The sequence below is a fragment of the Salvia splendens genome, chromosome 11 (genome assembly GCF_004379255.2).
Source record: "Salvia splendens isolate huo1 chromosome 11, SspV2, whole genome shotgun sequence".
Taxonomy (NCBI): Eukaryota; Viridiplantae; Streptophyta; class Magnoliopsida; order Lamiales; family Lamiaceae; genus Salvia; species Salvia splendens.
In genome coordinates this window covers 26,139,536-26,278,710 of record NC_056042.1, presented here as the reverse complement: position 1 = coordinate 26,278,710, position 139,175 = coordinate 26,139,536, and the positions used below count along the sequence as shown (strand labels likewise).

At 40.3% G+C, this 139,175-nt stretch overlaps 16 protein-coding genes and 2 pseudogenes across 22 annotated transcripts; 8 read left to right on the top strand and 10 right to left on the bottom strand.

Moving 5' to 3' along the window:
• LOC121753835 overlaps nt 1-19,920 on the bottom strand; it is a 37,649-nt pseudogene extending 17,729 nt beyond the window's left edge.
• LOC121753836 (protein CUP-SHAPED COTYLEDON 3-like) lies at nt 5,391-6,976 on the top strand. The gene is made up of 3 exons (XM_042149093.1): nt 5,391-5,843; nt 5,947-6,221; nt 6,467-6,976. The coding sequence occupies exons 1-3, from the start codon at nt 5,645-5,647 to the stop codon at nt 6,899-6,901; spliced, it is 909 nt and encodes a 302-aa protein (XP_042005027.1). The 5' UTR covers nt 5,391-5,644; the 3' UTR covers nt 6,902-6,976.
• Nucleotides 19,921-37,167: 17,247 nt separating the features above from the next.
• LOC121755138 (U-box domain-containing protein 15-like) lies at nt 37,168-39,609 on the top strand. The gene is made up of 4 exons (XM_042150419.1): nt 37,168-37,687; nt 37,777-37,893; nt 37,970-38,386; nt 38,575-39,609. Exons 1-4 carry the CDS (start codon nt 37,403-37,405, stop codon nt 39,607-39,609), a joined length of 1,854 nt encoding a protein of 617 aa, XP_042006353.1. The 5' UTR covers nt 37,168-37,402.
• Nucleotides 39,610-40,096: 487 nt separating this feature from the next.
• Nucleotides 40,097-42,730, top strand: LOC121756523. Of its 2 annotated transcripts, XM_042152086.1 has the most exons (5): nt 40,115-40,188; nt 40,358-40,416; nt 40,949-41,706; nt 41,795-41,878; nt 42,412-42,730. In XM_042152086.1, the coding sequence occupies exons 3-5, from the start codon at nt 41,007-41,009 to the stop codon at nt 42,507-42,509; spliced, it is 882 nt and encodes a 293-aa protein (XP_042008020.1). In that variant the 5' UTR covers nt 40,115-40,188; nt 40,358-40,416; nt 40,949-41,006; the 3' UTR covers nt 42,510-42,730. The 2 variants fall into 2 exon arrangements, with proteins under 2 accessions (XP_042008021.1, XP_042008020.1); XM_042152087.1 differs by lacking the exon at nt 40,358-40,416 and having other exon boundaries at nt 40,097-40,188.
• Nucleotides 42,731-43,066: 336 nt separating this feature from the next.
• Nucleotides 43,067-45,315, bottom strand: LOC121755805 (probable serine/threonine-protein kinase PBL22). The gene is made up of 5 exons (XM_042151204.1): nt 44,676-45,315; nt 44,380-44,579; nt 44,121-44,310; nt 43,655-44,046; nt 43,067-43,491 (listed from the first exon to the last, which is right to left on the bottom strand). Exons 1-5 carry the CDS (start codon nt 44,761-44,763, stop codon nt 43,273-43,275), a joined length of 1,089 nt encoding a protein of 362 aa, XP_042007138.1. The 5' UTR covers nt 44,764-45,315; the 3' UTR covers nt 43,067-43,272.
• Nucleotides 45,316-45,389: 74 nt separating this feature from the next.
• Nucleotides 45,390-49,837, bottom strand: LOC121755804. Its single transcript, XM_042151203.1, has 9 exons — nt 49,331-49,837; nt 48,515-48,554; nt 48,321-48,399; nt 48,196-48,241; nt 48,018-48,116; nt 47,275-47,343; nt 46,856-47,204; nt 46,620-46,774; nt 45,390-46,526 (listed from the first exon to the last, which is right to left on the bottom strand). Exons 1-9 carry the CDS (start codon nt 49,775-49,777, stop codon nt 45,741-45,743), a joined length of 2,070 nt encoding a protein of 689 aa, XP_042007137.1. The 5' UTR covers nt 49,778-49,837; the 3' UTR covers nt 45,390-45,740.
• A 7,067-nt stretch (nt 49,838-56,904) lies between these two features.
• On the bottom strand, nt 56,905-60,017 carry LOC121756181 (HMG1/2-like protein). Its single transcript, XM_042151656.1, has 9 exons — nt 59,886-60,017; nt 59,740-59,786; nt 58,928-59,017; nt 58,744-58,801; nt 58,643-58,658; nt 57,828-57,856; nt 57,626-57,706; nt 57,189-57,263; nt 56,905-57,090 (listed from the first exon to the last, which is right to left on the bottom strand). Exons 2-9 carry the CDS (start codon nt 59,775-59,777, stop codon nt 57,073-57,075), a joined length of 405 nt encoding a protein of 134 aa, XP_042007590.1. The 5' UTR covers nt 59,778-59,786; nt 59,886-60,017; the 3' UTR covers nt 56,905-57,072.
• A 2,884-nt stretch (nt 60,018-62,901) lies between these two features.
• Nucleotides 62,902-65,727, bottom strand: LOC121756180 (coiled-coil domain-containing protein 115-like). 4 transcript variants are annotated; one of them, XM_042151652.1, is made up of 7 exons: nt 65,387-65,727; nt 64,846-64,971; nt 64,417-64,528; nt 64,126-64,269; nt 63,840-63,895; nt 63,505-63,595; nt 62,902-63,352 (listed from the first exon to the last, which is right to left on the bottom strand). In XM_042151652.1, the coding sequence occupies exons 1-7, from the start codon at nt 65,450-65,452 to the stop codon at nt 63,261-63,263; spliced, it is 687 nt and encodes a 228-aa protein (XP_042007586.1). In that variant the 5' UTR covers nt 65,453-65,727; the 3' UTR covers nt 62,902-63,260. The 4 variants fall into 4 exon arrangements, with proteins under 4 accessions (XP_042007586.1, XP_042007587.1, XP_042007588.1 ...); XM_042151653.1 differs by having other exon boundaries at nt 63,505-63,592; XM_042151654.1 differs by lacking the exon at nt 65,387-65,727 and having other exon boundaries at nt 64,846-65,369.
• A 2,647-nt stretch (nt 65,728-68,374) lies between these two features.
• On the top strand, nt 68,375-71,984 carry LOC121756178 (U-box domain-containing protein 43-like). Its single transcript, XM_042151649.1, has 4 exons — nt 68,375-68,636; nt 69,028-69,561; nt 69,654-69,963; nt 70,064-71,984. Exons 2-4 carry the CDS (start codon nt 69,043-69,045, stop codon nt 71,644-71,646), a joined length of 2,412 nt encoding a protein of 803 aa, XP_042007583.1. The 5' UTR covers nt 68,375-68,636; nt 69,028-69,042; the 3' UTR covers nt 71,647-71,984.
• A 387-nt stretch (nt 71,985-72,371) lies between these two features.
• LOC121756179 (probable protein phosphatase 2C 27) lies at nt 72,372-75,705 on the bottom strand. Its single transcript, XM_042151651.1, has 4 exons — nt 74,835-75,705; nt 73,689-73,883; nt 73,195-73,400; nt 72,372-73,012 (listed from the first exon to the last, which is right to left on the bottom strand). Exons 1-4 carry the CDS (start codon nt 75,045-75,047, stop codon nt 72,457-72,459), a joined length of 1,170 nt encoding a protein of 389 aa, XP_042007585.1. The 5' UTR covers nt 75,048-75,705; the 3' UTR covers nt 72,372-72,456.
• A 941-nt stretch (nt 75,706-76,646) lies between these two features.
• On the bottom strand, nt 76,647-79,552 carry LOC121754693 (MLO protein homolog 1-like). The gene is made up of 14 exons (XM_042150009.1): nt 79,430-79,552; nt 79,292-79,349; nt 78,959-79,206; nt 78,761-78,877; nt 78,592-78,652; nt 78,364-78,449; nt 78,194-78,268; nt 78,002-78,090; nt 77,793-77,842; nt 77,667-77,707; nt 77,382-77,555; nt 77,261-77,296; nt 77,050-77,178; nt 76,647-76,964 (listed from the first exon to the last, which is right to left on the bottom strand). Exons 1-14 carry the CDS (start codon nt 79,550-79,552, stop codon nt 76,647-76,649), a joined length of 1,605 nt encoding a protein of 534 aa, XP_042005943.1.
• A 9,266-nt stretch (nt 79,553-88,818) lies between these two features.
• Nucleotides 88,819-90,210, top strand: LOC121754691. The gene is made up of 5 exons (XM_042150008.1): nt 88,819-89,119; nt 89,223-89,347; nt 89,587-89,683; nt 89,773-89,930; nt 90,055-90,210. The coding sequence occupies exons 1-5, from the start codon at nt 88,819-88,821 to the stop codon at nt 90,208-90,210; spliced, it is 837 nt and encodes a 278-aa protein (XP_042005942.1).
• A 5,920-nt stretch (nt 90,211-96,130) lies between these two features.
• LOC121753585 lies at nt 96,131-98,342 on the top strand. Its single transcript, XM_042148797.1, has 5 exons — nt 96,131-96,314; nt 96,770-96,887; nt 97,279-97,375; nt 97,579-97,665; nt 97,966-98,342. Exons 1-5 carry the CDS (start codon nt 96,254-96,256, stop codon nt 98,101-98,103), a joined length of 501 nt encoding a protein of 166 aa, XP_042004731.1. The 5' UTR covers nt 96,131-96,253; the 3' UTR covers nt 98,104-98,342.
• On the top strand, nt 98,194-101,073 carry LOC121754690 (annotated as a pseudogene).
• Nucleotides 101,074-101,773: 700 nt separating this feature from the next.
• On the top strand, nt 101,774-104,155 carry LOC121754192 (protein MULTIPLE CHLOROPLAST DIVISION SITE 1-like). Of its 2 annotated transcripts, none has more exons than XM_042149549.1 (5): nt 101,774-101,962; nt 102,129-102,326; nt 102,937-103,103; nt 103,317-103,704; nt 103,799-104,155. In XM_042149549.1, the coding sequence occupies exons 1-5, from the start codon at nt 101,915-101,917 to the stop codon at nt 103,988-103,990; spliced, it is 993 nt and encodes a 330-aa protein (XP_042005483.1). In that variant the 5' UTR covers nt 101,774-101,914; the 3' UTR covers nt 103,991-104,155. The 2 variants fall into 2 exon arrangements, with proteins under 2 accessions (XP_042005483.1, XP_042005482.1); XM_042149548.1 differs by having other exon boundaries at nt 101,775-101,962; nt 102,066-102,326.
• A 106-nt stretch (nt 104,156-104,261) lies between these two features.
• Nucleotides 104,262-107,171, bottom strand: LOC121754191 (monosaccharide-sensing protein 2-like). The gene is made up of 7 exons (XM_042149547.1): nt 107,075-107,171; nt 106,938-106,989; nt 106,715-106,803; nt 106,071-106,631; nt 105,087-105,988; nt 104,787-104,974; nt 104,262-104,707 (listed from the first exon to the last, which is right to left on the bottom strand). The coding sequence occupies exons 3-7, from the start codon at nt 106,791-106,793 to the stop codon at nt 104,281-104,283; spliced, it is 2,157 nt and encodes a 718-aa protein (XP_042005481.1). The 5' UTR covers nt 106,794-106,803; nt 106,938-106,989; nt 107,075-107,171; the 3' UTR covers nt 104,262-104,280.
• A 16,910-nt stretch (nt 107,172-124,081) lies between these two features.
• LOC121753657 (protein CUP-SHAPED COTYLEDON 3-like) lies at nt 124,082-125,763 on the bottom strand. The gene is made up of 3 exons (XM_042148891.1): nt 125,306-125,763; nt 124,928-125,202; nt 124,082-124,697 (listed from the first exon to the last, which is right to left on the bottom strand). Exons 1-3 carry the CDS (start codon nt 125,502-125,504, stop codon nt 124,263-124,265), a joined length of 909 nt encoding a protein of 302 aa, XP_042004825.1. The 5' UTR covers nt 125,505-125,763; the 3' UTR covers nt 124,082-124,262.
• An 8,407-nt stretch (nt 125,764-134,170) lies between these two features.
• On the bottom strand, nt 134,171-136,639 carry LOC121753658 (increased DNA methylation 3-like). 2 transcript variants are annotated; one of them, XM_042148894.1, is made up of 3 exons: nt 136,432-136,639; nt 135,211-135,545; nt 134,171-134,562 (listed from the first exon to the last, which is right to left on the bottom strand). In XM_042148894.1, exons 2-3 carry the CDS (start codon nt 135,512-135,514, stop codon nt 134,327-134,329), a joined length of 540 nt encoding a protein of 179 aa, XP_042004828.1. In that variant the 5' UTR covers nt 135,515-135,545; nt 136,432-136,639; the 3' UTR covers nt 134,171-134,326. The 2 variants fall into 2 exon arrangements, with proteins under 2 accessions (XP_042004828.1, XP_042004827.1); XM_042148893.1 differs by having other exon boundaries at nt 135,211-135,530; nt 136,432-136,638.
• Between the last annotated feature and the right edge of the window lie 2,536 nt (nt 136,640-139,175).

The window sequence follows — 139,175 nt, the reverse complement described above, 5'->3', positions numbered from 1 at the left end:
GGCCAATGGGCGTCATGCATGGCCTGGGAGCGCGCCACGTCGCCTCGGCGCATGGCGAGCCGTCCCGCGTTTCGTCGCGGCGGGACGGGTTGCGTGACGGGCTGGTGACGGGATGAGACGCTGCAACGCGTCCCGCCCCGGTTCCGTCACTGCGGAACGAAACACGGGCAACTCGCGTGACGCGTTGCGTGTGGCCTATGACACATGATTCTTACAACTAAGAGCATCCCTAACGGTGCTCGTTAGGGAGGACGCCGTCCGTGCCGACAGCGCGGCACGCTGCTGTCCGCCGTTGCACTCTTGCCGACGGCAAGGCTGCTCGATGTATCGAGCACGCCCGTGCCGCTGAGCAGGGCGACGTGGCTCCCTCTCATTCGCCAACGGCTTAGCCGTTGCAATTTCTATTTTTTAAAAAACATAAAAAAAATAATATAAAATAAAAAAATTATTTTCGGATTTCCAAAAATAAAGCCGTTTCATTACCGTTTTTTTGAATTTTTATTATTTTTTAATCCCAAAATCATCTATAAATACACACATTCGTTATCCATTTTTCACATCAAATTATCTCTCATTCATATTTTTTCATACAACTCATCTTCATCTTCCTCTGTCACTCATACCCTTTCTAAATTCAAAAATGGATTTCAGCGATATCATGGCGGAAGCGGAGCGCGAAGAACAAGAATACTATAAACAATATCATGCCGCTTATGAAGCCTATGTCGCCGCCGCTACCCCCGCCCCTACTCCTCGAACAACTAGATCAAATCGTCGCTACATCCCTCTTGACCGGGAGGGAGCCCACGAAAGGCTCGTTGCCGACTATTTTTCCGACGAGCCGCGGTTTCTGGAAGATTGCTTCCGGCACCGTTTTCGCATGTCAAAACGGTTGTTTATGCGTATTGTCAACACATTGTCCGCCAGTGTTGAATACATTCAATCATGTAGAGACGCAACCGGTCAGCAAAGTCTCTCGGCGTTGCAGAAGTGTACTTGTGTCATCCGACAACTTGCTACTGGGCAAACGGCTGACCTCTTCGAGAAGTATTTGCATGTGGGTGAGTCAACTGGAATCGAATGCCTCAAAAATTTTTGTGACGGCGTTCGTTCTACTTTCGGTGATGAATTCCTTCGGGCACCTACCACCGAAGATTGTCAACAGTTGCTTCATCTTCACGAAACTGTCCACGGATTCCCGGTATGCTTGGCAGCATTGACTGCATGCATTGGAAGTGGAAGAATTGTCTGAATGCTTGGAGGGGGCATCACTTAAGCGGCCACAAAGGCGGCGGCCCAACGCTTATCCTTGAAGCGGTCGCCGACTACTGCCTGTGGATTTGGCATGCATATTTCGGTGTGGCAGGATCCAACAACGACTTGAACGTGCTCTATTCTTCACCACTCTTCAATGATGTTTTGAATGGTGTAGCACCGGCGATCGACTTCACCGTCAATGGAAATCCATACCACATGGGTGACTATCTCGCCGATGGTATCTACCCAAGGTGGTCGACTTTCGTGAAGACGCTCAACAATCCGCAAGACCCGAGACGAGTTCTTTATGCGCAACATCAAGAGGCTGCTCGGAAAGACGTCGAAAGAGTTTTTGGGGTCCTTCAAGGCCGATTCAACATTGTGATGACCCCGTCTCGGCTGTGGTACGTTAAGAATATTGCCGACATCATGTACACGTGTATTATCTTGCACAACATGATTATAGCTGACGAAGGACCGATGGCGGCTAACTTTAACGACGAGGATGAAGCCGGAAGCTCAACCGCAAGGTCTCCCCCACGCCGAGGTATGCATACGACGGTGCGCGAGATGATCCAAACAAGACACACAATACGCGATACCAAGACCCACGCTGAGCTACAAGATGACTTAATCAAACACATTTGAGCGAAATTCGCCAATGAGTAGTGACTTTTTTAATTTTTATGAATTTAATTATGTAATTTTTAATTTTTAGGATTTAAATTATGTAATTTTTATTTTTTAGACTTTAATTATGATTTTTTTTTATTTTTAGTAATTAGTAATAGTATTTTGGATATTTTTAATGCATTTTAATATTGTGGAAATGTTTTTATTTAAATTGAATAATAGAATTATGAGACCCTTGAGCATGCCCTTGTGGAAGAGTATGGATGGGGATGTTGTGCTCTTAGAGAAAAGCAGAGAGTAAAAAATTAATAAATGTGGGGCCAGACCCACAACCATGCTCTTTAGCAAAAGCATGATTGGGGATGCTCTAATAATTTTGTACTGTCAATTGCTAATCATCAAATAAACGAGCTGCTCGCTTTGTAAATCAGACTGCTACTACTTATATCCTCACAGGAATAATACATTTTTAATAATCTAGGGAAATATATTTACAGCACTACTAGAAAAATTGCTTCTCACTACACTTTTTTTACCACACTTTATAAAAAGTGCCAGCATAGATGTAGTATCTACACACTAGCTTTTCACTGCACTTTATAATATATTGTTACTGCACTTCAATATAAAAAGTGTCATCATAGATGTACTATCTACACACTACCTCTTACTACAGGTACCAGGTGCTGCACTTGCATCAGTGCCATTATAGATGAAGTGTCAGCACAGTAATTTTCTAGTGACAATTTTAAGTGTCATTACAAGCCAATTTTCTAGTAGTGCAGTTTCTTCATTGCACCAGCCTTCCTATCTCAAATAAACAATATACTCCCTCCATGATCAAGACCATCGATTAAAAGTTTTGTCATAAATTTAAGAAATATAAAAATATTTAAAAAAAAAGATAATATACCGTAATATTATATACTCTCTCTGTCCCATTAAAAATGGAACGTTTTCTTTTTTGAGTTGTCCCATTAAAAATAAAATGTTTTCTAAAATAAAAAACAACATCATCTCCATTTTTTATTCCTCTTACTTTATTCTCTTCTCGTTAGCTTACTAAACAACACTATATAAAATCATGTATCAAAAGACAAATGTTTCATTTCTAGTGGAATGGAAGGAGTGAGTTTTATTTCTATATATTCATATTATACTAAAAAAATACTCCCTCCGTCCCAATAAATATGAAACGTTTATTTTTTAGCACGAAATTTTATGTAGTGTTGTTTTGTGAGTTAAGGAAGAGAGAGAAAAAAAAGTAGAGATAAAGTTATTTCTATTTTAGGAAACGCTTCATTTTTAATGGAGCAATCCAAAAAGGAAAACATTTCATTTTTAATGGAACATATAAAGTATTAGTGTAATTAATTAATAAGTAGTAGAATGTGATGCATACATACCATTTTATAATAAAGTGAATTAGAATTCCTAATAGGAGATGGATGGAAATGACAAATATTGACTATTAATCACGGGCTGATGGAGTTCATGCTTCTAAATACTCTCTTTTCCATAACAATGAACCTTATTTCCATTTTCATACTTCTAATAAAAATAGTCCATATCTATTTATGAAAAGTTTTTTTAAAATAAAATGAGATTTATTCTTCACTAGAAATACAATCAATACTCAAATTGGTATCTCTTTCCTACTTTATTAAAATCCTTAATGTTCTTAAAGTAACTATTTTTAGGGTATTCACAGCCATGCGAAATTTATCTTCTATTTTCATTTTTTTTAAAATACTCCAATTCCATCTATAAATGTCATTTTTTTCCATCATTTCACACCCGAACTTATACTCCAATTTGGACACGTAACATTTGATGTTTTGATTACTAAACACTCCATCTTTTAAGTACGTATTTAATTTTTTGTTTATTTAACTTTTTAATTAAAATAATGTATTAAATCTTGTGCTCAGAAAAAGATCTTATTTAGGCCGGGAGGAAGGAGTATTAACGTAAAATATGAAAATGAAAAAGAGGAAGCAAGTAGTATAGGTGGGGGTTACTAATACGTACGTGTGCACATATATAGGTAGGCTGCAACACCATGCTGCTCTGCTACTGCCACTAGATTCTCACTGTTGCTATCTTTTACTTGCAACCGTAAATTAAATGTATATTGTACTATAAAATTGTAGCAGTATGACAAATATTCAGCTCCCGGTCGATAGTTTCCTATATTTTTCATTTTTCAATTCAATACAACGAACATGATAATATAAAATGAAACACGAAAATGAAATGTATATTGTACAACGCTTAGTAATGAGTAAGAGAAAGAATGCTTACTTTGATAGTAATAATTTATTGTTTTTGTATTAAAAATGAAATTCTCGTGTTATAAATGAAATTTTCCGTGTTATAAATTTCCGGTGTTTTTTATTTTACGTGTAAAATAGGTTGGAGTTGTGAATAGTGTCATTTATTAGTTGCGGCATGCAGGGTTACAGCAGTTGGGGCCTGGGCCGCAACTGTAGAGGAATGATGACGTGGAAGGGACTTGGGGCCGGAAATGAGGACGGGGTTATTGATGCCCTAAGAGCATCCACTATAGGCGGATGCTTTCAATCGCCCGCCCCTTTTTTTTGTCCACAACCCCACTTTTTTGTCCATAGCCCTAATTTTTTCCTTCACTGCCTCACTATAGGCGGACACTTCCAATAGCCCCAAAATTTTATAACCAATTTTTATTTTAATTTTAATTCAATTATAATAATTAATTAAATTTATCGGACTATACGTAATTATAAAAACACAGGTATAAGTAAAGAAATTAAAATTAAACACCACATTTTCGTTGTATTAAAGTGGGGGTAAAAGTATACAACGAAATATTATTCTATTAAACATCATAATAGTGTTCATACTGCACCGGCACTTCCCCTACGTGCCCAAACTTCTTCAACCACTTCCGCCACTTCCGCATTGCGTTCCGCCGCTCGCGCCGCTTCCTCCTCCTCGGCCTCGTACTCCACCTCTTCGATCAGATAATTCCACTCGTCCTTCCATAAATCGTCTATTTAAGACTACAAATTCTAGTGATAGAAAATATGTGTGTGAAGAGGTGGAATGTTTGGTGTGCAAATAATGAGAAGTGGACTAGGAGTATTTTATAGATGTAATTTTCGAAAAAATTTAAAAAAAAAAATAAAAAAATCAAAGTGGGGCGGACGTCCATAGTCCGGCGCCCCACTATAGACCGCCCCACCCATCGCCCCATTTCGCCCCGCGGACCCCACCATCGCCCAGCGATCGCCCCGTAGGAGGCGAAGCCTCTACCGCCCCACCCTCGCCCCATTTTTCTTGTCCGTCACGGGGCGGACGTTCTCTCCACTATAGACCGCCCCACCCTCGCCCCATTTTTTCGTCCGCCCCCTTTCCTCCTATAGTGGATGCTCTAAGAGCCTAGTTCTTTGTACACGCACGCATAAATCTGTGCTATTGCATTTACTCCTTTCCTCCAACCCCAACCTCTCACTCTCTCTCTCCTCTTGAATATTATTTTGCCTGTTTTGGAACCCTTCTCAGGTGGCTTTTACAGGCCCTCTGCAGATCAGCCTTTATGACGCTCTATTCCATTTCCCTCCCTTCGGATTCAGTGCTTCAATTCTCAATCACTCTTACTCCTACATAAATAAATAATCCTTATCCTTCTCCACCACAACTATCAACTTCTTGTGCATGTTTTTAGCATATTCAATTTTGAAATCCCCAAACACAAACTAGTAATCAAACATATATGATGTTGGGAGTGGAAGAGATTCTGTGTGAGCTTGAGAGAGATGATGAGCAAGGCCTCCCTCCTGGCTTCAGATTCCACCCCACCGATGAAGAGCTCATCACCTTCTACTTGGCTTCCAAGGTCTTCAATGGCAGCTTCTGCGGCGTCCACATCGCTGAAGTCGACCTCAACCGATGCGAGCCGTGGGAGCTTCCTGGTCTGTCCTCTACTACACATTCATCTTAATTCTCCTCCAAATCAATTAAACCCTAATTACAATTTGATTCTAAACCCTATTTACATATTTATGTGTTGTGCAGATGCGGCGAAGATGGGAGAGAGGGAGTGGTATTTCTTCAGCTTGAGAGACCGGAAATACCCGACCGGGCTGCGAACGAACCGGGCGACCGGCGCTGGCTATTGGAAGGCGACCGGGAAAGATAGGGAGGTGGTGAGCGCTGCGAATGGAGGCCTTCTTGGGATGAAGAAAACCCTAGTTTTTTACAAAGGCAGAGCCCCCCGAGGGGAGAAGACCAAGTGGGTCATGCACGAGTACCGCCTCGACGGCGACTTCTCGTGCCGCCACACCGGCAAGGTAAAAATGTGTATAAAGATTTCGAAAGTTTTGATGAAATCCAAAAGTTTTAATATCCCGAAAAAACATAACCAGAATGACCCTGAGTTGAATAGCTTGACAATATGAATAATTTGGCCGGATTGACATCCTTAGTTGTCATTTCCGTCCCCTCCATTTTTCGAATTTGGATCCGCAATATTTCCTAGCTAGGGTTGACTTGTTTTATTCTTAGGAGATATTGATTTGGATTTGATTTTGGATAGGATGAGTGGGTGATATGCAGGATTTTCCACAAGGCAGCTGAGAAGAAGAGTTTGGTGCAAGGCCAGAGCTACTTAATGAGAGGGTACAACCCAGCTACTTCATTGCCTCCATTGCTAGAGCCACCAGCAACACTTGATCATCATCAATTTCTCTATCACACTGTTCAAGTTCAGTCGGAGCTCAAAGCCCTAATCAGCCAAGACTTGAGCTTGAAGGAGCTAAGCATGGCCATTGCCAAACAGTGCAAGAAAGAGTCTGATCTTCGGAGCCATTTGCAGTTGCAGTATGTGTGTGATGGGAGTGGAAACAGCAAATATGAATATCCATTTGTTTTTGGGGGAAATCTGGCAATCCCATCAGCAACTGTGGATGATCACATCGTTACAGCTGTTGATCATGTGATGTCAAGTGAGCCGGCTTTTAGATGGTGGTAGAGACTCAATTCCATCAGAGTCACTGGAGAGATTATTCTTGCCTCATTAATATCTTATAAATCTAATTGTGGAATACTATAAAATATGTTATCTACAGATTCTGGATCTCTCTATCTGTTTGTGTTTGATGAATATTGTAAGCATGTGGTAGCAGTAGCATTAATGATGGGGACTAAGGAATGACTAGTACTGTATCTTGCTGTTTTTGTACCATATACTCCCTCCGTCCCCGCACTACTCGCACTTATTTTCTTTTTGGGCGTCCCAAGTTACTTGCACTCTTTCCATTTTTAGTAAAAAATTTCACCTACGGCCGTCATTTTTTATTTTCCTATACACTCATTCCTTAATTTCCGAATCGAAAAGGAAATGAGCGAGTAGCTCGGGACGGAGGGAGTATTTTATTTATGCAAATTTACAACGACTACTGCTGGTATATAACCAAAATCTTTGATTTCTGGCACTAAAAAGATAGAGTGTAGATTTTATTGCAGAAGTGGTTTACAAAAAACTAAATAAAAATTAAAAGCGATGGGGATGGATATGACTGGGGGTTGGGGCGGGTGATGTGATGGCAAGATATGATTTATGGAGGGGTTAGGTTTTCCTTGGCTGTGCGCGATTGCATGAGCAGTAGCGCAAACGAAGATTGGTTTTAATGGCAGCTCTAAGAGCACCCGCAACATGTGCCGTTGCGGTGCCTGTGCCGTTGCGGAGGAACGGTTTCGCGGCGGCTGTCGTCGCCATTCCGTGCCTATGCCTTACCGGGTGTCGTTGCCGCGGCACGCGGCACGACACGTTCCGCCACGCTCCGAGGCGACGTGGCGGGCTCTCAGCGCACGCGTGACGCTCACTCGCTGCCCTGCGAGTGGGTTTCGTCACGGTGACGCAATAATTCATTTTTTTTAAAATTCGAATTTAAAAAAATATATATATATTGCAACAGTATTGTGACCGTTTTTTTTATCCGTTTTATATATTTTTTTAAATTTATTTACTCTACAAATACTCGTATTTCATATTCATTTCACTCACAAACACACATCTATTCCCCTCAAATACTCTCTATTTCCACCCCAATTTTCATCTTAAATCAACTCTGTTTTTCTTCTCTTAATTTAATCAAACTAATGGATCCTTTTGAACAAATGCGTCAAATATTGGAACAATCACTTGAAGAAGATCGACGACGGGAGGCGTAAGAAGCCGCGCTGCCCCAACTACGCTCCCTACGTACATCCATTGTAACCGGGAGGAAGCCGCCGCAAGGTTAGTACGCGACTACTTCTGCGATAACTCGGTTTTGGGAGATACGTACTTCCGTCGCCGTTTCCGCATGGGGAAACCGTTATTTCTCCACATCGCGAATACTTTGGCAGCCCGGGAAGAGTTCTTCCAGGAAGGGTTCGACGCGGTCGGCCGTCCCAGCCACACGACGCTGCAGAAATGTACTGCAGCAATCCGCCAGCTTGCGACTGGACAAACGGCGGACATGTTCGACGAATACCTCCACATCGGAGACAGCACTAGGCGAATGTGCTTGCTCAAATTCTGCAAAGGCGTCCGGGCAGCCTTCACTGACGAATTTCTTCGGCGGCCAAGCACGGCCGATTGTCAGTTCCAGCTCGACCTTCACGAAACAGTGCACGGATTCCCCGGGATGCTCGACAGCGTCGATTGCATGCACTGGCAATGGAAGAATTGTCCGGTGGCGTGGAAGGGGTCCAACACGAGCGGCCACAAGGGCACCCACCCAACGGTTATACTCGAGGCCGTTGCCGGCTACCGCCTTTGGATCTGGCACGCGTACTTCGGGGTCCCCGGGTCGAACAACGACGTAAACGTGCTCGACCAGTCCAACCTCTTGACCGAAGTTTTGGATGGTAAAACGTCGGCCATCAACTTCGTCGCCAACAACCGGCTTTATAAAATGGGGTACTATCTCGCCGATGGCATCTACCCGAAGTGGCCTACCTTCGTGAAGACGTGCAATGGGTCTGCGAACCCAAAGCAGGCACTTTTTGCGCAGAAGCAGGAGGCTGCTCGCAAGGATGTGGAGAGGGCGTTTGGGGTTCTCCAAGCGTGCTTCAACATCATCAAAGCCCCGGCTCGTACGTGGTTCATGGAGAACATGGTCGACATCATGTATACGCGCATAATCTTGCACAACATGATTGTCCAAGACCAAGGACCCGAGGCGGAAAATTGGTTCGACCCCGAATCCCCCGGAAGCTCAACCGCAAGTAGTCCGTCTCGAAGTGGGACGCATCCGTCTATACAAGAACGGTTATCTATTCGTGCAAGGACACGCGACTCTAGTGCCCACACCCAACTCCAACATGATCTAATTGAGCACATTTGGGCAAACTTTGGCGAATGAAATTATTAAAATTGTGTACTTTTATTTTTTTGGGATTTGTGTGCTTTTTATTTTTTTAAGTTTAAGTTGTAACTTTGTTTTAATGTTGTGTGTTTTTTAATAAAGTGTGTTTGTTTTTTATTTAAGTGTGTTTTTTAATTGAATTGAGTTGGAAATTAAAAAAAATGAAATTGAATGAATAGTAATTTAAGGAACGGAGGGTTGCAGGTTCGTTCTTTAGTTAAGGAACGGAGTGAAAAAGTACAGTGGGGCCCGCAAATAGTAGTTTAAGGAACGGTATAGGAACAACGTTGTGGATGGCCTAAGACCATCGTCAACGCAAGGGGCTGGGCCGCAAATCGCGAGTCCCGGCCCGTCCTGCGCTTTGGAGAGAGAAGAGTTGCGGCCTGGGCCGGTCCCGGGGCTGCAATTGCGGCTTGAGGATGGTCCCGGGGTCCGGCCCGTGCCCGCGTTAGATGGTTCGGGACGAAACGGGACGCAACGCGGCCCGACCCAGGGTTATTTCGTTTTTGGCGGGCCGCAACGGAATTCGAATTTTTTTTAAAACTCAAATTTTTTTTTTATAAATACCACTTCATCCATTTTCATACACATTCAACTCCATTCCTCTTCCTAAGATTCGAAAAAATGCCTCCTCGTCAAAGATTATTCGAAGCTCAAATGTCCCGATTGTTAGCAGAGGCGGTACCGGCAATCCAAGAAGAAATCAACAACGAAGTGGAACGGTACCAAGCTGCTATTCAAGCTTGGAACGAACAACAAATCCGGGTACCACGTACTCGGTTGTATATTCACCGAGACCGTGAACAAGCTGCCTTGCGGGTTTTCACGGATTATTTCTCTAACAATCCGCGATGGAGTGAGCAGATGTTCCGTCGCCGGTTCCGGATGCGGAAGCCTTTGTTCCTACGCATTGTCAACTCAGTTGTAGCTCGTGACTCGTATTTCTGCCAAACCACCGATGCTGTGGGCCGACAAAGTATATCAACGTTGCAGAAATGCACGTTTGTCATTCGTCAACTCGCTTACGGAACTATATCAGATATGTTCGATGAGTATCTTCATGTAAGCGAGCATACTGGACGGGATTGCCTACCTAAATTCTGTCGGGCAGTCGTCGAAGCATTCAAGGATACATACTTGAGAAAGGCAACGACCGACGACGTTAGGAAGTTGGTCGACTTGCACGAGCGGACTCACGGCTTCCCGTGGATGCTTGGCAGCATCGACTGTATGCATTGGCAGTGGAAGAATTGTCCAACGGCTTGGAGAGGACAATACACTAGCGGGCACACATCCCACGATTGTGTTGGAGGCCGTTGCCGACCAATGATTGTGGATCTGACATGCCTACTTTGGTGTCGCGGGGTCCAACAATGACCTCAATGTGTTGAACGAGTCTCCATTGTTCAACGACTTGTGTGTCGGGCGAGCGTCGAACGTAGAGTTCACAGCCAACCACCATCGGTATAGTATGGAGTACTATCTGACAGATGAGATCTTCCTTCGATGTCCCATGTTCGTGAAGACTATCACATGTCCGACAACGGATCGGAGGGCATTGTTTGCCCAAAGGCAAGAGGCAGCTCGGAAAGATGTCGAGCGTGCATTCGGAGTCCTCCAAGCACGGTGGGTTATTATGAAGGGAGCGGCCCGTGGTTGGTAGCGGTCACTAGTCGCCGACATCATGTATGCATGTATCATAATGCATAACATGATTGTTGAGGACGAGGAAGAAAATGTCATTTGTGGGGCGGCAATCCGATCTCCAGCAGCCGGGGGTGACTACGTTGTACGGCCGCGTGCGGGCTTTCCTCCCGACATCGAACTGTCATGGCTGTTCAGCCTGGAGGCTATCTTTGCCTCCGTGGGACCCGTTTCACCCGCTTCGACTTACCACGGAGAGGGTGAGGCCGAGCCGACTGGAGCGGGAGGCCGAAGTCGATCAGGACCGGGCATCCGGAGAAGGAAGCCGATCAGAGGCGGAGGCGAGGCCGGCAGGAGGCGAGGCTGAGGCTGAGGTAGCCCAGGAGAAAGAAGCTGTACCAGACCGAGGAGCCGGAGACGAAGCTGGCGGAGTATGATTTCGTCTCCCTTCTCTTAGTCTAGTTTCTTCCTTGTAAAATGGCCTTGAAGCCCTCCTAGTGTAAAAATTTTCCTTGTGAATGAAAAATTCTCTACACTTGTCTTCGTATAGCTTTTCGTACTCGCCTTTATTCCTGTTGTATTTTACTATCTGCTCGGTACAGCTGCCGAACTAATATAGCTGCTTTGTACCCAAGGAGATGGAGATACTTCACCTGGAAACGGCTGTACTCTTCGGCTTTGGACGAAGCTGAGAGAAGAGCTATAGCCGATCAGACGAAGAATGACGAGCTTCTGGCTCGTTTAGTGAAGCTGGATGCCGATATCAAGGACTTAGAGTCCGATAAGAAAGATCTGGAGGCCGAGCTGAATACGGCCATTGCTGAGAGGACTGCGTATGAGGATTACATCCGTGTGCGCGGGGGAATGACCATATCAGATGTTCAGAGTCGAGTTGACGAACTGTGGGAGGAATATCATGTACTCCGTATGAACAATGTGCTGGAGAGCCCGGCTTGCCAACAAGTTGTGACATCACTGCGGCGTTGGGCTTCTCGGTACAACATTGTTCTTTCTCGGCGCCCCTCCATAGAAAGATTCCTTCGGCATATCGCGCCAACAGATGCTCGCACTCCAGATCAAACCTCTGGTTCCCTTGTTCAAAATCCTACTCCCAGCCAACAACGAACTCCGGAACAGCCGGAAACGTCAAGACGAGAACGGCTCAGGAGCAACCGGAATCGTCAAGACAGGGACGGACTGAAATTCGCCGAGGAGTTGTGACTATGAGCGAGCAAGATCAGCGATGCTTATTGCAGAGACTCTTCATCGCCGAGGTGTTAGGACTTCTCGGGCTCGGGGAAAGAGGCGTTGGGTCGAGGATAGCATCTCGTCGACCTGCTTATTCTTCATCTGCTCGGAACAACGAACTCGGCTTCCAGAGGATTTTGCAGATAGGTGGCTTAACTTCAGCAACCCTGGACAGTAGAATAGTCCTTGTAATAGCGTAACGCCATTTTGTAGGGGTGTAGCGGAGTTGTATGCCGAACAAGATTTGAAAAATGAAATTTTGTTTTCGCTTCTAATACTGTATTTACAGCTTAGCGAAAAAATTTCATCGTACTTGTCCTCGGTCTTATGAAGTAAACTTCTTTGACCGGACTTGGTCCTTGGTCTTATGAAGTAAAACTTCTTTGACCGGACTCGTCTTTGGTCTGATGAAATAACATCTTTGACCGGACTCGTCTTTGGTCCGATGAACTAAACATCTTTGACCGGACTCGTCTTTGGTCTGATGAAATAAACATCTTTGACCGGACTCGTCTTTGGTCCGATGAATAAACATCTTTGACCGGACTTGGTTTGTGTTCTAATTTGGCGATTTTTGTCGCCGGGATCGAACTTTCCCTTGTCCTAATTCGGCGAGTTTTATCGCGTGGATCGGACTTTCCCAGTTAACCGAAGTGGTCTTATGCAGTAAACCTCTTTGACTAGACGTGGTCGTCCCCGGTCTTATGAGGTAAACTTCTTTGACCGAACTTGGTCGTCCTAATTCGGCGAGGTTTATCGCGTGGATCGGACTTTCCCTTATTGCAGTTCGTTTCAGACGAAGTGCTTGTTAAGCTGAATTGCGGTCTTGTATCCTCCTTGGAAGCTTGGACTCACAATCGTTGGCTTATTGCAGTTCGTTTCAGACGGACTGCTTGTTAAGCTGACTTGTGGTCTTATATCCTCCTTAGAAGCTTGGACTCACAATAGTCTTTAATAATCGATCTAAAAAGGGGATCAGTCTTTAAAGAACGATATACCTTGGTACCATTTAAGAGACGACAAGCACATAGAGACAAAACACATAGAGAAAAAATGAAAAAGACGAAGGAAAAAAACTTTAAACCTTTTTTTTTAAAACGACAAGTAAAAGGTACAAGTAAAAAACAAACAAATAAAACACATACCCCTATGACCGAACTAGACACGAGACGGACTGACCGGACTTTTGTCTCTTACAAGTGGTACTTCTTGAGGTTGGAGACGTGCCATGTTCGGGGTACTTGTTCTCCTGACATGTGAGTCAATTTATAAGACCCTTTGCCGAGGACTTCGGACACCCGATATGGACCCTCCCATGTGGGTTCGAGTTTGCCCAGCTTTTCTGCTCGGCTTACTTCGTTGTTTCTCAAGACGAGATCTCCCACTTGAAATTGAAGCTTTTTCACCCTTTGGTTATAATACCGGGCTACTTGCTCCTTATACTTGGCTGCTTTTATGCACGCCAATTCTCTTCTTTCTTCGGCGAGATCTAGTTCTGCTCTCAGTCCGTCGTCATTCATTTCTGAGGAGAAATTTAGAGTTCGGGGACTGGGTACGCCGATCTCCACCGGAATTACGGCTTCAGTGCCGTACACCAGGCTATACGGAGTTTCACCGTTGGAGGTTTTGGGTGTAGTTCGGTAGGACCATAGGACTTGAGGGAGATTTTCTACCCATTGTCCTTTGGCTTGTTCTAACCGAGCTTTTAACCCTTTCACCAGAATCCGGTTCGTTACTTCCGTTTGTCCGTTTGCTTGGGGATGGGAGACCGAAGTGAACCGCTGTTGAATGTTCAGCTCTTGGCACCAATTCTTGAACGTCTTGTCGGTGAACTGAGTCCCATTATCCGAGATGAGGATGTGGGGTATGCCAAATCGGCACACTATGTTCTTCCAGACGAAGTCCAATGCCTTTGAGCTCGTTATCGTAGCTAATGGTTCAGCCTCCACCCACTTCGTGAAGTAGTCCACGGCAACGATAAGGAATTTCATTTGCCGAGGAGCTTGAGGAAGTGGTCCCACTATGTCTACGCCCCATTGCATGAAAGGCCAAGGGCTTTGCATAGTGTATAGATCGGTCTGCGGCATCCTTGGGACATTTGCATGAATTTGGCACTTCGTACACTTCTTGACGAGCTGCACTGCCTCTTGTACCATGGTTGGCCAATAATATCCCCATCTCAGAACTTTTTTAGCTAAAGCTCTGGCTCCGATTGTGGCTACCGCACGATCCTTCATGAACTTCTCTGAGGATGTAGTCCGTCTCTTCTGGTCCTACGCACCGCAATAACGGCTGGAGGTAAGACTTTCTAAAGAGGACTCCTTCATGAAGTTCGTACCGAAGTGCTCGGCACGTGATTTTCCGAGCTTCTCTCTTATCCTCGGGCAATTGTCCTTGATCCAGATACTGCAAGATCGGCGTCATCCAGTTCGGCGAGCTGGATACTGAATGTACCTCGGCTTCATCAATGCTTCGATGCATTAATTCTTCCGCCTTTGAGCTCGGATCTGAGGCCAATTTACTTAAGGCATCTGCTCGGCTATTTTCCGCTCTGGGAATGCGGATTATCCGAAAATAGGAGAAACTTCGGCTGATGCTTTGCGCTTTGTCCAAATACTTCTTCATTCTCTCGTCACGAGCTTCACTTGTACCCAACATGTGATTTACTATGACTTGTGAATCACAATGGACTTTGAGAGATTTGACGAGCAGACTTTGCGCTAACTGGAGTCCGGCCAGGAGGGCTTCGTACTCGGCTTCATTATTAGTAGTGGGGAATAGGAAACGAAGTGAGTAGGTTACCTCGTGTCCGTCGGGAGCGACAAGTAAAATACCAGCTCCACTTCCCATCTTGTTTGAAGCTCCATCTACGAATCCGCTCCAGCAGTCCGGCGGCTCTACTTCGGATTCCAAGGGCTGTGCTAGTTCGGCATTGGCAGAATTCTTCTGTTCGGCAATAACAGGAATTGCTTGATCGAACTTCGCTTCTGCAAGAAAATCTGCCAAGGCTTGTCCCTTGATGGCTTTCCGAGGTAGATATTCAATTGTGTGCTCTCCCAACTCTATAGCCCACTTGGCGATTCTGCCTGATGCTTCTGGCTTGGTCAAAACTTGCCGAAGAGGTAGATCGGTTAAGACGCATACCTTGTGAGCATAGAAGTATGGCCGCAGTCTCCTTGCTGCATTTACTAACGCCAGAGCAATTTTTTTCCAGAGGTTGATACCTTGTTTCTGGACCTCTTAATGCTCGGCTTGTAAAGTAGATGGGAAACTGCTTTAGGCCTTCTTCTCGTACAAGCACCGCGCTGATGGTTTGATCCGATGCCGCTAAGTATAAGAATAGTACTTCAGCTTCGGCTGGAGCAGAGAGAATAGGAAGCTCGGCTAGATAACTTTTGAGCTCGTCAAAGGCCTTTTTCTGCTCGGCTCCCCACTCGAACTTTGGTGCCTTTTTCAACACCTTGAAGAACGGCAGTTGCTTTTCGGCTGCTTGGGAAAGGAATCGACTCAGTGCGGCTAGACATCCGGTTAGCCTTTGCACGTCATGTATGGACTTCGGCATTGCCATGTTCTGAACGACTTGAACTTTTGAGGGGTTTGCCTTGAGTCCGTCTTTTGAAACCCAACAACCCAGAAACTTTCCCGAATCTACCAAAAAGGTACACTTTTGGGGATTAAGTTTGAGGTTGGCTTTCTTGAGCACGTTGAGAGTGGACTTGAGGTTGTGCTCGTACTCCGAGGTGCTTTTGCTCTTGACGACTATATCGTCAACATACACTTCGACCTCCTTTCCAATCAGGTGCCGAAAAAGCTTGTCTACCATCCTTTGATAAGTGGCTCCGGCATTCTTTAAACCGAATGGCATCTTTTTATAAGCGAAAATGCCGAAATCAGTAATGAAGGCTGTCTTTGAAGCGTCAATCTCATCCATTAAAACCTGATGGTATCCTTTGTATAGATCAAGAAAACAAAAAATTTCAAAGCCTATCAGAGCTTCTACTTTTTTATCTATGTTCGGAAGGGGATAGCAATCTTTGGGACAGTGCTTATTTAGATCGGTGAAATCTATGCACATCCGCCATCCTCCTTCCTTTTTCTTGATCATGACAGGATTGGCCACCCACGAAGGGTACTTCACTTCGAATAACACATCCGCCTTCAATAATTGACGGACTTCGTCATGGATGACTTGACTTCGTTCTGCCGCAAAGAGTCTTTGCTTCTGTTTTATCGGCCGGACCGAAGGATCAATATTTAAACGATGAGTGATTACCTCGGGGGGCACTCCGGTCATGTCCAACGGAGACCATGCAAAGACGTCTTTGTACTCCTTGAGGAGCTGGATGGTTTTTTCCCGAAGTAGAGGCGTTCCCGCGAAGCCGATCTTAACCGTTCTGGATGGATCGTCTTCGTACAGCTGAACTGTCATCGAGTTCGGCTCATGTATGACTTCGGTCATCGCCTCTGACTCCGGCTGCTGTGATTGCTATGCTTGGTGGTGCCGATCTGACTGCTCGGCACTTCTAAGCGCAATTTGCAGACATTCCTTTGCTCTCTTTTGGTCACCTCGGATGACCGCTATCCCTCCTTTAGTAGGGATCTTGATGGTGAGGTGATAAGTGGAGCAAATGGCCCGAACTGTGTTGAGCCAGTCTCTTCCCAGGATGACGTTGTACGGGGACCGAGCTTTCACCACGAAAAACTCAATCATCGTACTGGAGCTAGTAGGCGCTTTCCCCACCGTGATCGGAAGGCTGATAATACCTTCAGGGCGGGTGTCCTCCTGGGCGAAGCTCTTCAGGGGAAGCGGAGCCGGACTGAGCCGAGCTGGGTCCACTTCTAGTTTGTCGAAGCACTCTTTAAAAAGAATGCTGACTGACGCTCCTGTATCCACAAACACCCTGTGGATCAGTTTGTTTGCCACTCCGGCTTGGATGACAATGGCGTCTTGGTGAGGAGAGATGGCCGGGACGGGATCAGCATCCGAGAACGTAATCACTTCGTCCTGCTTCAGCCTTTTATGCGTTGGCTCCTCTCGATTGGAGCCTCTGCGCTCTGACTTCAGGGACGACTTGGTCTTCCCGGCAGGGAGAGCGTCAATAGTCAGGATTACTCCATCATATTGCGGCTCGTCATCGTCTTCGGGATCCGGCTGCCTTTTCGGATCCTGAGGGGCGCAGTTCGCACCTCTCTGCTTCTTATTCTTCTTTGACTGCTTGCTTTGGTATTTTTTCAATGTCCCTGCCCTCACAAGAACATCGATACCTGCAGCCAAGTTTCTGCACTCCTCGGTATCGTGACCGTGGGTCTTGATGGTAGGAGCAGTAGTTATCCTGGGGTCGGCGCGCGGCTGATTTCGTCATCCGCTTTGGCTTTTCGAACAGGTCAGAGTGCAGTTCGAAAATTTCCGCTCTTGGCTTGTTCAGCAGTACGAACTGAGCGGGCGGCTTCTCGGGATTGAGACGGGGTCCCAATCTGTCTTGCACCGGAGTCCTTTGAATCCTTTCAAAAGGAGTTCGGCGAGGATGTCCCTGATCGCCAAAAGGAGTTCGGCGAGGATGTCCCTGATCGCTATGATCGGGCTTCCTCCTGTCTCCTCGGGACGATGAGCTGTCTAACGACCGTTTGCGACGGTCTGCCTCATCGGCCCGGGAGTACTGGTCCGCAATGTCCCACATTTCCTGAGCTGTCTGCGGACCGCACTCGACGAGCTTCCTGTAGAGCGCTCCGGGCAGGATTCCATTTTGGAATGCCGAGATGACAAGCAGATCGTTGAGATCGTCTACTTGCAAGCATTCCTTGTGGAATCTTGTCATAAAGTCGCTGATTTTTTCGTCGCGACCTTGACGAATGGAAAGCAGCTGAGCCGAAGTGATTCGGGCTTCCGCTTTCTGAAAGAACCTCCTGTGGAAGGCATCCATTAGATCTCGGTAAGATCTGATGCTGCCCTGGGGGAGGCTATCGAACCACCTTCTCGCGTTCCCGATGAGCAGCTCGGGAAACAGCTTGCACATGTGGACCTCGTTGAGACCCTGGTTCGCCATGTTATATTGATAGCGCCCCAAGAAATCGTGAGGGTCCACGAGCCCGTCGTAAGTCATCGACGGAGTTCGGTAGTTCTGTGGTAGGGGAGTTCGGGTGATGTCGTCCGAGAACGGAGTCTTCAGTGCTCCGTACACGGCGAATCCGATATCTCGTCGGTATGGAGGAGATTGAGTTCTCCTGTGATTCCGGTACCGAGGAAGAACAGGAATATGTCGGGGTTGAGGATTCTTCTTCCTGGAAGACACGGCACTACTGCGGTAGTGACTTTCATGTCTGGATGAGGAAGGAGAATCCTCCGCTTTCGTCTTCGGCTCTTGGCTCTTCTGCAGGAAGGCTAAGAACTCATCCTGCTTCTCAGCCAAGAACAGCTTGACAGCCTCATTCAAATCAGGCTGCTGGGAAGACTCAGTGGGACGATTTTTGGAGCGGCCTGTTCCTTCGCCATGAGAACTGGTGGTGGATTTATCCCTAGGCTGTTTTCCAGACCTATGGGATGGATTGGCTTCCTCCTGGTTCTCACGGGCAGGAATGCGGGTACTCTGCGATCTGGTATGCATTTTTTTGGGTGGAAAAAATGGATCAAAAATTCGCTTTATCACAAATTTTGTTCTCTGCTTCCCACAGACGGCGCCAGTGATGAATCCGCGAATTTCTGATGTTCGTAAATGCTGGTAGAGAATGAAGATTATGACACAAAGAATTTACGTGGTTCGATTTACTGAAGTAAATCTACGTCCACGGGAAAAAGGGAGGGCAAGATTGTATTGCTTGATCTGTTTTCTACAGCTTACAAATACAAACTTGCTATTTGCTATATGGTGTTTTATCTCTAGAGAGCTTAACCTTCTCATATCAGATCTAAGTTCTATTTATATCTTGGACTAAGATCGTGGCTTGCATCACCACCCTAAGTCGTGGATGTCGTGTAGGTCATGGCCTAAGATCGTGGATGTAGCGTAGGTCATGGCCTACGATCGTGGCCTGAGTTGACACCACGTGGTAGTGGGTGTGTTGGACATCCTGTATGGGTCCACTAACTCCTTGTTCGGTCGAATACTGAGACCGAACTGCTTTGGTTGCCGATCTGAGAGTAGAGCTTGATGCCGACCTGAGAGCAGAGCTTGATTGGTTGGCTTTTACCGAGCTGTAGGCTGAGGCCGAACTCTTTGGTAATGCCGAACTCATACTCCTGCTTTGGTTGCCGATCTGAGAGTAGAGCTTGATGCCGACCTGAGAGCAGAGCTTGATAGGTTGGCTTTTACCGAGCTGTAGGCTGAGGCCGAACTCTTTGGTAATGCCGAACTCATACTCTTCCTTGGGCTTTGGGCTGATGGTAATGCCGAACTCATACTCTTCCTTGGGCTTTGGGCTGATGGGTCGTCATTGCTGTTGGGCTTGTTTAGTACGCACCCCATCAGTTTTATACACTGTCAAGACGCCCCTTTTGTGAGCTTGTACAACATTGCTGTCGATTGTGCTCAACGCCTTCCTGCTGTGCCCAGCCTGAGCAGTCACCTTCATCCCCCCTAAGACAGAGAAATAGACAAGCAATATCTTAGTTAGATATTCAAGATATGCCACAAGATTCTATTTTTCTCTCATCGAAAAAGTGAAAATTGAAACCTTTTACAAATTTCATATTACCATGAATGTTTGAATGTCTGATCATGCCTTTGAAATTGTCACTTGCTCCATCCATATTCTCTCTTCTGTCTTTCAACACAAAAATATGAGTATATTTGAGAGTGATGAAGGATAATCACATTCAACTATCTCTCTCTCTCTCTGATACAGAGAGAAATCTTTGCCTTGTTGAATGCTGCTTCTGTTGAATTTCTGAAGGGTTTTTTAATAAGAGAAGGTATGTGTATGTTTTAGATATATTTGAAAACAACGGCTAGTGAACGAAATTGGTTGCGGTTGCACGATGAAAGTTGTTCCATCTTAGGACTAACGGTGATTTTCTTAATTTCTTACTTAGATTCAAGTCTAACTAACCACCAATTATGGCATCTGATTTTTTTTTCAAAACACCCTCATTAATTAATTTTCTTACTTTATTTCTCATTAAAATGCCTAATTCCCGGATTGTTTTTGTTCCGTAGTCAAACAATAATTAACTTACTTGACTCACCCTTTGTTTGTTCAATCCACAATTCGTTTTTGGTTATTTCTTGTAATTGTAGTTTTTTTTGTATGAATAAACAATTTAGATAAAATTTTAAACTTTTTTCAAATAATAGTATTTTTTTTGTTTTTTTTTTCAATCTCATCATTTTTGTACTATTGAATTAAAATCATAACCTTACCGTGATTCGCAATTGTTCCATAAGATTTGGTTTTTCAGTGAAATCAATGTTACCGTGGAAGCCGAAGTTTCCAATGTGGAAAAATGTTGGTTTTTCAAAACGTTATTATTTAGGTAGACTTGAAATGATGTCGTTTCATTGCTTTAATCAATTTTTGGGCTTATTTTTCTTAATTTGCACTATTTGAGGTTCACAACTTTGATTCACGATTAAGGTTCACAACTCAATACTACATGGAAGCGGGATTGAGGATCACAACTCCCAAGCCACAATTTGGACATTCAAATGATTGAATATTCACAATTTGGACTTTCTCTTGGACGATTGTAAACTGTACCAGTAAAATAATGGTTCAATTCAAGACTTGATCAATTACAATCTAAAAGTTATCCAAAACAATGATTTTCTAAAATAAATACTCCATCCATCTGTCACGGAATATAAAGGAACAGAAGTAGAAAAATTAGTGAAAATATGGATCTCATTTTCATTGATATGATTTTTATAATTAAATATTTAAATATGAGTGAAATGAGTTAGTATAATATTTCTATTTACCAATATAGTAGTAAATGTGAAATAAGACATCCAATAACAAATTTTCTAAAATAGCAAAATGAGACATTATCTTACAATTAAAGGGAGTATAATACATATATCAAAATATTTGAATATAGTCACATTTTATACGATTTAACGGGTATTTGGATATTGATTTTTCCGTTATTAATTAGCACTTAGAAAGATCATATATGATCAAATATTTAAAATCCGAGTAAAGTTAAAAGAATGTATTTAAATACTACATCTTATATATTTTATTAAATGAACAATTTATTAATTAAGTAAAATATGAAGTTATGAACACAAGCACTTGGTATAGTTGGCAAACACGTCGATGGGCAACGAGTAAGTGTCTAAAACAAGCCATTAAAATTTTAAAATCCCATTGTGATATGGAACGATTAAAACTCCAAATCCAGCATAAAAAAACCATATGAGAGACAAATTTCAATTTTTATGTCTATTAAAGACATATAGTAAACGTGTCACTTAAAATCTGTGTAGTTCGATCGTTGATATGACAAAGGTGGGGTTATTACCTGGTACAAAAAAAATGTATCACCAATGTTTCAATCTAATACAAAAAGTTTTAACTTTACATATTGTTGAAATGGTTTATATCTCACTCAAAAGTTATGTATTTCCATTGATTTACAGCCTACTATATAGTAGAGAGATTATACAAATTAAGGTAAGATTTACCCTAGTTCATATTGCCTTATTACACGGTAATTACATTAATTCCATATCAATCTCCTTGATCCTTCCCTTTTGATTGATCTTCTCTTGATTTCTTTCCAACACTCCCCCTCAAGTTAAGTGAGGGGATCATCCAAGCTTAACTTGCCCAATGCTTCATGAAAGCTTCTGGAGTCCACTGCTTTAGTAAGGATATCAGCTAGCTGGTCTTCTGATCTTACAAATGGTAGTTCCACAACCTTGGCCTCAATGTTGTCTTTGATGAAGTGCCGATCGACTTCAACATGTTTCGTCCGATCATGCTGCACTGGATTCTCAGATATGCTGATGGCTGCTTTGTTATCGCAGAAGAGCTTGCAGGGTCCTGACGGCATCAACTCCAACTCAGTCATCAGCCTTTTTAGCCATAGGATCTCAGTCAATCCACTCTTGATCCCTCGAAATTCTGCTTCAGCACTTGACAAAGCTACCACCTTTTGTTTCTTGCTTCGCCAGGGTGACCAAATTTCCACCAACGAATGTGAAGTACCCTGCGGTTGATTTTCGATCATTTGGGTTTCTGGCCCAATCGGCATCTGTAAATCCGTATATGTCCATATGGCCATGCTTCTTAAACATCACTCCATGTCCCGGAGTTCCTTTTAGGTATCGAACGATCCGCATCGCTGCTTCCCAATGAGCTTCTTGAGGTTTGTGCATGAACTGACTCACCACTCCAACTGCATATGCAATGTCAGGCCTCGTATGGGATAGGTAAATTAGCTTACCAACCAAGCGTTGGTACCTCGTGCGATGTATAGGTTCTGCCCCTTCTACTATCTGTAGCCCATGATTCTGTACCATAGGAGTATCTGCTGGCTTACAATCCAACATCCCGGTTTCCGCCAGTAAGTCGAGTACATATTTCCTCTGGTTGATGAAGATTCCCTTCTTTGATCTCAAAAACCTCTATCCCCAAAAAATACTTCAGCAATCCAAGATCCTTCATCTGAAATTCTGAAAACAGGTTCTGTCTTAGCATCTTGATTTCTTCCTCATCGTCGCCAGTGAGGATCATATCATCTACGTAGATAATCAGGCAGGTGATCTTTCCGTCCCTCTTCTTTAGAAACAGGGTGTGATCAGAACTGCTCTGCTTGTACCCGTACTTCTTCATTACTTCTGTAAATCTTCCGAACCATGCTCGTGGTGATTGTTTCAATCCATACAGTGTCTTCTTGAGCTTGCAAACTTGCCCACCTTTGAAATCTTCAGAGAAACCAGGTGGGGCTTCCATGTATATTGGCTTCGAGAGTTCCCCATGTAGAAAAGCATTAGTCACATCGAACTGGTGCAGAGGCCACTCCTTGTTTGCCGCAATAGAAAACAGGACTCGGATAGTGTTCATTTTGGCCACCGGGGAGAAGGTCTCCGCATAATCAACTCCGTACATCTGGGTGTACCCCTTGGCTACTAACCTCGCCTTGTATCTCTCAATTGATCCATCAGGTCTCCTTTTGATGGTAAAGACCCACCTGCATCCTACAGCTCGTACTCCTTCTGGTTTGGTACACACTTCCCATGTCTCGCTCTTCATCAGGGCACTCATTTATACCATCATTGCTTTCCTCCAATGAGTTATCTGCATTGCCTCTTCTGCTGTTTGAGGTATTTCCTCTTCTTCATATAGGGCGGTCGTGAATGCTTTAGCCATTTCAGTGAGATTAGCCTTAGCAAGATTGGCTATTGAGTATCTGTTCTTAGTTCCGATTTTCTCCGGACTGTATCTTCTAGGTGGAATTCCTCGAGTGCTTCGTTGGGGAAGAATATAACGGCCAGTGTCTCCATCAATGGCAGTGACTTCCTCCGTCTCTGTCTCAGGATTATCAACCATAGATGTACTTTCAAGTTGGGATTCGGGGTTTACCTCAGATATCACTGGAGGAGGATTGGACTGTAGCGTGGTTGGCTGAGGAGGGTCTACAGTAGACGTGACTTGCTCGGCGGTGGCGCTAGCTTGCTCTGTTGGTTCCGCCTCGGAGCTGCTTGATTGAGGCACCAGCCAACTTGGGGGTCCACTTATATCTCCTAGGCCACTCCCAGTACTCTCCCCCTGACCCCGAAGTTGGGTTTGATAAAAATATTCGCACTCAAGGAAATTACAATTCATGGTAGTGACTATTTTCCTAGATGATGGATCGTAGCACCTATATCCCTTCTGATTAGTCCCATACCCAAGAAAAACACATTTCACAGCACACGCAGAGAATTTAGTTCGTTCGTGTTTCGGGATATGCACATAGACAGAACATCCAAAAATTTTGAGCGGAAGAGTGAGGGGTTCAGGGACCTTCGTCTGTTTTGAAAGAACTTGGAGGGGTGTTTTCATATCAAGCACTTTTGTAGGAAGTCGGTTTACAAGATAGACCGAGGTAGCCACTGCCTCTGGCCAGAGGAACTTTGGGACGTTTGAATCAAAAAATAAAGCTCTAGTTATTTCAAGAAGAATTATATTTTTTCTCTCAGCTACCCCGTTTTGTTCTGGCGTATAAGGACATGAGGTTTGGTGTACTAACCCGTGTGTTTGAAAAAAGTTTTCCATGTCTTTATTGACAAACTCCCTCCCATTATCCGACCGAAGGACCGATATGGTTTTGTGAAATTGTGTCTGAATCATTTTAAAAAATATGACAAATTTTTCAAACACTTCAGATTTATTTCGCAGAAAATACACCCAAGTCATTCTTGTGCAATCATCAACAAACAGAAGAAAATACTTAAAACCATGATCACCAGTAATAGGCGCAGGGCCCCACACATCAGCATGAACTAGAGAAAAAATATTTTTAACACGCGTATCACTGGATTTAAACGATTGTCTATGATTCTTAGCAAAAACACATGACTCACAAGAAATGTCTTTTAAGTGCGAAAATTTTGGAAAAAGCAATTTAAAATAACCCGCAGATGGATGACCCACTCTTCGGTGCCACAACCAAGCTTCCCTATCAGCAGATCCGTGAGCAAGCATCGCGGCGCTACCTTGGTGAGCTATCTCATCCACGTAATAGAGGCCTTGACGCTCAGTGCCACGCCCAATTATCCTCCTCGTCCTGATATCCTGTAACACGCAGAAATTCGGGTGCATCAGTAAGGTACAATTCAGTTCCTTAGTCACATGGCTAATAGACATCAATTTGTGACTCAGTTTGGGTACATAAAGACAGTTCTTAAACTTCAAGCTTGGGGATATCTCAATTGTTCCACTTCCATGTACGGATGTTAATTTCCCATCAACAGTTTGAATTTGGCTTTTAGTTGCCTCGTTAAAAACGGAAAAATCCTCCCTATCATAGGTCATAGTATCTGTGGCCCCACAATCAAATATCCATTCCCCACTGCTACCCTCTAATTTTTTCGCCATACATGCAATATGAGTATTTTCAATAGGTGCAAAATAATTAGAGCTAACATAGGAATTTTCTGAATTCTGGGGGTCTTTTTTCGGAATACTGACTCCTGGGGGACTAAACTGCAATTTATTAGGCTGGTGGGGTTTATGGCATAATAAAACAGAACCTTGGGGTCTTATTTGGGATTTTCCGAAATTGGGGGTTTTAATAGCAAAAGGGAGAATAGGGTTAGGATTAAAAAACCCTAACCCTTTACCTATCGATCCGCCGCCCCTCCTCACTTCGGCTACCGCTGCTTCGCCGATGGTTCCTCCTCTGTTCTCCGGTCGGCCGTGAGCGTCGGTGGCCTCCTGGTTGCCCGCTCCGGCCGTAGGAAACAGACCCCCTCCGTTGTCGGTCATTCCGATGGCTATCTTTGCCATCGCCTTCTGATTCTCGTCCCACCATTCGGGAAATCCGACGAGAAGGAAGCATGTTTCCTTGGTATGCTTGTGCTTTCCACAATGCGTGCACCACAATTTCGATTTGTCCACCTTGAATGGCCGTCGATTTGGGGGGGCGGCTCCTGTCCCTGTTCGGTTTGACGGAAGTCCTCCTCGCGGTTGGCTCCGGGCTGCGAATCCCAGTTCGATCCCGCTGCCCGATGATGAGTTGGTGTCATTGGTTGCGCTGGCTGACTCGGTGGAGATTGCCGGCATCACCTTGAGCCGGGCGGTCTCCCTTTTGATCCAGCCGTATGCGACCTCGGCTGAGGGCCACGGACGGTCTCTGAGGACTTCTCGTTTCATCTGGTCATACCTCGGATTGAGCCCGGTTAAGAACTTGAACAATCGTCGGGTTTCGACGTATTTTCGGAATTGTCCGATTCCTTTGTCACAACAAGTGACGGGTTGGTCTTGGCATCGATCCACATCGACCCACGTTCCATGTAAGTGCCGCCAATAAGTCTCGAGACTTTGTTCTCCTTGCTTAACGTTTTCTGCTTTCTCCTCCAGATCGAATAGTAGGAATGGATCCGACGTGCTCTCAAAGGTCACGGCGAGGCTCTTCCATAAGGCCTCTGCCGTTTGGTGACGATGACGATATCGGTTTCGATATTGTCCAAAATCCACGAGAAAACGATTAGGTCCGTTTCATCCCACTCCGTGTAACCGGCCGTTCCTCGTTCGGGCGGTGGCGGGTTGCCGTTGATGTGTCGGAGTACCCTCCTACTCCCAATCTGAATCTTCATGAGCCGCTCCCATATCGGGTAATTGGCTCCATTGAGCTTCACTGCTACGGTAACATTCTTACTCACCCTCAGTTTGTGATCGTCTGGGATGATTGGTTTATTTTCGGTTCCCTCTGCCATGACTTGATTTTTTTTTTTGCCTTAGGTCGGGAAAGGTTATTTGGCGGTGATGATATATTTTCTAAGCCTTTGCTCTGATGCTATGTTGAAATGGTTTATATCTCACTCAAAAGTTATGTATTTCCATTGATTTACAGCCTACTATATAGTAGAGAGATTATACAAATTAAGGTAAGATTTACCCTAGTTCATATTGCCTTATTACACGGTAATTACATTAATTCCATATCAATCTCCTTGATCCTTCCCTTTTGATTGATCTTCCCTTGATTTCTTTCCAACACATATTCCATACAAAAAGTTTGCTTAATATTTTAAATTGATACATTCCGCCAAATCTCTCTAACACCGTTAATTCTCTTCTTTTTTTCTTCCTATTCATTCCCAAATTAAGAAATTAGGATTTCACTGTAAATTATCAATGTGAGTAGCAAGAAGAAAAAGATTAACTGTGTATTCCGTGAAATTACTGCGAAGAACTCAAGATCATTCTTCTCTCTCTAGATTCATGGTTCTACCCTTTCTTTTTATTGCGCACCATCTGTTAATGCATAATTATAAATTTTTTACAAAAGCTTTGGAAAAATTTAATTGGGTGTGATAAAAAATTTTGTCGGGAAGAAAGGGAGAGGTATAGATTGGTGGGCTGCTTCGTATGTGTGTGAGCAACAGAGGAGGAAATGTTGCAGTGATAGTGCAAATGGCAAATATGTTATGATAGAGTGCTTTTCATACAAATATCTTGTAGTAATACTTTCCATACTGGTAGAGGAATATATATATCTCTACTTTTAGAATAAAGAAAAAAATATATTGAGCCCTAAATATTTTTATGCTTATATTTTTGTGCCTTTTATGTTTATATATATATAATGGATGAAGATTTGGGGAATTCTTATTCTGATATTAAAATGGACAGAGATTTGGGAATGAATAGGATTTGACGGAATATATCAATTTGAAACACTAAGTAAATTTTTTTATGAAATATGTACCCTTAAAATTTTTTGTATTAAATTGAAACATGGATGATTCATTTTGTACATAATATATAATTAAATTGAAATATGGATGATTCATTTTGTACGTAATATGTAATTATCCCGACAAAGGTAGCTAACTTAAGTTCTTATAGACTATGCTGACTTGAATTTGAATTTCGTTTTAGAGTAATTTTCAAGTTATTTTTTTAAATGTACGTCAAATAGCACAAAAAAAATAGTAATTGAGAATCAAACTTAGGCCAATTGATTCCAAATTTCCAACCATAGAATTTGATTCTTGAATTCACCTAATTTGACTAAGAGAAATTGATTTCTAAAATCATAAACTTTGCCTAAAATTTGCTATTTCACACAAACTTTAAAATTGGTAGTATATAATATCTCAAACTTTGCAATCTGTTTGGTATTTCCCACGGCATGTCTATTACCATATTTGACTAACTTACGAGACTTTTTTTTATCATACTTAATTAAATCAACGTAGTTTTCAACATGACTTTTTATCCTACATGTTATGAACTTAAAAAGTGATTTACGATATCATAAAATGTATCACTGTTGTCTACGTAAAATAAGATTTTGATGAATACTCCCTCTGTCTGCCATTAGGAGTCTCATTCCTTGGCGACACGAGTTTTAAGAAATGTTAAAAAAATGTGAGTGGAATGAGTTAGTGGAAGGTGGGACCCTATTGCTATTTATAGTCAAAGTGAACCGGACTTCTATTCGCGGACGGACTAAAATGGAAAAACGGGACTCGTATTCGCTTTAACAGACGGAGAGAGTATATCTTATATGAGTGAGTATGGGAAATACCAAACAAAATGCAAAGTTTGTGATATTATAGATCAATTTTAAAGTTCAAGAAAAATACCAAATTTTAGGCAAAGTTCATGATTTTAGAAACCAATATACATTTGATTAAAAAAAGGCCCCTAAAAAGTTAGAGTACTACCGTCTATTACAATTAACTGGTCATGGTTGTGTAAATTGTCAAAAAGAAGATACAAACAGCTAGTACCAAGTACTCATAACTTGGTAATTGCTATTACAATAAATGAGTGAACATTCCTAGATACATTAAATTAGTGATAGTTCCTAGAGTGATGGAGATACATTCAAAACAAAAAAAAATACAATCTAAGCTATTCCTCTATCTTTGCCACCATGTTCTATCTTCAATACAATGCCTCTCTCGATTACCATCTTTGAGATGGTATCAGAGCAGGTTGTAACGGTGTGGGACTCAGAAAATTCTCATCACCGTCCCGGATATACCTTTCCCGGCCCTTTTTTTTAAACCTGCAAAATCAGAAAAATAGTCATGTCAGAATCTGACTCAGAAGCTACAAACACCAACCCAACCACTGATGAATTTCTCAGGGGAGTTCGCTACCCAATTGGCCGAATTCCTTAGGCAAATCAATATACCACCAAAAGCTCAAGAACAGCCCCTCCACCCTCAAATCAACCAGAATCTTTGGGGGAGGTACATCTACAAAGCAAATTGAATGGCGACAATTATTCCCCCTGGACAACCCTGATGGAACACGCAATCGGAGGGAAGGGTCTGTCGTCTCACATCGATGGAGTTACAGATCCTCCTCCAACTAGTGATCCCGGTTATCCGAAATGGAAGCAGAGAGATCATTGTTGCTTCAACTAGATTATAAACAACATCGAAGCCAATCTTGTCAATGAAGTATCACAATACGCAACGGCCCGAGACCTATGGGGGGGGGTCTGGCCATTACATACGGAAGTGGAACCGATCCGTTCCAAGTTTCAGACCTGCACAGGCAAGCATACAACATGAAGCAGGGGAATATGAGCCTTGAGAATTTATGGAATAAGTTCTGGAAGCTCTGGATTTCCATCGACGAAATGGATCCAAATCCGATAGATACTCCATCAACTATTCAGAATTACAACAGCAACACTCAGAGGCATAGATTATATCAGTTTCTACGGGCTTTGGATGAAAGATACGATACATTAAAGAGAGAGATCTTAAACAAAGATCCACTGCCCACTGTACAAAGTGCTTACGGACTGGTGAGACGCGAATCGGCTAATGAGTGGGTCTATAAACCCTCAGGCGATCCACAGGAAGCCGGAATAGGTGCCGGATTAGCAGCATTCAACCGAAGTCGACCACCACCCAAATTCTCTGCAACTCCGACCGACAAGAGCAAAATGACGTGCAACCACTGTGGTAGGAAGAAGCACACGACGGATACCTGCTTCCACCTCCACGAATTTCCCGAACGGTGGGAAGACATGAAGAAAAACAGACAGAACCGGAATCGGAGCGGAGGAGGCAAAGCAACGGCGGTGGTGACCGTTGGGGACCGTGCTACCAATGCCGAGAACTCGGCGGGCAACGTCGGTCAGTCCAGCATGGCGGGGAACGGCGGCGGGCAGCTCAACGGTCCCGGTCCCGGTCGCCATGGTTTTGTCGCGGCGGGGAACGGCGGCGAGGAGAAGAAAGCCGTCGCATCGGTCTGGTTGCCAGGGTCTGGTCGGAAGGTAACCCGGCGCCGACGGAACGTCGACAGATAGGGAGGCGGAATTGAGGGCTGGAGAGGAGAAAGGGGTGGAGGCGGCGCATCAAATTAGGGTTAATGGGGGTATTTATTGTTGGGGTTTGGAGCCCCTTGCACAGCGGAAGACTTGTACAAAACAAATAAATCAGACGTAGGATCTATTTGACAGATTATGAGATTAATCAATTCACATGTTAACACAGAATTGCATGCTAGAACGCAAATAATTCATGCTTAAAGAATATAAATCCTAAATCATGAATTCTACGGTTTAGAGTTACCGATTTGATTCTCCAAAGAATCGTCGATTGCTCGCGCCTTCTCCACGATGATCTTCAATACTAGACCAAAAATCTTCTGACTGGTGTCCCGAACTGTATTCCGACATCAGGGTGGGCTGATCTTATCGAAACACTAGGACTCGAATAAAGAAGACATAACTTTCTCACGGAGGAGGAGCTGAGAGAAATTTTCGTCCCCTACACTGTAGAGAGATGGACGAAATTTTTTTTTCTTAAAAAATTGTATTTTCTGTCTCTTTTATTCTCCTATTTATAATAGTTACATATTGGGCCCAGTCAGGGATCTATGGAAGGTTTTGGATATGGGCTCCCCCAATTAGCTTTTTACTAATTAAATTGAACCCACAATACAAGCTTATATTGGAATATTACGAGCAGCCACTACAGAAGTAATATTGAACTCCCCATCCAAATCCGAAATTATAAGTATTCCGGGTTTCCATTTTGTTTATTATTTATTTCCCGTGCTTAAGATATAAATTTCCTTTAATTGATTAAAGTCTGCTATGTACTTAATTAATTAACATCTTATTAAATCAAAGAGTGGACTTAGCAAGAAACATTATTTATTATTCATGGAATAATTAAATTCCAACTGGCCAGTTTTCGAATAATAAAACCTTGTTCAAGCTCCTCCTGAGGACATTATCAAACGAGACTCACCTCGTGCACGATTCAACATAATAGCAATCCTAGCACCGCTAGATAATGATCACCACTACCCAATATACCTGGATCGTTGGGTGACGAAAAACCCGCACCTTTGGTAAGTCAAAGTAGTAGATACTCAATGTCGTATGCGCAATGCTAACGTATGTAGATTAAGAAATTAATTATCAAGACCTCGTCTTTCAGTAGATAGCATAAAGACTCGTCTTGCTGTTAGATCCATTCAGTGCTATGCCACACCAACGTCATCTTATTTCAATAAGGCTTAGAAATAATCGGACTGACATTGCAACCTTTCACGATAGGTAGCCAAAGCCTATCTAGGTTATGAAATTCTTCTTTTCTTTTGCAAAGCATTGCTTAGAACCGACTGTAGTACCTTAAAGTGAGCGCAGCCCACGACCAGTCTACTAAGCAAAAGACTTAGGCTTTGTTTACTTCTTATGCATTTAAATATTTATAAAATATCTTATAAACGCATAAGCAAATACAATGTAATAATATATTGATTCTATTCGTGCAAACTGCTCGAATGGTACTGAATCGGGTCAAAAGTAGATTGTAGAGTTTTTTCCGTACACAAGCAAGATTCTATTCGTGCGAACTCGCTCGAAACATGCTTTTCAGTATACTAAACCTAACATTTATACCCCCAATTTTCCTAAATTCGAAATCCCCCTCCCCAAGAACTCTTCTAAATCCCCCCAGGCCCATCGTTTTTAACCCTACCCGAAATCACCCCAATACTTCCCCAACATCCCAATTTAACCCCAATACCACCACAACATCCCAAATTCACCCCAACATTTCTGAAAATCCTAATAATGCCCCAGAGAATTCCAAAAATTTCCCCGTCAAATCAGACGATATGTTCTTTCAACCTAATATCCTGTGTCACAACTCTTTTAAAGCCTTAGCCTTTACCTCATCCACCATAGTCGAACAAAAGGAGAACCAATGGATTTTTTACTGTGGTGCTACTGACACGATCTCCTCGATCCAAATGACTTATTCACAATGTTTAAGCCGATTAAAACCTATGTCCAAACTGCCGGGGGGGATTTAGCTCGAGTCGAAGGGGAAGGCACTATCAATATTTCTCCAACTCTCCGACTCTCTAACTGCCTCTTTATCTCAACTTTCTCACACAAATTATTATCCGTCAGTCATGTGACAAAGGAGTTAAACTGTAAATTACTGATGCAACCTTGTTTTTGCGTGTTACAGGATACCATGACAGGGACGATAGTTGGGCGAGGTACTGAACGAAGCGGACTGTACTACGTGGATGAGATAGCTCAACAAAGTGCAGTGTTACTAACCCGTGAAGCAATTACAACAAAGGCTTGGCTTTTACATCGTCGATTAGGGCACCCTTCTATAGGATATCTGAAACTAATGTTCCCTACGATGATCTCTAGTTTGCACTCTCTTGATTGTGAAACTTGTCATTTGGCCAAGAGCCATCGTCATTCTTTTAAATTGAATAATACTCGAGTGTCTACCCCATTTTCTCTGATTCACTCTGACGTTTGGGGTCCTGCTCCAATCAACGGGGGTCAGGGTCTCCGTTATTTTCTCCTGTTTATCGATGACTTTTCTCGTATGACTTGGGTCTATTTCTTAAAAAATATGTCTGAGGTTTTTGAAAAATTCACCCAATTCTACAGTATGGTCCAAACCCAGTATAAACAAAATATCCAAGTCTTACGGTCCGACAATTGGGGGGGGGTATATAAATGCCAACATGAAAACCTTCTTTGTTGACAAAGGGCTTATCCACCAGACTTTTTGTGTATATACATCTGAACAGAATGGGGTAGCAGAACGGAAAAATAGGTATATCCTAGAGATCACCAGAGCTCTCCTCATCGAGTCAAAAATCCCCACATCTTTTTGGCCAGAAGCTATAGCCACCTCTGTGTACCTTATGAACCGTCTTCCAACCGGTATCCTCAACTTCAAAACTCCCATCGATACATTTATCAACCATGAAGCCATACAGAAACCAACCTATCTCACCCTTGATCCGAAAGTCTTTGGTTGTACAGTCTTTGTCCACATCCCAAAACATGACCGTACCAAATTCTCTCCTTGTGCCGTTAAATGTGTTTTTCTCGGGTATGGGGTCAATCAGAAAGGTTATCGGTGCTATGGCCCTATAACTAAGCACATGTATACTACCATGAACTGTGATTTTGTTGAGGGTGAATACTACTACAGCCAATCTAGCGGCCAGGGGGAGAGTCAACCACATAGTCCAATTAGCGACCCACTAAATTGGCTATACATCCCAGAGGACACAATCCATCAGCCGAAACCTATACCAGGGGAAACCGAGAAAGGGGGGAGATGAATCAAGGGAAGATGAACCCATTCTTGGCACAGAAATTGATCCAATCGAGGAAACAAGCCATGCCAACGAGATATCAAAATCCACTAGTCAGGCCGCAGAGTTTGGAGACTTCACCCAACTATCAACTCCGTCTTCGAATCCTGAGGTAAACGATTCTGCTGAACTCAACACAGTTCCATTAGAAATCACTAACACTAACAGGATAAGCCAAGAATGGGACAGTGAAAAGCGGTACGAACTACCACACAGAAGTGCAAGGGGAATCCCTCCCAAATGATACTCTCCAGATTGGAAAGGAAGGAAAACAAAATATTCAATAGCAAACATAGCTCAAAGATACCTCACAGAGATGGCCCGAGCATTTGAGGCTGCCCTGTATGAAGAAGAAGAAATTCCTCAATCTTTCCAACAAGCTGTTAAGCACAAACATTGGAGGGAAGCCACGAAGAAGGAAATTGATGCCCTGATCAAGAATGGAACGTGGGAAAAATGTAATCTACCAGAATGGAAGAAACCAGTAGGATGTAGGTGGGTTTCACCATCAAAAGGCGTGCAGATGGATCAATCGAGAGATATAAGGCGCGATTGGTGGCCAAAGGATATACTCAAGTATATGGAATTGATTACGACGAGACTTTCTCCACAGTTGCTAAACTTGACACGATCCGGGCATTATTGTCAGTTGCAGCATGTAAGGATTGGTCGCTACATCAATTTGATGTGACTAATGCATTCCACCATGGAGAATTAGGTGAAGACAAGGAGGTCTATATGGCAGTTCCACCTGGATTTGAGACCGAATTTGGTTCCGGGCAAGTGTGCAGATTGAAGAAAACTCTATACGGCTTGAAGCAGTCCCCAAGAATCTGGTTTGGAAGATTTTGCCAAGCAATGGTCAAGCATGGGTTCAAACAGAGTCTTTCTGATCATACACTTTTCACAAAAATGAGAGGGGATAAGATAACTTGTCTTATCATCTATGTCGATGATATGATCATCACAAGGGATGACACAGAAGAAATCAACAACCTCAAGACCAATCTGTTTAAAGAATTTGACATGAAAGATCTCGGCCCTCTAAAATACTTTTTAGGAATAGAAGTGCTCAGATCGAATCATGGAATATTCTTAAGACAGAGAAAATATGTCCTCGACCTGTTGGCAGAAACTGGCCTCTTAGACTGCAAGCCTGCTGACACACCAATGATACCGAATCATGGGCTAAAAATTGTTGAGGGAGCTGAACCTGCAGATCGAGAGAAATATCAAAGGTTAGTTGGGAAATTACTCTATCTGTCACACACCAGGCCAGACATTGCATATGCAGTAGGAATTGTCAGCCAGTTCATGCACCAACCGCAAGAAGAGCACATGAACGTGACCTTAGGAATAGTAAGGTACCTCAAAGGCACAACAAATTATGGGGTGTTCTTAAGAAAATGAAAGGACCTTGAAGTAGATGGCTATACAGATGCTGATTGGGCGAGTAATCCAGTCGATAGAAATGAAGGGGTTGGTAGCGGAAGCGTGCATTCAAACGGATCACATGAACTTGATCTATTTAGCAGATTATTTAGATAAATTCTATTCGCGTAATTATCACACGTATCATGCTCACAGCTTGAATTATAACCATGCTTTAGAACAAACAATCCCTAAAACATGCACACTACGGAGTTAGCCAATTTACCTCGTTAATTCACTTAAGAATCCAAGATGGCTTGCGTATTCTCCACGTGAAGATCTTCAGAACTCGACCTTGGATCTTCTGACTGGTGTCCCGGACTGTAGACTGATATTTGTGTGGGCAAATCTCACCAGTGTACTAGGACTTAAATAACGAAGACAGAAACCTGCTCACGGAAGGAGAGCAATTTCGATCCTATCTCAAAATATGAGGGGGACGAAATTATGATGTGGAAAAGTTTATTTTCTGTCTCTTTTATTCTCCTATTTACTAATTAGCTTTTTACTAATTAAATTGAACCCACAATTTAATACAAGCTTATATTGGAATATTACAAGCAGCCACTACAGAAGTAATATTGCACTGCCTTTCCAAATCCGAAATTACAAGTATTTCGGGTTTCCTTTTATTTGTTTAATTTATTTCCCGCGCTTAAGATAGAAACATCCATCAATTAATCAATGTCTGTTATGGACTTAATTAATTAACATATTTTAATCTCCAAGAGTGGACTTAGCAAGAAACTCTTATTTATTATTCATAGAGTAATTAAACTCCAACTAGCTAGGTTCCGAATAATAAAACCTTGTTTCGAGCTCCTCTTGGGGATGTTATCAAACGAGACTTTCCTCGCGCGCGATTCAATATAATAGCAATCCTAGCACCGCCAGACAATGATCACCACTACCCAATATACCTGGATCGTTGGGTGACGAAAAACCCGCACCTTTGGTAAGTCAAAGTAGTAGATACTCAATGCCGTATGCTCAATGCTAACGTACATTGATTAAGAAATTAATTATCAAGACCTCGTCTTTCAGTAGATAGCATAAAGACTCGTCTTGCTGTTAGATCCATCCAGTGCTATACCACACCAACGTCATCATATTTCAATAAGGCTTAGAAATAATCGGACGGACATTGCAACCTTTCACGATAGGTAGTCTAGGCCTATCTAGGTTGTGAAATTCTTATTTTTCTTTGTTTAGGACTGACCGCGTACCTTAAATTGAGCGCAGCCCACAACTGGTATACTAAAACAAAGACTTAGACTTTGTTATGTTCACTTATACATTTAAATATGCAATAAACATCCACTAAATATAAAACATAACAACATTACGACAAAAATAATCTGTTGCATTTATTGGAAAATAATAATTAGAGTTTTACAGTATTCAATCACTCGAAATGTGATTTTTAGTATACAAACACTAACAAGAAAATCAACCGGGGATACTTTACCTTCTTAGGAAGCAACCTAGTTACTTGGAGAAGTAAGAAGCAAAAGGTTGTAGCCTTATCAAGTGATGAAGCATAATTCCGAGGTATCAAGAGTGGACTCATGGAGATCATATGGCTAATGAGATTACTTACTGGGATTGGTTTTCCCCCAAATCGAAAGAGTAAGTTATTCTGCGACAATAAAGCAGCAATCAGCATATCAGAAAACCCAGTACAACATGACAGAACTAAACACGTTGAAGTCTATCGCCACTTCATCAAAGAAAAATTGGAAGGTGGAGTCATAGAATTCCCGTAACAACATGACAGAACAATTGGCTGATATCTTAACCAAAGCAGTGAATCCCAGAATTTTTAGAGAGATTTTGGCCAAGTTGAACATCGGAAATACCATTGCTCAACTTGAGGGGGAGTGTCAAAAAGAAGATACAAACGGCTAGTACTAAGTACCCATAACTTGGTAATTGCTATTACAATAAATGAGTGAACTTTCCTAGATACATTAAATTAGTGATAGTTCCTAGAGTGATGGAGATATTTCCTAGAGTTGTAATTCCCCTATAAAAGGGAGCATGTGTAACCTATTCAAAACAACAAAAAATACAATCTAAGCTATTCCTCTATCTTTGCCATCATATTCTATCTTCAATACAATGCCTCTCTCAATTACCATCTTTGAGATAAATACATCAGGCATCAGCGTTGGATATGGAGTACTATAACGTTTATGTTCTTATAAATTGGTGTCATAAAATAAGTAATTAGTTAATTACTTATATGAGAAACAGTAAATTTTCAAATATACATTTCCACCGCGAAAACATTGTGATACCATCATCTCTTTCATCACGCCTTCAATCCCGGAGAATTACACACAAAATTTCACTATATTCTGTAACAAGGATTTCTCCTCGCCTCTCAATCATCCCCTAAATTCATCCTCTCAAATCACCAAAACCAAAAAAACAAAAAAGAACGAAAAAGAATTTGAGATCATTGGTTAAAAGTGATGAGGAATCTCAGGCGATTTGTGTTGGAAAAAGTGATGAATTAGGATATGGAGAGAGGGAGGTCAAAGTCGGACGAGAATTCGGTAGAGGATTCGATCGCCATCATCGAATCCGTTAAGAAAATCGGCGAGTTCCGTCGTACTCAGAGGAAGGAGGGCGCGAATCTGGTGCGGCGCCTGAAGCTGTTCCTGCCGTTTCTCGAAGAGATCCGAGAAGTCGACAACGCCGACATCCCCTTGCCCGCCATCTCCTGCTTCAAGAAGCTCAACAAGGCCTTCCGATCTGCCAGGAAGCTCTTGCGGTTTTGCCACGATGGCAGCAAGATTTACCTGGTCCGTCCGTTGTACTTATTATTGATTGCTTGCACATTTTCTAATTCTCCGATGTGGAATGGTTTGAACTCATTTATCTTAATTCTCAGGCATTGGAAAGTGAGAGTATGATTGGGCGATTTCACACTGTTTATGAGAGTATATGCGCTGCAATGGAAGGAATGCCTTATGAGGAGCTTGGGATATCTCAAGAAGAAAACGAGCATGTAGGACTTCATCACTCATCATTCATTCTTTCCATACAAGAAATCAATCTGATATGGTGAAATCAATTGATTGCAGATGGAGTTGCAGCGCGCGCAACTGAGACGAGCGAAGAAGAGGACAGACACGCAGGACATGGAGCTGACGATGGACTTGATGGTGGCGCTGTCTTCAAACGACAGGAACGCGGAGATAGCCAGCGTTGAGAGGCTGGCGGTCAAGCTCTCCTTGTTCACGGCCGAGGAGCTCCACGAAGAGACTCTAAGCATTCAGAAACTCTCCAATGAGAGATGGGGCATAAGCAGTGAGTGCCAGCAGCAAGTCCTCAATCTTGTGCAAAAGTTGAGGCGCTTTGCAGGCGTCGAGGAAAAGGAGGCGGTGGCTGTGGTCGATGAGCCCAAACGCCTCAACGTAGCCCCCTCCATCCCCAACGAGTTCTTGTGCCCCATCACACTCGAGATCATGACAGATCCTGTTATCGTTGCTACAGGGCAGGTGTGTACACACCATGTTTGTTTCACCCTACCTTTCTGTTATGTGCTCTTTTTGCTAGGCCTGCCTGTCAACTGTACATCAGTTTGATAATATCCGCTTTGGTCAAGTCTGCACAGATTTATTCTTGAATTGGACAGACACTACTTATATATTGCTTCCAACTTTCCTCATTACTCATTTTGGTGCAGACATACGAGAGAAGAAGCATACAGAAGTGGCTAGACTCGAACCACCAGACCTGTCCCAAGACGGGGCAGACACTGGAGCACTTGCTTCTCGCGCCAAACTTCGCCCTCAAGAACTTGATCCTGCAGTGGTGCGAGAAAAACAACTACCAGCCCTCCAAGGAGGCGCCCAAGAGCGCAGAGACGACAAAGATCTTGTCCCTCGTGAAGAGCCTCTCCTCAAGCAAGCTAGAGGAGCAGAGAGACGCGGTGGAGAAGATCCGCTTCCTGTCAAAGGAATGCTCCAACAACAGAAGCTTGATCGCCAACGCAGGAGGGATCCAGCGCCTGGTGCAGCTCCTATCCTATCCGGATTCGAGAATCCAAGAGGACACCGTGACGGCCCTCTTCAACCTCTCCATCGACGAATCAAACAAGCAGCTCATATCCGCAGAGGATCCAATCCCCGCCATAATAGAAATCCTCGAGAACGGAACGATCGATGCCAAAGAAAACTCAGCCGCGGCGCTGTTCAGCCTGTCGATGCTGGACGAGAACAGGGCGAAGATAGGATGCTTAAACGGGATTCCAGCGTTGGTGAAGCTGCTAAGAGTTGGAACGATGAGGGGGAAGAAGGATGCGGTGACGGCGCTGTTCAATCTGTGCCTCAACCCGGCGAACAGAGCGATAGCGGTGGAGGCGAGCATAGTGCAGCCGCTGCTGAGGATACTGGAGGATGAGAAGCTGGAGATGATGAACGAGACGCTGTCGATGCTGCTGGTGCTGGCGTCGAGCGCGGAGGGGAGGAGGGAGCTGGGGAAGCTGCCGTTTATAGAGACGCTGGTGAAGCTGCTGAGAGATGGGAGTCCGAAGAATAAGGAGTGCGCGCTGGCGGTGCTGCTGGAGCTGGGATCCAACAATAGTAATATGATACTGGCGGCGTTGCAGTATGGAATGTATGAGTATGTGATTGATGTTTCCAATAATGGAACCGACAGGGGCCGGAGGAAGGCCAACACCATGCTCCGGCTTGCTAGCAAGGCTCAGGAAATTCCGTAGATACATACCTCTTAACCTCTTTTCTTCTTGTAACTCTCAAATTTTGCCAATATCTTTTTGTTTTTAGTAGACAAGTGCAAATATAATTAGACTCGTTTACAAATAATTAGATTTATTTGAAATGAAATTCGTTTAGAATCGTAACATAATTAGACTCGTTTCAAGTAAAAATAATTTACGTTTGCATATAATTATATGGACGCCATAATATTTCAAAGTACCAAGTACAAAGAAATTCATCAATTATTAACTTAATTTTAGTTTGAGATGTGCGCACGAGCATACAATTATCAACTTAATTATTGTTTATCCTATTTAATTATTACCCACCACAAGTCCATTAATTTTCAATACAATTTATAAATTGTTGTATAGTACTACTAATCAATTTGTAGCAACTAGCCATAAAACCATCGAATTAAAGTATAATTAGTAATTAAAATTAAACGTAGTAAGGAATTATTTAACACGTGATATAAATGCAGGTGAGCGCTCTCTTATTTGAAAACCTCCTCTCCTGTGGCGCCGTCTCCCTCTCCCCCACCCACCCAAATCCGATCTGCAAAACCCACTATTCCGGTCAGTCTCCCTCCGATTCCCTACTATCACCACCTTCTCCTTTTTCTCTTCACCACTTTTATTTTCTAGCTCATCCGCAAAACTCCACAATTCAAATGATTATTTCTCATTTTCTGTATCTACTCTTCGTTATTGTCAGTATTTTAATTTAATTGTGCAATTCATGTAGGGTTTTGTGGGAATATTCATTTTCTTCGGGGCAATTGCGGTTTAACATAGTCAGATAAGGTTCGTCTTTTGAATTGGAGTGTTTTGCGCATGTCCTTGTCTATTCTATTTTGAAATAAATTATAAATGTATACTAGCTGCTTCATTTTATGGTCTTGGTTTGTCAATTGGTTAGTCCAATTCAAGTCATAATTTTTTAAGCTTTTAGTTGTTGATGGGGAACGGAATTACTATTAATTTATCTCAATTTAGCTGCTTTTCTGCATTTCGGATCTTTATAATACATAGTGGAATTTTAAGGTTGTGTAACTGTTAAGTGTGTTTTGGGGGATGGGTGGGTGGGAAATATCGTTAATTGTTGGTGAAAACAGTTGTACCTATTCTGTATTTAGTTCATGTAATCTAGTTCTGGCAGTTGTACATACACTTGTTCTGGTTGTTATTACTAAACGAATAAAGTTTGTGAATTTTTAAAAATCTCTTGATGTGGGGACTTGAGCCATTGAAATATACCAATTTATGTACTCTAAGCAATGTATTACGAGCAATATCTTACGTTTGAAGTATTGATACGAACATGATTTTGCTGAAGATCACTGCTTTGGCTGGGATATTTTGTGGGAACTACCTCCAAGCTGGATTGACTTCCGATGATGATGAACACTCAACGTAACACAAATGTAATGGCTGGTGGAGGGACTCCCACTCCCGCTCCTGCTCACGATAAGCAGTTCCCTGGTTCTGTGAAAAAGACGGCCCTCAGAGATTTGCAGAATGAAAATGTGGGATCAATTCATAAGCAGCCAGAGAATATTCATCCTGTAGGTGGGAAATCATGTGGTGACATGGTTAAGGTTTGTGGAAATAAAAGACTTACGCCTGAGCGCCCCTCAAGTTCCCAAGGTCTCCCGTACTCAGCCTACAATGGTACAAATGAGAATGTCATGAATGCACGCCGGAGATTTGAGCTCGAACTTGGAGTCGGAAGACCTCATAACAATGCCGATAAAAAAATTACAGGCTGTTCAGAACCGAAGAATGCAGTAGGTCAATCACGGCAAGATGTTAATCATAAGACAGTGAAGAATGGCAATCTTCATCAAAGTCCAGTAGCTACACCAAACAAGCTGGCAGCAATCATGGCCTTTTCAAGTAGTGGCCCATCGGTGCCTAATTCTTTGGGGAAGCATAGCAATAGCACTCCAGTGGCTAAGGTTTCTCATGAGCTTCCTCGTACCGTTGATTTTAAGACCACCAATGATCTGCTAAGAATGGAAACCGAGCGCTTCATCCACCTCCAGAAGTCTCTTAAACAATATGATGAAGCTAGCCAAATAGACTACACTCAGAGTGAGTCTTCTTCTGTGTGCTTGGTGGATGTTTAATCTATGCACTATATTATCTGATGACACTGTTTGTTTGGCGTGACTTGCTTCAGCGCTTATGCATCTACCCCCCTCAGAGCTGAGTAAGCACGCTGTGGAGTTGGAGAAAAGAGCAATCCAGTTGACAATTGAGGAAGGTAGACAACATGGATTTTTTTTTTTTGGTTTCATACATGGAACATGAGCTATATGGTGTATTTTTCCAAGAAGGTTTTGATCACTGAAATTTAAATAAGGAGTCCCGTTGTGATTTGTTGGTCTTTATGGGAAATATAATGATGCCAAAGGCGGTAAGATTTGGTTGAGAAAGATCTTCTAAATAGTTTACATTGGTTGACATCTGATATATATGAATTTCTAAGGATTGGTGCTTTGAGGCCCTACAAAAAAAAACTGTTAATGGTTAAAATTGGATCAACAGCCCATCGCTAGCAGAGAACAGCCTATACTGCCCTCTTCAATGTTATGGGAAGGACAAATCTCTCTCTGAATATATATGCGTTGAGACATTTCTTGAGCTGTGATTTTTAGTCCCCCTTTTGGAAATTGGTGTGTATTATTGGCGTTGTCTGTACTGTTAGCATTCTATTTGGTTCTGAAGATAATCTTGAGTAGTTTCTGGTCGTCTATTAGATACTCAGATGCGCTCTCCACACTGTATTTGTTACAGGCAACGAGATGCAGAGAATGAAGGCGATGAATATTTTTATCAAATCTTCACCGGGTAACACTGTAACAGGTCAGCTATTGGAAGCAAACACACGCTAACTGGTGAGGCTTGTGGGAAATATATATGCTTCTGGCCGTATCTATATATTTAGATTAAATCCTTTTCCTTATTAGGTTCTTGTAAAACTAAGTTCAGCGGGTTACCTTTCAGCCATATTATGGCATACTCAATCATTTGTGCTCTTTAGGAAATAAGCATTTATCAGAATGTAACTTCTGTTTCTTACTCTTGCATCATTAAACTTTTTCAACTTTAACTATTCGAGCTTTTATTTTTGTTTTTGTCAGTCCTCTTCTTTGCTGATAAGTGATTTATGTGATTAACTTCCAACAACATTGAACTCTAGCTGCATGCATGATTTCGACAAAGACTTAATCGGTGTCAGTAGTCCATTTTTGAGTCATCTTACATAGTACTCGTAGAGGCGTTTTGTTTTGGACAATTATCTACTATAGTGGGACAAAGGGAGTATAGTATATTTTTGGACTATTATCTACTTATAGGGTTAGAGGTTTATGAGCAAAGATAGTATGCATTGATTTTGATAGCTATGATTGGCATGTAAATTGAGGCAAAATGTATAGTTATTTTTGGAATGAAAAATTCATATTTTCATGTTGAAGAAACAATGATAATATAATTTAAAATAGAAGCTACAAAAGGTAAAAACCTTCTAAGACCGCTTGAATCCAAGAAAAAGCTAATCTTAGTATCATTGATGCTAATTCGCTTTGGGGCTGGTTCATCAACACAGGTAGACACATAGATATCTAGCTAAGACATGGAGATAGGTGATGTTACTTAGAGCTGCCTCGATGGTGGTTTCTTCTTTTTAGAGCTTTGCAAGTACTCGAGTGCGCTCACTATGTCCACGATGCTGGGCCGGTTGTTCGCCTGTTCTTGAAGACACATTGCGGTCACAACAATTGCGTGTTGCACGCTCTTAGCCGAGTATCGTCCTTCCAACAAAGGATCCACCATCTCTATAAACCTTTTCGGGTCCTTGAGATAAGGCCGTGACTGCACAATGCCAAATCATCACAAAAACTTGTCTTTTTTACAAAGCATGATAATCCCTATATATGGGGATGGATGCAAGAAAAACAACTCGAAGAGAGAATAAATTGTTAGGGGTGCTCCAGCCCCCTGATTCTGGACGTGTCTATAAGTAGTGAAAACTTACCCATACGACAAGATTTTGCTCTCCCGGTTTCTTGCTGAAGTCCATGGCCTTGCGACCAGTGATGAGCTCGAGCAGCACAACTCCAAAGCTGTAGATGTCGGATTTTAAGGTTAGCTTACCGCTCATGGCATATTCGGGAGCGCAGTAGCCGTATGTTCCCATGACTCGCGTGGAGACGTGGGTGTTGTCCCCCACTGGTCCAAGTTTGGCGAGGCCAAAATCGGACAGCTTGACGTTGAAGGCCTTGTCCAATAACATGTTTGAAGACTTTAGATCACGGTATATGACGGGTGGATTTGCTTGGCAGTGGAGGTATTCGAGGCCACGAGCTGCACCAAGTGCGATCATCAATCTCGTCTCCCAGCTCAATGGCCCTTGATCCGGCTCTAGATCTGATAGTTTACATTAAAAAATTAGGAGGATTATGCATGATGATTAAATGTGATTAGCTGTATAGATGAATTACCAAAGAGATGATTCTCGAGGCTGCCTCTAGACATGAACTCATAAACCAAGAGCCTTTGTTGATCGTGGGTGCAGTAACCAATGAGCTTTACAAGGTTGGGATGGTGTAGCAAACTCAGCATCAGCACCTCCACCACAAATTCTTGGTGCCCTTGAAGCCCCTCAAGATTCAGCTGCTTCACAGCTACAACCTACATATATCATTACCATTAATTCACATCTCGATGCATGAGTTTCGTTTATTCGTTCCAGCAACGTACCGTGCCACACTCCAGCCGGCCCTTGTACACATTGCCAAAGCCGCCTTCCCCAATCATGTTGGCGTCCTTGAAATTCTGGGTAGCCGCTGTGAGTTCCTTGAATGTGAAGCTGCGCGCCATGTTTCCCTTCTTGGAAAAGCGTTGATCTCTCCCTCTCCCTCTCCCGCCCTCCTCTGCACTTCCCATTCCCTTTGCATCAACTGCACATCAAGAAACCAAAAACACAATTCCAAATCAAACATCAACCATATATCACCATCTTCAAACAAAGCAAGGAATATATAGTATACATTTACCTAATCTTTCCATGGATCTTAGCTTCAACTCTTCGTCATAGTCCAGTATATCTTCGCGTCTGAAGCTTATGCAAGGAAAGCAACTCATCTCGTTGTAGAGAAGATGGATCCAAATAATTTTGCAGAGACTAACACCACCAGCTTAGCCACCCAAAGCGAATTCCATTTCCGTCAAACATGAAATTCTAGGGAGAAGAAGGCATATCTTGAATTCAGAAAGAGAATGAACAACTAGTGTTAGTTCTCTCTCTTCTTTCAGAACTCCGGACAACCTTTTTCCCAAGTAATGAAAAGCACCACATTGCTCATACCTTCCACCACATTTTACAGATCTCCTCATAAGCAAAACACAACCAGACAATTCACATACTAAAATTAGTGTTCCATGCAAAAACATTGAGAGTTTTTCACATCTCAAATCGTAACACAACAAACTTTCTAACATAACCCCATAATTTTAGGGCCCTTTTTTTTCTTTTTCTCGATCCTACATTTAGCTCGAAATTCCCTATAATACCGCCGATTTCAACGGTATTACCTGCCCATTCAAATGCTTTGGAATTCCCTTATTGCATATCATTTTCCATCTATAAGATTGGTAAATCAAGTCTAGATATGAGTAATTGTATCAGAAAGAGAGAACCGGATATGAAATATGGCCCGTTTAGACTCTATTAATAAGATATCACAGTTGCTAGACAAGAAATCCAGATCTGCCATAAAGTATTTGGACCTGATAAATGAGCTCATGTAAATATTGTTACACTTAAATGTTGATTCATATCCAAATGGAGAAACCTATCTATGTAATCCAACCTACTCAGACAACCTAAAACCTTGCTATCCCGTGGTGTCGCTCCTATTATCTTCCCAGGCCGGTCATTGTCCAAGTCATAAATGTTAAAACATTCTTTCAACTCTTCCTAAAGAATTAGATACACGATTGATCTATACAAGCTTTCTGATGAACTCTGTCGTCTACCTGCAGCCCTTCATTGTAAGCCAGAGTTTATTTTCTCACTGACAACACCAAAGAACTGCAGCCTAAAAATGGATGAATAATATTCAGAGTTGTAATGCCAGGTCCGGCTGCTGTGGTGAACTAATTTGCAGGCTTGAACCAGGTGAGCCAGCTGGGACTCTAACATTCAGGTCTGGTGGAACTGCAAGGTTATATCTTTGCTGCTGCACTGGCCACGAAGATTTGACAGAGCTCCGCATATCAGCTTCTCCAACAGAAGTAGGGGATATAACCTGTGCTGTTTGATTTCCAGGGGGTACACCATTACTGCCTTCTGGCAACTTAGCTTGCTCAATAACTGAAGGATGACTTGATGAACGACTTCTTGGGGATACTGTTTCCACCTCTGGAGATGGAGCAGAGACCCCTTCCGAAACTGAAGTTTGTGGCACTGCTGCAGATGACCCAAACATTCCGCTAAAACCATTTCTATGGGAGTTGTGCATGTGGTTTTGCTGGAGTGGGAATTGTGTTCTCCAAGAAGAGGCGTCACCTTGTCCCGCCACCTCATTCTGGCTGTTCAGTTTCCAAACAGCTTCGACCATGGCTTCACAGGGCCCACACCCAACAGAAGAATTTAAGCCTGAAGTTGGGGGTGTAACAAGTTTCCTTGCACTAAAATCACCAGTAAATGATCTCTGACTTGCGATTGAGGTAGGCAATGGCTGGGGAGGAGCTCCGTTCTCACCCACCCAGCCAGGACCATATTGTACCCCTGCAGGTAAGACAACCTCTATCTTCTTCGATGCCATCTTCCAGGCTGTGGGGCCAAGCTTTGCAGCATACCTGGCCAGGCTTCGAGCATAAGCAAGGGCTTCATGAAGACCCACCTACGAGCAGGGAATGGGAGGGGCAAGTTAGGTACTAGAAATGAAGCGTACATACAACTTAACAAATTTCCCAGTTTTGCTGAAGAAATATACCGGGACAAGTCGCTTCATGTTTCCATTTGAATGATATAAAACGGGTGAATTGTCGCCTAACAACATCGGGTCAAATTGTCTATAGGTCTCGCGCTTGTTCTCATCCACTATAAACTGTTTTTTTCCATATTTATTGTCAGCCCTTAAAATTGATGCTGCAAGTTGGAAAAGGGGTTAACTCATTGCATGAAAATTAACTACTGATGAGGACTTTGACAAAGCATCCAGACAAATACCTGGAAATTCGTTATTCCAATCCGTCGAATACTCAGAGTAGTTTTCACCATTTCTTGAGGTGTAAGGTGACATAAATGAGTCAGAGGACCTGTACCTAAATAATGGTGATGCCTTTCTTAGATTGTACGAATTAGATCCTGTTGCCTTATCTTCTCCATTAGCAAGAGTTGCACCCGAAGAAAGGTCAGTACCAACACGATCTACTGGGGATGTCTCAATAGCTTTCTTTTGATTCTTACTACTAGGTGGCCTGCCTCTCCGCACTATCTTGGGCTGGGGTACACCATCAGCACCTTCATGCTTCAGATTTTTAAAGTCTCGCTTTGCAAGCTCTTGTATAGCCCGTGCCTAATGTTACCCATTGTTCAGATAGAAGGATTAACTAGGAAACAAGGCATAAATTGGTAAGAAGGCAAACCTGCCGAAAGTAGATTGTATCCGAAGCATTATATTGCATGGCATTCGAGCATATCAAATCTACATCAGCCTGATATAAAAAAATTGAGTGAAATTCAGTTCCAATCGCATCATTTTTTGCCACAATTACATGATAGAAGAAACCAAAACTGCATTGACAAGAATATAATAAACCAAGCTCCAGTACAGAAAAGATCAACTGGTAAACAGAAAAGTGTGAGTGATAATATAATTAACAATCAATCCATGAAGGTATGAAACCTTGCCTTTACTGAGGCACAATCCCTAGAGTACTTGTAAATAATTCTCTAAACCATATAATACTACAATAAGAATACCCAATGAATAAAAAGAAGCTCAACAAAGTCAAGTCCATGGCATAATGATCATTATGTTCCCAAAAGCTACTGTTTTAGCCAGTTCATGGTCAAGGCGCCGGAAGTCGCATAATATTAAAGTAGCAGTGAATCTACTCCTAGCACAAAGCTTTCAACTTCCATTTTGATCTTTTTCTTAAATAAGTTATATCCAAAAACCACAGAATTCAGGATCTTGGCGAAAATTATGATCGATTAATAAAAAACTGAGCTCATTAAGATAACCATTCTGGAAACCTAAGTGACCTAACCCTACCATACCACACTATCCAACCATTTCAACCACCAAAACGGAAATGAAAGAAAGACAATGAGTAAAGCATTATATTATAAGCTTAAAAGTTCAGTTTCTCATCATCAAACCAACCTCCAACTCATCCATGTTTTTGTAAGCCCTACTCTCAAGTTTCTTCCTAACTGTTCCAAAATCCATTGGATGCTTTATTATGTCAAAATAATCAGGCAGCTGCAAGAAAATAGTCTAGGTCAGCAGCAGAAAAAGAGAACGGTATGATATAATAAACAATCTGGCATGGTGTCATCACCTCATCAGGATCCACGGGCTCAGAAAATACCCCATATGTGTCCTTCCTGCATCAAGATACATCCAAGAAAGGTGAAAAAACAAGAATCAACCGAAACTAAAAGAAGTGCAAAGGTAAGAACATACTTTTGAAGCCTGTCAAGAATGAAGACCAACAACTTTTTTTCAGGTAAAGGAGCTGTGGGACCAGACTCCAATGTTGACACTGTCCACAAAAACTAAATGAGAGTCCACAGTAAAACGGCAACATGATTCTCAACAAAAAAAAAGTTTATTTATCTTTAAATTTGTGTCCTAACTCCTAAAATTATGGGTTAAACCTTGTAGAGGAGTATATGTCGCTTTCAAGACCTCTTTATCCTGCAAAGATCAATGCAACCATCATGATTCAAAACCCCACAATACTCACTCAAAATAAGCAATTACAGTACATAAAAGTTGTTCGGGGCAGGAACCGCACTCGATAAAATCGGTTAATGAAAAACTAGCATCAGAAGCCCCAAATAGAAAATTATAGCGCAGCCTAGCTAATAATAATCAATTCAAGTAAAGCCAAAACTGAATTTGCAGGCAAACACAATGTTATACTATAAAAAATGACAAAAATAGAAGTTGTAGGCTCTAACGATGTGATAAATATAGTATGTGAATATACTGTACTTGGAAAGGAATGGTTTTCATAAATAGGCTAGAAGTAGATTATAATACAAGATTGTTTATAAATGTAACAAAATACAGAATCGTAAAGAGATCATGTAAAAATCACAGATTTACAAGGAAACAGAATCATTAATCTGTTTTATTGTAGCGACTTAAACTTGACTGAGTCAAAACACAACATTCACTTCAGATCGTCAGAAGCTACAGCATAAAAAAAGAAAAAGTAAAACATTAATGTTTTGAGCGGGAAATTCCAGAAGCCCATCAGATCAAAACCCACATTTTAAACCCCCCAGATATTCCGGGGGCCAAAATATTCCCAAGATAGAAACTTTAGCTTCGCATTATTCACAAAAAAATTAAATTTATTAGCAAGCAAATGCAAATCAAATATTTTCAGCAAAGACTCTAGACGAACCACGCCAAATCCCGTGCAATTTCAAAAAAATCTAACGAATTCAGCAGCGAATCCAAACCTGATCCAAACCCCCATCGTCAGATCCGCCATCGTCGTCAATTATCTTGCGTTTCTTCGCGGACCCCTCCCGATCCTCATCCTCAGGGTCAGAACCATAGCCCGACCCGGACTCGGAACCAGAATTGGAATCGTGGGAATGCCGGCCGCTTTGCTGGAGCTGGTGCTGATTCTTCTCGTCGGCGACAGTCTTGTCATCCGATTGAGGCAGGCGAACGACGAGCTTGACCTTCTTCTCCTTGCGCTCGTCTTCGTCGTCGTCGGATTCCGGCCGCGGCGGAGAATCATGATTGTGAGGGTTCCGGCGCGTGGATCGTCGGCTTGCGGAATTGGAAAGAGGGGTTTTTGGTGGGGTGGAGAGAGGAGGGGGGTTCTTCAAAGGACGGCCTTTGTTCTTCTTTCTCTTCATCTCGGTTGTTGCTGCTGCCGCAGTTGGTACCTTACCCATTTTGTCTTTGGGTTTCGGAGTGAGAGGAGAGAGAGAGAGCCTTTTTCTTTTTTCTCTTTTCTCTTTTCCACTGCATACAATTGGAAATTTAACTACTTCCAAACGACGCCGCGTTTGTTCTTTTTTCTTGTTTTTACTTTGGACATACAAAATAATGTTAGAGCATCCGCAATTGCGGCGAGCCCACCGGCTAGCCGATCCCTGGCGCTCGTCGGTCCGCTCGCCGATCCATTGCAGCCGGCGAACGCGCGCCGATTTCCTCGTGCTAGCCTAAGTGCTCGTCGATCGACTGGCCGCCATTGCAGGCTCCCGATCGTCGAGCGATCGTCAAGCGGAAATTTTTTTTTATTTAATTTTCGAAACACTATATATACACGATTTGCACGTCATTTTCATTTGCACCACTTGTTATAACGAGTACTCTCTATCTTAATTTATGTACAAGAGCAACAACACGAAATGGAGCACAACAACGAGCCTACTCCAGGGACGAGCGGGTCTCAAACCCCCTCGGTACCCGAGGGAGGTGGATGGGGTCCGATGGCCGGGTACTACAACATGTACCCTTGGCAGCAGATGATGTCCGGGGGTGGTGTGCCGGGATGGCAGGGGATGTCGGGGGGGCGGCGATGCCGGGCGGGCTGGGGTACCGGGGATGCAACCCGGGATGCAGATGATGCCGGGGTGGGCATCTGGGATGAAGATGGTGCCGGGGTACCCGGGGATGCAGGGGACGCCGACGCCGAGGGACAACGTCTATCGTCCCAGTCTTGATTTTGTTGCTGCTTCTTCGCACACATCGACCCCAGCGGAGACGCAGTTCACTGTTTGAGACCTTCTCCTTAGAGGAGTTGGGAAAAGATCTCGGGGATGCGGGCACTCCCGTTCAAATGGGGGGAGTAGGGCGGGGTCGGGGCGCGCCCAAGAAGAAGAAGGAGAAGAGGGTGGTCGGCGAGTCGTCGCAGCCGGCTGGTGACGACAGCTCGGCACGGAGGAAGTGGACGGACGCCGAGAACGTCGCGCTGTCCAAGGCGTGGGTGAGTGTTTGCGATGATCCCCTCTCCTCGAGCAACCTGAGGATCGTCAACTTATGGGCTAAAATAGCAGCAGCCTACAAGGCATTTTGCCCAGAGGGGCGGCCATGCAGCGGGGAGGAGTGCCGGAAGGCGTGGGACCGAATCAGGGCTGGGGTCTTCCGATTTTCGGGCTTGTACACCAACGCCCTCCGCATGCAGTCCAGTGGCCAAACTGACGAGGACTGCAGGAGGATGGCGGAGAAAGAGTTCCCCGTGCCCGGGCTTTACAAGGAGTTCACCTACTGGAACTGCTACGAGGTGCTGATGGACTCCGAGAAGTTTCGGGCAGGTGTCAACGCTGGCTGGCCGAAAAAGCAGCGCCTGAACTATACCGGTGATTACAGCGGCGGCAGCAGCGGCGGTTCCCACGACCTCCCCGAGGATGCACAGGAGTTCCCATCCCCTCCCGCGTTTGCTCGCCGCACTCGCCCGATTGGTCAAAGGCGGGCGCAACGGGCTCGCCAGGTCTCCCAGGAGGTCCAGTCGGCATCCCCCCTTGTTGGCCAGTCGACAGCCGACCTCGCCTTCTTCGCGCGTCAACAAACGCGCTCTCAGATGTGGAAGGTCTTAGCTGGATGGAGGGCGGCAATAGACCCCGAGGAGAAGAGTTTTCTCCACGCGATGCTCTTGAGTATGCGGGCCGATTTAACCTCCTCCGCGGCACAGGTGGGGGCCTCAGATGAGGGCTCAGATGCCGCAGATTTGGGGGTCCCGGATAGCGGCGACAACGGCGATGACGACGAGGAGTGAGGCGGAGGCGGGGGGCTCGTGTGTGGAGGAGGATTTTTTTATTTATTTAATTTTTTTTAATTAATGTACTTTTTAAAATTTTAATATTATTATTGAGTATTCATGTATCTGTGTCGAAAATTTAATTCTGTATTTTGTGTGATTGTTAATTATTTGGTTTTATAATTTTGTTTATTGTGGCTAGGCTATGGTTGGACTATTGCTTGTCCAGTTGCTTGTCCTGATGATGTGGCAGGAGGAGTTTTTAGGGCTGCTGATGTGGCAGGAGGAATTTATGGCTAGGCTATGACTGGGCTATTGGTTATCCAAAACCACTATGAATGCTCTTAGTTATGCTTACTAAATTGGACAGCTAACTATATTTATGTATGAATTGGTACTCACTTTAAATTCAAATTATCATGGATTCAGTTTCCAATTTCCAAAATTATGTCATGTGAGAAAATTAGGGCAGGGACGGACATAGCATAGGCCAAGCCGCCGCTCCAGCAGGGGCTTGGCCGGTGCCGCCCTCCGAGATTTGCCTACAGTGTTCTTGAGTTTTTTTTACTGAGACAACGGGAGAGGGCGATGAGGAGAAAAGAGGCACAGAGAAGGAAATGTAATAATGACCTTGGGTTGTGTGATTGGGAGTTGTTGATGGAATATTTCATTTCTTGTTTTGTGTAATCGTATTAGTTTAGGAATCAATTACTACTCCTAGTATTATATATTTTGTACAATAATAAGTAGTACATTGTTTTTATCATTTTATTTATTAATTTCTTTCCGCAATGATTAGTAGGAGTATCATATTTCATTTTTGGTATATCCACCACATATATATTTATCTTTTACTAAGTTTTATAAATAGACCTCACATTTTAATTATATTTTATAATAAAATGACTAATATTTTATTAATTTCTTTTACCAATTTGCTTTGTTTTTTTAATATTCGAAATGAGTCAAAGTAAGACAAGTAATTGTTGATGGATGGAATATCATACTCCCTCTGTCAGCCATTAGGAGTCTCGTTAACTTTTCTGCACTCGTTTTATAAAAATGAAAATAAATACTAGTAAAGTAAGAGATAGAATAACCATTTCCCCACTTTAAGAAACATTATTATCTCTTATTTTACCGTTTCTCCACTTTAAGTATTTATTATTAATTTTACAAAATGAGAGCATAAAAGTCAACGGGACTCGTAATGGCGGACATAATGAGTATTTACATTAAATTAATATTTTAACAGCTCAATTTGTGCAGACTATTAGAATATACTACTCCGTCCCTGGTTAAATTTCAGTACCGGCTCATTTTTATTTCTGGTTCCGTCCCTGAATTAGGGTCCACATAAACTTATAATTTATCTCTTACTATATCATTCCCCAATGCAAAACTTGCGTAATATGGAGTTGGAAGGAAAATAAAAATGAAACAAATTAATACTACAAAATTAAGATTTTTCTTTGCCAGTCTACTAATAGTAACAATATACACATGAATTAAAGGAGTTCATATATGAATCTAAAGCTAATGAAATGAATCTTAATTAGAATCTCACAAATTATTCGATTTGAAAATTTGCTCTAATACTTTGTTCATCGCATTTAAGATTGTCACTTTCATATTTTACCCATCACAAATTATGTACCCCAGTTTGTATAGAGAACCTCGTTATATTGGGTGGATAATTTGTGTGACAACCCAACGTATTTATTGGTAAAGAAAAAAAATTTCCAAGTCAGTTCGAGACCCAGATGAATCATATATTCATATCCATTTAACAAAGAGACCAAGGATAATTAAGAGAGTTTGTCTTAGATAGAGACAATTGAATCCAAAATACAATTAATGATAGACAAAGATATTTATTGGAATCTTATGTGAAGGCTGCATGGTTTTATTTAAGTCTAAATTGGAGAATATATATAGGCAATCACTGGTCTATATAGTTCTTGTATAATACTATTTTTGTATTAATTCTTTTATATACTCAAAACAGTACTAGTATTTTTTTTAGTATTAAAGTGGAAGATTATTAGAGTTCGAGCTATTTACTTGTATATATCATTCATCTAACAAAGAAAATTATGTCATATATACAACATACATGCCCTCCAGGTTAATTTCATTGATTGAACATGGATGTTGGGCGATGGATATAACGCACTTAATAGATGAAATTATGATCAAGCTGATGCTTTAAAGAAGTTGTAGTATTTTTTTCCTTAGCTTTTAGGCAGCTTCATCAAAAAACTTGGAAGTATAAATTGTCTTGCGTAATGAATTTGCTATTTTATAAGATATTCTATGTTTTTCTCGAAATACAGGTTGTGATGTGGGTTTCTCCATTTGCTATTTTATATAGATATTATACTATGTATTTTCTACCAAATGGGTTGTAGCGCAGTTGGAAGCGCGGAGTTGTAGCGATCTTGAGAGCATCATTAACGCTACAGGTCGGGCCGCAAAAAGCGAGTCTCGGCCCGAGCTCAGCTTTGGAGGCGACGAAGTTCCAGCCCAGGCCGGTCTCGGGGCCGCAGTTGGGCCTGGGGACGCTCCCGGGGTCCGGCCTGACTGGCGATGAAGCTTCCGGTTAAAGGGGTTTCGGGCCGCTCATGTGCCCCAAGTTCTGAATTTTTATGCATTTGGAAGAGGAAGAAGAGGGAGGAAGGACAGGAAGAAGATGGAGAGGATAGGGGCGACGTGTTTTTGCAGTTTTTATATTTTTATTTTGCACATTTTTTAATGTTCTAATTTTTTATTTTTAGTTTATAATTTATTATTTTTGTATTAAAAATGAATTTTTCGTGTTATAATTGCTCAACGTTTTCAATTTTTACAAATAATATAGGCTGGAGTTGTGAATAAGGCAATTTAATAGTTGTAGCCCAGGATGGGGCCTGCATCCAGGCCATGGTTAATGATGCTCTGAGGTCACGGGTTCAAACCACACCGGTCAAGTAGGATTAATCCGAATACGGCGGATTCGGAACATCTGTGGTCAAACCGTAAAAAAAACTATGTATTTTCTAAAGTTATACGAATAGCATGAGTAAAATGTAGAATCATAAGAGCATCTGCAGCGATAGAAGGACGACGTCCGTCCGTTCGTGCCAGCGGCGCGGCGGAACGCTGCTCGCCGCTGCGCTCTTGCCGCTGACGCGACGGCTCCTGATTGGCCAACGGCAAATCCGTTGGAATTTAATTTTTTTTTAAATCAGATTTTAATTAAAAAATCCGATTAAAAAAATATTATCCCACTTCTCAAAAAATTATATCTGTTTTCTCCAATTCTTACAATTATAATCTTTCTTTTACTCTTACAACAAAAAAATGTTCGGCTTCGGCGTTCACCCATCCGGCTCCCACGGTTGGAACCACGACTGGTTCGGTTCACAACCATTTCCTAGTCCGGAAACGGAATTTTCGGCCCCTCCTCAAACCCAAAGTTCGCAAGCTCCGGATGGCTACCCCCTTACCCGGTCGACGACCAAGATGCCCCCGATGGGTATTACGGGTGGGCACCCGAACCACCCGTACCTAGAGCGGGAGGGAGCGACGACTCTCAAACTCCTACTCTTCCTACTCGTGGTGTCTGCACCCGTACACTCCGGGGGAGATGGAGCAATTATTCAAAGCGTGTTTGTCTATCTCCGAAGATCCGGAGATTGGCACAGACCAATTCGGGGACAATTTTTGGTGGCGCATCTGTCGCCGGTACAATGAAAACCGGCCGGCTGGAACAATCAAGCGCAACGAGAGTATGGTGCGCAATGCCATATACAGAGCAAACGAAGAAATCCAAAAGTTCCAGAGGTATTACCTCCAGGAAGATCAGTCGACGGGGAGCGGCCGAAGCGAGGTCGACATCATCAGTGCCGCGTTGGCGACCTACCAATCCCAACACTACAAACCATTCAAGTACCTCAATGTTTGGCAGGAGATGCGTGGGCATTCGAAGTATAGGGGAGGCGTAGCATCCTCCTCTAGCTCCTCCGGCAAACGGTCGAGGTCGGTATCCCTATCCGACGTCGGCTCCGATGAAGTGTCCACCCAGTTCGCCGGAGCTAACTTGGGTAGCCCCGACACCGGCCCGAGTAGTTCCCAACGCAGGCCGCAAGGAAGGAAGAAGTCGCCGGCCAACCGCCGTCGCTCCACGACTCCATCCGCCCCTGCTCCCGCTCCCTTTGTGCCACCTCAACCCCCCACCAACTCGTTGTGGGGGGTTTTGACCCAACTCAATATGGCCGATAGGTCAAATATGACCCCCGAGCAACTTCGATCGCATGTGGCAATGATACGGGGTCTCCAAAGAACATTGGGGGTAGAGCCGGATGAATAGTCTTCCACGGGGGTATTTTAGACTTTAATTATGTAATTTTTATTTTTTAGGAGTTTAATTATGTAATTTTTATTTTTTAGATGTTTAATTATGTAATTTTTAATTTTTAGGATTTTAATTATGTAATTTTTTATTTTTAGAATTTTAATTGTGTGTATTTTTAATGCATTTTAATTTTGTGGAAATGTTTTTATTTAAATTAAATAACAGAATGGTGAGACCCTTGAACTTGTTCTTGCAAAAGAGCACGGATGTGGATGTTGTACTCTTGCCTAAGAGCATGGAGTAAAAAAGTAATAAAGTGTGTCCGGGCACACATCCATACTTGTTGACAAGAGCACGGATGGAAATGCTAAATTCTTTTCAAATGTCTTGAGAAAAATTGTAGTGGTAAATTTATGAGCTCTTGGCATATGTCATTTTTCTGTAACTGCAATGCAATCGTACATTGTACTTCGCTCGGAAATGAAATTAACGTGTTTGATTTTTCATACTAGCCCATTTTTTATTCTTTTCCTTTTTCCTTTTTCCTTTCTAGAGTAAGTTATCACGTACACATTTTTACTTGCAAATTTATAATACAAGAATGTGCGTGGTAAGATTTCTTCGTTAAAAGTTCGACATAGACGTGTCACAACTTTGGTAGATAAGTAATTTGTACATTGCATATATTACTACATGAAAAACTTTAGTTCAGGTACATAAAGAGATGTATCTTCTATATATGTAAAATATTTTCTTTAGAATTAATTTTATTGAGACAATAAACAAGATTGTCGCATTAATCGGAGAAATTTTAAAAATAATGAAAAATCAACACCCCTTAACATTGATTAAAAATAAAAAGGTGTAATCATATCAAGAAAAAATGCAATAAACAACTTGTAATCACACTTGGATGTAAATTCCACCATCATGCAAATTAAATGAAGCATCTATGATATGAGATATATGGAGCAAAATATAGATGAAGGACAACCAAGATCTACCATAATAAGCATACACATAGTCTCAAAGGTTAGCAAAAAGTAACAAAGTTAATACCATGTTATAAACTACTAATTCATGTCATTAGATCAAAAGGGGGAGTATGGCCACCTAACCATATCGAGAAAAACATCCCACATACACTTCAGTCAGTCATCATCTTCCTCCTAAACCAAATTAAACATAGTAGATAATCAGTACTGTAAGATTTAACAAAGGAAAGGATTGGTTGGTGAACTGACTGTTCAGTGTATAGACAACAAACCTCAACACTGCCTTCCTCATCTTCATCGTTTACTTCTGACTTTGATTTGTCAGAATCATCATCAGCACCTCCAGCCTATTCAAATGCTCAGAAGATAGTTTAGGCAATGTTTACTTATCATGCGTGAGGGTGATAAAACAGAAGATTAACTAATTTTATCTCCATTCCACCTTTTCAATGGGATAATATCAAGAAAAATTTACTCTAATTCTAGGAGTTATTTTGGGCATTGCCACACTTGGGATAGCCAAAAACTGTAATCCTTCAAAATAAGTAAGGAATTTACCCATGTCATTTTAATCTATCTAGACAAATCATCAAAAGTGAATGTCATGTATTGTAGTCTAGACAATAGAATGGACATAACAAAGCTTACATACAATAAAGCAGTCTAGCAACTAGCATAGCAAATAATAAATAGACTGCATCAGTCATACCAATTTTCTGTTGTATGCTTCCATGTTTCGTTCATATGCTTCTTTGCGCTTCCCTGCTTCTGCTACATATGGAGCCTTTTCCTATATCATATATTTACAGCTTCATGAGAATATCACAAAACCAGAACAAGTAGAAACAGCCATAGGATGGGACAATAGAAAACATTGGCCATTAGACAACAAGAATCTAAAGTATACTTACCTCCTCACTCAATGACTTCCACCTATCACCTATATAACACCGATACGCCACCCTGTTGCCGTATCACGTATCGGATACGTATCCGATACCGATACGCGACGGATACACCGTCGATACGTATCCTGGGCGTATCCGCGAGCTGGGCCGTATTGGGCCGGGAAACCTCAGATTCGATACGTATCCTTCGGCGTATCCGCGAGCTGGGCCGTATTGGGCCTTCATCCTCCTCTATCTGCAAAGATCTGAGGTTCTCCTCTTCGAAATCAACGTCCATCTCTGTCGAAGAACTTCGCAACTTTCAATTTACGAACTTCAATCCGATTTGGGAACAAAATTGACAGTTAATCGGATATGAAGAAGAAGAAGCTATTGCCTCAACTAGGGATTGAAGAAAATTGGAAATGGGAGAATGAATTGGGCAAGAAGTAGTCACGATGGAAAAGGAGTATATTTGGGGCTCATTTTTTGGGCCAATTTATTACTCCATTAACTTTGTCTAATTTTGTAACTATAAATAAATATTTTGATCAATATTATTGGTGATATGGATAAGTATAACCAAAAAATCGATGTGGTGTAATCGACCATAAAAGAAATTGACTTTAGCTTTTAATATTTTGTAATTTTATTATTTTTATTTGTATAATAACATTAGAATATCTATTTTGTAATTTATTATGCACTATTATTATTTATTAAAAAAATAGTTAAAACGTATCCGCGTATCGGGTTGTTTGGGAAAGAGCCGTATCCGCGTATCCGTATCCTTCGGATACTGATACGCGTATCCGTATCCGTGCCGCATAGCCTATCACCACCAGCTTTACCAACCTGAACACATTGCATTAACTGTATTAAGTTTCTACATGATCTAATAATGAACAGAAGCAAAAGAGTAGAAGGCAAAATTACTAACAGCAGCAACTGATTTGTTGCTAGGGTGCTTTTCTTTATATTGCTTCCTAAAATCTTCCCTGTAATCATAATATAGAGAGGATCACATAACATAGCAGTGTCTCTTAATATAAACAAATAAATTTCAAAACCAAGCAATGATAGAAAAATATCAAACACAGTGGATAAGGGTAGGATTTAAATACATGAAAACAAAGAAAGCACTTGGAGGCCTTTTTGGTTTGTTAGGATCCTTAGCAGCTTTCTTGTCCTTCTTTGTCATCTTCACACCAAGCCTAACATCATTACCATAACAATATTACTCCTCTGACAAACAACAACAGCACAGTATACAATACAGGCCAAATTTCCAAAGGTAAAAAATAAAAAGACAAACAATCAGCAGTGTTCCAAGTGAAGAAACTCAGACTAGTCCTCGGAAACACACAATGTGGATAATACACACGCACAAGCACTGATAGCTATCACAACAGCACAGGAAGGTAAACAGAATTGGGTTGTTGTTTTAATGTCTATCACAAAATTACAAGCTACTACATTGTAAAAATGTTACAAATCATCAAAGTACTACCAAACTGAAAGGAAAAAACGAGATCAAGAAACTGACAAATTAAAGGCTAGCTCATTCTCACTGTGCTCGAGAGTATGTAGTCTGAACTCAGAAATATTTTAGCTAGATAATGGCACTATAAACACTGATCTCAGATCTACTAGAGTAAAACCACTTTAGTTTGTTTATGTTTAGAGCACGACAATTCAAGCCGTGAAAATTAAAATCTAAACATAATAGCCAACAAATGCAATGCAACTCTTCGAAATCTAAGTCAAAACAATTTGAGCAATCACAGCCATTATCAATTTCCATTAGTAGATCTCATACTAAATAATTACCAAAAGGAAGACTACAATTACTACGCGCCGGAACAATATCCTAAACTTGCGAGTCTGAACCTACGCTACAACACAAGAGGAAATAGAAACGTAAGAAGATGCTCACTTGCTCTTTGAATCAGCTTTTGTTTTTCCTCCTTTCATGACGATGCACTTCAACCAAATCATAGGCAAAGTTAGAAACAAAAATGCAAAAGATCGAAAAAATGAATAAATAATGGCGACAACGAAATCGCGAAGACCTAAACTGACCTGAGAAAGCAGCGAGCTAGGATTAGGGTTTCGATTTGGTTTTTTCAGGAGAGAACGAGAAAGCGGATGGGAGAGAAATAAGGGTTTGATGAGAAAAGAAGGATTGTCAGTGAAACTATTAAAGGTGGCTAAATTGAGAGATCTACAAGTTCAAATCGCGTTGGCGCAAATAATGGCGGGATCTCAAAATTTTCGCCGCCTCAGCGTCTTGGGCTTTAATTTGGGCTGACCGCTTTGTAATCATTATTAGCATAAGCAATTAATTTGGGCTGACCGCTTTGTAATTTATTTGGGCTATAATGTCCAGACATGTTCGTGTGGATTTGAAAAATCTAATATCGTGGTTCGATTTGCAACATTATATCTATGATTAAATATGTATTATGTTTGGTTCGTTAACTTAATCTCACAACTTAATTGAAAGGGGAGGTTTGGTTTACAAGATTGTATAATTGCATTGTGTTATTGCTTAAGTTCTGTTACACAATATGTACTATTGTTTTTTTGGGTTGTCCATCAAAATTAGTACAATCTATTTATGGTGAGTACTCCCTTCGTCCCATAATAGGAGTTCTATTTGGTTAGCATGGATTTTAAGAAATATAAAGAAAAGTGGTTGAATAAGTTAGTGGAATATGTGTTCCACTTATATAATTAATTTTGTAATAAAATGTGAGTGAGATAAATTGGTGGAATGTGCACCTACTTACCATTTATGGTAAAAAAAATAGAATAGTACTCTTATTGTAGGAGATACGAAAATGTCAAAATAGGACTCTTGTTCTGGGACGAAGGGAGTAATTCTTTATAGTAAAGTGAGTATCATTTTCTATTAACAATACTTCAACCATTTTTAAATTTCTAACTCTCATACTTACTAATAAAGCATTAAAACTTGCGTCATCCACTGCTAAGATTAATTTTTTTTGGAACGGATGAAATATTAAATAAATTGAGATTTCAATGTGATCCATTAAATGAGAAAAATAATTCAATATCCATCTTTTGCATACAAAACCACCATGTGGAATTTCCCTTTTGCATAGTTGTTTTTTATCTTTAGATTTTGATTGTTAAAATGTTTCAACATATCTAATCAATACTCTCTCTGTAACTAAAATACAAACAACATTTGAAACCGCATAAATTTTAATATATAATTGGTAAAATAAGAGAGATATAAAGAAAAAGTGATTGAAGTATTGTTTAAGGTAATGAGACCCACCTCATTAGAGAGATAAAATGTTTTCTTTAATAGAATTGATCTATTTTTAAGGAACATCCCAAAATAGCAAATATGATCTATTTTTAAGAAACATGAAAAGTATATGAGAATATTTCAATAAGATGGAACAATTTGAATTTATCACTTAAGCAACTGCTACACAAAGTTATGCCTAAAGTTATGATTCAAAACCTTCGTGTAAGAACGGAGTACTATGAATGTGTCAGTGAAATATGAACATGCTGAATTTCAAGTTCAAAATTGATTTTAGAGTATAAAATTGTGATGTAATTGGAATACAATGTAATTGAATATAAATAAATTGTATATTATAATTAAATTTTAAATCCTTTTGTTTGGTAAGTTAAGTGATTGATATGAGATTGTATTCTAATCCCAATTTTTTTGTTTGATAATATCAAAAGATTAACCTAAATTTGGAATTGACTTCTAATTTAACTATTTTCTTAATTTCTATATATATATATATATATATATATATATATATATATATATATATATATATATATTGCGTGGATCATATTATTCCTTCCATCACACTATAAGTGAGGCGTATTCCTTTTTGGGTCATCCTATTATAAGTGACATTTTTCCTTTTATGGCAAAAAACACAATCATCTATCTCTCTTACTAAATCATCTCTCCTACTTTACCTCTCTATTTTTCACTCATACTTTATTCTCTCTTCATTTAACTTCTAAACATAATTACCTAAACTCTCGTGCCCAAGACAAATGTGTCACATGTAATGGGATGGAAGGTATATTTCAATATATTTTGAGCTGTTTGTATGGAGTGTGTATGTCCAGTGGTGTGTTATGTACTTGCAGTGGGTGTGTATGAGTGTGTTATGTATTGTGTGTATGTGCAGTGGGTGTGTATGAATGTGTTATGTATTGTGTGTATGTGTTGTATGAGTGGGTGTGTGCGCGCGCGTGTTTGCTTGTGATATTGTGTGTGCACACTGTATGCGTGTAGTGTGTGTGTCCAGTGTGGGCAATGTGTTGTTTACTTGTCGTGTGTAGGGATGTCAATTCACCCAAGACCCAAAGATTGACCTTAACAGTCACAAATGATAGTATTGGGTTGAAATATATAATCCAATTTTTTTTAAAGTTGAATGAGCCTAAACAAATGGCACGCAATCAGATCGACAATGTGTGCGTGCATGCTAGTATGTTGTGTGCGCGCACTGTGTTTATCAAGTGCATGCAAAATGTGTGTGCATTGTGTATGTATGCGGTGTGTTGTTATGTGCGTAGCATATGCGCACAGTATTTGTATGTATTGTGTCATGTTTTTGAAAGGTATTCAGTCTTACAAGTATATGGAATTCCATATCTCTACTCTATCCATAGAGTTCAAACGTAAAATTCACAAGATTTAGAAATGGAATGCAATTCCAAATTCAAGTATTTTTACATTATAATTCAAACTTAGATTTCGAATGGAAAGCTCCAACTCCAAATATACCCTTCACTTCCATGATAACAAGCAGAGTCTTAGAACAGTTTTGTAAATGTCCAGCCAATTTTTAATCTAGATTTCAACTTACGCTACCAAACACCATACTTCGAAATCAAGGTTTTATTTCTTACGTACCAAATACCCTCAACAGATAACAAACATATCTGACTTAAATAGGATTTCACATCTTGTCTTAGGAATACCAATAGATCCACAGCAATTGAAACTTACTGCAACCATAAAAGACATTCACAACAAAAGTTAGGTAGATTACTTCTTACTGGCAAAGACCATCATCACTCCTTTTGTATAAATTTGTGCTTTTACCATACTTTATAGTAATCATCTTGTTCAACAGATATCACTCTGAACAAAAGAGTTTAAAAAATAAAGTTATGTTACCTCACAACATAGTAACTTTTGAACCACCTCGAAGCAAATGAGCATGTTCTTTATATGCTATCCATTATTTGCTGCTCGTTGAAGGGATCTCATTCTTGCTAAATTACAGATCTGAGGTAATGTTGGGTGGAGTGAATGGCGTAAAGTAGGATTGTGTGAATATCTAAATCTCCCTGTATGTATGAATGATCAATAATCTTGGACTATACTAGATGGGGGGATTATAGTAGTAAACAAATACTCCTAGAAGCTAGCCACAACTATTTGGCAGCCTTCACATCTTTCTGCACTTGATTGTGAGCATGCAGCAAAGAAGCTCGTGCATTTGATATCTCCACCAGCATCTCCATAGCTGCCAAAATTATAACAGGTGTCAGAGAATCATAAGTGAAAGTTATTGGGGAATGTTTCCAAAAAGGTTTTTCATTAAGTAGTGGTTGGGGTTTAACGTTACCAGTTCTATGATCAAGTGAGCAGTCAGTGAACATGAGGAATTAGTGTTACCTCTCTCAAATGACGTCTGGGTTGCACGAAGCTTGGGAGAGACCAGCGTCCCAAACATTGAAAGTGATCTAGATCTTGCCTGTTGGACCTGCTAAAACAGTTTTAACATTTAAGCTTCCATTAAAAAATATATACTACTAGTAGATATACAAGTGTTGAAACAAAAAAATGACTGCTTTTGGAACTCGTATATTGTAAAGACTAGTTACATATAGCTTTCTATTTATAGAAGGTAGGACGTAGCCACAAATAGGTTATCAAGGGCAGCTTCGCAGAGAGGTTAAACTGTTCAACTTTATACGGTCCATAACACAATAGAAGTAGTCACAACTTACGTGATCATCAGGAGAAACCGGGGATTCACCACTTTCAGCCCGTCTAGCTTGAGGTACTTCATGAGTCAAAACACCACCATATCAATAGTTTGTTAAACGAAACAACTTGCAGGAATAAAGACGCACCACATCTCTTCGCTTACTTATTAAACCAGATAACACATGGAAACGACAATTAAAGAAGACAACAATTAAAAAATCATAAAACAGCAGCACGAAATATGCAAAAAACTGTTCAACAATCAATTAGAGAACAAAAGAAGAAAAGCAAAGTATAGAGAAGTACCCTCATCCAGAGCTAGTGGGGTTTCAGCCTTGGCCGGTGACAGTTCATCATCCTTACATTTGGCTTCCCCATTATTCATTTCAGAATCATCCAAGGCCACCCATTTGCACAATTTGAAGTGCGGTGGCTCTACATTGGAGTCAACTGGAAAGACAAACATAAAATCGTTTACTCACTAAATGAAATGTAGTACTACGTATATAGCAGAGCATGCCTCATGTTAAGCACACAAGTTTTAGGTTAATTTGCAAAAATTGCATCATCAGAAAGTTAGTAATGACATTAAACTACCATTGTCTACTTCTAGTGTAGTTGAAGCACGATGAGATTTGAGGTCAAACAAGGTGCAGCTAACACGAGCAGCACCCATTGAATGTCGAGCACTGGCTAGCTCCAGCCATCCCTGCAAAACAGTAGATACATAAATCACAAATTGCCCCTGTTTTCAAAAGCAAACGACGTTCTGATTCACCATGTATCAAACAGAAGAGGCAAATCCAGAAAACAACAGTTGATTTAGGTTACCAAAAGGTTATAGTATGCTTTACAGAGAAATTTTTTCAAAGTAAACAGAGACATCAGATAGAGTGTTCAGATCCAGGAAACAAGAGAGTAACCCTAGTAACCGCGGAAGCAATTTTGTTTTGCAATAAAAGAAAATGAATTGCTGATTGCTTGAATGTATACAAAGGGGATCAATAAAATGCGAATGAATTATACCTGACGAAGAGTTGATGATAAGGAATCCATAAGATTTAGATAAGTATCCATGGAATCTAAGAAATTCAATACGTGCTGATCAGCTTCCCTGAGCTTATCAGTCGATTCATTCCTGTTTTCGGAAATCTGCATTTTTTGAGGAATCAAAAGTTTATTGAATCTCTGAAAACCTATAGCAGGGATTTGAACTGGTAGCGCACGAGTTGAATAAATAAGAGTGAATAATAGTAAAAAAATTATGTACTCCGAGTTTGCATATTTAGTTAAACATTAATTAGAGTATTATTATTAGTAATATTTTTATTCTCACAGAAAGTTTAAGTATAAAATAGTGAGATAAAAAATGGACTATAGTGGTACAAAAATCTATGTAATAGAATAGGGAAAATCAGAAATATAAATAAAAATAATTTATACTCCACTATACTAGCTATATACATACAGAGAACACTTTGAAAAATACAATAGTATTTTATTTTCTTTTTTGTTTTGAGTCTTCCAAAAATTAAATCTTGAAAGTTAAAAGAAAATTGAATCAAACCAAATGTTGAACTGCCGGTTGTTGTGTTGAAGGAGGTGGTCGGCGACGTGCCGGTGGCGAACCCATCGAGACAGGCGGGATGGACAGGCGGCAGGAGTACCGGCGAGGTAGGGCGGTAGAGGAGGAAGGCTGAAGTGGCGGAGGTTATGCAGGCGGAAGGCGAACTGGCGAGGCAGGCGGCGACGCAAGAAGGAGCGGAGTGTCGGCGAGTCGAGACGGAAGGAGCGCCGGCGAGTCAGGACCGAAGGAGCGAGGAAGGAGGCCGAACGGGCGGTGGTCGTGGCGGTGAGGTGGGTGCTGCCGATTTGAGAGTGAGAGAGAGAGAGAGAGAGAGAGATTTGAAGGCGTCATTCTAACTAGAGTTTGATGAAATGTATTTTTAGTAGTAGTACTCCCTCCATCCCGCACTACTTGCACTTATTTCCTTTCTGGGCGTCCCAAGTTATTTGCACTCTTTCCATTTTTAGTAACAATTTATACCTACAGCCGTAATTGTTGACTTTGTCTATCACTAATTCCTTAATCTCCGTGCCCAAAAGGAAAGGTGCGAGTAGTGCGGGACGGAGGGAGTATATTATTTGGGTTATTATTCTATGCCCGTTGTAATTACTTTAGCTATTCAATATTTTAGTGTATTCAAATTTGATTTTATGTCCAGAATATTTAATAATTAGGCACTATGGAATATTACGTAGTAGCAATACATATTTATTTGTTTTGTATATAAGTGTAAGTTTACTTCCATGTCTACACTTCATTAACTAATTAATTAATTAATTTTGGGTTCTCCTTTTTTCTTTATTTTGTTGTTATTTAAATTTTTTTATTATTGTATTTTTTTAGACATGATTGATTCTATTATTATGTTTAGAAGTTGATCTTAGTTGGGACTTCTAATTTATTGGATTATTTGTATATTTGAAACTTAATTATTTAAAATTAAGTAATTAAATGTTGTATATCAAGATGGAGGTATTTTTTTTATCCTTTTTAAAAATATATATATATATTGATTGTGAAAACTTTTATTTATGTATTCACTTTATAATTTCTTTTGATTCTTTCTTTTTAATTTTTTTATATTTGTTTTATATTTTCCTTTTTATTCTTTTGCAAAATATTAGGGGATGTTGGTGATGCCCGGTAACGTATTCATACCGTGTTGCATTCTTTTGGGTTGAGAAACGCCTTGACAAACCTAATAGCACGACTATTCTAAGATTATTCACTTTGTTGTATGAATGAGAATATCCTTATTCTTAATATAACATCTTCTCTTGAAGTCCTACATCAGTTGATGTTCTCTAAATACTCGAAAAGTAATCACTATTTGAAAATATACAGTCATATAATTCAATGCTTGGATTTTTCCTCTTTGATCTTTAGACACACATTTTCCTTTATTTGTACTGCTATATCTTATTCGAACTAAATCATACTCTTTGATACTTATTCACAAATCTCTCATTTTGTCATTTGTTTTATTTTATTTGACTTCACTCATATTATAGATTACAGTAGTATAAAATCATTTGTCGGATGTGAATGTTTCATTTAGAGTGGGTTGGGAGGAGTACATTTCTCTTTTTGTTACTCCTGTTGTTTATAATGTTTTTAGGTGTTTATAACATTGTGAATATTTATTGTAATTAACACATATTCTTAACTATATACATCATTATATTTTTATTATATTTTTTTACTCTACTTACTTCATAATTTATCTTTATTATTTGAAAATTTTATTTCCCATGCATAATAAATAGCATGGGTGTTAATACTAGTTTCTTTAAATACAAAGGATGTAAACCCACGTTATCGACGTTTACAAACATGTGTCTATCGAAAGAATTAAACAAATATAACGATTTTAATTAACACTAACCAACCCAAATTAATTCTTTTCTTTATTTACAATAATTTCTTTTGCCATAATCTAAAATTTATAAGATTATTAGCCCTTACCTTCGATTTACGATTTTATACATCAAAAGAAATTGCCTAAAATCGCCATCTCGTATCAGTTGTCTACATTATAGTTTAACACAACTACTATCCTCATCACATATCCAAACATTTCGTCGAGCCCTGTAATTTGGGATGTTACTAAGGTTTTAAGAAGTGTAATAGAAAATGGATTGAATAAATTAGTGGACAGTAAGTTCTACTTTTATAAATTAGTTTTATAGTAAACGTGAGTATGAATGAGTTAGTGAAATGTGGAGTCAATTACTAAAAGTAGTAGTGTGACAAGTATTGGTGGATAGACCTAAAAAGAAACTAGTAATAAGTAATGACAGATAGAGGGAGTATTTTTTTTTTCAAATATTCCAAGTAAATCAATTAAGTAGTACTACTAGTATTTAAGTAAAAAAGAGAAAATAGGAGAAAAAAATGTTACCAGATACTATTATTTTAAAAAAAGAGTGGTCTTGTCTGAAGACTTTATACTACTATGATTTACTGTATTAGGAAACATAATATAACAAATGTTTTAAAACGAACTATTTTATTTCCTTTTATGATGGAGTATATTATGTTTAGTACTCCATATAATTGTGTTTGATGGAGTTTATCATGCTGAGTACTCTCTTTGTCCAACTCCCAAAATATCCACATTTTTTAATGACATGAGATTTTAGTAGAAATTGGTAGATAAAGTAAATAAAGAAAAAAAATAATTAAATATTTTAATAAAAAAAGCGAGAAATTTCTGTTTAAATATAAAAAAGTAAGCATGACAATGAGAGACTAAAAAGAAAAGTTGGAGGAAATATATAACTGTGCTTTGATGAGACAAGTTTTAGAGAAATAAACGTAAATACTGAGATCCATCCATCCAAACTAACTTCCAAATTTATTTTGATAAGTAACGTAACAATATTTTTACAGTTTGGCGTTGGCAGGTAAACAATTTTGGTTGCCATAAAAATTGAAAAAGAATGAAATCACCGTTGCTGTTCAACAACGACGACGACTCAGAGAACTGGGCAAAGTCAACTCTTCAACATTCAAACTTTTCTTTTCTTACTCAAGAATAATGAACGTTATATTTCAGTTTCGTACGACATTTAAACCTTGTTGGTTATCTTCTGCGAGACTACGCCAACTGCTGCCACCTCTTTTGCCATTTCTCTTCCCCTTCTTCAATGATCCATGATTCAGATTCACGCCGCACTTGCAAATTCTAATTTAACCAATATTTTTTTATTTGTTTTTTACATTGGAAATTTACAAGACTCCTTTCAAGGTATTCGAACTAGTATATTTTTGTTATTTACCATGATTTCACTGAATATTAGTACTATGATTAGATAGTTTTTTGTGTGTGTTCAATTAGGGATTCTAGTCATTTTGCTCCTTTGTTTTATCTGCCATTTGAAATGATACTTTGTTGTTAATCAGAGATGAATTCTTGTAAAATCATGGGCTTGGAAGGTAATATGGATTGGAGCTAGCTTAAATTAGAAAGGGGATTTGATAGCTTAATGTAGTTAAACAAGAAATCTGAATCAAAGCTGCAAAAGGGTGAACCCTAATTGATTATCATTCGATTTACTAATCCTTACCTGTTGAGGAATTATCTCACTTGAAAGAAATCTTCACCATTCTAATGTGATGATTGTTGCTATTTTGTACAGTTTTGCTCTAATCTGATGGGGGATGGGAATTCCGACCTTGGTGCTCAGTTACGCGTAGAGCCAATCTACGACTCGTTCCTATGTCCTCTGACGAAGCAAGTGATGCATGATCCCGTGACATTGGAAACCGGGCGAACGTACGAGAGGGAGGCCATAGAGAAGTGGCTGAGAGAGTGTAGGGAGAGTGGAAGAAGGCCTGTCTGCCCTTTGACATTAAGAGAGCTGAAAAGCTCTGAGCTTAGCCCTAGTATTGCTCTAAGACACACAATTAAAGAATGGAATGCGAGGAACGAAGCCTCTAAGCTTGACATGGCACGGCGATCCCTGTCCCTGACCAGCTTGGAGGGTGACATTCTGCACGCCCTGAAATTCGTGCAGCGCCTCTGCCTGCAAGCCCCTTTCAATAAGCGTGTGGTCCATGATGCCGACTTGATTCCCAAGATCGTAGACGTGCTCAAGAGCTCCAGTCGACAAGTCCGTTGCACAGCTCTTGAAACTCTTAGGATTGTGGTGGAAGATGATTCTGATAACAAGGTTGGCTTGGCTGGTTGTTGCTATGCTATGCCCCAGCTCTGTTCAAGTTGTGTGTCCTCTGCTAACTCGACTCCAGTTTCTTATTTTTGCAGGAAATCGTGGGGGAAGGGGACACTGTGCGTACGATAGTTAAGTTCCTGTCTCATGAGCAATCTAAAGAGAGAGAAGAAGCTGTTTCTCTTCTCTACGAGCTCTCTAACTCGGAGAGGCTCTGTGAAAAGATCGGCTCTGTTAATGGGGCGGTTCTGATCTTAGTCGGGATGGCCACCAGCAACTCGGAGAGTCCTTTAACTGTCGAGATGACTGATAAAACACTCGAGAATCTGGCTCGATGTGAGAACAATGTTAAACAAATGGCTGAATGTGGGAGATTGCAGCCTCTTCTCACATTACTGCTTGAAGGTTCAGTCATCTTGTTTTTGTATATGCAATGGAAGATTTCTGTTGGATTCTTGAAAATGTTTAGATAGCATTGTGTTTAGCATTTGTCATTTCTCTGCAGGTGCTTCTGACACTAAGCTGTCCATGGCTGCCATTCTAGGCGAGCTCGTTCTAGACAACGAGGTGAAAGTATTCGTGGCGAGGACAGCTGCTTTTTCACTCATTAATCTCATGACTCACACTGACATGCCAGCGAGGGAGGCTGCTCTCAAAGCTATAAACCAGATTTCATCAGATGAAACGAGTGCCAAAGTCTTGATTGAGGCAGGCATCATGCCCCCTCTTGTGAAGGATCTGTTCACTGTCGGAACAAAGCAGTTGCCAATGCGGCTCAAGGAAGTTTCAGCAACAATTCTTGCCAACGTCGTTAACTCAGGCCATGACTTCGACTCAGTGCCAATCGGGCCTAACTACCAGACTCTGGTGTCAAAGGAGATCATTCACAACCTTCTGCATCTTATCAACAACACTGGCCCTGCAATCGAGTCCAAGCTTCTCCAAGTTCTGGTCGGGCTCACAAATTCTGCAGCAACCGTGTCCAGTGTCGTCTCTGCCATCAAGAGCTCCGGTGCTACTATCAGTTTAGTTCAGTTCATCGAAGCTCCTCAAGTGGATCTTAGGGCGGCTTCGATAAGGCTTCTTCAGAACCTCTCCCCACACATGGGCCCGGAGCTGGCTAGCTGCCTGCGCGGGCCAGCAGGCCAGCTCGGGAGCCTGATCCGGGAGATATTGGAAAAAGAGGTGATAACTGAGGAGCAAGCAGCTGCTGTCGGATTTCTATCTGATCTACCTGAAAGGGACTCGGTTCTCACTAGACAGATGCTAGATGAAGGGGTGTTCCAGCGCTTCATCTCGAGAATAGTTAGCATCAGGCAAGGTACGACAAGGAGGAACCGTTTCATGACCCCGTATTTGGAAGGGCTCGTGAAGGTCGTGGCAAGAGTTACATTCGTGTTATCTGAGGAGTCAGGTGCTGCCGCTCGCGCACTCTGTTATCAGACCAACCTAGCATTGCTCTTCATAGACCTCCTGCAATCCAACGGGCTCGATAATCTGCAGATGGTGTCAGCCGTGGCTTTGGAGAATCTATCCAAAGAATCGAAGAACTTGACACAACTGCTAGAGTTCCCTGCACCGGGGCTGTGCGCCACGATCTTCCCTTGCCTGAGCCAGCAACCGGTGATGACGGGGGTGTGCCCTATTCATCGAGGGATATGCTTGCTGAAAGAGACATTCTGCCTGTTGGACGGACAGGCTGTGGACAAACTGGTGGCTCTGTTGGACCACACGAACGACAAGGTGGTGGAGGCGTCACTTGCTGCGCTGGCCACTCTGTTGGAGGACGGTGTTGACATAGATCAGGGGGTTCAGGTGTTACTGGAGGCGGAAGGGGTGAAGCTGATACTGAACTTGCTGGTGGGGAAACGGACGGAGACGCTGAGGAGCCGGGTGGTGTGGACAGTGGAGAGATTGTTGAGATGTGAAGCGATAGCAAATGATGTAGCAAGTGATCTAAATATAAGCACAGCTTTGGTTGATGCATTCCAGCATGGAGAATACAGAACAAGGCAGATTGCTGAGCGCGCCTTGAAACATGTTGACAAGATCCCCAACTTCTCTAGCATCTTTCCCAACGTGGAATAGTCCTTTTTCACTCCATTTCTCCTTAAAACTTAGCCCTTCCCTTGTATTTACTCACATGCACATACTCACACACACACACACACAAATTTTTGAAGATTCCATCAGATTGTTTTTTAGTCCTAGATTTCATCTTATTTGTGCTATTCCATAATTGTATGCAATTAGAATTCATATATTTGCACTTTTTGCACTTTTTGCACTTTCACACAGTATAACATTACCACTCTTCATTTTATTTCAAAAATATAATTACTATATTCTGATTAATATTGGTTCAACTAAACCAAATGACTGATTTTATATGTTCAGCCAATTATAATTGTAAAAATATTATTTTACCTCATTTTTTTCTCTTAAATGAGTACTAGTAGTACTAACTACTACAGTAATAAATACGACAATGAATGACGAGTTGATTAAAAGTTATCACTGTCAATTAAATTTATTAATCATATCTAAGTATTTAACTTTTGCGATTGAACAACAATGTTTTTGTGTTTTCTATGAATAAATAAAAATAAATTTAAAGATCATGCCATGGTGAATTTTTTCAAATAATTGTTTTTAGTCTTTCTTCTTTTATTGGAGTGTCGAACCAAGTTGACATCACAAAATCAAATGCAAATTGATCATTTGTATACTTGCTGAGTTCAACACCAAGAGCAAAACACGACTAGAATAAAATAGATGAGAATGAACGTTAAAGATAATAATGAGGAGAGTGGTGAAATAAGAATAATATGATATACACGACAAACAGTAGTCACATATACAAAAGGAGAATTATCAAGAAATGGCATACATGTCTATCTAGTTACCTTCCAACACGCCTTTGAGAAGATTCAGCCCTTCTGCCGATATGCTCCGCCGAACTCGGCCCGGGACGATCTCAATCCGGGGCGGAGGATCCTGCGAGAAGCAGACGACCACCACCGTCAGATTATCACATGTGTTGCGTTTCAGCGCCTCCCTAACCACTTCTCTCGAGCATCGTTGAGGGTCATTGTGAAGCATCAGCTCTTTCCTAGCCATTGTGACGGCACATTGGCTGCTCATCACGTCCCAGAGGCCGTCGCAGGCAATGATCAAGAACTCATCCTCCTCCGTCAGCCACGTCTCCTGCAACTCAGGCTCGGCGCTCAGAGGGCAGCTGCACCCTTTTGGCCCCTTCATGTGCCAATCTCCCAGCGCCCGTGACACGGAGAGCTGCCCGTTGAGGTAACCGTCATAGATGGCTCCTCCTAGTTTCTCGATTCTTTGCTTCTCAGAAGCATAATTCGGCTTGTGGTCTTTAGACATCTCGATTGCTTTACCTCGCTTCCCCAGGACGGCTCGACAGTCTCCAGCATTTGCGACAATCAATTTTCTGCACGCCACCCCCAAATAAGTCTATGCGTATCGCCAATCAACCAAAAGAAAAAAAAAAAGGCGCACTCTGGTGCATTCAGATGCACAGTACATCCGGTATAATTGGGGATTGGCGAATCCTAATCGGATGCAGATAAGTTTTTCCCCCAAAAAAGAAATTGTTTTCAAAAGCTATCTTACCTTCCACATATGAATGCAGTCAAGGCCGTGGTGCCAGATGATATGTCGAGGGAACTATCATCCGCAAACGCGTAATCAGCTTTAAGAAATGCACTCTTGATTGCTTTCTCCATGCATGCTGGAAAACAGGAGCTCTCGACTATAAAATTGAGAATATTGTTCTTGACAAATGACGAGGCATCTGTGCCTCCATGACCATCAAACACCTGTCACCGTATAACATCAATCAGTAAATGCAGAATTTAGGTTAATGGTGAAAAGATGAGAGCTTCAAAGACGAAGAATGAAGGATTCACTCGTACTGTCAACTACTTTTTGATTGATTTGGATGATTCACATCATATGCTTATCAAGATGCAAAACCTAATTAAAGGGTGGCATTTTCTGTGTAAAGAACTTTTATGGCCATATTAAAAATCTGTAAGAACTTCATATTTGATGTAAACAAAGCTTTCACACAAATTAATTACAGTAATTAATAGAACCACACTCACCCCGTAGAAAGCTGCACTTGAAGAGAAACCAGAGACATCACTTAGATATTGGGGTAAGTCGTCTACACAGATATGTTCATCCTCCATGTATGGCTTAGGACCTTTCTCAGCACAGCTTCCAGACCGAAAAATCGGTGTATAGCTAGATATTAGATCTGTAGGGGACTTGACTTCATTCACTCCATGACAAGAATCCTTGAAAATACAACAAGTAAGAATTAACATCTTTGCTAATTTGTTAGATAGTTAGTGCCAATGAAGCTTAAATAGTAGTAACAGCCTAAAAGGTAGCACATGCCCCAAGCAAACATTTATTGCAAGCAAACTTTTTTGGCACGAACTATCGCAGGCATGTTTACAAGGTTAACATAGCATATACTTATGAATCAATAAAAATGATAAAGACGACTTAACCAATGAGGATCACAGTTGAATAAAATTTGCCCTTCTGTGACAAACACAGACCTCTCTTCTGAGTAGCTCTACAGCTATGGACAGACAACGTACCCCCCCCCCCCCAAACACAATTTTGCGACAAAAACTAATTTTACTATTGCACAATTTTCCCAGTGTCAATTCTCCCTATTAAAAATTCTCAACTCCAGCCAACCAAAACATAAAGAAGCCTATGAAGTCTGTGATCAGCACATAGAAGATGGAGAAGTTCCCAGTTAAATACTAAAATCCAGATGCATCAAGCATCATGGGTAGTTCGACCCTATCCCTACGGACAATGACCCAAATTCAGAATTGTAGACGAACCATTGCAGGCAGAGCACCTTTGGCCTCTAACAAGTGTAGACACAAGGGAACATGACTGCCTAGATCATCATATGTATTGCTACACACCATGTAAGATACACAATTCTCTATCTTGTTCTAGGTTAACATCGAAGTTGCTCAAGTATCATGCCGTTAACTAAGGAACCTTGAGCAGTAACTAGCACAGTTAATGTTACTTAATCACCTATCTAACAGTTCAACATCAACCTAAAGCTACATGCTATACATTACTATCAATCAATTGAAATGAAAGTAGTTAACACCGGGCTTTCAAAAAGCAAACCATACTTGTTCACGAGCAATGCAAAACTCGATAAAACAAAAGGACTAGAACATAGTCACACAGAGCACAAATCCACTCACCAACTCCGAAGGCGGCATGAGAGCATCAGTTCCGAGAGAGTGCCGCACAACTGACAAATGCCGTGGTGGTTTACCATTCACTGTCTGCGGAAGTTCTTCCGTGTTATCTGATACTATTACATCTTTTACCTCAGAAACCTCACTGCTATTATCATTATTAAAATCGCTTTCTACAATAGTAAATGGATGTGTTAACTCAGCACCCGCAGCCATTCTCCTTCACATATCATCAATCTAAATTTCTTCAACAAGAGAAACAACCAACTAACTTCAACCTGTCAGAGAAGCAGCTAAAGAAATTCCCAAGAAAAGAAAAAACAGCCCTGGATCAGAATCACCCAACCCCAATAAAATCACTAGAAGATAGCTCTCCTTTAGATAAACCAACACCCTTTTTCATCAATTCCTTTTTTCCCTTCTTTTCCACCAGAGCTTGGAGCACTGTCTAATCCCCCAAAAAATCCCTCAATCCTTCCACACCTTGAACAACATAAAACGTCAATCAACTCAAAAGTATCACAATTAGCCTAATCTCAGATCTAAATCCGTGGTTAAAGCTGCACCAAAACGCCACCGTCTATGAACGGATCAAAAATCTGTTTCGCATACAAACCTAATTACACCATAAAAATTCAACCTATTGGGCATCAAATGAAAAGATAGAATCTTTGCTCAGATTCAAAGCCTCAAATGCTATTCCAAATCCTTTTATCAATAAAACAACAAAATGCAGAAATATCCCTTGTACGTATTTGAGACCCTAAAAAAGAGCAGCGAAATTCGGGGTTGAAATTGTTTATAGTTTCGCCAAGGAAATGAAAAGCCCACGAATTTGTTTTCGTTAAATTCGATGCGATTAGTTTGTGACAGACGATCGCAGGTAAAAAAAGGGTGTTCTTTACCGACACGTGGGGCGACGCGGTCGTTTAGTGCGCTGATTGTTTGGATGGCCAACTGCAAATGCTTCCCACCGTTGGATTAAGTTCGCGGGTAAAATTTTAACGGCTACGATTCGATGGAGCGTTTCTGGCCTTTTGCGGTGTCGGGAAGGGCGGCCCGTCGACGGCCGTTAAGGACATTTGCCGTTTGTTGACACGCGTCTGTGCATGATTGGTTGAGGTGGCTTTTTGGCAATGTAAATCTGTTTTCCTTCTTTATCGTCACTTTCTAGAAATAGATATTTTATTGAAAATTTTCCATCTTCAGATTTTGTGGTATTTATTTTTGCTTGGTTTTGTGTTTCAATAAGGGCAGGTGTATCTTTTGAGATTAAACTAATTTGGGAAAATCATTTTGTAGTATAAAGTATAAAATCTTATTGAATAGGAGTAATACATTGCGATTAACATTTATAACAAAAACTGAAAAATCATTTACCATAGTTTCATTTCATAATATTTTGATTCAAATAATTATTCCGGTTGCTTATTCCAAAAATATGATACATGATTTTTTCAAATATTCGATTATGACAATAAATATAAAATATACACAGCTTTATATTATCATAGTCAATTTATTTGAGTCTCGTTCAATCACTTTCCAGTTTCTTTCTTTCAAATTATTCGCCTTTAACTAATAATAATGGTCGTCATAATTTTTCTTTTAACTATATTACAAATAACTTGCTAGATATTCAACTGAAAAAATCGAATAAATCCCACCCCATCTGAATACAACATTACTACGTATACTAGTACTATTATAGTAAGTATAATAATTGAAGTTTGAAACTCCCCAAGTTTCATTAAATTGAAAAAATAAAAGGATTATATGTAAATTCATATTGGAAATATAATAGATCACGAAGAGTCAATTATATTGAGATGAATTGCCAAATGAAAAATCGATATTATGAGATTGCGGAGGAGGCTGAGCGGTGTGTTTGGAAGTGTCGATTTCGGAGAGCTCAGTGTCGAAAACATCGTCAGGTGCATTGGACCTGACTTTGTAGTTGTGCAACATATGAATTGGCGATGAGCCATGGATAGGAGTAGAATTCCCACTCATGCTAATAGAAGAAGCATTATCTTTGCGTTGTTTGTTCCGTTGCTTCGCGGCTTGGTGCCATTTCTTCAGAGCTTTTGATGTTTGCTCTTCGAATATCGACGTCTTCATGTTTGATCCCATCTGATCATCAAATGATTCATCATCAAACTATTGACCATATATATATGGTTCATTAATTAAACTAGTATATTATCACTATAAGTACCTGTGTGACCAAGGTATAGAGTGGGAATGTGATGTAGCTGCTCACTATCTGAAGCCCTAACCCTAAGAAAACTCTAATCAAAATTACAAAAAGGGCCTCATGGAAGCATGTCGTAATTCCGAATTCGTACTGCCATACAAATGTTATTTATTATATTAGACAAACTTCACTAAAATCAGAGGTATTAGTCAATTATAGTTCGATTACTTACCCACTTCCATAAGAAGTAGGCCATTTGATATGCATTCTGCAGTTACAAAAGTAGTTAAAAGTACAATTGGATGGTCTATATATATATTTTGTTACGAGATTGAAATACTCCCATGATTTACCTGAAATAAGGTAAAATGTATGAGAAAGAGTATCCATTGTGGACGATTAAACCAAAAGAAGTTGTTACTTGGCTCCACAAGTGGAGCTCCTCTTACTACGGTTGTTCGATCTTGGATTTGCTGAGCCATCTCCACTATCACCAATTCAAGTTTCGTCCCAACTAATAAAATTATCTGAAATCATAATTTCTTAGATATATCTCGCTAATTTTTTTGAAATTACACACAATAAAAACTTACACATGCAAGAGTTAAACCGCACACTAACAAAAAAAAATGACTTACTATAAGTGGAATCAAGGAAATCCAGGCCAATGTGTGCCATCCTGCACAATAAAATTATTCAGAGTAAAAACATAATTGCATAGAACCATGCCAAAGGGAATTTGTATACATGATGAGAAGACTTACTATAGACGTTGAAGAATAAAAACATAATTGCAGAGAACCATAAGGGAATGCTGCATAATACATGTAAGCAGCTATTTTAGGATCCATTTAATACACGAAATTAAACATGTGTGAAATTAAAATTATAGTCTTTAATTTCAAATCTATTATTTGAAATCATAAAAATTCTCGAATTTAGAATTAAAGTACAATACATATACTATACCAACCTTATACCCAAGACCGATTTATAGTCGTCTTCCATTGATCTTTTTATATATTTGTGGAAGTCAAATTTGGAATTTGGTGCAAAATGGGCCTGCCAATATTATTTGATATAGCACTTCAGTTTAATTTGTTTAATTACTAACTCTAATTAGACAATGAGTACTGATAATTTATAAATTAGGATGGAAACTTACGGTAATAAATCCATTGCGAATGGTCATGTAGTCCACTTTTGATATCGATCCAGAAAATTGCCTGAAAAATGCTACCTGTTACATAATATATTTAGTATTAAAATAAAAGCACATAAGTAATTAATTCATGGTACAACTTTCACAACCATAATATTAACAATTAATCTTACTATCCATTTGATAATGGGAGTGTTGTAGATTCCTGAATGACGTCTGACGAATGAGGTTTGATGAGCAAATCTAAATCTATCAGGATCTGAAATTCAATTAAACACTAATCACAATCATATTTTAGTTATATCAACAATTTTATGATCATCATGATAATGATATATATTCAAACAAATATACTCCATATTTTCGTCCAATTAATATAACCCCCAAATTCAGAAATTTACCGTTGTTAAATTGGTAGTCCGTAGACGAGGTCTCTAGTTCCCACTTCTTCCACTTCTTCATCTGTGATAAAAAAAAAAAAAAAAGAAAATCATCACCAATTGTCATTTTGTTTATTATTTTATTCAAAGGAAATTTGATACTAAAAAATAGTAGGATGAAAGAACTTACTTTGGCATGGCCTAATACCATGAGAATTACACTGTAAAGAACATGCATAACTGCCAGCACAAATATGAAGATGTGCAATTGGTGAATCCCAGAATACGATATCAAGGACACTTTCCCCTATTTTAATTCCACAAAATAATTAAATTAATATTTTTTTTCTTTCAAACAAATTTTTTTTTGTATAATTAGGTCCCTTACTTTATTGGCACAATAATCATACTGATCAGTCCCAGAGACCAAAGCTCTACGCCACACCATCTCTTCACCATATGAAAGCAACCTTCTATGCTCATTTTTCCCTTCATCGCCGTCGTTGTCGTGGTCATCTGTATCCTTTTTGTCGCACGGGAGCCATTTATTTCCGAGGTCTTTAGGCACACATATTTTTGCCACGTAGGACGTGCCCACAGTCAGAAGTAACGATATAAACCCGAGCAACATTAATTCTAGGAAACCAAACACACAAAAAATAAATGAAATAAAATACGAAATTGAAACGAACATAGAAACATTAGGTTCAATCATCAAAACCTGCTTTGATCTTTTCGAGGGCTTCAATCATTGCCTTCTTCTCTCGCTTCTTAAACCACTGTCGCAAAAAAAAAAGTAGAAAATGAGTATCTTGAAACAAAATTAAAATCAAATAAGAAAGAAAATTGACACAATTACCTTTTCAAGGGACTCGATCAAGTGTTCTATACCGATGGATATAACGACGAACACTGCACATACGACCGCAACGGCCCATGTGGAGGTTTCTTCGAGAGACCGGTCTCCGGAGCCTGCAGCCATTGATCAATAAAACCATGTAAGGTCAATCACAATTATAATGTATCATATATTTGACTTGGTCAAATAATGGGGTTGTAATTTACGCTCTTGTGTTGCCTATGTTACGAAAAAATTGAACATTACTCACTTTTCATTTCTTAAAATGAAAATCAAGAGTTGAGAAGAAGACTATGTTGGCCGGCCGGCCGAGTGATAATAGGTCCAAATTTTAGAATAGAAATAAAAGCCATAAATTTGTCAAGAAACATAGATATGTCCAATAAATGAATTACTAATATTGGTGTCCACATTGATTGCAACATCACAATTAGATAATACATTTAGTACTGTTTGATTTTTTTATAGAGGGCTATGATCTTAGATTTATCAGAACATATACATTGGATAAGTAAATTTAGTGCTATATTATATAATACATTTATGATGATTCCTAAAATAGCAGTAATTCAAATAAAAATAAGTATATTGCAATTTGCAATACTAGGGAAATCGTATTGTATGTGTTTTACAAAGAAATAGCAGTAATTCAAACAAACATACATAGCGATTTGCAATTATTTTTTATGTAAATTGAGTATAGAGATTTCACGGTCAATAAGCCGCGACACGCGTACATTAAACATTTTATACATCTTCTATCTTTATATTAAGACTTTCCCTTAATTAGATCGATTGTTTTTTATTACTCAATTGAATAAATCTTTTCCCTAAAAAATAGACGTGATAAACATGTATTGGCCATTCAAATGTTGCCGCGCATCAAATATGTAACAAGGTTAATATAAATGATAATAAGTAGTTAAAATGGAGAAATGATAAAGTAAGATAGAGAATAATATAGAGAAAGTTTAACTATTTATTATTATTATTTTTATAAAACGAGTGCAAAAAAAAATCAACGGGACTCTTAATAACTGACGGAGAGAATATTTGTTTTTATAAATCAAGAGTAATAAATTAAAGTGTTATTAGGGAAAGCTTTAGATAAGGACTCCATAAATGGAAAGAGAAAGATATTATGAGAAGGAAATATTTCATTGCACACTTTCTTCAACAATACATCAAGGTTTTATATACAAGATGAAAGAATCATTCAGAAGGTGACAACAATGTTGATAATTCATAAAGGACTACAAGGGATTCCTGGCATCGAACAAGGCATGTTCAGTATTTTTGATATAGGTTCAGTAGATATAATTCTGAATTAGAATTGAGGAGGTTGGGCCAATCAAATGTGAGTTCGCTTATTCTGTTCAGTGTTTACGGAATGAGATGACATTTACCTAAATGGAGTAGCATTAATTTAATCTTAATCATGGGAAAGTGGGAAACGAAAAATGAAAGGGGTAAGAGCATCTCCAGTGGTTAGCGGTGTCACACCTGAACCCCTCTGACGTATACTCTTTTAATAAATAAATCCCTTATCATACAAGAAATCAATACACGTGTATAATTCATTGAACACCCATATTATATAAGTTCAAACCAACACTTATCCGGTACTTATTTCAAAACATTCTACACAGTAGTGGAACCCTCTCACCACTCTATATACTATACATTTATCTACATGCAAAATGATGAGGAGGAGAAGGTTGTCAATATGAGTCAGCCGCCGAACCTGATAACACGTGGAGTTCCTATGACCCATGTCAGTCAAAACTTACTGCTATCTTATTCCTGAAAAATTTAGCGGTTTATATGAGCCACAACTCAGTATATATAAATTTCCACCTTTAATCTCACATGATACAAACATCAAGCATATTCTTTTATCAATACATATAATCAGAAACAATATATAACATAATTTAATAACAAACCATTTCATATTCATATGCATATGCATATGCCACTCTATTCAGTTTATTATTCTGTAACAGTCAAGCCTGGTATCTGCCTGGGATTCCTCTATGACCCGAAGGTCCCTCTGTATTTGACCCGAAGGTCCCTCTGTAATTGACCCGAAGGCCTCTCTGTAATTGGACTCATAGGTCCCTCTAAAATTTCAGATCCAGTACAAGGCTGTCACAGATCCCCTTTAATCACATGATTCACATAATCGGTATCATAAACATATTCTTTGCACCAATTACATATCCATATCATATTCCATCAAATTATCCAATATATCTAGACAAACATGTCCAATTCAGCAATCAAATATTCATATCAATTTCACACCATATAATCCAATAATTCACTCCAATTTAACATATAACAATCAACCACATAACACATGTAAAACTAAAAGTGTAAATTATACATACCTGATTATTGATAGTATCTAGTCGAGCACCTCTCTTCACATTCTACAACCATGAATTTATTTCTTTCTGGATTCCATATTCTCTTCTCCCTGTCAATTTTCGTTTTTCCCTTCTAATTTCGTCCCTCCTCCCTTCTCTCGATTTTTTTTCTTTAATATTATCTATTAACTCTTACTTTGTATTGCACACTAATTAATAAATATGCATACATAGACATCTACCAAAATGTCATCTCATTTACAAAAGATGTGTATTAAGCAACACGTGTACATATACATATTTTCATGCACTCGTATTTATCTATATATTTAATATATTTAAGCTACCATATATATATATTAGCTAATAAAAAAAAATATAACTTGATGCTTTTAATTCCACATACATATCCTATTTATTTCACTGGGAAAACATGTGTACAGCTGAATGTATAAGAATTTAATCTCTACTATTCTTATCTTTTAATTTACTACACAATTATTAATATATCAACTTATAAAATACGATATAGCATAATAAGGTATCCTCTTCCGATGATACCCACTTAATATATCTATAATATTAACAATAACATAATATGCAGTGACAATATAATATGATAATATGCAACATAATGCATGTTTCGGGTTAGGGATGTCACAATTCTTCCCCTCTTTAAGAATTTTGTCCGCAAAATTCGCTTTCCCCATGAGTTAATGCATCCAATAAAATCACTAACCCGTAAACAGATGTGGATAGCTCTTTCTCATTTTTTCTTCAGTTTCCCAAGTCGCTTCTTCGACTCCGTGATTTTTCCAAATAACTTTTATCATTGGGATCTCTTTTCTTCGCAATTGTTTAACCTGTCGGTCTATAATATTAACTGGTTTCTCTATGTAACTTAGATTTCAAAAATCTGTATATCAGGATCTTTCAGAACATGGGAAGGATCAGATCGATAACGTCGAAGCATACTGACGTGGAAACATTATGAATCTGCTCTAACTCTGGAGGTAATGCTAACCTGTACGCTAACGGTCCAACTCTTTCGACAATATCATATGACCCAATATAACGAGGACTTAGCTTACCTTTATGTCCAAATCGCATTACTCCTTTCCAAGGTGAGACTCGCAAGAAAACTTTATCTCCAATCTCATATTCCATCTATTTTCGATGCTTGTCATAATAACTTTTCTGTCAGTCCCATGTCGCTTTCAATATGCTTTTAATAATGTCAATCTTGGGAACAGTTTCTCTAATAATCTCTGACATTTCTAGAATCTATATATAGAACTTCTACATTTTCTACTATACAATATCTCATACAGTGTCATAAATGAAACTGGTTACTATACGCAAACTTTATCAACAGAATATACTCATCCCCTGAAGGCCCGAACCCTGAAATTCAATAACACGAGCACAAAACATTTCTTCCAACGTCTTTATAGTTCTCTCTGATTTACCATCTTTCTAAGGGTGAAAAACATTACTAAAATTTAGTCATGTCCCCATAGTTGTCGAAAAACTTTATCAAAACGAAGATAGTAAATTACGGATTTCTGTCAAACATATAAGATACTAGAATACCACATAAATCATAAATGTACCACATCTCTCGCGTACCTTTCGGCTAAGGGATATAACGAGCAACGCCATCTTATAGGTAAGAAATGTGCTATCAGTGACCCTGTACCAGAATTTATGGTAATGTGTTCTCATTTTGAGACTAGAATAGTTAAAGGCTTCAACAAACCTGTAGGTACACACTGTTCTGCTTTAACCTGTTGACATATCAAACACCTTGAAACAACTCTACGACTTTCTTCTTCATCTCCGACCACCAATAATACTTGAATAATGATGTTATTTGCATATGTGTAATCACTCTGCTTGACTTGTAATTCAAAGTATCTGTAATAACATTCACCTTCTTAAGATGGTATTCGATGGTGTAATCATAACCTTTAAGAAAATCTATCGAACGTCTCTGTCTCATATTCAACTCCTTCTAACTCATCAAATATTTCAAACTCTCGTGATCAACCAGAATTTGACGAATTCCTCCATACCAATAATGATGCCAAATCTTCAAAACAATATAATGCTACTAATTCCAAATCATGAACATAATAAGAAACTCTATATACTCGTGATTGTCATGATACATAAGAAGTAAACTTTCCATTTTGCATCAAAAGATAACCAAATTCTTGTTGCAAAGCATTACTGTAGATAACATAAGATCATGTACGTATGGAAATTGTCAATATATGTGACATAGTCAATCGATGATTCAACTAATCAAAACTGTTTTGACATGCTTCACTCCATATAAGAGAAGAACTCTTCCGTAATAACATCTTCATCAATTCAACCATAATCGAGAATCATTTTCAGTTGACAAATACTTCAATATTCTGTATATCCATTTTTATTCTTCAACCTGATACCATGTGTCCCAATAATACCACATGATCTAGCTAGACTCACACTTACCCAACCTTGCAATAAGCTGTTTATCTCGCAAAACTTGTAATACTAACTGCGAGTGATTAACATGATCATCTGTACTTCGTGAAATATACTAGTACGTCAATAAAAATAATCACTAAGTGATATAGGAATGGTTGAGAGACTTTGTTCATCAATGCCATAAATGATTGTAGGTGCAATAGTTAATTTGAAAGGCATAACCAAAACTCATAATGGTCGTACTGAGTTTAAAATGGTGTCTCTGCAATATTCTCTTTAGTTATCTTCAACTGATGGTATCTTGATTGAAAACCAGTACTTGAAAACAGTTACATACCTTGAAATTGATCAATAAGTTTTCTATTCTCGGTAATAGATATTTATTCTTCATAGTCACTTGATTCGACTTCCAATAGTGTATATAATGCCGCAGTGTGTCGTCTTTCTTCTTCAAAAACAATATTGGTGTTCTCCAAAGTAAAACATTAAGTCATACATATCTCTTGTCTGACAACTCTTGTAACTATTTATTTAACTCTTGAAACTCTAATCAAGACATTTGATAAGGATGAATAGAAATAGATGCAGTACCTGGTAGTAACTCAATAGTGAAGTTTGTCTCTTGATCAGGTGCTAATCAAATCTCCACTTTGAATAAATCGAAAAGCCGATGTAGCTAATATAAGACAAGTTGCAATTTATCGATACCATTAAATATCACTTGATCTCGTCTCGATGATTATATTACCATTTTTTTTCATGATAAGCTACCTTAGTTCGATGAAGCGACAACCAATCTATACTCATGATAATATCAAATTTGTGTATGAACAAGGGAATCAATATCCGCTGGCAGCTCAACTGAATTAACTCGCACCACGCACTCTAGATAAACCGTGTATACTGAAACAATACCAGCTCATAATCAACAACAAACATAGTTCTTGTTTAAAGACAGAATCTCTCTTTACTTCATCATCACAATACACTTCTTGCATATATTTATCATTAAATTTTCTAGGAAAATCGTCTGAACTTAGTACCAAAGATTGTATAATAGCTTGTGGGACTGTTTCTCACCAATAGTAAGTATTGCTTCAAAGAAGAGACACTGTATAATCAAAACACTCATCTGACATACAACTCATTCGATTGAACACATGTTCTATCCTTTTCAACCATATCTTGGCCTCGGTCGGATCAGTAGTCTCATAAAGTCAACAATTCCATTTTTCGGTGCTATTTAATGTTTCTACCTCTTTGACTCATCATTGGTCCATGTATTTACTGGAAATCACCATATGATGCAATATGTATATGAGATGTTTCTATAATTAATTGTTGATGCAGGGCGGCTGACCCTTCTCTCCTCAGTGAGACATGTTTATGATAATACAAATGCAAATGAAACTTCTAACCGAAATGTATCATATGATATTCATGAATGCCATGTCCCAACGGGATTCTATCCCCGCTCTGATACCACCTAGCCTGTCACACCTGAACCCCTCTGACGTATACTTTTTTAATAAATAAATCCTTTATCATACAAGCAATCAATACACGTGTATAATTCATTGAACACCCATATTATATAAGTTCAAACCAACACTTATCCGGTAAATATTTCAAAACATTCTACACTGTAGTGGAACCCTCTCACCACTCTATATACTATACATTTATCTACATGCAAAATGATGAGGAGGAGAAGGTTGTCAATATGAGTGAGGCGCCGAACCTGATAACACGTGGAGTTCCTATGACCCATGTCAGTCAAAACTTACTGCTATCTTATTCCTGAAAAATTTAGCGGTTTATATGAGCCACAACTCAGTATATATAAATTTCCACCTTTAATCTCACATGATACAAACATCAAGCATATTCTTTTATCAATACATATAATCAGAAACAATATATAACATAATTTAATAACAAACCATTTCATATTCATATGCATATGCCACTCTATTCAGTTTATTATTCTGTAACAGTCAAGCCTGGTATCTGCCTGGGATTCCTCTATGACCCGAAGGTCCCTCTGTATTTGACCCGAAGGTCCCTCTGTAATTGGACTCATAGGTCCTCTGTATTTGACCCGAAGGCCTCTCTGTAATTGGACTCATAGGTCCCTCTAAAATTTCAGATCCAGTACAAGGCTGTCACAGATCCCCTTTAATCACATGATTCACATAATCGGTATCATAAACATATTCTTTGCACCAATTACATATCCATATCATATTCCATCAAATTATCCAATATATCTAGACAAACATGTCCAATTCAGCAATCAAATATTCATATCAATTTCACACCATATAATCCAATAATTCACTCCAATTTAACATATAACAATCAACCACATAACACATGTAAAACTAAAAGTGTAAATTATACATACCTGATTATTGATAGTATCTAGTCGAGCACCTCTCTTCACATTCTACAACCATGAATTTATTTCTTTCTGGATTCCATATTCTCTTCTCCCTGTCAATTTTCGTTTTTCCCTTCTAATTTCGTCCCTCCTCCCTTCTCTCGATTTTTTTTCTTTAATATTATCTATTAACTCTTACTTTGTATTACACACAAATTAATAAATATGCATACATAGACATCTACCAAAATGTCATCTCATTTACAAAAGATGTGTATTAAGCAACACGTGTACATATACATATTTTCATGCACTCGTATTTATCTATATATTTAATATATTTAAGCTACCATATATATATTAGCTAATAAAAAAAATATAACTTGATGCTTTTAATTCCACATACGTATCCTATTTATTTCACCGGGAAAACATGTGTACAGCTGCATGTATAAGAATTTAATCTCTACTATTCTTATCTTTTAATTTACTACACAATTATTAATATATCAACTTATAAAATACGATATAGCATAATAAGGTATCCTCTTCCGATGATACCCACTTAATATATCTATAATATTAACAATAACATAATATGCAGTGACAATATAATATGATAATATGCAACATAATGTATGTTTCGGGTTTGGGATGTCACAAGCGGACAAGCAATAGCCCAGCCATGCCGCATCAGCAGCACTAAATTCCTCCTGCCACATCAGCAGGACAAGCAACTGGACAAGCAATAGCCCAGCCATAGCCTTGCCACATCATCAGCACTAAAAACAAATAATTAAACAATCATACAAAATACGGAATTAAATTTATGACACATATACGGGAAATTTCTCTAATAATATTATATTTTTAAAAAAACATTAATTAAAAAACATTAATATTAAATTCTCGAATGAAAATGTCGCGCAAATCGCGTATATATAGTGTTTCGAAAATTTTTAAAAAAAATTTAGGTCGCCGGTTCCTCGCCGATCGGGAGGCTGCAATAGCGGCGAGCCGATCGGCGAGCGCTAGGGAATCGGCGTTCCCTCGCCGAAATTCTCGCCGATTTGGCGCTCGCCGACTGCAATAGTTTGGCGAGCCGTTCGGCGAGCGCCAAAAATCGGCGAGCCGCTCGCTAGCCGGCCACTGAAGATGCTCTAATGGAGGAAAAGTAATTTCATTTTTGGGTATGCTTCCCAATGCAATTTCAAATATCACCTAAAGCATCATATTTTATTTCAACCCAACACCGAGTGGAATAGTGCAGGCCTGTTACTGTTCAAGTTTCATGATATGACCAGAAATGGGCTTATTTCTTGGACTTGTTGGCTGTTCAAGGTACAAGGTTTCACCTACTGAAGCCCGCTGATAATTTTCGGGCCCGCACTGTTCAATTGTGAAATATGCCAAATCCAATTCAGCCGATGGAGGTGCTTTTTGATTTCTGCATAGAAATTCGGATCCAGTAATGGATGGGAGATTACCATTTTGCCTCTGAAATTTCAATGTAGCATTTTGCCTCGTGCTAGCTCTCTCATTTCAATTTCAATGTAGCATTTTGCCTCGTGCTAGCTCTCTCATTTTCCCCCTTCAACTAATGTCGACCCAACCCTAGATCTGCATAAATCGATTCCGTGGCGGAGCTCAGGGCTGATTTGGTTGTGAACGGAAGAGTTTCAGCGCTGACTTTCCCAAAGCAACCCAGGTATGTCCTTGTCGGCTATCCCTTGCAATTTACACGCATGGGCAAGCAGATTTAAAAACCCACCGTAATTTTTGGATTTTTTTCTGGGACACATCGTATGATCAAGAATCAGGAAAGTCACAAAATCAGAGGCTTTACGTCGTCATCGTGCTCCTGATCTAGTCCTCTGTAAGCCTAGGTAAGCAGAAATTAATCCAAATTTTCGTGATTTGATTTTGCTCGCTATTTATTCTTCTTGCCAAAAATCGTGCTCCTTATGGCGTCGTTTGGGGTATATTTCTCAGCCCCTCTTTGTTTACCTCTGAAATTTTAGTCGGTTAATACAACTGCTCCCATCGACGACGTTGAATTTAATCTTGGGTGTCCTTGTACTTGGTTTCTGTGTTGATAATCCATCAATTTGCTCATACATTGTTATCTAGTTAAGGCCAATATACAAATCCAGAAAATGAGTCTTTACTCCACCAAATCAGCGCATCTATGTTTGTTGCTCGAGGACATTATGCTCCTTTATCGTGAAGAAACCACAACATTGTTACATCGTTTCATCCGGGCCCGGTGTAGACGGGAGAGGCGTCAGATTGTTGAGCACGCACGGCGACACAGCGTGCTCAACAAGATCACTGCACAGTTAAAGTACTTAGACCGGCTACTGCACGTCACAAATTCTACCTGTGTATCCAATCTACGCATGGACCGTAACACGTTTGGTAGGTTGTGTCGTTTACTTTCTGAGAGGGGGGCTGACAGTAGGTAAATGCCTTGGTGTTGAGGAGCAAACAACAATATTTGTATCTGTATTGGCACACCATCAGAAGAATCGAGTTGTTGGGACTACTTTTTGGCGTTCAGGTGGAACTGTATCGTATTATGCGCATAAGGTACTTGCTGCTGTACTTAGCCTTTATCATGTGCTCCTTGCGAAACCGGCACCCGTTCCGGATGATTGCACCGACCATCGTTGGCAGTGGTTTAAGGTAATACGGGCATAAGGGTATATTTTGTTGTAATATCCACTTTGGATATATGTTTTTTTGCTAACCAAATAATAAAGTTTATCCACTTTGGATATATGTTTTTTTGCTAACCAAATTATGCGCTGGACGGCACCACCCATATTAGTGTCTTAGTTCCGAATGATGACAAACCACGGTATATGACGAGGAAAGGGCAGATAGCAACTAATGTGCTAGCTATGCGTGATCGTCAAATGTAGTTTGTGTACTTGCTCCCTGGCTGGGAAGGCTCTGCAGGAGACTCTCGCGTCCTCAGGGATGCAGTTTCACATGCCGGTGGGCTAAAAGTACCTCAAGGTACCATTTTAATTACGCCCATTGTTTATCTATTCAGCTGCTCTCTTCACATCTGTAACATTAATCGCGTTCCACCTTCTAATTTATAGGTTGCTATTACCTTTGCGATAATGCTTATGCAAATAGCAATGGGTTCCTCATACCATTCAAGGCAGTACGCTATCATTTCAAGGAGTGGGGTCCTGGCACCGAGGCTCCCCAAACCCCGAAGGAAATCTTCAACATGCGGCATACCAAAGCTCGAAATGTGATTGAACGCGCATTTGGAGTTTTGAAAATGCGGTGGGGCATTCTAGGGAGTGCTTCATTTTATCCTATAAAAAATCATGGCTTGTTTCTTACTCCATAATTTCATTCAACGTGAAATGGAGGTGGATCCGGTGGAACTTGAAGTAGACCCAATCATGAACACAACCAACACAGAGGAAGATAATGTTGGTGGGGAGTATGTTGACTGTGTTGAGCCGTCTTCCGATTGGACTCAGTTCAGAGATAGTCTAGCACTCAACATGTGGAATAACAGATGAATGATTCATCCATTTGGAAAGAAATGACTTGAATTGAGTTAATGCCGTTTAGTTTTAATTGAACTTCTTGTAATACGATGGCACTGCATTTGCTATTGCATATGTTAAACGATTGTTGCTCTATGATTCCTCCTTCATTAATCAGGCTTATGGATAAATTTTTATGTTAATGTATTGCGTAATAAATTAGGGAAACGGATGGTTAGTTTTCATAGTATTTCATATGCACAAACTTATTATGCGAAATCACCTACGGAATTTTGGAAAATGTGCATTAATATTGGAGCTAACTCTATATTGGATATTGTGGTGTTATATAGAAGGAATTTTAATGAAATGTGCATCAGAGCCATAACGTAATTACGAAGCATTCACCAAAATACCTTACATTAAACCCAATGATCAAACATTAAAGCAAGTAGATTGAAAATTTGCCATGATCAAATGAGCGTACACAACGCAATATTCACCTACATTACGATAATAAAAAGCTTACTACTACTGCATATAGCTAAAGCAATTGCTTCCAACGATCTTAAGGACGGTCAAACCACACGTAAAATTGGACTTCAAGGGCATCAACGAGCTTGAAATGGCAACGCACCCCTTCCACCAGATTGTTCTCGTTTTTTAATCGAGCCCACCCATGCTTCACCCATATCTTCCTCGAGTTGTGTTTGAGTGTACATCACCAAATTCCCCCCTCGGTCACCAGATGCACGCCCGCTTTAATTGCCCCCATCGGGATATGGCATTGCCAAAAGCCATATGAGATCTCAATGCTGCGATTGATGTGCATCGTGGTGAGCGAAATGACGAATGTTGGGAAGTCGTCGATGTTTAGTGCCTTGTTGTCGTCCACGTAGTCGTCATCCATAGTTTTTTCAGATTCAGTCTCCGATGGCATGTAATCGTCGGACGTCTCGATGTCCGGGGAGTAGCAACCTTCCACATCGTCGTCTTCAACAACTACAAATAAAATGAGGTAACGTATTAGTCCCGCATGAACAAAGTAGATGATTTCAACAACTACCTTTCCCGTCTTTAACAACTACCTTTCCCGTGCTCGTATCCCGTCTGCATCGCTCTGTTTGCTATCAATGTGCAGACAGTAGCAGCTCCTTATTTATCCCCAAATTTGAATTGAAATGGGATGGGTTTTCCACGTAGGAAATTTGGGTGGCGGGCTTCTGAAAACGCCAAGGGCATATTAGGAAGTGTGCAAAATGGGCTAATTTCAAAAAAAACAAAAAAAATGTTTAAAGCCCATATCTGTACTCATTTCATGAAACTTGAACACTATAAACACTTGGAATAAATGGTGATGGAACAGTATGAAATCTGGATCAGATTATATTGGGTAGATTTCATTTCATGTTACTTGAACAGGCCCTTAGTCTAAGGCTCTCCAAAATATATACTTGAACACTGAATGCTCATAAATGCATGGAAATGAGTTCATTTCTGCCTATTTCTAAAACACTGAACAAGCCCTTACATTAGGATGTCAATTACACATCTATGACTGATTCCAATTTAATTTTAAAGATGTGGAGAATGTGTTGACATTTAATTGATGATGTAGACGATTGAATTACATTTAATTGATAAGGTGAACTTCAATTTATGATTTAAGACTCTAATTTATGATTTAAGGCTCAATTTTGACTGATTGAGGCTTAAATTGAAGTTCACATCATCAATAAAATGTCACACAATCGTCCATATTATCAAATCAATGCCACCCAATCGCTTGCATCCTTTAATTTAAGATATATTTCGTCATCATCAATAAAATGTCACACAATCGTTCGTATTATCAAATGAATGCCACCCAATCGCATTTTAGGGTTTAGGGTTATCTCGCTCTTATCTGCATTTTTTTCTCTCTTACTTTGTCATTTCTCCACTTTAAAATTCTGAATAATAAATAAAAAAAATTACCGTTTTTTTCTGCCCGTTTTTTACCGTTCTCCCCCCACATTCATGTATAAATAACACTACACACAATTCCCCCACCATTTTTTCCACACACAAACACTACACTCTCACAAACACCATCTCTCTTTCCTCTCCAATTTCTGCAAAAATTTCCGGTGACGGAAACTCCGGCGACGAGGGTTGCGGCTACGACTTGAACGCGTTTGCCGATTGGGGGGCATGTACAATGTTTTGGGTGCTTTCGGTTCCGGTTCTTCGCCGAGCACCCGAGACTCGGCGACGTCGGCGTACCAAGCACTATCTTTTTCAGTTGATGCATACTATCGTCCTTTCCCTCCCTTGGGTCTGAGGAGCTCGCAAACGCATGGATTATCCCAAATTAAGGAGGATATTCCGGAGGAATCCACTCCGAAGGCGGTACCGGATGGAGACGAAGGCAACCGTCATCCATACACACAAGCAGAGACGATGACTCTGTTCGACGCTTGGATCAGTACGTTGAACGATCCCATCCCCTGTAATCAACAAAACCGCAAGGTTTTTTGGGATAAGGTCACCGTCGTATACAACGCAAATAAGCCGGGGGGGCCTTCCGCCGCAACCTGAAGATGCTTCGCGCTCATTTTGAGCGAGCCGACAGAGATGTCAAAAGATTTTGTGGGATCTACAAGAGGGAAGCGGAGCAATACCAAAGTGGAGCCAGTGGATCCGATATTCTGAGAGTGGCTTTGCGAATCTTCAAATCCGACACCGGCAAAGATTTCAAATTTCCCGATGTTTTGGATGCGGTCAAACATCTTGGTAGGTGGGCTGGCGGTGTCGATTCCTCCAAGGACTCGAGCTCGAAACGCACGAAGCATAGAATCCGCCACTAGTGGCCAATACTCGTCTAGTGAGGGCGGGGAAGCCAACGCCTCACAAGAGGTTGAGTTCCTGACATCCGATGCAGGGGGCTCCTCCGGTACACGACGTCGGCTGCAAGGGAACAAGGCGGCGAAGGCGGTTAGAGGGAGGGGGAGAGGCCGAGGCGAATCAAGCCAGACAGGCTCCCAAGGGCCGCCGTCCTCCCTAATGTCCATGTACTTCACTGCCACGATGGCCGACACTTCCCGCATGACGCCTCCCCAATATCAAGCCCATCTTGCAGACATTGAGTATCTGGCAAATCAACTTGGTATTCTGCCTCCACCTAGCTTGAGGGCACCGCCACCGCCTTCGGGGGATGATTCGCCGGCGGAGTAGTTTTTATAATTTAAGGGTGCAATTTTTAATATCTAATATTTTAAATTATGTCTTTTTTTATTTTTTTAGGATTTTAATTATGTATTTTTTTTTATTTTCTTAGGATTTTAATTATGTGTTTTTTTGTTTTTTTTAGAATTTTAAAGTGTAATTTTCTTTTATTTAATGAAGTGTGTTTTTATTAATTGAATTTGTTGGAAATAAAAATAAAAAATGAAATTGAATGAATAGTTAAGGGATGAGATGATTAAGAGATGGAGGGATGCAGACGCTATCTCTTTGTTAAGAGATGGGGTAAAAAAGTGCAGTGTGGCCCATGAATAGTGAAGGGATGAGACGGTTAAGAGACGGTATTGAGACAAGGATGTGAATGGCCTAACTTTTTATTATCATTTTTATAAAATGAGTGCTCAAAAGTGACTGGAACTGCTAAAGCGGGATAGAGAGAGTATTAGTTTTATGGGTAGTGATAAATTAACAAAAAATTATGTATACAATTTTGAAGATTTTAGGTATTTTATATATAAAATAAAGTTATAATTATTAATTAATATCTTGTATTACATAATTGCCCTTCTATTATCATTTAGGAAAGATTAATTAAGTTTTCCACTATCAACCGTTACATTCATTTAGGAAATGATTGACTGAATCTTCAGTAATTAATTGCATAATTTATAATCAATTCAGTTTAATCAATTTTTATTCAATAAGGTAAATAATAGTAGTATACAACAATAATGGCACAATTTCTTCTTCTGTTAACTAAAAAGAGGATATTTCTTCATTCCTATTTCAAAATTTAAACTCTCCCCATACAAGCTAAATTGTGTAGATAATATACATTATTCTCAATATTTAAAATCTACCCAACAATCTAAATTATGTAAATTATGTAGATAATCTACATTAGTTGCATAATTTCTTCTTAAATAATTTAAACTAAATTTAAACTCTTCCATACAAACTAAAATATCTTATAAATTATCTTTCGCACTAATTATTTTATTATTAAATGATCTTTACATTTATAACTTAGAAAAACGACTACATACATATATAATTAATTTTTTTTATATATAATTAATTTCTTAGTGTTATCCAACGAAATACAAAATAATATAATAGTCATTCACATCCAATTATTTTAAAATTCTAATTATAAAAACGACCATGTGTATATTAATTTCTTAGTGTCATCATCCAAAAAAATAATTATGGTAGTTTGCATCCAATTATTTTATTATTACATAATCTTTAAAATTCCAAGTTATAAAAATGACATATGTATGTACAATATTATTCATATAATTTAGAATTGACATATAGTAATGTAATAGCATAAGTCATGTTATAGCCTGCGGTGTCCATTTTCTCATTTTAACTTTTTTAAATTGATATATGAAATTAATTTAAATTATAAAGTACGGAGTATTATTGTTTTGTGTTCATATGTTTACTTTCGTTGTGTTCTTATAATTTTGTAAATTTCAATATGAATAAGTGGCCAAGTGGGAAATTATGTATTTTATGTCTTGTTCTTTTCGCAAATATATAATAAAAATTAATTTTGTCTATTTTTTTTCATAAGTTTGTGTAAAAAAACAATTTAAAATTGTTAAATAATAATATTTATATTCAATTTTAGAATGTTTGAGTGTCATCTAAGAATAAGAAATAATTGCAGCATGATATAATTCCACCAAAAATAAGAACGAACATGAAGTAGATGCAGCACTAATGCCATATTTTGTTGGAGTGATCTTCCATATTTTCACATTTTCATCAATGTAATTTAATAGTGATTTAACCTTACTAATATAACAAAAGGGTAATTAAGTAAAGAAATAGTAATAGCTAATAAAATAACCGGTTTAAATAAAAACCGGTTTAAAATTTAAGGGCATTTTGTATATACAATTTTTGTTAATTTATCTTTTCTCTAGTTTTATAATAGAATGTGAGTGTAAAGAGTTAGTGGAAAGTGGGGACCTTTTACCAAAAATAGAAAAAAAAGCAAGGTGGACAACATTTTACGGACGAACCAAAATGGAAAAACTGGACAACATTTCGCAGACGGAGGGAGTACATATCAACTTCTAAATTCATAAACGATACTCCCTTTGTCCCTTTAATTTTGTCACATATTTTTCATTTTCGTCCATCCCACAAAATTTGTCACATTTCACTTTTTTTTTTCTATTTTTGGTAGTGGACCCCATACTCCACTAACTCATTCCAACTCATATTTTATTATAAAACTAATACTCCCTCCGTCTACGAAAAATAGGACACATTGTGAATGATACGGGTTTTAATGTGAAATTGGTAAAGTAAGAGATAAAGGAAAAAAGTAAAAGAGAAGTAGTGTTAGTGGAATGTGAGGTCTATATTATTAATAAGAGAGAGAGAAATAAGTAAGAGATAAGTTGTTGAAAACTTTCCCTTTTAAATGTGCTCTATGTTTTGTGGACAATCAAAAATGACAAATTTGAGCCAAAATTTGTGATATTAGAGATGAAATGGCTACAATTAAATTAGTTTACACTTCACGAAACAATAATTGGCTACAATTAAATCAAATACAAGTCAGAAATACAATTTAAAATCGTATAAATTATTCATTTCAACAGAGCAAATAAAATTCTGTATCTAATTAAAACAAAATGTTATCCAGTTGAGAAGAGGCTTCAGCCATTCAAAGATAGAAAAAACAACTTTTTTAATTTATAAATATGAACATAAAAATGGTTTACAAGCCTCGATTTCATCGTTGCCAACAGAGGAGGTAGACACTCCCCTTTCTTCCTTCTATATTTCATCGCACTTCAAACTCCTTTGCTACTGGAATCTTCTCAGAATGGCGTCTTTATCCAATTCTGTTGTGATATCGAGGAGCCCCGCAATCGATTTATCTCCCGGTAAATCCACGGGATATTTTTGTTTCAATTGCTATTTTTTTTGTTGATTTCATTATCTGCGATGATGGAGTTGTATTGAATTAAGTTTTGCTGCAGCTATTATTTCAATGAATTTACTACCTTATTTTGAAATTTTTACTGGCGTTTTCAAGGATTGCTTTATCTGCTTTTGAGAGAAGCCTAATCCTCACTAATATGAATATGATTGATCCATATATAGAGTTAAATGTACTCTCATGTATTTAGCTGTACTGTAACTAGGAGTATTACTTTGAAGGATTACTAGGAATGAAATGGACTTCTGTTTTTATGTTGAATAGACATGATAGAGTCAAATTATGAATGTTGCAGCCATTTTGTGTCAATCGTTCTTCTACTCTTGCTAAATATCCTATCTTCACCACCTATTGATATTATTACCTTGTAAAAATGGTCAACTTTTCCGTTTGTGTTAGGCTCTTCTTTGAAGTCTGCTGATCAGTTTATGAGACCCACTAACTTGGCCTTGAGTTTTAAGGGCAACAAGAGACCATCCACCCACAAAAGGATACTCACAGTTCAAGCAAGTTATAGGTACTTAAACTCAATTTACTATTGCTGTAAATATGGAAGTAATGAAATTTGTCATTAGCAGTTTGCTTCTGTTCCCCCAACCCTCTCTTGATACCAAGGCCCTGTTATTGCATTGCATTTGCACTTCATTTATATTAATTCGTTCTGAGTTTCTCTAAACTTGCTACTGTATGCAGTTCTTTTTCAGTTTATAATTTCGCCAGCGTACACCAAATAAGAATAATTGAGATCATCGGTATAAAGTTTATATTGTGAATAAGGAGAACTAGATTAATGAAATAAGTACTTAAATGACACCAGTTACAGGAAGACTACAGCTTTTCTCCTTTAGATTTAGATACTTGTGAGATGGCTCTGAATATATCTATTAGTTTTATGCATCCTATGGCAGTGATGATGGAAGACCAGGCAGTGCAAGCATCTTTTTCAGTGGCTTTGTTTTAGGGGGATTAATTGTTGGGACACTTGGATGTGTTTTTGCACCTCAGGTGATGATCAAAACAAAAGTATTTTGATGAATTATCACTTGTTTATTCTCCTATGCATGTTTGTCTTAGTCCTTCACTCTTATGTAAGTGCTGGTCTGTAAGATGTTCCTTACAAGTTTTATGCAGTGCGTTCTTTTCTGCTGCATAGAGTGTTGAAGATAATTGTATAATGACATCCGGCTACTCTATCCAATATTCGACAGATCAGCAAGGCTTTAAATGGATCTGACAAAAAGGATCTCATGAAAAAGCTGCCAAAATTTATCTATGATGAAGAAAAGGCCTTGGAGGTTTGTATATTTCTAATACAAGCACTTGTTTATATATTAATTGCTATAGACTAACTAGGTTCGGAGTCATGGACATTGCCGTTCAAAAATATGTTCTGCTTGAGAAAGCTTGCAAAATCAGTTGTTAACTAGGAAGCTCTAAAGTAGAGCTTATATCCTTCTGTTGATAGATATTCGAACCTTCTTAGAACGAAAAATGAAATTATTGAAGCTTGATTTAACTGTAATGTGTAGTGTCATGAGGTCTAATGAGCTTTCCGTCCGATTAAATTACACACATGTCAAATATTTTATATGCAGAAGCAACGCAAGAAACTGGCGGAGAAGATTGCACAACTGAACGATGCCATAGATAATGTATCCACTCAGTTGCGATCAGAAGAGCAGCCGCCAAATGGAGCTGCAGTGAGCTCAGATGATGCTGAGGCTCTCATCTAAGACTGCCAACATGTACAACCTTTCCTCTAAGGCATATGGTCATAGTACTCTCTTCACTGCTTGATGTGTTACGAATGCTGGGTTTAAGAGATGATATGCAAGTGCTATTTGCTGTTAGTTTTCTGGATTTTGATGGATGTCGAGAGTCGCACTGTCTAATAACCTCTTGTATTGGTCATTTCAGTTGTATATAAACCCATGTTTATATATGTCACTCCCTTATCTTCTTTATTGATGAACAATGTGAGTAATGCAGGGCACTTGGTGTTTTTGTTTATTGTCCAGGAATAGGAAACCACATCAAAGCTGGAGCCAAGAAGGTGATCTTACATATACATCAAGAATTAAAAACAAGCATATAACAACTAACTTGTAAAACGAAACTGCATCATGGATTATAATAACTCAAAAGAGAATATGACAAGACAAGATTGATTGTAATGATTTCATCCTAGTACTATTTCGACTTTTTTTTCTCCTTTCTCTTTCACATTAAAATATGTGCGGTCACCAAAGCCTTTATTTTTAAGGAACGGAGAGAATATGTTATCGTTGGTCAAATTATAGTTCTTTTTTGAAACATAAAAAAATGTAGTTAAAAAAACAACACAAAATATGTAATAAATTGATAAATTATGAACTTTTGTTCCATTAGCAATTATTGTCATCATCTAATACTTGCATAACAAAAAATTCATACATAAAACTACGATCTAGATTCCATTAGCAATTATTGTCATCATCTAATACTTGCATAACAAAAAATTCATACATAAAACTACGATCTAAATTATGAACTTTTACCACATACATCTTCATTGACACAGGGATATGTGCCTCTTATATCGAGCAATGGACTCCATCAGCTCCACATATTCATATTCTTTTTGGCAGTATTCCACGTGTTGAGCAGCGCCATAACAATGAGCCTGGGGAGGGTGAAGGTATTTATATGGCATTCCGTCGTATAATTTCCCTCTTTGATCAGTAAAGATCATTTCCTTGTTGGTTTAATACTATTTCCTCTGTCTTATTCATGGGAGCAGATTCGCGAATGGAAAGCATGGGAAAAAGAATGCGAAGCTGAATTTGAAAAAAATGGTATTGAGTTAACAAACACAGTCCTTCAGTTTTGCTAGTGAAAACAGCAAATTATATGCATCTTGATGCTGCTGAGTTATTTCCACTTCTATTGATTTAGATATGTTTCCACAGATTCTTCTTCATACAGATTTGCGTGAGATACATCTTTTGTCAAAGGCCATGCTGCTTCTTGGATGACAAACAACGTTCTCTTTTACATCGTAAGGATATAAACTAGGAATTCTAGTAGTACCAATGCAGGTTTGTTGTAACTGAGGATTTTACATAAGTATAATGCAACATTTTCAGGGCTGCTTTTTCCGGCACATGGTATGGTCAGTTCGTAGAGCTGACTATTTGACTCTGCGCCATGGTTTCATCTCCGTGAGTTGTTGAAGATCATTTGTTAGCTAACACAGATATTTCAAACAAACAGTGATGATTCTAAATCATGACGAACTTCTGTCAGGTGCATTTGGCTCCTGGAATTAGGTTTAATTTTCAGAAGTATGTGAAAAGGTCATTGGAGGACGACTTCAAAGTGGTTGTAGGAGTCCCGTACGATTCCTCCCTCTTTGTCTGTCAATATATGAGCTCATTTATCTTTTTTTGCCTCTGTCATAATCATGGTTTGGTAATACTCTCAAGCCCTTGTTGTGGTTTGCTGCAATGTTGTATCTACTTATGAATGTTGAAGGTGCTTCCTTTATTATCCTTTACTAATAAAACATCCATATATTCATGTTTCTATATATAATATCTTCTGCTTGGTTACAGGATCTCTGGCTCTATTTTGGCTGTCAATAATGCCTCTTTTGGTAACATCACATCATCCTTCATCCTCTAATTAAGTATATAAATATAGAAAAAAACTGACTTAAGTTTGTTGGTTGGGGTGAAGATAATATTAGCAGTTGGCACGAAGCTACAAGCGATCATAAGCCGAATGGCTATTGAAATCCAAGAAAGGCATGCTGTAGTGCAAGGAATCCCGCTTGTGCAAGTTTCGGATAAATCATTTTTGGTTTAACTGGCCTGAGCTAATACTTCATCTTATCCACCTTACTCTCTTTCAGGTCTAATTGTTTCATCTACTTATGCTGTTTGTTCTGTTTACATCTTTCACCACGAATTCAGTCTCATTTAATATTTCTTGCTTTCTTACTGATTGACAGAATGCATTTGAGATCACATACTTCTTCTGGATAACGGTAACGAAGCTCTCTCTCTTCTCCATTCTCCATCCTATTGTTTCTTATCTATCTAACCCGAGGTTGTACGATTTATCAGTACGAATACGGGTTGCACTCTTGCTTTCATCGTTACTTCAGACTCGCTCTTCTCCGAGTCTTCATAGGGTCAGTCTTGCTTTCGAAACACATTTTTGTAACATGAATTTATGGTTAACCTATATTATGTTGTGGTGAGCAGAGTAGCAGTTAACATCATGTGCAGCTACATTACCCTTCCACTTTATGCACTTGTTACACAGGTAATAATTCTCTTCACAATGTGCATTCTCAATTTAAAGTACTACTGAATTGTTGTAGTTAAGTTTGAGGTATATTATATTCTCAGATGGGATCACACATGAAAAGGGGAATCTTTGATGATCAAACATCCCAGGCATTGAAGGCATGGCACAAAAAAGTGAGGAAAAACAGACAACGCTCAATTCAGCCTCAAAATATGCAAGGCAGCAGTGAAGAGGATTACTCAGCCTTAACTCAACAACTAGACGAACCTCATCGCCAATCTATTATAAATTAGTGTACTAACAATAATAGGAATTAATGTTACTTTTCCTATCATCTTTTATATATTCACCAACTTACAGAATTAACTCTTTTTTAATCATTTCTCCAAACATAATATCTATGAAATTAAGATTCAATTCTGAGAAATCCACTCTTGCTAATAATTTCGCTTTATAGATAATCCTCTCTAACAAAAATATTTACAAAATTCTTGATAGGTTGAAATGCACTCATCTTTTAATTGTTGAGATTTAGTAAAATCATTAGTTTCTTGAAATTAGAATCCCTGAAAATTAACAGATTGGCTGTTAATGTAATGTCATCCAACTTTTCGAGTTTATATTTAACAGAATTATGTCAATGTTTTGTGCATTTAGCTTGAATAAGCCTATTGATGGAAGCTGAAAAATAAGGCTTCATTGCTAACTAAATTTGCACTAGGTATGGAGTACTTCTATGTCAAACAATATTATCGATGTTGGGATTTAACAACAATCATAACTGTATTCCTAATTCATATTAATGGCCTCACTTTAGATGTGTTAATATGTTAATTAATTGTGTTACAATTCTTGTAAATATACATCTCTAATAAAATTTAATTTCCTCATCAACAAAAGTAAATATCTATAAAAAATCAAAAGTATAGCTCATGACGATGTATCTTGGTCTATCTCTATAATACCAAGATTAGATTATATCTCATAATTAATCATTTCACGTATCAATTAATTTAATTGTAAACAAATTTTATTTATATTTTTTTTTATCTCATACATAAATCACTACAAAGGCCGTCGTTCATGAAAGCAAGGCCCATCGGGCCTATTATAACGCGTCAAATCAATTGATATCCGATTTCTTTTTTCCCCAAATTAGCTTCCTCGATCCAGCTCAATTTGCCCTAAATTATCGCCATTTTGCACAATGATATCCGATTTGCCACTCCGCCAGTAACAGCAATACCAGAAATGGCTTCCATTGCTGCAGTACCCGTGCGTTCGCCGTCGTTTCTTCCTGTAAGTCAGCTCTCAGGCGCTCTCGCAATTACATTTTCAGTGCTCGCATTTTGAGCTCTGTTTTCTTTTTCTAATATGGAATTTCTCACATTCGCTGACAAAGCTTCGGAATTTTCGGAATGGACTTCAATTTTGGCCGGAACTGGGTTTGGATTGTACCTGTAAGTACTCAAACGGGAGAGTTACATACAGAAAGTTTGTGGTGAAAGCAATGGAGTCTGACGTTGACAGTGGCCTCCGAAACGACGCCGTTGTCATCAAGAGCTCCGAGAAAGATTATGCCGAGAGGCAGCAAAAGCTACATCAAAATATAGTTGCCAAATTGCACGAATCAGTTGGCTCTCTACCGGTGTTCGCCTTCCCGGTGAGTTAATTATAAAGTAGTTTGATGAATTGCCTTTCCAATCATGTGGCTTGGAACTTGGACATATTATCTTGGTATCTGGAACTATAATTTTTTTTTCCAAACTAAATTACAAATGAGGTTACATATGTAGTTAGGCATGTTTAGATTGGGGATTGCGATGCTGCTATTCATGTGTTAGCTCAATTACATACTATATGAACAGCTCAATTGCATATATTATGGAGTAGTTCATTAGATGAACTGGATGTTTCAATTGGTCGACGTTATATACCATATATGGTTATTTACATTTTTGTTTACATCTCTTAAAAATTTAATTATTTTCATTATACTTTTCTGTAATACCACTTGAGAGCTTCTTTTGTTACTCCAGCCAAGAGAGGAAAGTGTAGGATGGGTACTACTCAAATGCACCAAATAAGCTTCTATGTTTATCAATATTGATGGTCGAAAATCTACTTTTTAACCTCAAAAATTTTTAAATTTCGAGCAAGCTAGACTTTACATCCAAATCAATTATTGCATACCATACATAAGGTAGTGGATGTGATTCTCGTTTCTTGCTGAAAATTTACCCACTTTGTTTTTTGGACTTTGGTTTTGGCAGATTGGAAAACTTTCTGGTATGAACTTCACAATTGGATTATGCATTGTAGCAACCATGCTAGTTGTTGTGGTGAAAGGTTATGCAGCAAAAGGGTCAAGTGACCGGCGTCCAGGCTCTGTGGCTGATCTTGTCCGACGTGGACAGCTTAGATCAGATAGAAGAGGCATGTATGACTCTTTAACTTTTTTCCATTGAGATTGAGCTCTAGGATTTCATAGTTTTAAGCTTCAATTTCTGGCACATTTCTTTCTCTGGTTCTTGGGAGTCCTCCGTTGCATGTTAAAATATTCTGAAGATTTTCATACCTTTTGCTTGTTGAAGCTAATGTCTCCAATTCTTTGTCTTGGTCTTCTCATGTTCTGATTTTTCCTTTTCCACAGCTCCACACCTCTCAAGTATGAGGACCCATTTAACAACCCTATGGTGAAGGTCAGCAAAAGCAATTCAACTGTTGAAATGTGTGGAAAAGTGTACCGGCTTGCACCTGTGACTCTTACAGATGAGCTACAAACAGTACATCAGAAACGAAGATCTCGTGCATATCAGTGGAAGAGACCAACTGTATTCCTCAAGGAAGGTGATCCGATACCTTCTGATGTAGACCCTGATACTGTCAGATGGATCCCTGCAAACCATCCTTTTGCGACAACTGCTAGTGATATTGATGAAGGTCTGGCTCAAACAAATGTGTATCAGAAGCATGGAGTGCCATTCCGTATACAGGCAGAGCATGAAGCCCTGCAGAGGAAGCTTGAAGCACTGCAGAATGTAAGCATCTTATAGAATTGTTGCACTTATTTTCAATGCTAGATACAAGAAATAGACCGTTGGTGGGCTTATGTTTCGATTTTGAGTGATGCAGGATCAAAAACTGGGCAAACTAGTGATAGATCCTGCATCAGCCAGAGATTTCGAGAGGCCATTGAAGTCCCATATGAAGTCGGAGAATCAAGTCGAGCATAACATCTCAACTCCTAAATCAGGCTCAAGTGCTTCTCCATCCGATCACCCTTCTGGTAACAAACCACTACCTGAGGAGTTGCAGAATCCTTGAAGAGTAAATGCGTCAAATTTTGTATCTAAGCCAACATGAAATTTCCATCAGAATATTGAGGTCCAAAATCCGATCTAATGTACATATTATTCAGATGTAACACTGTTGCAGGTTTTGAGTTTCTATGTACATTATTTTTAAGATGATGATAATTCTTATGCTATATATCTTTTGAGTGATTTGTTAGATCAACTTCATAAAACAGTCTGATTATTTTACAAAAATATAGTAGATTACACCAACTCAAAACATATCATTCCAACACCATACCATCAATAGCTGCATTTCTGTCACTCAAACTTTGCTCCCACAGCAAAGAAGTCTGTGATGACCTCCAATGGCATGCCTTTTGTCTCCGGAACCCTCAAGAACACGAAAAACCATGAGATGGCACAGATGATGGCATAGATCCCGAAAACACCAGCCAAGCCGATGGACCCAAGCATCACAGGGAGCGTGTAAGTAACAATGACATCACATATCCAGAAAACAAGGGCACATATTGCAATACAGAGTCCACGGACTCTCGTAGGGAAAATCTCTGAGCATAGGATGTTAGGGACTGGCCCGTACCCCATCACGAACGTGCAGAAGTACATCACCACACACACAGTTGAGATAACTGCATGAGCCACGTCGCCGAAATCAAACACATTCCCAATCACCAGTACAACGAGTGATGTTATTAGGATGGGAATCGTGGTAAGTAGCAATGACCTGAACATACAAGAACACAAAAAAAATTCACTTCTCGAGTTCGAGAAAAACACTGACAATGAAGGAAAAGAGAAGGGACCTTCTTCCGGCGACATCCATGAGCCTCATTGCAACACCAATACTCGGAAGCATCAATAAGTTTGTCAGCGCACTGATGAGGAATGTCGAGGAGTCTGAGCTGATCCCAAGATTTGAGAGGAGAACACCGGCCCCTGCTTGCTCGAGGATTTGAGGAGTGTAGTACAAAACCCCATTGATGCCGGAGAACTAAACAGACACCATGAAGATAAGGCCGTGTGAAACATGAGATGAACTAAAGCTGAGATTAGATAATCTTGCAATGCATATAGATCATAAAAAAGAAGTTAATCAGCAGTACCTGCTGCAGCATTTGAAGTCCGATCCCAACGAATAATGCTCGTTTAACGCCTGGTTCGAGAAGAGCAGCCAAAAGAGGCCCTTTTGAAGTATCTTGTGAAGGATGCACCATTGCTGGTCCGACAAGTTCCTTTGCATAGAGAGTTGGCTGGCTTACTACAGCTGCAGCATGGATGTATTCGCCGAAATCACCACCACCGGAGAGTGAGACGAGAGAGCCAGGCCTCGTGCCAGATGCTGCTCCCTCGTGCAGGTAAATCCTCTTGAATACCCCTTTCTTTCCATCTTCACCTCCTCCTTCCGACCATTTCCATGCTAGTTGCCAGCCACTGCCAATACCCGTGCTACCAACTGTGCCGCTGTTCGCTTGCAAGATGCTTCCATGGGAATGAGGAGGGATGAATCCATTCTCCATGGTTGTAGTTTGGCGTGAGATCAACGGGCTCTGCAGATTGCTGTCGGACTCCACACAACCACCCTCCGATGCATAACCCTCGCCTTCTCTCTGTGGACTCTCTTCATCCCACTCTTCATCTTCATCCTCATCTTGAGGCTCTGCAGTGCTAAACATACTGCCAAAATTGGGGAAAAGCATGCTCCTCATACTCCCCGCCTCTGGCAGCTTCTCGTGGACACTGCTGAAGAGTGTCACCAGAGGATCCATAAGAGGCACATTTTGATGTACGATGCTCCCTTGCCGTGAGACTAGACTGAGACGACTTTCACCAGTGACTGGCTTTGCTATCCACGAGAGGCCCTCCTCCGGTCCATACAACTTGATATGGTCTTCATCATCGCGTCCCTCATGGTCCTCATCTACATCATCTGCTTGACCGATAACATACTCTTCGATACAAGGCTCGCCACCAACTGCCAGACCTTCTACAAGTAAAGCCATCTCGCCTGCAAATCGTAATAACAACAGCAAAGGTCATAGTATTTGTCTATTTTCGAAGGTCAAGTTGAAAACCGCATAGAAACATACCGGAAACATCCTCCCTAGCGCGCAGTTTCTGCAAAACTCGTTTGGCCTCCAACATCTTCCCTTTGCTCACTAGCCAGCGGGGAGATTCAGGCAGATACAAGACCATCAACGCAAAATAAACAAGAGAAGGAACTGAAAGAAGTCCGAGTATCAACCTCCAGCTCAGGGAAGGCAGCAAGGACATCCCGAAAATCATACAATAGGCCAAGAACATCCCGGCAGTTCCAGCAAACTGAGGAAGGGTATTCAGAAGGCCTCGTATCTCTGAAGGGGCTGTCTCGGATATGTAGAGGGGAACGAGAGTAACAGCAAGTCCGACACCAAAACCATCTAACAGCCTAGCTAGAAGCAAGACATAGACATTGGGAGACCACAGCATTATCAAGCCACTTAAAAAGTAAAAGGTAGACGACAGAATGAGCATTGGACGTCGTCCAACCATGTCTGAGATCGTCCCCGAACAAGTGGTGATGGCTGTGGCTCCAATAAGAGACATTGCCACAATAAGGCCTTCTGTTGCAGCGCCCACCTCGAGCTCTTTTTTTATGTAAACTACAGCTCCTAGACATATTAGGAATATGGATTACTATAAAGTTCATATACCTAAGTATAAGTTCCATTTTTGAAGATAAGAAAATAATAACCTGCAATAGTTGCATTGTCCCAACCCTGCAAAAGGTTGCCAATTGTAGCAGCAATGGCTGCCAATGCAGCACCTTTCATCTTTCCTAATCTGCTATCACAAAGGTAACAAAAATTCAGTTACGAATCAACATTCCGGAAAAGAAAAAACAAGCAAGCTACACAAACTGGAGAAGAAGCAAACATATTCTAATGAATTTGGGAGATGAATGAAGAAAAACTAACTCGAACAGAGAGGCGCTTGAATTGGAAATCTACTTCCTTTAAGCTTCTCAAACTATAATCGGATCAGGGCAGAAAATAAATAAATTAAGGCAATAAAAGATTGTTTAGGTTGTAGCAAGAATTTGATTGAAACAAACCATTTTATTTATGAGAAAGAAACATATGGTTCGAGAGAAGTTGCTGAAAATGAGCGAGGAACTAATCAAACAGAAGCCTCAAAACAGGACTGTGAAAGAATCGTAACTTGGAATACTTGAATCTGTTGTTACAACTATGATTAAATTAGGAAACTTTTTATAGCGGATTATAAATAGAGGGATTGATAAAATGACAGCAGCTGCAGGAAAAGTTGGTAAGTGAGTTTGTGAATAAAGAAGTTACTACTACTACTACTACAATTTTTCATCACTTGTTGCCAAAAAAATCATACCATTTTTCATCTTTTAAGATTGTTCATCATTGTAAACTAGTGATGTTCATTTTCCATTGTTGTTTAAAGAGGATGGTACGAGGTGCATGAGAATCATTGGGTGTTTATCGTAATCAAATCGCTTTCTCCTTTTGGATCCTTAAAATATGTAATACTACTACATTTGACTAAGTACTACTAGTATATTGGTTTCAATTCCAACTAGTTATTTCAAAACATTGAGAGCCTTATTTGAATGATTGAATGGAATGTGATTCATACTACCATTCTATTCATTTGATTGATATTTATGTAATGAAAATAAAAAAAAATTGTTCATATGTTTATCACATTCCACCAATACTAAGAAGGGAGATTTAATGAAAATTCCATCTCGAAACACAGTCTATCTTACTCTGTCAAATTTTTAAAATCACATTATATGTTACTATTAATTATTATGTGTTGTACTTGTTTAATAATATCAATTAGGAATATAGATATACTTAACAAGTGCTTATAATGTGACATGGTAGATAGAAGTTAAAAAGGAAAAGCACACGTACCATATAATTTGGGGCACCTAGAAAGTAACCAATAATCGGCAAACAAGACCCATTAAATTAAAACAAGAAAAATTCAACTCCAATAATTAAGATTCATAATTAATGTTTAATCAAAGTGAGCATCCTTTGCCAGGTGCAATAAATATGTTGATAGCGAAATCATTATACATTAAAGTTAACCATAACATCTAGTGGCAATTGTGGGACTGAGATAGGCACATACGGGTTCAATTTTGTTGGCCTAAATAATGAAGGAATTTGAGAAAAACTATATAGTTGAGATTCGAATTTGATTCATGACAGTGAAACTATATAGGTTTTATTTGCAAAGGAAACAGTACATAGCTAAAGTTGTTTAACATAAACTGGATTTCGATATGATAATATTTGTTTTAATAATACTATTAATTAGTGTTTAAACCATTAAGTAGAAAACTGAAATTTATATTTACAACACTAGGGAGAATTGTCAATAATATCGCCCACATAAAAATAGAGTTAAATTAGTCACAAATTATGAATTTGTCACACAAAATAAAACCCCAATTTAATGGAGTTATACTAATACAGTTTATAAAAAAAATTTCAATTGTTTGTTCTCAGATGATTCATTTTAAAAAACAGCAGAGGTTGAAGAAGATGGTGATGCGAGGACAGCCGATGTGTTGGAAAGATAACTTGAGTGTCCATGTAGGTTGGGAAGAAAAAGTGTGGAGTCCCAACCTGTTGGAAAGAGGAGATAACATTTATAATATAGAGTTCTAATAAGTATAATTCCTAGATGCATTACTTTTCTAGTCCTATAAATAGGTAGTCCTATAAATAAGGATGTACTATGTATCAACAAGAACAATTCAAATCAATAAAAATGTAGTCTTCAAGAGTTCTTCAGTTTTATTTTCTGCATTTTACTTTTCAATATGGTATCAGAGCAGCTAACAATCCATCGTTAGTTTGTTCAAAAACAAAAAAAAAAACAAAAAGGGAAAATGTTCAATCGGATTCTTGTACCCAAAAAATCCCCAAAAAAAGGTTGCATATCAATAGGCTATTCTGCTTAGTGAAGGAATTACTGTTACATTCCCACAATTTACAAAGTTCTCCACCCCATATTTTTGTTCAAGAAATCAAGACAAAAGAAAACAATTCCGAGTTCCTATCAAGTTTTGGAGGAAACGGGACTGCCAAGACAAAGAACGGCGGGCAGCGGCTGCCCGAACTAATATGGACAGCAGCAACGGGGTGACCTCGGCGAGTCAAGCAGCGGTTGCTCAGCTCCTGCCGACGGCGCAGACCGCAAGCAACGGCGACCCCGACAGCAGCAACGTGATGATGGCCTCTATTGTCAAAGCTGCGGAGGAGCCAACGAAGAACTAGCAAGAAAGAGTCGATTGGACGTCGGTGGGAGCGCCGATCATGAGATGGCAGCGAGCCCTAGATCTGGAGAAAAATCTGTATTCAAGGAACGTCCGGCCGAGGGGGAGAGGACTTCCACTGCCGGATAGTTCCACCCACAGCCGGTGAAGGAAAAACTGTGGAAGAAGAGCTAGAAAGCCTCCACGGAGAAACCAAAATGAGGTGGCTAGTGGAAGAGCGAGCCAGCGACCGAACACTACAATTGTCGGATGATTTCACCCATTGTCGAAGAAGGCCGGGAAAAGCAAGACAAATCATCCATAACCGAGAAGAGGCTCGATGTCTTGGTCATTGCAGTCCGGTAAAGACGAGGGGCATCAAGAAGGCCGAAAGCCTCCACCCATTAGCCGGCTCCACGTGTTGGGGTTGGAGAAGAGAAAGAAGGGAGCACGATGAGAGTCAGGTGGAGCTCGTTTCACCTCAGTCTGGGAACGCTCAGGAAGCCAAGAGCCGTTGACGATAGAGGCAATAGCAAGGTCACAAAGGCTACTGGAGAAGCATTGATGGAGGAAGGAACGAGCAGAAGAGGCGACGAGGAATGAGGGATTGCCGTCCAGAAATACTGGAGGGGTTTGTAGATGCGAGCCCTGTTATAAAAAAAAGATGATAGCCATGACAAGAGAACGGCTCTCTGAGATGGAGACCAAATGAAAGAGCTTAGTTGGTGGTCGATGATGGAGCGGTATCACTCAGCTGCAGCCAAGAGAAGAAAACCGAGAATGATTCCTCGGTTTGTCCGGCCGAAGGGGAGAAGAAAAGTATCGGACCGAACAATCCCTCTCCAAATGTATGTCGGCCGGAGAAAGCGAGTGAATGGCGAGGGGTAGACATATGGGCCGCCAAGAAGGGAGAGGTGGTGATCGAGCAGATGCCGTAGAGATGCCTCCTAGATAAAGGAGCCCGTGACGGAACCACTACTGCGACAAGGCTGGGAAGAACCGCTGTTGGAGAAACATTGGTTGGCGAAAGTAGCTAACGACGAAGGAACAAACAGACGCTGAGAAAGGAGGCGTTGCCGGCTAGAAAAGAGAAAAAAAAAGAAGAAAAAAAGAAAAAGAAAAAAAACAGAGGAGCACATCGCCGAGAAGATGCATCAGAAGTGGAGGAGCCGTGAAATTTAGCTGTGATTCGAGCGGTGACTGCCCTGAAGAATGTCGAGGAGAAATCGAAGTGAGTTGTGATGGGAGATGCTCATCGTCAGAAAATGAGCAGAAGCTCCGCAGAGTTCGGACGTCTTAAATTTGTGCCTAGTGGTTATCAGGCTCAAGAAAGAAAGAAAAGAAATGAAAAATGGGCTCATAGTTTGAGCTGGAATGGTCCGATGAATGGTCTAAAGAGGCTCCTAGATACGAGCAAAAACTATCTATGATGGCTCTTGGATACGAGCTAAAACTGTCTAAGATGGCTCCTGGAAACGAGCTAAAACTATCTGAGATTGCTTTTCGACACGAGTAAAAACTGTCAGTCAGAAAAAAAAACGAAGTGGCTCCTGGATACGAGCTAAAACTGTCTAAGATGGCTCCTAGGTACGAGCAAAAACTATCTAAGATGGCTCCTAGATACGAGCTAAAACTGTCTAAACTATCTAAGATGGCTCCTTGACACGAGTTAAAACTGCCAACCAAAAATTGAAGAGCTCTATGACACGAGTTAAAACTGTCAACAGAAAATTGAAGAAGCTCCTTGAAACGAGTCTAAACTTTCAATGAAGAAAAATGAAAAAGCTCATTTGAAACGAGTCTAAACTTTCAATGAAAAAAATAACTCCTTGATACGAGTATAAACTATCAATGATGAATTGAAGAAGCTCTATGATACGAGCATAAACTATCAATGAAAAGTGAATGACTCCTAAATATGAGTATAAACTATTTAGCCAAACGAATATTGTGCAAGTTAAGTGTCGAAAAAACTCGATATTTAACTTGAAGGGGAGTGTTGGAAAGTTAACTTGAGTGTCCCAAGTATGTTGGGAAGAGAAAGTGTGGAGTCACAACCTGTTAGAAAGAGAAGATATCATTTATAATATAGAGTTCCAATAAATATAGTTCCTAGGTGCATTATTTCTCTAGTCCTATAAATAGGGAGGTACTATGTATCAATAAGAACAATTCAAATCAATAAAAATGTAGTCTTCAAGAGTTCTTCAGTTTTATTTTCCGCATTTTACTTTTTAACACGATGGTCACCAAGCTGGCGGCGCTGACAAAGGATGTATTGTTTCCGGTGATGATAGTCGCCGCCTTTGTCTACTCGCCGACTGATTCGTTGCGCGTAAAAACTCAATCAAAATCCACTTGATTCAGGATCAGGATCTGAATCAGGATCGTTCACTTTCTTAAGGCTATTTTGGTTAGGTTTGGTGCCTCGAATCTTAGATATTCTATTCAGTGATAGTCGAATAATCAGGGCTTTATGATATGGATGGAGGTTAATTCGCTGAAACATGGAATTTTATATGCTCCTGAAAAAGTTGTTGAGATGTTGTTATGTTGATTAACCGTTCGATTCCACCACACCACACTAAGGCCATCCACAGTGGGGCGGACGATAGCGCGCCCGATGCATTGGGCGCGCTATCGTCCGTCACTGTGGCTCCGCGGACAACGGACGATGCGTCGTCCGCACCCGACGCTTAGTCCGCGGAAGAAGCGCGGACGATAGGGCATCGTCCGCGCCATCGTCCGCCCACTGTGGGCGACGCGGACGATGGCGCGGACGATGCAACGCGTTTTAGTTTTTTTTTTTAAATTTTAAAATTCAAAAATTTTGTTATATATATACACCCGGCTTCACTTTTCATTTGTAACTTTTCGATTCTCACTTTTCAACTCTCAAATTACGCTATAATAAAATAGATTCCGATGGATAATCAAGTCCTAGTAGCCCGATGTTTGGAGATGTCGCACGGTGGCCAAGTACACATCCTGGCGAATATCGGTCGTTCGACGCCAACACGCAGTACGATCCGGACTTTAGTACGGATTCGTACGGTCTCTCAGACATGGAGCCGTCTCCAACTCGCCCTGCCGCCGCTTCCCGTCGTGCCACCTCCGCCACGGACGCCGCCCCCTCCGCCAGAAAGAAGCGGACCAAGCACCGCGCGCACAAGTTGCCACCTCCGGCAACGAATGAAGAGTACGCCCCCGACCGTACGAACTACCAGCCGGATGAAACTCTCGTCTTGGCGAGCTGTTGGGTGGATATATCGGAGGACCCGATATTCGCGAACAACCAGAAGCAGCTCGCGTACTTGGAGCGCATCGCCGAGCTCTACAATAAGGCGAAGCCGCCGAGAGCGTACAAGCGCCAACGAGAGCAGCTCCGCAAGCACTGGGATCAGGTGAAGAAGCAAGTCAACCTGTTCGCGGCGGAGTACCAGAATTGCTCGAGGGATCAGGGAAGCGGCGAGAGCTTGAGCGACGTGCGCGATATAGCGCTGTTGTCGTACCAGTCCATGTACGACGACTTCAAGCATTTCAACATCTGGGCGCTCTTGAGGGACAAGCAGAAGTTCCAAGGCGGGATTCTGCACACCGGTGCGGCGAAGAGGTCGAAGACCACCGACACTGGTGGTTACACGACCAGTTAAAGCGGAACTCGTCCGGTGTACCTCAACCAGACGTGCACGGAGGAAGAGAGTTCCGGCACACCGATGTCCTCCCGGCAGCGTCCCATAGGCGTCAAGGCTGCGAAGAACAAGGCGAAGGCGAAGGCGACATCCTCCTCGGCCCCCCCCATCGCCGATCCTGACCCCGACCCCTACCACGACCGCGGCGACACTTGCCTATGCGGATTTGGCAACGGCCTCGATGGCGCGGACTTTGTTGGATACGCACAATGCTTTTATGAAGTGTACGGATCCGGCCAGAGCTGAGCGCCTCCAGAGGTTGAGCGATGAGTTGAGCCGGAAGTTGGGGCTTTTGTAGGATAGTCATTTTTTTTTATTTCTAACTCGTGTAACTTTTTTTTTTTATAATCAATGAATTATTTGCCGTTCTTAGTTAATCGTTGTGTTTTTTAATAAGTTTGCGTTTATATACTTGAAAACATTTAAATTAATTAATAAAACAATAGTAAAATGCTTAGGGCGCCCCACTGCAGGTGGAAGGGCATGAGGATAAAATGTTGACGTGGCGGTGCATAGGGCGGGCTTTAGGGCGCGCAGGCGCCCCACTGTGGATGGCCTAAGAATACGCACAGGGATGATCTTATAACATAAGAAATGATGATACCGATTGATTTGGGAAATTTGTAGGCTGTCGCATTGTTTCAATCTCCTTCTCTTATTCTGTCACTTATTGCTATTTGGTAGTTAAAGAGGAACAGAGTTTTTTCACTGAAAGGATTTGAGACTAACCATTTTGTGATCATTTCTTTGATAATTGTGTTACTTTACGCTAATGCCTGCAATCCTGGTTTATGAAACTCATATTTGAAATGATCTAGTAGTTGTCAATATTAATCGATATGATACCGAAACTAAAAATTAGACATGCATTTTTCTGTTTTGCCAAGTTTCCCCAATCATACTAAATTAATTTGTGGTGTCTTTCCTGATGCAGCTTTTCGGGATTGTTGAACGTGCACCTTTTGGTTAAAGTCTGTTGTATGCTGATGAAAATGGTATGTGATAATTAATAATTATAATGCTGGTCCAGTGATGTAAACGGTTTTAAAACAATCTAGGAATCTATCTCAATCAAGTTATGTTTCTTCCTCCACTGCCGTTTGCCTCTCATTTTAAATATGCTCATCCTGTGTATTGTGTAATAAGCTTTAATTTCTACCATAGTTCATGCTTGTTGTAACAATAGAGTTTGATCGACAAGAACAAGAACCGAAGAAGAAAGAAAGTATATTTTCTTGGGAGAAAATTGTAGGAACCTTTTATTGCTTTTCAAGAAGGATGATTGACCATCAACTGACTACTTTTAACTCTACATCTGCTATCTATATTCATCACAAAACTAATGAAGTGAACGAGTAGTTACACTTCTTGATCGGTTGCAAGAGCCAAGCTCAAACCGAGCTCAACTTCCACTAACTAATAAATCCTAACGGCTAGTAGCCGTTGGCTCTCAACTAACTTTTGAATTTGCTTCCTTCGATTGTGTGTAGCTTTCCTCACCATTGCTCCCATGCACTTTAGCTATACTTCACTCAGTTACAATCTCCAACAATCTCCACCTTAACTGATGAAGCTGCTCAATCATTTACTACACACATTCTGACCAACCTGCAGCAGTAAGAGAACTTCTCCTTACTTAGTGGTTTTGTAAGCATATCCGCCGGGTTATGGGCTGTGTTTATCTTCATCAGCTTCACTCGACCACACTCCACCTCATCCCTTATGAAGTGTAGTCTCACATCAATGTGTTTGCTCCTTTCATGGAACATTTGGTGCTTAGCAAGACACAAAGCTCCATTGTTGTCACAATGAACTGTAACACTAGCTTGCTGCACCCCAAATTCTGCTATCAAACCGAGTAGCCATTTTCCTTCTTTCACTGCTGATGTTAAAGACATATACTCAGCTTCAGTTGAAGATAGAGCAACTACACTCTGCAAACTAGATTTCCAACAAATTGCAGATCCAAACAATGTGAAAACATAGCCTGTCTGGGACCTTCTTGTGTCCAGATTTGCTGCATAATCTGAATCACAATACCCCACCAAAGGCTCCTCCTCAACTCCACCTTCATCAGAGAATAGAATCCCGAGCTTATCTGCCCCAACAAGATATCTGAGTGTCCACTTAAGAGCACTCCAATGCTGCCTCCCGAAGTTTGCCATGTACCTGCTGGTAGTGCTTATAGCATGAGCAAGGTCCGGCCTTGTGCAAATCATCAAGTACATTAAGCTACCCACAATATTGGAGTAAGGCACCAACTCCATTTCTTTCTTCTCTTCCTCTGACTTGGCCCTCTGATCTTTGGTCAGTTTGAAATGCATAGCCATTGGGGTTACAGTGCATTTCATGTTGTCAATTCTGAATTTCTTAAGAATTTTATGAACATAATCAGACTGGAACAACCAAAGTCTCTTACTCTTTCTGTCTCTGAGAATATCCATTCCAAGAATTCTTCTTGCACTCCCCAAATCTTTCATTTCAAAATCAGAACTGAGCTGCTTCTTCACTTTCATGATTTCTGCCATATCTGGCCCTGAGATGAGCATATCATCTACATATAGAAGAAGATAGATGGGCCCTTTATTCTTCTGCTTCTTCACAAACACGCAGCTGTCATATAAAGATCTAGCAAACCCCAGTTTACTCAAACTCTCTCCAAACTTGAGATACCACTGACGGCTGCTCTGCTTGAGTCCATAGATACTTTCTTTAACATACACACTTTCTGCTCTAATCCAGGGACCTCAAATCCTTGTGGCTGGCTCATATAAATGGTTTCCTCTAGATCTCCATTTAGAAATGCCGTTTTGACATCTAGCTGCTCCAATTCCCATCCTTGCTTTGCAGCCACTGCCAATAGAATCCGGATGGAATTGTGCTTGACCACGGGTGAATAAATCTCATTGAAGTCCACCCCCTCTTCTTGGTTGAACCCCTTAGCAACAAGTCTTGCTTTGTACCTTATCTTTTGTGCATCAGCTCCCTCAATTTTCTTCTTGTACACCCATTTGCGCCCAATCACTTTTCTGGAAGCTGCCTTATCCACTAGAATCCATGTCTTGTTGCTAATTAAAGACTCAATCTTCTCCTTCATAGTCTGGATCCAATGATCCTTCTCTGGCCCATTTACAGCCTCAGTGTACGAGGTAGGCTCAGTTGACTCCAACTCCTCAGCCACATGGAGAGCATAATATAACATCTCATAGTCATCAAATCTGGCTGGCCTTCTGACTGCTCTCCTGGTCTTTCTCTCCCCAACTGATGCTCTTGGGGATCATCTGATGGAACTTGATTAGCATTCTCTGAATCTTGTTGAACATCAGAAGCTCCACCTGCTTCACTTGACTCCATTCCAGAATCTTGGCTCTCTATTGGTGGCAAATCAAAATCAGTGATCTCATCTTCTTTATCAGTCCGCCTTTCATGGTTCTTAGAGATCAAGAATGGCATATCTTCCTCAAGAAATACAACATCTCGGCTAATAATGATCTTCTGATTATTAGGCTCCAAGCACCATAGCCTATACCCCTTTACTCCTCTTGGATAACCAATCATCACATATTGCAAGGCTCTTGGATTCAGTTTGCCTTGCTTAATGTGTGCAAACGCCTTGCAGCCAAAAGGCTTCAATTTGGAGTAATCTGAGCTTGAGCCATACCATTTTTCATCTGGAATAGATCCACCAATGGCCGAGGAAGGGCACTTATTGATCAGGTAAGCAGCTGTGCTCACAACTTCTGCCCAAAATTCCTTCCCAATACCTGAAGAAGACAACAAACACCTCACTCTCTCTAGCAAGGTCCGGTTCATCCTTTCTGCAGTGCCATTTTGCTGAGGATTAGCTGGCACAGTTCTATGCCTCTTGATGCCCATTTCCTTACAAAATGCATCAAAATTCTTGGATAAATATTCCAAGCCATTGTCGGTTCTGAGAATCTTTGGAGTCTGCTGCTCTTGGGGATCATCTGATGGAACTTGATTAGCATTCTCTGAATCTTGTTGAACATCAGAAGCTCCACCTACTTCACTTGACTCCATTCCAGAATCTTGGCTCTCTATTGGTGGCAAATCAAAATCAGTGATCTCATCTTCTTTATCAGTCTGCCTTTCATGGTTCTTAGAGATCAAGAATGGCATATCTTCCTCAAGAAATACAACATCTCGGCTAATAATGATCTTCTGATTGTTAGGCTCCAAGCACCACAGCCTATACCCCTTTACTCCTCTTGGATAACCAATCATCACACAATCCAAGGCTCTTGGATTCAGTTTGCCTTGCTTAATGTGTGCAAACGCCTTGCAGCCAAAAGGCTTCAATTTGGAGTAATCTGAGCTTGAGCCATACCATTTTTCATCTGGAATAGATCCACCAATGGCCGAGGAAGGGCACTTATTGATCAGGTAAGCAGCTGTGCTCACAGCTTCTGCCCAAAATTTCTTCCCAATACCCGAAGAAGACAACAAACACCTCACTCTCTCTAGCAAGGTCCGGTTCATCCTTTCTGCACTGCCATTTTGCTGAGGATTAGCTTGCACAGTTCTATACCTCTTGATGCCCATTTCCTTACAAAATGCATCAAAATTCTTGGATAAATATTCCAAGCCATTGTCGGTTCTGAGAATCTTTGGAGTCTGCCCTTTTTTCAGTTTGGATTTCCTTGCACCAATTCTTGAATGTCAAGAATGCTTCAGATTTTTCCTTTAGAATGTAGACCCACACTTTTCTGGAGAAGTCGTCTATGATGGACATATAAAATCTTCCCCCACCAAGACTTTTGACAGGAGATGGGCCCTATAAATCCGAATGAACATAATCAAGAGGGGAGGATGAAGTATGGTTACCTGTTGGAAATGACAGTTTCTTGGCTTTCCCTAACAAGCAATCTTCACACTTCTCCATAGTTTCTTGGCACTTAACTTCAATCTTACCCCCTTTGATTAAGGCCTTCAGTGTTCCTTCTGCAGGGTGGCCTAATTTAAGGTGCCATCTCCTCAGATCACTCATGGTTGCAACATGAGATTCACCAACAATCACAGCAGCTTGCAGATAGTACAGACTCCCAGATCTGTAAGCAACCATCTTGACTTGCTCCCCTTTGATCACCTTCATTTCTCCATTCTCAGACACAAAGGAGTATCCCTTTCTCTCAAGGGTCCCTAATGATACCAGATTCCTCTTCACCTCGGGTATGCACCTTACCTCAGAAAGAATTTTGACTGAGCCATCAGAGAGTCTGAGCTTTATGCTCCCTATCCCAGTGATGTCGCATGCTTTGTTGTTTCCAAGCAATACTGATCCGTGTGCTTTAACAAGATTATGGAACCACTCCTTATATGGACAAATGTGGAACGAGCACCCAGAGTCCATTATCCAAGAACCCTTTTCAATTCTATCCACCACATTAATTACTTCAGCCGCATCTTCACCATCACTACTGATCATGTTAGTGTGTGATTTGCCTTCGGATGCCATCTTTTTTTTCCATCCATAGCAATCCTTCTTGATGTGCCCAGGCTTCTTGCACCAATGGCAAGATCTTTTCTCCTTCACACCAGATGCATCAAACTTCGGCTGCTCGAACCTTTTCTTGAATTTTCCCCTGTTCCACTTCTTGATATTCAGGGATTCTGATGGTGTTTCCGACCCTCTAGAGCCATTCTTCTGCAGCTCCTTGGCCTTGAGTGCAGAATAAACCTCATTGTAGCTTATAGTAGTGTCTCTTCCATAGAGAATCGCATCTCTTAACTGATCATAAGAGCTGGGCAAGTCATTCAAGACCAGAATCGCCTTGTCTTCATCTTTCATCTTCACATCCACTGCTTCCAAATCATCTACAGCTTTGCAAAAGTCCTCTAGCTGCTCCACTATGGATTTATCATCAGAGAAGCCATAGGAGTAAAGCCTCCTTTTCATGTACAAATGATTAGCCAGAGACTTTGCTAAGTAGACTTCATCCAATTTCTTCAAGATTCCAGCAGCAGTGGTCTCCCCTTGTACCTCTCTCAAAACCTTGTCTCCTAAGCATAGAATGACAGCACTATGAGCCTTCATCTGCATCTCATCGAACTTAGCCTGTGCTTTCTCATCTAGTGCCGGCGCTTTCGCTTTCCCATCTGCTTCAGCCGAAGTCAGAACCGCTGCAAGCCCTTGCTGCACTAGAACCGCCCGCATTTTTATTTTCCACATGCCATAGTCATTCTTGCCTGAGAATTTCTCTGCCTCGAGCCTCGCTGCCATCTCTACACACTTGATCGATCAACTCGCCTTCCCACAGACGGCGCCAATTGTTGTAACAATAGAGTTTGATCGACAAGAACAAGAACCGAAGAAGAAAGAAAGTATATTTTCTTGGGATAAAATTGTAGGAACCTTTTATTGCTTTTCAAGAAGGATGATTGACCATCAACTGACTACTTTTAACTCTACATCTGCTATCTATATTCATCACAAAACTAATGAAGTGAACGAGTAGTTACACTTCTTGATCGGTTGCAAGAGCCAAGCTCAAACCGAGCTCAACTTCCACTAACTAACAAATCCTAACGGCTAGTAGCCGTTGGCTCCCAACTAACTTTTGAATTTGCTTCCTTCGATTGTGTGTAGCTTTCCTCACCATTGCTCCCATGCACTTTAGCTATACTTCACTCAGTTACAATCTCCAACAATGCTATAATTAGATTTGATTGGAAGATTGATATAGAGAGAGGGGGGTTTTCTTTGGAGGATGGCTTGTGTATTGTACTCTCTGATACTAGGATTCGGTATCCTCAAGCATGAAACATCAACATCACCGCATTAGGATTGGTGAAGCATGTAACTTTGCTGATGCTTCTTTCGGATATTGGTGACTAATTTCTTCATGAACCCAACCTTCGACTGCATGTTGGACACGATCGGGTCCTCGAAAATGTCGATCCGACACCGAGCCAGGGCCATTGACTTCACAGGGGTGTAGTTCACCCTCTTTTACTTCCGTAGGGGCGCATGCTCAGACGACTCGGCCCCCTTCCCTTCGCGGGGAGTGGGATCCTCCTTGGGTGGAGATGGTTGCATGTCCGACAGGTCGTACTCGTCGCTGCTAAAGTCTTGAACAATGTTGGATTCGTTCCAACCTGGGGTACCGAGTGAAAAGAAGCATGAAGAAGAAAGACAAAAACTAGCAATGTGTTTAGAGAGAGATCATGATATTTTTCATTGATTAACAATGTAACAAGATTCCTTACATATACTCAACGTTCGAATCATCTAGAATCTTGCACTAATTAACTTCGTACTAAACTAAAAGATGATTTACATTCTTAATCAAAACAAACTCTGCAAATCATATTTCTTCTTCATGCCTTTGATCAACACGTCTCTCCAAGTACAAGGGTAGTCCTCACCTTAGCTGTCATTCTTGGCTCATTCACAGCTGCAGCTCGTGCGAGGATGATGATTGGCTTCTCTCGTGTACCACACGCTGCACTCACTCTTGTCTCATTCACGACATTGGCTCGTGTGGAGTTAGTGAGATGTTTCTCTTGTGCATCACATTCTGCTATCACACACTGATCAGCAAAACTCATTAACTCGGCATTGCATAATGTGGCTTGATCACCTTTGCTATCACTTCCAACACCGAGCATGCTTGGCCATAAACTTTGTCTCCAAAATGCAGGTCATAACCCCGTCCATAGCAATACTGGTAGTAATTTTGTGATGCTTGAGGGGTGAGAGGTTTATGAGTTTTGACGCAGGCATTGCTGAAGTAGGGAGGGAAGCCGGGGTATAGGGGAAGTTGGGGTATTGAGGGAAGTCGGGGTATTGATTTTTGCCGAAATTTGGCGGATTTCCATCAAGATTCATTGCTAGAGAGGTGAGAGGTTTATGAGTTTTTGACGCAGGCATTCGCCTAGTGCTGTCTCCGATGTGGAGGTATTCGTCGAACATGTCGGCCGTTTGTCCAGTCGCAAGCTGGCGGATTGCTGCAGTACATTTCTGCAGCGTCGTGTGGCTGGGACGGCCGACCGCGTCGAACCCTTCCTGGAAGAACTCTTCCCGGGCTGCCAAAGTATTCGCGATGTGGAGAAATAACGGTTTCCCCATGCGGAAACGGCGACGGAAGTATGTATCTCCCCAAACCGAGTTATCGCAGAAGTAGTCGCGTACTAACCTTGCGGCGGCTTCCTCCCGGTTACAATGGATGTACGTACGGGAGCGTCGTTGGGGCGGCGCGGCTTCTTCCGCCTCCCGTCGTCGATCTTATTCAAGTGATTGTTCCAATATTTGACGCATTTGTTCAAAAGGATCCATTAGTTTGATTAAATTGAGAGAATAAAAACATAGTTGATTTGAGATGAAAATTGGGGTGGAAATAGAGAGGATTTGAGGGGAATAGATGTGTGTTTGTGAGTGAAATGAATATGAAATATGAGTATTTATAGAGTAAATAAATTTAAAAAAATAAAAAAAAATACAAAATGGATAAAAAAACGGTCACAATACTGTTGCAAATATATATATATATATATATATATATTTTTAAATTCGAATTTAAAAAAAAATGAATTATTGCGTCACCGTGACGAAACCCACTCGCGGGGCAGCGAGTGGGAGTCACGCGTGCGCTGAGAGCCCGCCACGACGTCTCGGAGCGTGGCGGAACGTGTCGTGCCGCGTGCCACGGCAACGACACCCAGCACGGCATAGGCACGGAATGGCGACGACACGGCGGCTGCAACGCGTGCCGCCGCGGAACCGTTACTCCGCAACGGCATAGGCACCGCAACGGCATAGGTTGCGGGTGCTCTTAGAGCTGCCATTAAAACCAATCTTCGTCTGCGCTACTGCTCATGTAATCGCGCACAGCCAAGGAAAACCTAAGACCATCCACAACGGGACTCGCCGGCGTCTCGCGTCTCGTCTCAGCGAGACGAGACCCCGGCGAGACGCGTTGCAGCCTCCATCTCGTCCCGTCTCGTCGCGCGTCTCGTCGCGCGACTCGTCTCGCCGAGCCAGGAGACGAGCTGGCTCGCCACGCGCCTCGGCGACGTGGCGCAGCCCGGCGTCGTGCGTGACGCCCACTCGCCGGCCCGCGAGTGGGCGTCGTCACGTGCTGACGCAATAAATATTTTTTTTTTTTAAAAAATCGAATTTAAATAAAAAAAAAAATTTTGTAACGGTATTATTACCGTTTTTTTGTTTTTTTTTATATTTTTTTTGTTTTTTATTAAATTTTTTACTCTATAAATACTCCTAAACCCATCCTCATTTACACACAACTACACATCTATTCTTCATATCATCTAAATTTTCTCTCAAATTTTCGCTGAAATTTTCATAACCCAACTCAAGATGTCCGGCGACGGCGAGGGCAACTATGGCGGCTCCGGCTCCGGCGGGTGGGATCTCAACTCATTCGGCGATTGGGAGAACATGATCAACACATTGGGCGGTGGAGGTTCGTCAACGCCGGGGACCCAGGGTTCGGCGACGCCGGGGGGGTACCAACCACCCAATTTTGACCTTGATGCATATGTTCGTCCCAACGTCCCGCGGTTTTCGCAGGGATTATCCCAGATCCGGGAGGATTTTCCAGTTGATCCCACGCCGGGAGTAGGCCGAGGCGGTGGAGGTGGCCGAGGCGGTGGAGGTGGCCGAGGCAGTGTACAACCCCAGACGGGCGAGGACGAGGAGGAAGAAGAGGAAGAGGATCTTGGCCGACATCCGTACAACAACCTCGAAACGATGGCGGTGTACAACGCCTGGATCACGGTCTCGTACGATCCCATCGTCGGGAATCAACAAACCCGGAAGTGTTTCTGGGAAAAGGTTGTCGAGGTCTACCACCAAATAAAGCCGAACCGCTCCCGCAAGCGCACAGTTAAAATGATCCGCTGTCACTTTGACCGAGTCGACCGACAGGTCAAAAAATTCTGCGGCATCTACTCGGCGGAAGAGGCGCGCTACCAAAGCGGCGCCACGGCCACCGACATTTTGACGTCCGCTTTGCGCGCCTACTACCAGGACGAGGGACATCAATTCAGATTTGTTGATGTTTGGCGCGCCGTCAAGGACGAGGAACGATGGGCCGGCGGTTTCCGCTCCAGCTCGGGCTCAAACTCGAAGCGCACGAAGCATACGGCGAGTGGCCAATACTCGTCTAGTGCTGGTGCGTCTGGTGGTGACACTGCTGAAGGCATCAGCCAACATGATGCTGAATCCCAGGAGTTTGCGGGTACGGTCGGCGATGCAGGAGGATCCGCGAGTACGCGCCGTCGGCCGCAAGGGACGAAGGCGGCGAAAGCGGCTAGAGCAAGGAAGGGCCGAGGCGAATCAAGCCAGCCGGCCTCAGGATCGGGCTCGCGAGGAGGCTCGGACACACTTATGGTGGCGTACATGACCGCCACAATGGCGGACACTTCCCGCTTCTCGCACTCCCAATACGCGGCCTGGTGGAACGGAATTGTGCATATGGCAGCACAACTTGGCCTTCCGACTCCCCCTCAACCTCGACCGCCTCCGGAGGATGATTAGCCCTTCCGATTAATTTTTTTTATTTTGTGTGTTTTTTTATTTTGTGTGTTTTTTTATTTTGTGTGTTTTTTTTATTTTGTGTGTTTTTTTATTTTGTGTGTTTTTTAATTTTGTTTTAATTTTAATAAAGTGTGTTTGTTTAAATTGAATTGGGTTTTAAAAAAAATTATAAATTAAATTGAATGAATAGTAATTAAGAGACGGTATAGAGACGGTTAAGAGACGGAGCGTTGCAGCCTCCGTCTCTTAGTTAAGAGATGGAGGAAAAAAGGACAGTGGGGCCCTCAAATAGTGCTCAAATAGTAGTTAAGAGACGGTTTAAGAGACGGTATAGAGACAGCGTTGTGGATGGCCTAACCCCTCCATAAATCATATCTTGCCATCACATCACCAGCCCCAACCCCCCCAGTCAAATCCATCCCCATCGCTTTTAATTTTTATTTAGTTTTTTTACAAAACCCCATAAACCACTTCTGCAATAAAATCTACACTCATCTTTTTAGTGCCAGAAATCAAAGATTTTGGTTCTATACCAGCAGTAGTCGTTGTAAATTTGCATAAATAAATATATCGTACAAAAACAGCAAGATACAGTACTAGTCATTCCTTAGTCCCCATCATTAATGCTACTGCTACCACATGCTTACAATATTCATCAAACACAAACAGATAGAGAGACCCAGAATCTGTAGATAACATATTTTATAGTATTCACAATTAGATTTATAAGATATTAATGAGAGGCAAGAATAATCTCTCCAGTGACTCTGATGGAATTGAGTCTCTACCACCATCTAAAAGCCGGCTCACTTGACATCACATGATCAACAGCTGTAACGATGTGATCATCCACTGTTGCTGATGGGATTGCCAGATTTCCCCCAAAAACAAATGGATATTCATATTTGCTGTTTCCACTCCCATCACACACATACTGCAACTGCAAATGGCTCCGAAGATCAGACTCTTTCTTGCACTGTTTGGCAATGGCCATGCTTAGCTCCTTCAAGCTCAAGTCTTGGCTGATTAGGGCTTTGAGCTCCGACTGAACTTGAACAGTGTGATAGAGAAATTGATGATGATCAAGTGTTGCTGGTGGCTCTAGCAATGGAGGCAATGAAGTAGCTGGGTTGTACCCTCTCATTAAGTAGCTCTGGCCTTGCACCAAACTCTTCTTCTCAGCTGCCTTGTGGAAAATCCTGCATATCACCCACTCATCCTATCCAAAATCAAATCAAAATCAATATCTCCTAAGAATAAAACAAGTCAACCATCCAAAATCAAAAAATGCATGGAGGGGACGGAAATGACAACTAGGGATGTCAATCCGGCCAAATTATTCATATTGTCAAGCTATTCAATTAAGGGTCATTCTGGTTATGTTTTTTTCGGGACATTAAAACTTTTGGATTTCATCAAAACTTTCGAAATTTTTATACACATTTTTACCTTGCCGGTGTGGCGGCACGAGAAGTCGCCGTCGAGGCGGTACTCGTGCATGACCCACTTGGTCTTCTCCCCTCGGGGGGCTCTGCCTTTGTAAAAAACTAGGGTTTTCTTCATCCCAAGAAGGCCTCCATTCGCAGCGCTCACCACCTCCCTATCTTTCCCGGTCGCCTTCCAATAGCCAGCGCCGGTCGCCCGGTTCGTTCGCAGCCCGGTCGGGTATTTCCGGTCTCTCAAGCTGAAGAAATACCACTCCCTCTCTCCCATCTTCGCCGCATCTGCACAACACATAAATATGTAAATAGGGTTTAGAATCAAATTGTAATTAGGGTTTAATTGATTTGGAGGAGAATTAAGATGAATGTGTAGTAGAGGACAGACCAGGAAGCTCCCACGGCTCGCATCGGTTGAGGTCGACTTCAGCGATGTGGACGCCGCAGAAGCTGCCATTGAAGACCTTGGAAGCCAAGTAGAAGGTGATGAGCTCTTCATCGGTGGGGTGGAATCTGAAGCCAGGAGGGAGGCCTTGCTCATCATCTCTCTCAAGCTCACACAGAATCTCTTCCACTCCCAACATCATATATGTTTGATTACTAGTTTGTGTTTGGGGATTTCAAAATTGAATATGCTAAAAACATGCACAAGAAGTTGATAGTTGTGGTGGAGAAGGATAAGGATTATTTATTTATGTAGGAGTAAGAGTGATTGAGAATTGAAGCACTGAATCCGAAGGGAGGGAAATGGAATAGAGCGTCATAAAGGCTGATCTGCAGATGGCCTGTAAAAGCCACCTGAGAAGGGTTCAAAACAGGCAAAATAATATTCAAGAGGAGAGAGAGAGTGAGAGGTTGGGGTTGGAGGAAAGGAGTAAATGCAATAGCACAGATTTATGCGTGCGTGTACAAAGAATTAGGGCATCAATAACCCCGTCCTCATTTCCGGCTCCAAGTCCCTTCCACGTCATCATTCCTCTACAGTTGCGGTCCAGGCCCCAACTGCTGTAACCCTGCATGCCGCAACTAATAAATGACACTATTCACAACTCCAACCTATTTTACACGTAAAATAAAAAACACCGGAAATTTATAACACGGAAAATTTCATTTATAACACGAGAATTTCATTTTTAATACAAAAACAATAAATTATTACTATCAAAGTAAGCATTCTTTCTCTGCATTCTTTCTCTTACTCATTACTAAGCGTTGTACAATATACATTTCATTTTCGTGTTTCATTTTATATTATCATGTTCGTTGTATTGAATTGAAAAATGAAAAATATAGGAAACTATCGACCGGGAGCTGAATATTTGTCATACTGCTACAATTTTATAGTACAATATACATTTAATTTACGGTTGCAAGTAAAAGATAGCAACAGTGAGAATCTAGTGGCAGTAGCAGAGCAGCATGGTGTTGCAGCCTACCTATATATGTGCACACGTACGTATTAGTAACCCCCACCTATACTACTTGCTTCCTCTTTTTCATTTTTCATATTTTACGTTAATACTCCTTCCTCCCGGCCTAAATAAGATCTTTTTCTGAGCACAAGATTTAATACATTATTTTAATTAAAAAGTTAAATAAACAAAAATTAAATACGTACTTAAAAGATGGAGTGTTTAGTAATCAAAACATCAAATGTTACGTGTCCAAATTGGAGTATAAGTTCGGGTGTGAAATGATGGAAAAAAAATGACATTTATAGATGGAATTGGAGTATTTTAAAAAAAATGAAAATAGAAGATAAATTTCGCATGGCTGTGAATACCCTAAAAATAGTTACTTTAAGAACATTAAGGATTTTAATAAAGTAGGAAAGAGATACCAATTTGAGTATTGATTGTATTTTTAGTGAAGAATAAATCTCATTTTATTTTAAAAAAACTTTTCATAAATAGATATGGACTATTTTTATTAGAAGTATGAAAATGGAAATAAGGTTCATTGTTATGGAAAAGAGAGTATTTAGAAGCATGAACTCCATCAGCCCGTGATTAATAGTCAATATTTGTCATTTCCATCCATCTCCTATTAGGAATTCTAATTCACTTTATTATAAAATGGTATGTATGCATCACATTCTACTACTTATTAATTAATTACACTAATACTTTATATGTTCCTTTAAAAATGAAACGTTTTCCTTTTTGGATTGCTCCATTAAAAACGAAACGTTTCCTAAAATAGAAATAATTTTATCTCTACTTTTTTTCTCTCTCTCTTCGTTAACTCACAAAACAACACTATATAAAATTTCATGCCAAAAAACAAACGTTTCATATTTATTGGGACAGATGGAGTATTTTTTTAGTATAATATGAATATATAGAAATAAAACTCACTCCTTCCATTCCACTAGAAATGAAACATTTGTCTTTTGATACATGATTTTATATAGTGTTGTTTTGTAAGCTAACGGGAAGAGAATAAAGTAAGAGGAATAAAAAATGGAGATGATGTTGTTTTTTATTTTAGAAAACATTTTCTTTTTAATGGGACAACTCAAAAAAGAAAACGTTTCATTTTAATGGGACAGAGAGAGTATATAATATTACAGTATATTATCTTTTTTTATTTAAATATTTTTATATTTCTTAAAATTTATGACAAAACTTTTAATCGATGGTCTTGATCATGGAGGGAGTATATTGTTTATTTGAGATAGGAAGGCTGGTGCAATGAAGAAACTGTAAATATATTTCCCTAGATTATTAAAAATGTATTATTCCTGTGAGGATATAAGTAGTAGCAGTCTGATTTAAAAAGCGAGCAGCTCGTTTATTTGATGATTAGCAATTGACAGTACAAAATTATTAGAGCATCTCCAATCATGCTTTTGCTAAATAGCATGGTTGTGGGCCCGGCCCCACATTTATTAATTTTTTACTCCCTGCTTTTCTCTAAGAGCACAACATTCTCATCCATACTCTTTCACAAGGGCATGCTCAAGGGTCCCAGCATTCTATTATTAAATTTAAATAAAAATATTTTCACAATATTAAAATGCATTAAAAATATCCAAAATACTATTACTAATTACTTAAAAATAAAAAAAATCATAATTAAAGTCTAAAAAATAAAAATTACATAATTTAAATCCTAAAAATTAAAAATTACATAATTAAATTCATAAAAATTAAAAAAGTCACTACTCGTTGCCGAATTTCGCTCAAATGTGTTTGATTAAGTCATCTTGTAGCTCAGTGTGGGTCTTGGTATCGCGTATTGTGTGTCTTGTTTGGATCCTCTCGCGCAACGTCGTATGCATACCTCGGCGTGGGGGAGACCTTGCGGTTGAGCTTCCGGCTTCATCCTCGTCGTTAAAGTTAGCCGCCATCGGTCATTCGTCAGCTATAATCATGTTGTGCAAGATAATACACGTGTACATGATGTCGGCAATATTCTTAACGTACCACAGCCGAGACGGGGCACTCACAATGTTGAATCGGCCTTGAAGGACCCCAAAAGCTTTTTCGACGTCTTTCCGAGCAGCCTCTTGATGTTGCGCATAAAGAACTCGTCTCGGGTCTTGCGGATTGTTGAGCGTCTTCACGAAAGTCGACCACCTTGGGTAGATACCATCGGCGAGATAGTAACCCATGTGCTATGGATTTCCATTGACGGTGAAGTCGATCGCCGGTGCTACACCATTCAAAACATCATTGAAGAGTGGTGAATAATAGAGCACGTTCAAGTCGTTCTTGGATCCGGTCACACCGAAATATGCATGCCAAATCCACAGGCGGTAGTCGGCGACCACTTCAAGGATAAGCGTTGGGCCGCCGCCTTTGTGGCCGCTTAAGTGTTGCCCCCTCCAAGCATTCAGACAATTCTTCCACTTCCAATGCATGCAGTCAAAGCTGCCAAGCATACCGGGAATCCGTGGATAGTTTCGTGAAGATGAAGCAACTGTTGACAATCTTCGGTGGTAGGTGCCCGAAGGAATTCATCACCGAAAGTAGAACGAACGCCGTCACAAAAATTTTTGAGGCATTCGATTCCAGTTGACTCACCCATATGCAAATATGCATACTCCTCGAAGAGGTCAGCCGTTTGCCCAGTAGCAAGTTGTCGGATGGCACAAGTACACTTCTGCAACGCCGAGAGACTTTGCTGACCGGTTGCGTCTCTACATGATTGAAAGTATTCAACACTGGCGGACAATGTGTTGACAATACGCATAAACAACCGTTTTGACATGCGAAAACGGCGCCGGAAGCAATCTTCTAGAAACCGCGGCTCGTCGGAAAAATAGTCGGCAACGAGCCTTTCGTGGGCTCCCTCTCGGTCACGAGGGATGTAGCGGCGATTTGATCTAGTTGTTCGAGGAGTAGGGGCGGGGGTAGCGGCGGCGACATAGGCTTCATAGGCGGCATGATATTGTTCATAGTATTTTTGTTCTTCGCGCTCCGCTTCAGCCATGATATCGCTGAAATCCATTTTTGAATTTAGAAAGGGTATGAGTGACAGAGGAAAATGTAGATGAGTTGTATGAAAAAATATGAATGAGAAATAATTTGATGTGAAAAATGGATAACGAATGTGTGTATTTATAGATGATTTTGGGATTAAAAAAATAATAAAAATTCAAAAAAACGGTAATGAAACGGCTATATTTTTGGAAATCCGAAAATATTTTTTTTATTTTTAATATTATTTTTTAAGTTTTTTAAAAAAATAGAAATTGCAACGGCTAAGCGTTGGCGAATGAGAGGGCGTGCACGGGCGTGCTCGATACATCGAGCAGCCTTGCCGTCGTCAAGAGTGCAACGGCGGACAGCAGCGTGCCGCGCAGTCGGCACGGACGGCGTCCTCCCTAACGAGCACCGTTGGGGATGCTCTTAGTTGTAAGAATCATGTGTCATAGGCCACCCGCAACGCGTCACGCGAGTTGCCCGTGTTTCGTTCCGCAGTGACGGAACCGGGGCGGGACGCGTTGCAGCGTCTCATCCCGTCACCAGCCCGTCACGCAACCCGTCCCGCCGCGACAAAACGCGGGACAGCTCGCCATGCGCCGAGGTGACGTGGCGCGCTCCCAGGCCATGCATGACGCCCATTGGCCGTCCCGCGAATGGGCATCGTCACGCTGACGCAATAATTCATCTTTTTAAAAAAAATCAGATTAAATAAAAGTAAATAAATATATAATGTTAAACGGTAATATTACCGTTAATAGAGTCGTTTTCCTTTTTTTATTTTTTATATTTTTTTACTCTATAAATACTCATATTTCATCCTCATTTCACACACTACTACACATCTATTCTTCTCAATTCATCTCCATTTCCTTTCCAATTTTCATCTAACATCTCATTACAAAATGTCTGGCGACGGAAACTCCGGCGGTGGCGGCTCCGGCGCGTGGGATCTCAACGCGTTCAACGACTGGGGAGCATGTACAACACATTGGGTGGTTCCGGTTCGTCGACGTCGGGCACCCAGGGTTCGTCGACACCGGGGGATACCAACCACCCAATTTTGATGTTGATGCATACGCCCGTCCCTCTGCCCCTCGGTATTTGCAGGGATTATCCCAGATTCGGGAAGATTATCCGGTTCAACCCACTCCGGTGAAGGCCGATGCGGGGGAGGAGGAGGAGGATGAAGATCTAGTTCGGCATCCGTACGGCCCCAAAGAAATGCTGGCGGTGTACAACGCCTGGATCAGCGTCTCGTACAATCCCATCGTCGGGAATCAACAACCCCGGAAGTGCTTCTAGGAAAAGGTCACTGAGGCCTACCACGAGATTAAGCCGAAAAAGACCCGCCGCCGCACATATAAGATGCTTCGCGCTCACTTTGACCGAGTCGACAGAGAGGTCAAACGATTCTGCGCCATCTACAAGAATGAAGCGGCGCAGTACCAAAGCGGAGCCACAGGAGCCGACATTCTGAGGTCGGCTTTACGCCAGCCCAATACCATGCCTGACTTAACGGAGTTGCGTTTATGGCGGCACAACTTGGCATTCCGCCTCCTCACGGCTTCAGTGCACCTCCACCGTCTCCTCCGAGGGATGATTCGCCGGCGGAGTAGTTTTTTTATTTTCTATAAAATTTTATTTAGAATTATGTCATTTTTCTTTTTTTAGAATTTTAATTATGTGTGTTTTTTATTTTTTTGAATTTTAAGTTGTATTTTTTATTTTTTGTATAATGTTATTTTATTTTTAATTAAGTGTGTTTTTTATTAATTGAATTTGTTGGAAAAAAATAAAAAAATGAAATAGAATGAATAGTAATTTAAGGGACGGTTAAGGGACGGAGGGTTGCAGGTTTCGTCGCTTAGTTAAAGGATGGAGTAAAAAAATACAGTGGGGCCCACGAATAGTGTTTTAAGGGACGGCTAAGGGACGATATAGTGACAGCGTTGTGGATGGCCTAACATACCTAATCTAATGCCATAATCTAAGGGCATTGTTAACGCAAGGGGTCGGGCCGCAAATCGCGAGTCCCGGCCCGAGACGTGCGTTGGAGGCGACGGAGTTCCGGCCCAGGCCGGTCCCGGGGCCGTAGTTGCGGCCTGGGGACAGTCCCGGGGTCCGGCCTGGCGGGCGATGGAGCATCCGGTTGAGGGGGTTCGGGCCGCTCTTGTTCACCAATTTCTGAATTTTTACAGTTCGGAAGAGGAAGAAGAGGGAAGAAGATGAAGAAAAAGGAGAGGAGCGACATCAATTTTCTAATTTTTATTTTTTTTTGCATTTTTTGCATTTTTTTATATTATAATTTTTAGTTTTTTAGTTTATAATTTATTATTTTTAATTAAGAATGAATTTCTCGTGTTATAATTGTTCAACGTTTTCACGTAAAATATGTCGAAGTTGTGAATAGTGTCATTTATTAGTTGTAGCCCGGGTTGTGGCCTGCAGGGTTAGAGCAGTTGGGGCATGAGTCGCAACTGTAGAGGAATGATGACGTGGAGGGGACTTGGAGCCTGAAACCGGACCGGGGTTAATATGCTCTAATGCCACCCTATTAACTAACACACACACTTAGCAGGTGTATCTATCTATCTATTTATATCTATACATTAGGAGAGTGATGGATGAATCATGAATCTGATGGATGGGTATGTTGGAGATTCGAGCCCACTTAAATTCGATTATTGTTCCTCCAATTGCACCGCATTCATTATTTCTCTCTATGCCGTTTTCTTGCTCGCCTTTCTCCATCTTTACTATGCACCTCTTTCTCTTTTGTCTTTACCTTCTTTTATAATTTCTTTTTTTTTCTCTATAAATCTACATGACAAAAGTGTACAAATATTGAATATATAAGTACTTATGTAGTACTATAATTAATTTTTTATACGTATAAAATTATCAATCTTCATAATTGTATTGGTTTGTACTAAAAAATTAACGTCGCGCGTCTACAGACTACAGTGTTTTGTACTAAATGAAATGAGACAATACACAAGAATTCCTAAATTAGAAGCAGTTGCAGCTCAAAATAACGCGGAGTAACATGTTTAATAATTTAGGTCACAACAATAGAAATTAAAAATAAATGTGATTTTTACTCTCGTGATCATTGACGTGACAGTTCATAGTAAAAGAATTGAATAACTCCAATAAATATAGTTGCAATGCAGATCTGATTTTTTTTTCTCAAAAACATTTGCTTGTATGGCCTTCTCTATTTATATGTGTAGGGCTACTCTAAATTAAATGAATGTAAATTATGTTGTTTAATTTTGAAGAGCTGGGCACGTTTACAAACTTAACATATAACGAAAGTTATTGCAAGAATTATTGTAGCAACTAGTTGTACGAAACCTTAATTATTCAATCATCATCAACCTCTGAATTATCTGCTCTCTCTCTATATATATACGTGTGTGTGTGTGTAATAGCAGTGTATATGCATTGGGACAGCTTGTTTTCGTACCATTGCATTCAATGCATTTTGGACTACTTTCTTCTCTATATTTAATACGCCTAGTTGACATTTTGTACAAAACTTGTCTTCACACGTCTCCCTCTGACTGCCATTCATAAATTTTGTAACGAGAAACTCTTTCAAATGAGACAATTTCTAACTATATAGTAGTTGCAATTATCTATATATGGCATTGAACTAACCTTGTATTCATTTGTATTCGACAACTAGATTCAGATAAACATTCACTCTTTGTAAATGAAAAAGACACAATCTTAACTAGATCTCCTCACAAAAAAAGGTAGATATCATTTCTTTCAATATATTGTTGCCAATATTTCAAATAGTTGTATAATTGTAAAATTATTTAGTTTCAGGATGTCATAACGGCGAGTTCTTACTTCTGACTTAGATAGACATTCTGACATATCACATCAGATCAAAACATTATTGTTTTAATCCTCATAAACATTTCAATTTGTGGAAAATCGACGACCGGTGAAAGTCCATGATTTTTATAGTCACTTTTATGTTTACGTGAAATGCTCCCACCGTCCCAAGGAAGATGGCATCTTTCTTGAGCGACACGAGATTTTATGTAACTTTATTTTGTGTGTTAAATGAAGAGGGTAAAGTATGAGAGAGAAAATAAAGTAGAGATAAAAGGTGTTTCTATTTTTAGTAATGAATCATCTTTGCGGGACAAATCAAAATAAAAAGTGGGTCATGTTCACGGGGACGAATAGAGTATAATATTTCGGCTAAAGTTGATGAATTTAGCTATCATTTCCTCTTACTTTTAATTATTAGTGGAGTAATATTTTGTTTACGTGAATGGGCTTTCAGTATTAAAGGCCCTGCTATTTTATATGTGAATGAACCTTCAGTTTTACTGGGCTTATTGTTGGGCCTTATCACATAGTAGTATTATTTCAACCAGTTTGACAAAAAATTAGTACAAATAAATAATTTATTTATTTATGAGAGAAGGCCATACAAATGGTACACCCATATTTGGATCAAAACTCATATCTAATGCATATTGTTATTTGTTAGCAACTCTTAATTCTTGAGATGCAAATGATGGCAGTTGCTGCGGTGTAGGGAATAAACCAGACCGAGACGGGAAACCTAACCGAACTCTCGGAGCAGATGTCAATCGAGTGCTACACAACTTATAACAGCAGCTGCAATGGAGGCCTCGTGGATTACGCGTTTACCTACACTGGCAGCCTTCATAAGTAGGAGCCTATTCATTGCAGGTTTGTGGGATCGAGCTCAGAGTGGCAGCTGTTGGGTACGGAACGAGCAAGGGGCTGAACCATGCCATCGTGGAGAACTCACGGTGAGAGAAAGGATATACTGGAAATGTAATGCTGTTCAAGATTATACTGGAAAAACTCATTTGTCTAAAGAAACACATGTTCATTAACATTCCAACATAGAAAGCAAGCAGCATAGATTATGTCGATGAACAGTCGATACATTACATTAAAATATACGATTTCTTCTCTACTCAGTACTTTGCAACGACGGCCTCGAAGATGCCATCGGATCTGAAATGGGGAGAGAACAACCTAGGATCAACGGGCCCTGGCAGATTGAAGAAGAGCGTGAAGGGTCCAGGGGGTGATTGTTGCTGGAATTTCATTTCGTATACTCGGGAATATTTTTGGACGATCTTGCCACCAGTCGACGTCACACCTCGAACACAGACCTTTCCATCCCTTTGAACATCACAGCTGAATTCACCTGATACATGTAATCAAGTGAGAACAAAAACAATATAAACATAAAAGTGTGAAAGGTTGATTTAATGTGCTTCATAAACACACTTCAATGTCGAAAAGTAATGCAGAGTTTTCAGCACAAAGAAGAAGATTTATCCTATCTTCATCATTCTCTCATGACATTATATACAGAAATGTGAACATACGGTGAATTGACCAATATCCGATTTCAGTTTGCAGCTTCAAGTCCACACAAACTGATCTCGTTATTTTCAAGATGTGTGTGTAGAATCTCTAGACTACGAGTAAGAATCTAAAGCACGGCCGAAATTAACATGAAATAGGTTTGTCAAGTCATAATCCAATGGAATAAAATCTATCTTTCCTAATGACGATCTCTCACTGCTGTAAAGACATGAAACAGCAGTCTCTTTATGAAGAGCGAGAAGTTTAATCTCTCATAGCCAGATACATAACTTCCGGCCTGCACATGTTCGCTCAGAAAATGAGCATGGAAAACACATTACTTTGCTTAATCCGTTCACAGATACTCTTCACTGACTTAAGTTATTTCCACAGCCAACCAAAATTCCAAAAAAAAAACACAATATACAAAGAACATAAAGAGTAAATCGCAGACAACACAGTGATGAGGTGAAGAGAAATTCACCAGGATCTTTCTTGACGCCAGGTAGAGCAATACAAAAGTAATACGCAGATTTGCTCTCGCCAATGTCTGTGATGCCAATAGGTGGTCCAGTCCCCCCTTTACAAGCTGTTCCAGTCAAGACAACAGACGTATTCGAACACCATTCTTCCACCTTTGGAACAGGCACGAGGGGCAAAGCAAATGGCTGGGCGGAATTGCAAGTCCTTGGATACGCAACCAATTGCATAGAATCAGAATGGTGCGTCTCTTCTGCATCTTTGCAGTTATTCAGGTCCACCATCCCACCATTTTCAATTTCATCCATTGCAGATATACGTCACCTAACCCAAGAACGACTTGATTCAACAAACAAGTGTGAAACTAATAAATGGCAAGAAACAATATAGAGAGACAAAAGACATTTCCATGGCAGAAAAAGAAAGCAGGTTCTATATACAATGTTAATTCTGAACAAAGGATTTAACCATCAACTCGTTTGGAGTAAACTGATTGGATTTAAACAAGGCCTGCAAAGGGTATTTGAATAACAACAGCCCCCTTTATAAAAATGTTTATTATGGTTAGGGATTCAAGGTTAACAGAAGTTCCCATTCAAGCGAAGCTGAGAGAGAATCATCTAGCTCAGTATATACTAACTTCGAATTATAGTGATCTAGCTGTATTTAAGCTCCAGCAGGAAGCTCGAGCCGATACGTTTACTGAAACATGATAAAATAATAATTAGTCTAATAAGCATAATCTGATCAATGTTGGAGATCAATCTCTATGTTCTTAAATACTCTATCTTTTGCTGAAATAGCTTGGTAGCACCGTTACACGATGCCCACACAATCACCACGACAACATTGGGCAAGCTAATTGGAATTCTACAAGCCAAACTCAATTGACACTATCACACTAGAACAAACGCTTCATATATATGAAAAAAGCTGCATTCCACCACCCACCCACATAAATCAAGATTTTTCGTTTAAAGTTGCAATTAAGTGAAGCATTTTTCATGTTTCATTTTTCGAGTTTCATTTCCTGGCAACAAGATTGATATCTTTTTTTTATTATTTTAAAAATTGAGGTTTGGGTAAAGTTACGTAACAACCTAACTAAGAAAATAATTCAGTGTGACGCTAGAGTAAGAGGAAAATCAGGGGAAACGCACGATTTCAAGAATTGAAACGAAAAAAACATTAAAATTAGTGGAACAAGGAATGCAAGAAGAATTACCTGTTGATAACTGGAAAGGAAAGCTGGGTTGTGTAAATTTGAGCAGAAATGTGGTCTGCGGAGTTATGATCGCCGTAAAGAAGCAGTTGTGCTTCTTCTTTTCTTCTTCGCCGGAAATTATAAAGTTTAAACGGTGACAATATCAAAGACCAAATTTATTTAGCCCAACACTCACAAATCTGTCATATTTAACTCATAAATCGAAGTGCTTTAGTTGAAATAAATTAGTGAGTTTATGTAGTGACGAAAACATTAGGGGCGAAATTCCCAAAATAGGATTAATTAGGAGAGTTTATTATTATTATTATTATTATTATTATTATTATTATTATTATTATTATTATTATTATTATTATTATTATTATAAATGAGGGAAATACAATGCGTATGGAAGACGCGTCGCTAGAAAACACATTAGAGTATCTCGCGTCGTTACCTAACACGTGAGAGTATCTCGCGTCTTTATTAAACACGTGAATTGTTGTCGCGTCTCTACCTTAGTATTCCAGAACGAGCAGACTCTCCCTCCTCCGAGCGACAACTACTTTAAATCCAAGAGAAATCGGCTCTGATTCCCATTTTAAGTGTTATTTTGTGTATAATTTTGTTGAATATAGATTTAGTGTTTATAATAGTTGGATATAGAATTAGGGAAGCTTTAGGATTGAATTTTGTTGATAAATCTGTTCCCATCGACAAAGGAACATTGAATTTGTTGAATCCTACATTGAATTTGTTGAATTATGATACTCCCTGCCTCCCATAAAAATATGTGCACTTTCCATTTTTGTCCGTCTAATAAAAATATGTGCATTGAATTTTTGGAAAGTTATACTATCAATTTAATAATGTACGTTCAACTATCTACTAACTCTACTTTAACTACCATTATCTTTCTCTCTCTTGCTTTACCATATATACAATTCTCATCATCTCTCTTACTTTATCATTTTTTATTTTAATTCCCGTGTTATCCCATTGTCCATATTTTTATGGGACTGAGGGAGTATAATTTTGTTAACTATAGATTTTAGGGTTTAGAATATTGAATTTTGTTGAATATAGAATTTTATAGATTGATTTTTATGAATTAATATGTTATTAAGGATGGGAAAAGTAGAGAGGGTTTATCCATATCTATTAGTACAATTTTTTCCACATATCATACAATATGATATTTTCTCATTCAATATAATAAATGCTTTCGCATGAGTTGAAATGTTGAATCATATGCGGTACCAAACCTAAGAGTTGGACCATTTTCCCATTCTAATATAAAATCACAAACACCAATACACTATCACTTGTGCAAAATATAGTAGTATGATAAAACAACATTAGGTAGATACATGAAACACCCTTACTAAAAACTTACTAAAGTGAGCTGCAGATTATGTATTTTCAAGAAAGAATGATGCACAATGAATCCAAGAATCCTAAAATCAGAAATAAACTAAGAGAGGTAATGGCGCTTCAGCAAGTTGTGTCTTTAAGAGAAATGCGACACGCTCTCACGTGTTTGGCAAAAACGCGAGATGCTCTCACATGTCTTCTAAGGACACGTGTTTTCTTCTTTTGTAACAATGAAAAACTCTTCCTATAAGCGACATGAATTCTAGTTAATCATATTTGGGGAGCATTTTTCCATTTTAGTGCAGAAAAGAATATATTGACGTACAAAGAATTTTTATTGAAATAATATTAAAGATGTTTTATTTTATTCAAAAATAAAATATGATTTTTTCTAGCACAAACTACTCAAAATACCAAATGATGGAACATATATAAGTCGTATCCAAGTGAGAGTCATTGCAATGGAATTAGGTGAGCCACAAACTCGTCACTGGTCACTTTTAGAGCATCTCCAATGGTTCTGGACATGCAATAGCCCTCTCATAGCCTTCTCACTGCCACGTCATCTGCACTAAAATCCTCCTCCCACATCATCTGGACATGCAATAGCTAGACATCACCAAACCGAACCGGCCCGGCTGAACCGGCCCGGAACCGTCACCGGCGGTTCCGAACCGGAACCGGAACCGTCGGCGGCGGTTCCGAACCGTGACCGGAACCGGCGGTTCCGACGGGCCGGTTCAGGTTCATGAAATTTGCGAACCGTAACCGGCGGTTCCGAACCGCCGGTTTTCACCGGAACCGGCGGTTCCGAACCGGCGGTTCGCCGGTTCCGACACCTTTTCAGGCTACCACCGGCCTAGACGTAGCCTTTTCAGAAACCGGGTCAGAAACCGCCGGTTTTTGTCAGAAAACCGTTGACGAAACCGGCGGTTTCTGACCAAAAACCGGCGGTTCAACGAGTAAACCGGTGGTTCCGGCGGTAAACCGGCGGTTCCGCCGGATTTCAAAAATTTGAAATTTTTTCTTTTTTTTTTTCTTTTTTTAATCACATTTTTCCCCTATAAATACCCCCTCATCTTCATTTTCTACTTACCCCATTCTTGTGTTGATAAGAATTTCTCTCTCAATCTCAATTTCTCTATTCTCCATCCTCTTTCTCTCAAGTTGTTTACGTTATTTGCGCTCATAATTTACTCACGTTGTTCTTGTTTACGTTAATATCACATAAACACTACTCTCTATTCTCTACTTCCAATTTCCATAATATCATGTCTTCATCTCGTCGTGGTGGTGATCGGGGCAAGGGAATTGCCCAAGATCAAAGTGACTCTCGTCGTCGTCGTGCCCCTTCTAGAGCACAAGTTGCGGAGGAGGTGGGAAGGCGAGCC

Excerpts from the sequence above, each read along its gene's own strand:
- LOC121753836 (XM_042149093.1), top strand. The coding sequence starts at position 5,645 with ATGATGTTGGGAGTGGAAGAGATTCTGTGTGAGCTTGAGAGAGATGAT. Across the intron at positions 5,844-5,946 it reads CGAGCCGTGGGAGCTTCCTG|ATGCGGCGAAGATGGGAGAG; the intron begins GTCTGTCCTCTA and ends TGTGTTGTGCAG. Across the intron at positions 6,222-6,466 it reads CGTGCCGCCACACCGGCAAG|GATGAGTGGGTGATATGCAG; the intron begins GTAAAAATGTGT and ends GATTTTGGATAG.
- LOC121755138 (XM_042150419.1), top strand. The coding sequence starts at position 37,403 with ATGGAGAGAGGGAGGTCAAAGTCGGACGAGAATTCGGTAGAGGATTCG. Across the intron at positions 37,894-37,969 it reads CTCAAGAAGAAAACGAGCAT|ATGGAGTTGCAGCGCGCGCA; the intron begins GTAGGACTTCAT and ends AATTGATTGCAG. Across the intron at positions 38,387-38,574 it reads TTATCGTTGCTACAGGGCAG|ACATACGAGAGAAGAAGCAT; the intron begins GTGTGTACACAC and ends ATTTTGGTGCAG.
- LOC121756523 (XM_042152087.1), top strand. The coding sequence starts at position 41,007 with ATGATGATGAACACTCAACGTAACACAAATGTAATGGCTGGTGGAGGG. Across the intron at positions 41,707-41,794 it reads CCAAATAGACTACACTCAGA|CGCTTATGCATCTACCCCCC; the intron begins GTGAGTCTTCTT and ends GACTTGCTTCAG. Across the intron at positions 41,879-42,411 it reads CCAGTTGACAATTGAGGAAG|GCAACGAGATGCAGAGAATG; the intron begins GTAGACAACATG and ends TATTTGTTACAG.
- LOC121755805 (XM_042151204.1), bottom strand. The coding sequence starts at position 44,763 with ATGAGTTGCTTTCCTTGCATAAGCTTCAGACGCGAAGATATACTGGAC. Across the intron at positions 44,311-44,379 it reads GCCGGCTGGAGTGTGGCACG|GTTGTAGCTGTGAAGCAGCT; the intron begins GTACGTTGCTGG and ends TGATATATGTAG. Across the intron at positions 43,492-43,654 it reads AGCAAAATCTTGTCGTATGG|TCACGGCCTTATCTCAAGGA; the intron begins GTAAGTTTTCAC and ends GGCATTGTGCAG.
- LOC121755804 (XM_042151203.1), bottom strand. The coding sequence starts at position 49,777 with ATGGGTAAGGTACCAACTGCGGCAGCAGCAACAACCGAGATGAAGAGA. Across the intron at positions 48,117-48,195 it reads AGCCCGTGGATCCTGATGAG|CTGCCTGATTATTTTGACAT; the intron begins GTGATGACACCA and ends ATTTTCTTGCAG. Across the intron at positions 46,527-46,619 it reads ACATGAAGCGACTTGTCCCG|GTGGGTCTTCATGAAGCCCT; the intron begins GTATATTTCTTC and ends CCCTGCTCGTAG.
- LOC121756181 (XM_042151656.1), bottom strand. The coding sequence starts at position 59,777 with ATGAAAGGAGGAAAAACAAAAGCTGATTCAAAGAGCAA. Across the intron at positions 58,802-58,927 it reads AGTGCTTTCTTTGTTTTCAT|GGAAGATTTTAGGAAGCAAT; the intron begins GTATTTAAATCC and ends TTATGATTACAG. Across the intron at positions 57,264-57,625 it reads AAGCATACAACAGAAAATTG|GCTGGAGGTGCTGATGATGA; the intron begins GTATGACTGATG and ends GCATTTGAATAG.
- LOC121756180 (XM_042151652.1), bottom strand. The coding sequence starts at position 65,452 with ATGGGTTCGCCACCGGCACGTCGCCGACCACCTCCTTCAACACAACAA. Across the intron at positions 64,972-65,386 it reads AACCGGCAGTTCAACATTTG|ATTTCCGAAAACAGGAATGA; the intron begins GTTTGATTCAAT and ends CAAAAAATGCAG. Across the intron at positions 63,896-64,125 it reads CCCACTAGCTCTGGATGAGG|TACCTCAAGCTAGACGGGCT; the intron begins GTACTTCTCTAT and ends TGACTCATGAAG.
- LOC121756178 (XM_042151649.1), top strand. The coding sequence starts at position 69,043 with ATGGGGGATGGGAATTCCGACCTTGGTGCTCAGTTACGCGTAGAGCCA. Across the intron at positions 69,562-69,653 it reads AAGATGATTCTGATAACAAG|GAAATCGTGGGGGAAGGGGA; the intron begins GTTGGCTTGGCT and ends TTATTTTTGCAG. Across the intron at positions 69,964-70,063 it reads TCTCACATTACTGCTTGAAG|GTGCTTCTGACACTAAGCTG; the intron begins GTTCAGTCATCT and ends ATTTCTCTGCAG.
- LOC121756179 (XM_042151651.1), bottom strand. The coding sequence starts at position 75,047 with ATGGCTGCGGGTGCTGAGTTAACACATCCATTTACTATTGTAGAAAGC. Across the intron at positions 73,401-73,688 it reads CAAGTGCAGCTTTCTACGGG|GTGTTTGATGGTCATGGAGG; the intron begins GTGAGTGTGGTT and ends ATACGGTGACAG. Across the intron at positions 73,013-73,194 it reads ACTGCATTCATATGTGGAAG|AAAATTGATTGTCGCAAATG; the intron begins GTAAGATAGCTT and ends GGTGGCGTGCAG.
- LOC121754693 (XM_042150009.1), bottom strand. The coding sequence starts at position 79,552 with ATGGCTGCAGGCTCCGGAGACCGGTCTCTCGAAGAAACCTCCACATGG. Across the intron at positions 78,269-78,363 it reads CTCCCATTATCAAATGGATA|GTAGCATTTTTCAGGCAATT; the intron begins GTAAGATTAATT and ends ATTATGTAACAG. Across the intron at positions 77,556-77,666 it reads TTTCCTTGATTCCACTTATA|ATAATTTTATTAGTTGGGAC; the intron begins GTAAGTCATTTT and ends TTATGATTTCAG.
- LOC121754691 (XM_042150008.1), top strand. The coding sequence starts at position 88,819 with ATGAGTCTTTACTCCACCAAATCAGCGCATCTATGTTTGTTGCTCGAG. Across the intron at positions 89,348-89,586 it reads ATCGTTGGCAGTGGTTTAAG|TTTGTGTACTTGCTCCCTGG; the intron begins GTAATACGGGCA and ends CGTCAAATGTAG. Across the intron at positions 89,684-89,772 it reads TGGGCTAAAAGTACCTCAAG|GTTGCTATTACCTTTGCGAT; the intron begins GTACCATTTTAA and ends TCTAATTTATAG.
- LOC121753585 (XM_042148797.1), top strand. The coding sequence starts at position 96,254 with ATGGCGTCTTTATCCAATTCTGTTGTGATATCGAGGAGCCCCGCAATC. Across the intron at positions 97,376-97,578 it reads GATGTGTTTTTGCACCTCAG|ATCAGCAAGGCTTTAAATGG; the intron begins GTGATGATCAAA and ends AATATTCGACAG. Across the intron at positions 97,666-97,965 it reads ATGAAGAAAAGGCCTTGGAG|AAGCAACGCAAGAAACTGGC; the intron begins GTTTGTATATTT and ends TTTTATATGCAG.
- LOC121754192 (XM_042149548.1), top strand. The coding sequence starts at position 101,915 with ATGGCTTCCATTGCTGCAGTACCCGTGCGTTCGCCGTCGTTTCTTCCT. Across the intron at positions 102,327-102,936 it reads TACCGGTGTTCGCCTTCCCG|ATTGGAAAACTTTCTGGTAT; the intron begins GTGAGTTAATTA and ends TGGTTTTGGCAG. Across the intron at positions 103,705-103,798 it reads AGCTTGAAGCACTGCAGAAT|GATCAAAAACTGGGCAAACT; the intron begins GTAAGCATCTTA and ends TGAGTGATGCAG.
- LOC121754191 (XM_042149547.1), bottom strand. The coding sequence starts at position 106,793 with ATGAAAGGTGCTGCATTGGCAGCCATTGCTGCTACAATTGGCAACCTT. Across the intron at positions 106,632-106,714 it reads GGACAATGCAACTATTGCAG|GAGCTGTAGTTTACATAAAA; the intron begins GTTATTATTTTC and ends TAATATGTCTAG. Across the intron at positions 104,708-104,786 it reads ATGGATGTCGCCGGAAGAAG|GTCATTGCTACTTACCACGA; the intron begins GTCCCTTCTCTT and ends TTGTATGTTCAG.
- LOC121753657 (XM_042148891.1), bottom strand. The coding sequence starts at position 125,504 with ATGATGTTGGGAGTGGAAGAGATTCTGTGTGAGCTTGAGAGAGATGAT. Across the intron at positions 125,203-125,305 it reads CGAGCCGTGGGAGCTTCCTG|ATGCGGCGAAGATGGGAGAG; the intron begins GTCTGTCCTCTA and ends TGTGTTGTGCAG. Across the intron at positions 124,698-124,927 it reads CGTGCCGCCACACCGGCAAG|GATGAGTGGGTGATATGCAG; the intron begins GTAAAAATGTGT and ends GATTTTGGATAG.
- LOC121753658 (XM_042148894.1), bottom strand. The coding sequence starts at position 135,514 with ATGGATGAAATTGAAAATGGTGGGATGGTGGACCTGAATAACTGCAAA. Across the intron at positions 134,563-135,210 it reads TGGCGTCAAGAAAGATCCTG|GTGAATTCAGCTGTGATGTT; the intron begins GTGAATTTCTCT and ends TACATGTATCAG.